A 121,896-nucleotide genomic window follows, 5' to 3' on the forward strand; every position below is an offset into this window, starting at 1 on the left:
AAAGAAAAAGAAAGAAGGAAGGAAGGAAGGAAGGAAGGAAGGAAGGAAGGAAGGAAGGAAGGAAGGAAGGAAGGAAGGAGAAAGAAAGAAAGAAAGAAAGAAAGAAAGAAAGAAAGAAAGAAAGAAAGAAAGAAAGAAAGAAAGAGAAAGAAGCTTAGTTCATTATAAAATGACAAAGAGGTTTCCTTCAGTTGTGACCTCAGCTACACAGCTTCAGAATAATAGAGGAATAAGAGTATCAGTTCATGTTTCAGAGAGTCTCTGAACAACAAAGCAGTGGAAAGAATGTAAGTTAACATTTATTATCTGCTTAGGTGAGGTACTAGATCTGTCAAACTTTTATTAATTCAATTCAAAAACACTCTCATAGGTAAAATTAACTAATACCATTACTTTATAGGCAAAGTGAATGAAAGGTACACTCTATTGGCTCTCCAAGATACTAATCATACCCTAACTTCTTCCAGGATTTTACACTTTGAACCGTGTAGGAGATGGGAACAATACATAGCCAAGATTTTTTTTCCAACTTTGAAACTAAAGTTACAGAAATAAAAGGAGGTTATCTTTTAACACAGGGAGTGATATGGCTTGAAATCTTTAAAATAGTTTTAAATGTATCCAATGCTTCTAGAGTTCATATGCCAAGATCTGCTATTTATGCTAATTTTCTTTTTAATTTCATTATTTATCCAAAAAATATTTCATAGTGGTTTTTCTTCACTTATAAAATAGTTATGAGGTCATAAATCACAACACTTGAAGGACATCAAAGACACACTAAATGTTCTTGCTGTCGGTTTTAGCATCAGTTATCTAGAGTTGAATCCATCGAGAAAGGAACATCACTAAAATAACATGCAAAGGGATCAGAGTCCCACTTCAGAGATGCTGGCCCAAGGAGCTCTGCTGACCCACCCTCCAGCAAAACAAGTAAAACCAATGAACTGTATTTTAAAAACAAAACATGGGTGCTTGGGTGAGTGTCCTAACACTCACCCAACAGTTGTTGGAGTGTCCAACTCTTGGTTTCAGCTCAGGTCCTGATCTCAGGATTGAGAGATTGAGCCTGTGTCAGTCTCTGAGCTCAGTACAGACTCTGCTTGAGAGTCTCTTTCCCTCTCCCTCTGCATCTCATGCTCATGCTCTCTCTCTCTCTCTCTCTCTCAAATAAATAAATCTTAAAAAAAAACACATAAAAACAAAATAACTTAGAATCTCTGGAAATTGTCCTAAATAAAAAAACCAAAATCTTTTATTGAAGAAAACCTACTAAAACTCTGTAAGAACAGTGAGAGTCATGGGCGTTTGAGCCATGATCCCTCTTCCCCTCTCCTCCCCCAGATCAGCCTGACAGAAATGCAGTATATATTTTAATCTTCCTCCTCTCCATCTCAGGCTTTATGCATGGAATCCCCTGAATGGAGGTGGTAGGGCATTCTTGCCCTCATCTGGAGTACGTGAGGGGTGGGAGAAAGGTATGTATGTATGTATGTATGTATTTTTTAAAGATTTTACTTATTTATTCATGAGAGACACAGAAAGGCAGAGACAGAGGCAGAGGGAGAAGCAGGCTCCCTGCAGGGAATCTGATGCGGAACTCGATCCCAGGACCCTGGGATCACACCCTGAACCAAAGGCAGATGCTCAACCACTGAGCCACCCAGGCATCCCCAAAAGGTATGTATTTAAAGAAAATTAAATTTAATAACAAGTTTCTCTAAAAGGGGAGGGGGCCACCTGGGTAGTGGTTAAGTGGTGAACCATATGCCTTCAACTCAGGTCATGATCCCAGGACCCTGGCATCAAACCCCACGCCAGGCTCCCTGATTCTGCTTCTCCTTCTCCCTCTGCCTGCCAACCCCCCTGCTTACGCATTCTCTCTCTCTCTCTCTTTCTCTCTCTCTGTCAGATAAATAAATAAAATCTTTAAACAACAAAAAATAGATGCTTCTGGTTTGCCATGGCTCCTGTAGGGCACTCTTAAACTCACGACTGTGAGTATCCAGAGGAATATAGCCAAGAATATGGGCTCTCCCTCCCCTCAGCTTCTAGTGAAGGGTTAGTGCACTTTATTGGGAGGGGCAGGTCATCAGCATTTCTCATCCCCTTGGACTCTAAGTTGAAGAGGATAAATTCCAGGAGAATGTTACAGAGGTTGGAGGCTTGCCTTCCTCCACCCAGCCCTGATACGAAGTGTGGAAGTTCTACTTCAGGCATGGCCTGCAAGAACACTGGGCTTCCTACTGTTTTGACATCAACTCAATCATAGGACAGAAGTTTCACACCAGGACTGTGAACCCCAAAGACCAGAGGTCCAGACACTAGCTGCTCCAGCCAGCCCTGGAATAGGGTTGAGAAATTTGGCCCAAATGGAGAGAGAGTCTCTGTAAGAAAAGAAACCCCTGAAGCTCTCCCCAAAGGAACTGCCTTTATTTGATTGGGTGAAGTTCAAACTTCAGGGTGTTAAACAATAGGTCCTCTCCACGGGGAGCAAAAAGCATAAACATAGAAGAGCTGGTTCACTAGAGACAAAACAGAGAAAGAGATAGCAAGTAGTACCCTCCTGAGGTCAGAATAATGACAAAGACTGACCTCAAAAAGTACTCCTGACTGAATTTCATTGGTTTAGACTACAGAGCAACTTCTGTCCCAGGACATTGTCAAAAACAGCTGGTAATGAGGGGAGCCTAAGAGGTGGGTGTAAGATCAAATGAGACAGAAGGTTTAAAAGAGAGATCAAGAAAGAAGACTTCAAAAGAGAGCGCTGCTAAAACCCAGGTAACTGTGTGCATGCTGGAGGGAATGCCCTCTTAGACGCCAAAGGTTTCACACTTCAGAGAAAAAAGACTTCACTAAAATAGTCTAGCATATTGCTAAACAAATAAAGGAGCAAAGAGCAACCACAACAATAACAACAACAAAAACAAGCCTCAGGGAGGGAAGGGGAATTATTAGTATTTTCCTAGGGCTGGGGATGGAAGAAGATGGGGGAGGTGATGGATCAGGTGTGGGAAGTTTCTTTTTAGGGTTATGCAAATATTCTAAAATTGATTGTGGTCATGGTTACATAACTATGAATATACTAAAAGCCCCATAGTATGCAGACTGTATGGTAAGTGAATTATATTTCAATAAAGATGTTTTTAAGAGATTCAAAAGTACTTTTTAGTATAAAAATTGACAGTCTACCTTCCAATGTTGTAAAGTGTATTTAGACTGCCAAGCAAAGGAGATCTTTTTTAGCCCAAGCAAAAATTATAAACTTGCCTGGATTTATTCAAACAGTTTGACTGGGGACCTATGGGGATTTAGTTCAGGGCCGATGTTCAGCCAGTATTTCCAGTGACCAGTAGTGATGATGTCAGGGTGACACATCGTTTGCCATGTTTGTTACTGGCTGAAATAAACATTCCTGCCTGTGGATCTTGCATTGGACATGTGAAATCTTCCCAAGTCAGCTGTGTTATGAACTCTAAAACCTGTATATCTTATCACTAATCTCACAGTGACCTTATGCCTGTGAGCATCAGACCAGTAAGAAAAAGGAAAAATTTTAGGTAAGTGAATATAATTAGAAACATCAGTTTACCTCCATGTCCTTCTACTGGTTCAAAAAGCTTGCAATTTTCTGGTGATGTCTATCCTTTGATTACAATGTTTGAATGTATTAATTAGAAGTTTTCTTTAACTCTCATTGATTTGCTCTTCAAAATGGAAACCTCTTGTCTGGCTTGTAGCTTTTACATGGCTGAGTCAAATGGCCTTGGTGAAAGTTCATGCTAACTTGAATGGAAGGCTTTTATAGTCAGTCCTTGTTACTTGTTTAGCCTTGACAGAGGAAAGCTATTTTTCTGCAAAGAATATAATATTCTATATTCTGTGACCATCAGTGTGTCACAGTGTGTGGGAAGTATTAAGGAGGGAAGGTTATCAACGTAGATAGCAAGATCAGTCACAGTCATTGAGATGGCATTCATTCAGTCATCCGACATCATTAATTCAACATGTGCCAGGCATAATGCTAGGCCTTAGGGACATGACCATGATTAAACTGGACATGGTGCTCTCACTCAGGGCATGCACCATCCAGTGGCATTGTCCTTATGGGCAACTCAAACTGTCAACCTGTTGGGATGTTACAGATGTTGTTCTTGTGCTTATGCAATTTGCCTTTCTTTCAGCTAAAGGGAAAGAATATTACAAGTCTTTATATTCAGAGGAATGTTCATCTTTGTTTCTCTGTATGTCTTTTCAAAAGAGACTAGAAAAATGATGTCATGGATTATAGGTGTTTACACAGGCATGACAAATAGAATACACTCTGATGCAAAATTACCAACACCTTTGTTTGCCTCTTACCCTACCTTATGTATGAAATTGAAAGCATTTTCCTTACATATCACTTTCAAATTCTCAAAACACTCTTATAATTCCCCACTGCAAAATAAAACTGTGATATTAGAAGTTACTGACAGTCAGTTGTAATTTTAAAAAGAATTCCAGGAAGACAAAAGTTTCAGAGTAATGTGTAAGTCACAGGAAAGGAAATGGAAGAAAAATTTAAGTGGGGTAGAAGGAGGCAAACCTATATTTTATTGATAGGGCAATAAGTTTAATAATGTATGGATATTTCATTGCATTGCATTTTTAAAGCCAGTTCTTGTGAAAAATAAGAAGTCAAAACACCCAAAGTATCAAAAACAAGGGGGGAAACCCCAAAAGAATCTGGGGGGAAAAAAAACCTCTAAAGAATCTCCACACTGTTCTTAAGAGTTCAAGTGGCAGAGGGTACTCCAAACCACCACCACCTGGACTCCCTCACTCATTATGGACTCACCTTTTAGGATTAACTTTAGTGAAGGTCTCCAGGCTCTGCTGATGTCACATCAGTTTCCCTTGGAGTCTGTCTGTGGCCTCTAGACTCTGCCTACCTCATCACTGGTGCACTCCAATTTTAAAGGATTTTAAAGATTAGTTTCCAAACATTTATCTTTTTTTAATATTTAAAGTAATATTATTTTACATTTAAAATATATTGAATACTTTCACTTTATTTCTAAATAAATTTATGTAGTGCTGAGAAGCATACATAACTGAGCCCATATTAATATGGCCATATTAAGACTTTACCTATCAATTCTTATGTTATTGAGTGCTTTCTTTTTTAAAAGCATGATAGGTATTAAATTTTAACAAATGCCTTTCTTGCATCTCTAAATAACAGAAATGCCCATTTAAAGATTTTTAAAAATTTCACTCAACATTAGATTTTATTAATGGATATTCCAGTATTTATTATTTAATTTCTAGAGTAAATCTTACTTGGACAAGATGTGTAGTTTTTTTTAATGCATTGCTGGATTCTATTTGCTAGTAATTGATCTAAGATATTTAAACAGATATTAATAGGTGAGATTGGTCTATACATCTCTCTTTTTTTGATGGAATCCATCAAGTTTTTGGGAAAAAGTATTTTACTTACTTTGTAAAATAAACTTAAAAGTTTTACCCCTGTATTGTAATAATTAAAGAGCATTGCAATGACATGATTTTTAAAGGCTACTTTCGAGGATGAATCATGTCTTCTATGACACCATCAAGGTCTGGTGCTTTTTAATTACTTTCTCTCATTCTATGGCAACTGGTGTCATTAGGCTTTCTCTCAACTGGGGTCAATTTGAGTCAGAAGTATCTTCTATAAAATTACCCATTTTATTAAATTTTAAAAGAAATTTTCCTAGAGTCTTTTAAAATAATTTAATCATACTGTAAATAACATTGAACATGGGCACAAATCTTACTCTTAACATTTCAGTAGTACCAGCAGGGCTATGATAATCTCTGCATAACTACTATTATTTTAAATTATTGGTTTTATATTCTTAGTTTTAATATATTCCACTTTAAATTTTACTAATTTATGTATAACTAAATATGCTTATAAACTTTCCATTAATTGGTAAGTTGCCAGCTTACAGGTGGATATGTATTTTATTTCTGAACATTTTTATGCAAAGAAATCCTATAAAATACCTGCTAGATTTCTTTAATCTTTCTCAATAAAGTATACTTTGACATATGGAGCAGGAGAAGACAGGTAGCCAAGCAAAATTTACCCTCCTTTCTAAATGCAAATTGTATCGAAAGATTGCTTTTTAGACCTTAAGTTTAGATTACACCCACAGACTGTGTTATCCTAGTCTTTCCTCCTTTATGATTCCTGTTTGAACCTTTGTCATTTTTTCTCTTCTATCTGAAAATGACCTCCCTTTGTCTGTCTACTAGGGCAAGATTCCCCAAATTTCCAATTTAAAGTCTCTCACTCTCTCTCTCTCTGTTCTGTATAGATTGTTTGGAAACATTTTGTTTTCTCAAAGTTGCTATTAAACATTAAAGTGACATTGTTTCCATTTATGCATCAGTGTTTCCTGATCATGGAACAAAAAATAGAATCCTCTAGGATTCGTAGCAGTCCTTTACGAAAGCTTATGACACTACATTTCCATTTCATTTGTTGATATTTTTTAAATTTTCCATTATATTTTGAGGACTCTAGGTTCAAGGATTCTAGGCTAGGAATTAACACAGTAAAGCATCCCTTTCCAAGTCATCCTAACAAAAGAACACAGAAACTTGAAGAAGCAGTTTTCAGATAACATGGAAATAGCCTATTTCATTATGTAAATAGATTTTCCCTGCACTGGCTTGCATTACAATCAGGCATCTGCTAATTATGCCAGAGGACAAGACTACAAAGGCCAATTTACATTCTGTTTATGGTGTCCTTGATTTGTTTCTGAGAACCAAAGCAAGATAAAGGGTTACGGATGATTTAATTATGGACAGTCACTGCCTTGCCTTCCCGTGGTGGGTGTCAGGGTCTGTGGCTCTGTTTGCTCCACAGCAAGGTCCTGGGCACCCTGGGGAAGAAGATTCGTGAGCACAGCCTCAGGGGCTGAATTTCTTTCTTAGCCCCTCACTGACACTGTGCTCAATACACTGAGAAATAAAATAAAACCAGCTAGTGGACTCCTGATTAACTACCTCCTCATTGTCCTCTGTTCACCTCTTTAGCCATGTTTAAATAACTACTTTTCTAAAACTACATTCTTAGGGACACCTGGATGGTCCAGTTGGTTAATTGTCTCTTGGTTTCCGCTCAGGTCTTGATCTCAGGGTCATGAGATCAAGCCCCGCATGGAGCCCATGTTGGGCTCTGTGCTCAACCAGGAGTCTGCTTGAGATTCTCTTCACCTCTTCCCCTCCCATTTGTGTATGCTCTCTCTCTAAAATAAATAAATAAATCTCTTTAAAAAATAATAAAATATAATCTTAGTGAGATTATTTTCTTTGTATACCCTAAATTCTATCTCACATCATACACATGCACGTGTGTGTGTGTGTGTGTGTGTGTGTGACTTACCCACAGACTTAGTTAAAACCCAATTGTCAAAAGACAATGGGATGCAGTGGGTTGCATCCTGTAGCAGGAGCCATGGGATCTGGACTCTGCTTCCAAATGTGGCTCTAATTGGCTAAGTGGCCTTGAGCAACTTCTTCTGCTTCATTCCCATATTTGAAAAATAAGGTTAATAGTGGATATTTTGCAAGAATATTGCAATTAATAGTGTACATAAAAATATTCATAAAAACTAAGAAGCCGTAAAAGAAGATAAAACCCAATTATCTTTGTAGCTTTTATTTATTTAAAGCTTATATATGTGCCAGTCAGCTCATATATCAGAACTTTAAGTATATCAGAACTTTAGATTTTTACAACAACTCCTTAAAATAAGTACTACTATCGTCATTTGATGGGTGGGGAAGTGAAGCATGGAGAGGTTAAGTAACTTGCTGAAGATCATGTAGCAGTGATTTGGTGATGGAGCCTGTATTCTGACCCTGACACTATATTCTTCTATACATGGTGCCTCAAGCAAGGAGACCCTCAAAAAGGAGAAAGGGGGCACCTGGGTGGCTCAAATGGTTAAGTATCTCGGCTTGGGTCATGATCTCGGGGTCTTGGGATTGAGCCCACATTGCTTCTCCCTCTCCCTCTGCCTCTTCTCCCCTTGCTAATGGACTCTCTCTCTCTCAAATGAAAAAATAAAATCTTATTTTTAAAAAAAAGGGAAAAAGGAGCAAATGACTAAATATGGTAAATTATATATATATACTTATTAAAAAGATTTTAGTACTCTTCTTTGATGCACCCAGCATCCTTGGCTATTAAAATATGCCAAACAATTCCTAATTAACAGAATGTAAGTCTTAATAGTTATTTCATGTTCATTTTTGAAAATATTTATGAATGGCAGGTATCTGTGAGTTTTTAGTATGTGTGCTGCTGAAGCAAGCACAGCATCTGTGATTTTTTTTTTAAGATTTTATTATTTGTTTATTCATGAGAGACACAGAGAGAGAAAGAGAGAGACAGAGACACAGGCAGAGGGAGAAGCAGGCTCCCTCCAGGGAGCCCCACATGGGACTCGATCCCGGGACCCCAGGATCATGCCCTGGGCTGAAGGCAGTGCTACACCGCTGAGCCCCCGGGCTGCCCCTATCTGTGAGTTTTTTATGGATACTTTTTGTTGCTGTCTCCTAACTAGTCATTCATTTAGGACAAATAAATTTTTGCCGATGGTCATAAATGTTGCTAATTTTTTTAATCTTTATTTATCAGGAAGTTACTCACTTGTTATCTGAATTATCTCATGTCTAATGTTAAAATCTTTATTTTTGAGTTACCAAGTTTATTTTGAAGCCTTTTCCATTAGGCAGAAGAACACATTGATTTTCATCTGTTCCCGGTTTAAACAATGGAACACCCCTCCCATACCGACCCACCAAAAAAAAATCCTTGAGATATTTTCCTTCTGATATTTTTGGTTGTGGTTGGTGCACATGAATATTCACAAAATGGACCTATTGCTTCCAAGGGCAGATCTTCTGTTATAGCCCCTTAGACCGGGATACCGCAGGTCCATTCATGACTGTTGTTGATCCATACTGTGTCTTGACCTGTTCTGTTTTAATATTCCTGCAAACATATTTCAGATGCCTCAGGTTGGGACATCTTCCTCTTGTCTGGTTTCACAGAACAAGCTTGAAGCATTCAACTTGTCAGTACAGAATTTTGCATTTGCTTACTACTTAGTGTGTGTGAGGGCAGCCTATGGGACACAGTGCATATAGACTCTATTTAGGCTCAGTTGTGTTTACACCTGATAGTACCTGGTGGCCTTAGAAGGGGGAAGGGAATGAGGGATAGTCTCTTCTTCATCTCCAATTGCCTTCCTCCCTGGAATCTTCTATATGCATAATTGATGCTTTTCTATGTGTGTGAAAAGTGTGATACGAACATAGTTTTGAGCCTCTTTTTCAGAAACTGTGGAGCAGCGAGGCTCTTTTCTCTGATTCCTTTAACCCTTGGGTCAACTGTCCCCCTGACATTTCATGTGGAGAGCTGTGGACATTTTCTGAATGTCTTTCTTTCTTTCTTTCTTTCTTTCTTTCTTTCTTTCTTTCTTTCTTTCTTTCTTTCTTTCTTTTCTTCTTTCTTTCTTTCCTTCTTTCTTTCTTTTTTTTTCACCTAAAGTTTGGGCTCATTGAATGAAAGTCTCCTAGCTTAATTTAACTGCAGTTTTGGTAAATTTTGTCTCTCCTATTTTATCCCTGTGAAATACTTTTCTCTATGGTTTTGTTGCTAAAAATCCTGCACAGTAACAACAGCTGTTTAACAATTTAAATTTTTGTTTAAAGGAAAGGTGACTTACATGATATGTAAAATGTTAAGTGTCAACCTCAGAAAAACAGGAGATGTTTTAAAACAGTCTAATGTGAAGTTGCTCTGGGCGGAAGATGTTTGTTTCTGCCTAGTGTAATAAATATTTACCAACCATTTCGCCATACAGCCCCCTTTGGATAGCAATCCAAACCATGTTCCTTAGATTTCCATTACAAATGTGTTCTCAAGCTGTTATTCTCACAACCTCTCACATTACATTTATTGCAAGTTGCGGTCCTCTCACCAAAATGCAAAGTAAACCTTAAAATATGTAAAATCTGTATTATTCTGGGACTGACTTACATAATAATCATTGTTTGACAATAATGAAAACTTTTTCTTCCTACGGAAAGAACACTCTGCACATTATCCATGGGTGGGGCATGGGAAATGAGTCCTGGGGTTAAGTTATCTCTGGCTCCCGGACATATATAATTCCTTTTCTGACAAGTTCATTTGTAACGTACAATACACATGGATAAGCTATCGGTCACGTGATCATTTAAAGGAAGACTGGAAAAAAAAACACAACCCATTGAATGAAAGATCATTAATCTTTTACAACAAGGTTTCAAAGTATATTCAGAGCATATTTTGGTCCTGCTCCCTGAATGTTACATTGAGAACATCTGGTGTTTGGGGGAGAAAAAATGAAGTATTAACTTCAGGTTTCCAATAAGTAAAACAAAATAGAATATCATTGAACTCAGTAAACAAATATTTTAATTGAATAGGGGGTATACAATCAATTATATTTCAAAAAGTAACTCAACTGTTCTATTTTTATTATGTAGAGGAATTGAACGAAACTCCATGTCATTTTCTATCCAAGGGCCACTAAACCATTTGCCTAAATAAGAGCAACTGTGATATTGAGAATACAAAAGAGTTTATTTTTAAAAAAATTTTAAAAAGATTTTATTTATTTATTCATGAGAGACGGACAGAGAGAGAGAGAGAGAGAGCAGAGACACAGGCAGAGGAAGAAGTAGGCTCCATGCAGGGAGCCTGATGTGGGACTCCATCCCGGGTCTCCAGGATCACGCCCTGGGCCGAAGGCAGGCGCTAAACCGCTGAGCCATCCAGGGATCCCCCTACAAAAGAATTTAATTAAACATATTTGCCAACTCCATCTTATCATAAAATGAGCAGTATTAATTCCACATGTGAAAAATTCATACCAATCTCCCATATGAATTTTAACTGAAACAAAATAAAAGAAATCGGAATGTAAAATCCACTCTCAATGACAAGATATACGTCCTTTGATGAAAAACAGAAAAGAAATACAAAGCAGTAGGTGGCGTTTGCTGGTTCCAGAACTGGAAGCAGGTAGAGATGGCTTGCAGTTTGGCCTCTAGTGGGTAATAAAAACTAAGTGCCACATAGGAGATGGGACTAAGTGAAAACTCGCAGTCTAAAACTAGGGGCTGCTGTGGGGCTCTCCAGGCCATGAATGAAAGCTTAGAACAGGGGCACCCACCCTTTATGTGAGTCAATGGTTTGAGCTTTCATTAAATTGCATCAATAGGGGGACAAGAGTTGTAAATAGAGCCTAGAAATCAGGCAAAGACTATGCCACCCATGAACTTGATATCTGGATTTGGATTATTTACAGAATCTCTGTTGGTAGAAGATACAAGGAGACCTAACAAAACAAAAATATAAACCGAGAACCACGAACACAGAAAATGAAAAATAGTGAAGTAAAAATACTAGAAATAATACAGTAATTGACTTTAAATCAAATAAACAAAGAAATAGAAAATATATCTACGCTGGACACAAAAATAGAGACAATTAGTCAACAAGGAGAAAATGCTAAGGTTTCCTGCCAGAACCCTGAAGAGGGATAAAGAAATTTAAAATACAAAGATTAAAAAAAAAAAAAAAAAGAAAATACAAAGAGTAGTTAATAATGATGAGAAATGGTTTGAGAGGACTCAACATTCCCTAATTGGGGTTCCAGAAAAATAGAATAGAGGGAATGCCAGGAAAACAATATTTAGAGAATGGGTAATTAATTATTTTTTAAGATTTATAGAAAGATATGAATATTCAAACCACAAACACTGAGTGCCAAACAGGTCAAACAAAAATAAACCCATGTTTGAACACATCCTGGTGAAAATGCAGGGTCTCAGAGATGGAGAGAGAAATTTCATAAAGTAGTTCCCCTTATCGGCTGCTCTGATTTTGTAGTTTCCTTATCACAACCAACCACTGCCTGGAAGTGGATGATCCCACTTCTGACGATTCATCAGAAGGTCAGTGGTAGCCCAACTATGTCACATATCTGCATCATTCGCCTTACCGTTCCAATGTGCTGCCAAAGCAAGCACATCACCTGACCTCATCTCATCATGTAGGCATTTTATCATCTCACATCAAAACAAGAAGGGTGATTGCAGAACAATGAGATCTTTTTCAGAGGGAGAGAGACCACATTCACATAACTTTTATTACAGTATATGGCTACACTTTTTCTATTTTATTATTACTGTTAATCTCTTGTGCTTAATTTATAAATTAAACTTATCATAGGCATGTACATATAGGAAAAAACATAATGTATGGTATTGGGTACTATCCACAGTTTCAGGTATCTACTGGGGGTCTTGGGACATAAAGAATTCTAGGCTGACAGGTTTGTTTTTTTTTCTTTCAGTACTTTAAACATATTGCTCCACTGTTTTCTCGTTTGCGTTGTTTCTGATTATATCTCTCATGCTTATTTCCATTTGTCTACATGTTATGTGTTTTTTCTCTCAGCCTACTTTTAAGTTCTTTCTTTATGACCGATTTTGAGCACTTTTATCATGATGTGCTTTGGGGCTGTTTTCTTTATGTTTCTTATGCCTGGAGTTAATTGAATTCCTTGAATCTTTGAGTGTATAAATATAATGAAGTTTAGGAAAATTTTGGTCACTATTTCTTCAAATATTTGTTCTGTCTACCACTCTATCCTCTTCTTAAGGGATTCCAATTTTATGTATATTAAACCACTTAAAGCTGTCCTACAGCTCACTAAGGTTCTGTTCATTGTTTTGTTTGCTTCCCTATTTAAATTCTCTCTTCTCTCCAAGTTTCATTTTGGATAGTTTATATTGCTATGTCTTCAAGTTTGCTCATATTTTCTTTTATGATGCCTGATAATATTAATCTCCCCCTCACCTCCACCATGTATTGCAGGTTTCATCTCTAGAAGTTTGACATAGATCCTTTTATGTCTCTATTTAACTTTTGAACATTGAGATGCAGCTATAATAATTATTTTAAAGTTCTGGTATGTTAATTCTAACATCTGTGTCAGTTCTGGGTTGGTTTCAACTGATCGATTTATCTCCTCATTATGAATCAAATTCTCCTGCTTTTTTGCATGCCTGACAAATTTTTATTTGAATCAAAGCACTTTGAATTTGGTCTATTGAATGCTGGATATTTATTCTTGAGCTCTATCTGGGTTGCAGTTAGGTTACTTAGAAACAGTTTGATAGTTTTTGGTCTCACTTTATTTATTTTTTTTAATTTTTATTTATTTATGATAGTCACACACAGAGAGAGAGAGAGAGGCAGAGACATAGGCAGAGGGAGAAGCAAGCTCCATGTACCGGGAGCTCGACATGGGATTCGATTCCGGGTCTCCAGGATCGCGCCCTGGGCCAAAGGTAGGCCCTAAACCGCTGCGCCACCCAGGGATCCCCTAGTCTCACTTTAAAGATTTGTTGGGGGCAGCCCTGGTGGCGCAGCGGTTTAGCGCCACCTGCAGCCCAGGGTGTGATCCTGGAGACCTGGAATCGAGTCCCGCCTCGGGCTCCCTGCATGGAGCCTGCTTCTCCCTCTGCCTGTGTCTCTGTCTCTGTCTCTGTCTCTGTCTCTCTCTCTTTCTCTCTCTCTGTGTGTGTCTCTCATGAATAAATAAATAAAATCTTAAAAAAAAAAAAAGATTTGTTGGGTAGAACTGTACCAGTGCTCCACCTAGGGCTATTTATCCCATACTACTGAGGCAAGACCCTTCTCTATACTTTACCGAATACCCTGTGAGATTTTCTTATCTTTTTGGACGGTATTCTCAGCCCTCCGTGGGCATCAGGTACAATTCCTTCTAATCTTTCTGGTTGGCTCAGGAGCTCCCAGTACTTATCCCACATGTATAGGCTGACCAGAATTCTGCTAAATACACAAGAGGAACCCTCTGCAGATTCAGAGTTCTCTGGATATGTAGCTCTCTCCTTTCAGGTAATCTGCCCTGCAAAATAACTACTTTGGTGTCCCAGAACTATCACTTGTATCTTGTCAACTCCAGGAAGTTTCCAGGTTCTGCATAGTTTCCCCTTTCCTGCAGCATGAATTGGAACCTCTCAAAACAGTGATCTTAGGAAATCATAGGACTGACCTTATTTGTTTCTTATTTCACAGATATCACTGTCCCTTATATCTGATATCTAGTATCTTGAAAAACATTGTTCCCTATATTTTGTTCATTTTTTTAGTTGGTTCAGGTGAGAAGGTCAATATGGTCCCTTTTATTCCACCTGGGCTGAAAGGGAAGTCTAATGTTCTCACTAAGTCTTTAATTTCAATTATAATTATTTTTCTAGATTATTTATTGATCAATTTTTAAATATTCCTGGTTCTTTTATTTCTTTACATTTTCTTATTTCTAGATCAATTATATAATTGTTCCTTAAACATTTCAAACACTCTTATTTAATATCCAATAAATCAATTATTTGATGTTGTCAGAGTGTTAATTCCCTTTCAGCTCTTCTAATTGACATTCTTTTATGGTAGCTTCTTTCTTTTGTAAATTTTTAAAGCTTAATTGACTTTATCTTTTAGAGTTTTAAACTTATAGAAAAAATGAGCAGTAAGTACAGAGAATCTCATATATAACCCTCCCCAAGAGTTTTCCCTGTTGTTAACATAATACATTAATGTATTGCATTTGTTTTAACTAATAAAAAAAATGTTGATACCTTATTATCAATTAAAGTCCATAGTTTACTTTAGGATTCAGTCTTTGTGTTTTACAGTTCTATGGGTTTTGATAAATGTATACTTTCATGTATCTGTCATTACAGTATTACACAGAATAGTTTCATTGCCCTAAAAACCTTCTGCACCTCCACCTATTCATCTCTCTCTTCCTCTTTTCCCTGAGTCTCTGGCAAACGCTAATCTTCTTACTGTGTCTACAATTTTTCCTTTTCCAGAATTTCATATAGTTGAAATCATACAGTATGTATCCTTTTAAGACTGACTTCTTTCACTTACAATGTCTGTTAAGATTCCTTCATGTCTTTTCATAGCCCGATAGCTCATTTCTTTTTACTGCTGAATAATACCCCATTGTATGAATGTACCACAGTTTACCCATGGTAGTTGCTTCCAAGTTTTGGCAAGAATGAATAAAACTACTCTAAACATCCATGTGGATGTTTTCGTTTGAGCATGTAAGTTTTTGACTCATTTGGTTAAATACATAGAATTGCTAAGTCACGTGGTAAGACTATGTTTAGTTTTGTAAGAAATAGACAAACTGTCTTCCAAAGTGCTTCTCAAAGCTGTACCACTTTTCATTCCCATCAACAATGAATGAGAGTCCCCGTTGCTCCACATCCTCATCAGCATTTGGTATCTTTTGTTAGTGTTTGGATTTTTGCCAACCTAGTAGGGGTGCAGTGGTATCCTGTAGTTGTTTTAATTAGTTGTTTTAATCTTATAATGACATGTGATATTGAGCATTTCTTCAAAGCTTATTTGCCATCTGTATATTTGCTTTGGTGAGGTACCTGTTTATATCTTTTATCCATTTTCCAATTGCATTGGTTGTTTTCTCATTATTGAATTTTAATAGTTTTTTGTATATTTTGGATACAGATACTAGTTTTTTTTTTAAGATTTTATTTATTTATTCATGAGAGACACAGAGAGAGACAGGCAGAGACATAAGCAGAGGGAGAAGCGAGCTCCATGCAGGGAGACCCATGCAGGACTTGATTCCGGGACTCCAGGATCACACCCTGGGCCAAAGGCAGGCGCTCAACCACTGAGCCACCCAGGCATCCCAAATACTAATTTTTTATTATAAGCTGGTGCTTTATCTTTGGGGATGCTGTGAGGTCTAGGTTGAACATGCATTACTACCAACTGGAATTGTGTTTGCTTCTATTATACCCTATGGGGCACCACTGATTCCTATCACTTTAATTTCTTAGCTTGATGTTATCTAGACATCTCTGCTGTAGTAAATTCAAATTCTAAACTCAAATGAGGGCTATCTGTGGTTGTGGGTCCTGAGGAAATTCGTCCCCTGTGCTGAGCAGAAGCTGACCCTGTTAAGTATCCCTGCCATTTCCCTGTTGCAGGGAATAAGCTTTCCAGACCACCCTTTCCCTAAGGACACACTTCTTCAAGACCTTTAGCTGCATGTTGGGTTTTCAGTTCTAGTCTCTCACCTTGCTTAGGCTCGAGGCCTTATTTCCTGAGACCACTAAACTATTAAAACCCAAACCTCTCATTGAGGTCAATCAGCAAATTTCACCAGGCTAACTGCAGCCTCATGTTCAACTTGAGTCACCACTTTTGTTTTCAATGCCCTCTTAGCATCTGGTCTCTGAGGATTTCTCCAATTTCATAGGGTCTCAGCTATGAAATTCAAAGTGTAGCTTTATTATGTTTATCTTCCTAGAATTTTTTATTGAGTTTTTTTTACTATGTTTAATCTATACATTGAACAAAACAGGTTATATGGGATTATAACAGCATGCTTTCAATTTATTTTTCACCAGGCAAACAGCCTATCTAAATATCTGCTGGTTATCTCCAAGATGGAATTAATTGAGATGAGTTCAAGAAAATAATACTTTTCTGGTTAATCTCTGTTGAGGGTAGGATCCATATCTGATTTCTCTTTGGATATCTCCCCAATCCTTGCACAGAGTAGGTATGCAATAGCATTATGGCTATCCCCCATATTCAGCAACTAAATCAGATACTTCTGGACACTATGAACTCATGCTCTTAAAGATCTGTGGAGGAGATGAGGGAGTCAAGAACATAATCTCCGAAGGTCACTGGTCCCATAATGAGCCTTTCCAACAGCTCAGCTTACTCCTTTCTCAGAGTACTTAAAAGTACAAGCGAGTGTAAACAGCAAACTGTATTCCTAACAGACATTTTCATCATTCCATAACAACAAAAAATGATTACACTAGAGCATCTCTACCATACTATATATAATATATATAGTACACTATATACTTCTACTATACCATACTATATACTACACTACAATCAGCTCTACTCAAGCTGGTTGAGTCAAACATTTTCTAAAATCGAATGATGAAATGAATGGATGATGTGGCTGACCATTGATGCAGCTAAGCCTAAGAGACCTTTATAAGAAGACTCACTTCTAAGCCAAGAGGTTGGATTTTCACAAGTAATTAAAAATACAGCCCTCAAGTACAGCTGGGCATTTCTATTTGGGGAAGAGTTTGTGAGGCTCAGGAACAATGTTATATATTAATTCCCTGGGAAGGCTTGGTATACAACTACCATACAGGTGTTTCCTGTTGAGACTCCAAGTTCCCATACAAGAACTCAGAGGACAGCTGAGAACAAAACTTTGCCTACTTCATTACATTTGCCCAGTGGTGCTGCATAAAAAAGTCACTGACCAAAAATAACATGTTTAAGTAATGTTCAAGTTGAGATACAAACCAGCAGCAGTCAGGAAATTCAAAATTAAATCTGATCTCCACCCTTCACTTGCCTCATTGTACCCAGGCAGCACCAAGGTCAGAAATTAATTGGAGACACTGCAAAACACACAGCCTGCAATATTTCAGCTCAGTGAGGTCACAAAGAAAACTTAGTTAAAGCCTTATTAGAGCAGTTTACAGGAGCACATTGCTGTGAATATGAAATTAGAGTCTTGCCTTGATGGATGTGTCAACCTACCCCAGGTAATTTGTTGGGAATAATTTGAAAATATAAGTGAACATAATTAAGCTTCTGTTTTACAGTAGTCTGGTCATTTGTCTCCAGGTGCATGCATCTCTGTAGATTTGACATTGAAAATGCCTAGAATATAATGAGACACATTTCAGTCACTCAGTTTTAATATTTGGTCACCTTTGAATTAGAATTGACAATAAAGTTGGAACTAATATTTTTATCCAGATTTTTTCTTCTGGAGAGCCATATGTATAAAATATCAAGGGTTATATCACCATGAAAGTCAGTTGCAGACTGCAGTATGTCCTACAGTGAAGCACTTAAACAATCCTCCCTACAATGAAAGAGGTCAGATTCAAGTGGGATTATAACTGCCCACATCTTTGCTAACCTAGACTAGATTGCTAGACTGTCCTTTAGGTATAGTTGCACTTTTTTTTTTTTTCCTTAGATAGCTCTCTAATTCCAGGCCAAACTCATTAACTTCTTTCAATTTTATTAGACACTGTTGCTTAATGTTAATTAAACTAGTTTCTTTAAAGAAAATATTTGTTTAAAGAAAGATGAAGAAAAAGACTAAAAGGAAAATAGCTGTGAAAATACCACACAGTACAAGGAATTTGATTTTTTTCATTTAATGTTTAATCATCTATGGTATACTAATAGAAGGATGTAGTTTAGTTTATTCTTAAGATTCTAATCATACTTACCAAGACTGGCACTGAGGATAATATATCATTAAGTCAGAATAGCTACTATTTTCTGAGTTACTGTTTGTCGTTTTAAATTTCATTACAGAATTTAAACTAGAATAAATTATTTTGAATTTAAGCTATATTTATATTAGTCATTATATCCCGATTCATTGTTCCAAAAGTAGATTTATGGAACTCTACGAAAAGACATTGATAGCCATATTTATAATATACCTTTCAAAGTGAGATTAAACATTTCTAACACAGTCATTGTACTCCAATTGGCGATTACTCATGGATGCAGCTCCTGCCACAGTTCTTGGTATGGAAGATAAAATTAGCCCCCCCCCAAAAAAAAGTACAGTAATAGTGAATACTCCTTTAAAAGTCAGACAGTTACTGAAAGATCTACCATTGCCATTAACTGAGGAATGGAATGGGGAAACCCTGGTGCTGTTATGGCCTACTGCAATTCTGAGGGGGCTAGACAAATTGAAAGCAGAGCTCCTGGCTGGGTTTGCCAACAATGTTGCTGAACAAACTCAAATAAACTTGTTGCAAAAGAAACAATAACTCAAGAGATGAGGGTTTGGAAAAAGGCGGAAATTTACTTGGAGTGTAGGCAGCTGGGGGAGGTGGCAGGTTCAAGCTTTAACAACGACCCCTCCACCCACAAGATGGATACCTAGAGTTTTAGAGAGAGGTCCAGCAGGATATGTGCAAGAGAGCAGTAAAGAGCGCATGATCACAAGTGGAGATTGATACGTGTTCAGTGGTGACCATGTGCAGGGAAAGGGATGTATGGGGTGTGGTCTTCTAGACATTCCGTTGCTATCAGCACTTTTCTGGTCTGGGAGTTGGAATGTTCAAGTCATTGCAAAACGTCTTCATCAATGCCTCAAGAAAGTACGATAAGAAATAACAATGGATTTCAGTTAAAGCGTGAATTAAGCAAGTCTTGTCTATTACAAGTTTTAACTGTTGGGATCTATAATTGAGTAAGAGGGCTTGCTGACAACACTTTGTAAGGAAATATGTTTTATTACTCTACAAGAGATTTTTAAATATAATTCTGAACTTCTTTTGGCATCAGATATGTTTACTTATTATATTACACATGTGGTTTTGACTTCCAGCGTCACTGTGCTTATTTTTTTTCTCAAGAGATCTGGGAGAAGGGCTCATTATGAGGTCATGTGGTGTTGCTAGGCACATCGGTTAGGTATTCAGACATCCTAGTTCTTCTAGAAACTTTTTAGTTCTCTGACTTTCCTATTCAATTTTTGTCAATTGCCTTTTATGCTTCCAAACAGCAGACAAGCACGTAGTGATAAACTCTATTGAAATGACTAGTTCCCTCACTACCAGGGGATTACACAAGTACAATTCAGTATTCACCATTTTCAGGCACAAAGGAAGAACAAAAGCCCACCCCAAACGTGACCTGCTGCACAAAATACCTTTTGTTATCAACTTAAGTGCTCTTCTGAATCCTCAAGCCAGCCATTGATAGATTTTCTTTTTCCCACATACATAATTTATAAGTCATCTAATTAATTTTTCAAGAGTTAAATAACTGTGAATATTAGTTCCTGGCTTTCATAAATGACAAAAATTAATCCTTTCCCCAAATCCACTTGAATGTATCCTTTCCTTTCTCCAATACCATACAGAGCAGAGGCTTAAATATTTGTAGCCTTACATTGAGGGGCAGTATTAAGAGTCCCTGGCCAACAAAAGCTTCCACACTGTGAGCAAGTCTTAGCAGAAGATTGCTTAAGGGGAAATCCTATACCACAAGATATATCACTGACCTTTCTCCTCTGTCCTTGTTACACAGAGAACTGAACCCCTCTTCTGTCTCCATTTATAAAATATTTGACAATGACTGATAGTTTTATTTTTTCATAGCTGTCATTGCATTAAAATGTAACTGCTGTTACACAGAGCATTGGAGAGCACAGAGTGAGTCTGAAAGGAACAGGAGGAAAATATGCACAAAACCTTCATCTGTCAGGAAGCATCAAGATCCAACACCTGGAATTATAAGTAGTAACTTTGAAACCCCTGGTACATAAGAAGAATGAGGAACAATCATACATTACGACTAATAGAATTATTTGAAATGCAAACTTGGGCTGCTCTCCTAGTCCTGGATTGAAGGAGAAGATAAGATGCGGGACTGTGTTAGGAGGCCTTGATGTCTTTTTCTCTTTACACATAGGTCAGAGACAGGACTGAACCTCTCAGCTTGGAATCAGATGAGAAGCTAGTATGATAAAAGAGCCAAAAGAGCCCAGTCTCAACAGTTAAGTGGAACCCACTTAGTCTTAAAATACGTGTTTATGAAGTATAAGAAGACCTCTACTCTTGCTTTTTCTTTTAAAACCACTAAATCCAGTTGATACTGCTTATGTGTCTCTTCAATCTGTCCACTTGTTCAATATCCAAAGGCACTACTTTGATTTGGCCACCATTATCTCTTCCCAGGATTCCTTCCACCACTGCCCACCGTTAACCAGACAGCCCTCCTCCACTTTCTCTACCCTCTGATAGCAGGAGTAATCTTCCTAAGACACAAAATGAACTTTGTCACTCTCTTGCTTAAAATCCTTTTCTAGCCCCCCATTACCCCTAGGGTGAAGTCTAAAGTTCTTAACATGGCTCATCTGGTCCTGTGTGATGGCTCCTGCTTACTGCTCCAACTTTGATGCTCTATACTGCCCCTGCCACCATTGCTGTGCTCTGTTCTGGAAAACTTCCTGAACTCTGCACTTGGCCAGCTTTCCATCGGCACACAGGCTAGGACATAGATAGTTTTATTCTGGGAGAATTTCTGACTTTCTCAGTTTGGGTTAGCTAATCCTGCCATATATGTTTCTTTATTGTTCTTTTTGCGTGCTACCATGGTGTATATTGTGGAGCATTATAATTGCCACTTTAGTTATTACTTGTCTGTTGCACCCACTAGATCTAACGTTCTTTGTGGTCAGGAGCTATGTTCACAGTGATAATGCCAGGGCTTAGAACAGTATCTGTCCCATAGTGGGTGCTCATCAGATCTGGAAGGAAGAAAGCAGGTATGAAGGAGGGAGGAATTCTGTGGAGCCAGCCTAGAGAAATCAAAGTCAAATCATGTTGAGGAGATACCTACTCTATCAGAGAAGGTTCAAATGGATCAGGAAATAAAACCCAAAGGAAAATTGAAGAATAGTATAACATTGTTATTATTGATTCTTACTATTGACAGTCTTGTCTAATATATCAGACTGTCATCTCATTTTTTCTGAGTGTTAAGCCTCTTTCACAATAATACATAATTTTATTAATTCTTTTAAAAGTTATTTAAGTCATTTCATAGTTTCATGTGGTATATAAGAAAGAAGTGGACTTTTAAAAGAAAACAAAATATTTCATTTTAAGTCAGTTTATTATTATAGATTTATTATTGAGTTTATAACATTTCATAATATTCATTATGATTAAAGAAAATTCTTGATTTTTCCCTTTAAATTATGATTTGTTTTAAATTAATTATGCAAAGAAAAAACATTACTTGTTGACTACCAATTTCATTTAATTACTTGTTACATCAAGTGTGTTTTGGGAGACCAAATATTTATTAAAATAGATTGAAAATTAACTGTGTTATGACATCAACAACAGATAAAAACTTTTAATGAATTTGGAAATTCTTTAGAGCTAAAAAAAAAATGATCTAGTTAATGTTTACTTTTTTAAATAATGAAATAAAGAACTCCAAGTAGTGATTTGAAAATGACAAAGAGATACTTTTTCTCTAAAATAAAAAGCCAAATAGGATATAGTTCTTACTGCATTTTCTCTTTATAACAGGAGTTTGAAGAACTAGTAACATTTTGACGTATCCTATAAGCTTCTCATCAGATGTATGAAACTTTCAGGCTATAAAGATCATTACAGACAAATTTTACAGAATTATTACAATTTAGGGACGCCTGGATGGCTCAGCAGTTAAGCTCTGCTTTCGGCTCAGGGCGGGATCCTGGAGTTCAGGGGGGTCCAGTCCCACATTGGGTTCCCTGAGGGGAGCCTGCTTCTCTCTCTGCCTATGTCTCTGCCTCTCTCTCTGTCTCTCATGAATAAATAAAATCTTAAAAAAAAGAATTACAGTTTATGCTTCACAGGCACACATACACACACAGTTCTTAGCTTAACACAATGAAATTTACTTGACACTTTCTAATAGTACATTGTATATATTCCTGGTCAGCATGTGGTCTTCCATGTGATGATTCAGTGACTCGAAATGTTTCTATCTTGTGACGCTCCATCCACTCTAAGACCTAAAGACTCCTCTACCTATGGCTGGCCGATGAAGAAAAAGAACAAGAGGCATACTGTCCCTGTCTACAGGTAGGAACAATCACCTGACCAGGTCTGGCTTCAAAGGAGGCTAGGAAGTGTAGTCCTTGCTTTCAGCTAGGTAGCTGTCTCCTAATGACAAGTTTGGAAGAGGAAGCACAAGTGTTTGGTAGAGAGATGACATCTCTGCTGAAGAAAAGAGATTGGGGGTGGTGGGGAGGCATGGACACATATATCTCATTTAATGTGTTATTAAAGAATGTGACTTTATTCTATCAGTAACAAGTTTGTGTCATTTTTTGATCATATGATAGTGCTTTTGACAGAAAGGGATTTTGAAAGCACTTAATGTAGACTGCACACTCAGATATGTTCTAGACCAAATTCTAAAGCACAGAGACAACTAGTGGGTAAAACATGTGTTGCCCAACTTGCTTGTTGGGATGCAATCATTTGATTAAAGTTTCTCCAAATATTAAATGTATATATTTCTTAACAAAATTACGCTATTGATTAGAAAGTCCACACCTCTGCATTTGGTTCTTTTAAAAACAAATAAAACTGCACACGTTTATTGATTTAAAATAGTGAACATGGGATTATTACCATCTCCTTGGTGTTCTACACTCCACAATGGCCAAGTAAGACCCAGACAAAGGTATCTTCACACAGCTCAAGTTTGTATCTGTTCATTAAAAAGAGAAGACTGAGGAGCACCTGGGTGGCTCAGTTGGTTAAGCATTTATCTTCAGCCCAGGTCATGATCCTGGGGTCCTGGATGGAGCCCAGCATAGGGGGTCTCTGCTCAGCAGGGAGTCTGCTTCTCGCTCTCACTTTTCCTCTGTGCTATCTCTCTCAAATAAATAATAAAATAAAGTTTTTAAAAACATTTTAAAGAGGATACTGAAATATCCTATCAGGAAGATAGTATACCCGTTTTGTGCTAACTATAGATTTTGGATGCTTTTTTTTTTTTAGTAATGGTTATGAGCAAATGTTAGTTAGACATTGTACATCATACAATATTCTTCAAGCCAGCAATGCCTTCTCCAATCCCTCTTATAACTTAGAATCTCTCTGACTTTCTCTTCTGCCATCAGGAGAAAGCTTTATGGCTTTGAAGGGCTTATGCATTAGGGGAGGCCCACTCGGCAAACTCCTAGTGTAAGGTTGACAGATTAGTAGTGAAACTTCTTTCCCCATGTGACATAGTCACAGAAGTAATATCCAGCGGTGAATACCATGGTGGCCATGTGAAAATTCAGCCAAACACAGTAGGAATGGGATTTATAACTTCTCTCACTGCATGCTTTCTATATTCATTACTTCATGGACCAGCAAGAAATTCTTCCAGATGTCCAAGTCTCAGGTGTATGCCCCAAGTATCTGGTCTGCCCTTTGTGGATTAGTTCTACTTATCCCCTGCAAGCATAAAAGAGTTTTGCTTCTTCTTGGTGGTATAGTGGGAACATACCTCTCTTCAACTCGTATTAGAGAACATAAAGAGGTTTCTTGGAGACAGGTTGGTCACTCTCCTTATGATTTTGGTTTTAGAAGAACTTCTTTGTTTCCACCAAACAACAGAAGCCATTCTGTCACTGCCTACCACATGATCCTGTTTTGTTTGTTTGTTTGCTTTTGAGAGAAAGAAAGAGATCCCGAGTGTGGAGGAGCAGAGGGAGACAATCCCAAGCAGGCTCCATGCTCAGTGCAGAGCCTGATGCAGGGCTCTATCCCACAATCCTGAGATCATGACCTGAGGCAAAATCATGAGCTGGATGCTTATTTGACTGAGCCACCAGGCACCCCTGATCCTGTTTTATTGTTATCATCATGTTGCTGATATTTAGGTAGCTAGCTTGTTCATCTATTTACATTTTCATCCACTAAAAAGTAAGCTGTATTAAAAGAAGTTTTTTTTTTAATATTGTATCCCCTATACCTAGAACTGCAACTCAACAAATATTATTTGAATAAATCAATGAATTAAGTTACAAAGGATCTAAGTTTCTATTCCAGTTCTACATTTCTATGAATCTCGTTTTAGTGAGTGTGTGACCAAGAAGACAAAATACAAAAGAGTTGATCTTTCATGTAGGCATATAGGCACACAGACTTAGGGAATTTACTTCTTCAAGCCTCTATTCCTCTGTGAGTGAGGCTCCTCCTAGGTTGTGAATAGTGAATGTATAATTACTCCTTATCTTTCTGATGATGGTCCAAGTAACTGGCAAACTAGTTTGTATATTCCTTCCAACTCATACTTTATACTGTAGCCAGGGTTATCTTTAAAAAAAAAAAAGAAATTAAATCACATTATATCAGTACTTGAAAACTGTCAGCAGCTTCCTCCTGCTCCTTAAGATACTCTTCTAGGCCCTCTGTGAGCTGGCCTCTTTCCTCATCCCCCACCCTCTTTGGAGGACTCTCCCTAATACTTCACTAGCTCTCCTGTCCATCCAGAACCTTCTCTATCCAGAGATAGAAACTTCTCTACCCATTCTTCTTCCCCCAGTTCTTTCATGCTCATCCTTCACATTGCAGAACTTTCTCAGACCAAATCAGAGCCTCCAGTCTCCTAGTGTCCCTCCTTATTGTTAATAGCACTTATCACATTTTAATTATATGTATATTTATTTAAGTTATATACACTATATGGTTAATATCTATCTCTTCCTTCTATGAGAGTAAAGACCATGTTGTTTTACTCACCACTGTATCTTAGTAACTATCACAATATAAGGCACATTCTAGGCTCAATACATATTTATAGAATGAATAAAGGAACGAATGATCCCTATACTATGTCCTGGCACACAGTAAGTCTTCAATAAGGGAAACATTAATTATAATGATAGAAATGGTGGTAGCTCTCTTAGCACTGACTAGAAGGGTCAAGTGAAGGAAGCCATACAACCAGATCTTTAAAGTTATTATGTGTCTCAAATCCCTCTGCTATAAGCAGAAAACTAAACTTGGGGCTACCCAACACACCCACCATGATCCCTGCTGCTAACACCTCTGGTTCAACAGACTGATTTTCAATTCTTGTCTCTGATCCTACCAAGGCGGTCCACCTCAGCCTGCATATGTTTCTTACTGCTCTCACTTCCTGTATGCTTCCTCAGTATCATACCACATCCTGATTTCTATGTTTTCACCTAACCTAATCTGAAAATGACTTCTCTGATGACATCTGGGAATAGGAATGAAGCACACTATTCTTCTTTTGTAAAATAGAGCAATAGGAATGTTTGCTGATGGCTAACAGATTTGATAGACATCACAAAATCACACCAACATATTTCATAAAAGCACTTTATTCATACTTCTCTTTTGTACATTTACAACAACATTTCATGGGCTATTGCCCTCCTACTATATTTGTGTTTAAACTTTCTGTTGCCCATCCACTTTATATTGGCCATTACTAAATATCATTTTTTATTTGTTTTTTATTTTTTTATATCATCTTTTTTAGATTAACAATTTTCTCAAGGTCATCGTGTATTTTATTCCTGGCTTCTGGAATATTAACATTGTCACTTAGGTTAGTAAAATCTGCAAATTTGATGAGCAAATTCTCAATTTCATTTTCTAGTAGATTTGTTCATTGAAATTATGTGTCAGATCAGTATGTCTACCTAAAATTTAGAGAAGATCCATAATGTTAAATATTTCAGATATCTGAAGACAGGTTTGGGAGAAGAGTTCAATAATAGTATTCTAGCTCTAGAAATATATCTTAATTTGCATCCCATCAGAGATTTCAATATAGACTAGATAAAACATAAGAAAGGTTATTTAAGGAATATTATTTTATCACCTATAGGATTAAGTTAACTGACATATGATGTGCTTTTTTTTTCTTTCTTTTTTTTTAACTCTGATTTTATGATACTTTATAGGATCTATAGGATTTTTAGTCTGTGAATGAAATTCATTTGTTTGCATCCAAGTAATTCTACTTAATACTGAGCAGTTTCCATCCTATGTAGCATACTGGTTTAACATTCTTTTATGTCATTTTAAAATCTCACGTGTATAAAGGAAACTAAACTTATATTTTAATGCTAGCTAATGTATGTATCCCATTCGAAGTTTATACAGCAAGCACAAAAACATAGCTTCTTTCACTTCAGAATGGCTGTCATATCTTTGGTAAGAAAACAAGGAGCCAAACTGCATGCTGGGAGTTTGGGTCTTGAAAACAGTCCATGTTTTCATCCATAGTCATCTGAAGAGACACACAGCCAGCTGCAGACCCGTCCCAAGGCTGAGAAGAGCCTTCCAGAGAACCCTGATAAGGCTGCTGCCCACAGTCCAGTGCTGACCTCTGACCCCGCCTGACAGCCAGCACTCTTGTCATCCTGCTGTGCAACAAGTCAAATGAGGCTAAAATTACTCTGCAGACAACAGGCTGCAATTATACATTCAATTCCCAGAGTCTGGAAGGAGGGAGACGACTGTGGCTGGAAGGGGATGAGAAGTCAAAAAAGACACAAGACAAACCATTTTTTGATACTTTTCTCTACAAAGCATGGCTGTAATGTACGCTCCCTGAACAGAAGAATCAAGCCACACTGAAGAGCCAGTTATCTTCCTCAAAATACCATGAAGACATTATTTTCATGTACTTAAGTAGATAGATACACAGGTTATATGACTATCTCATAAATAAACAATAAGTAAATAAGCAATAATGATAAGGGACCAGATTGGGACTGGGAGAGATATAATGCACAGTCAATTTTCAGTATGTTTCACTAGATCGACTTCTTTGTTTTTGCCATTTAATTTATATGAAGTCTAGAACTACTCATTAGAGCAAGTCACAGTTATTCTAAGCAAATATCTCTAAAGCCTTATTTTTAAATATGCAGAATATTTCCCCCCAGCAAATTGAGTAAGCTGAACATTATAGAATACCAATGAAAGTGGGTCTGTTTGGCTGCATTTGAGATTAATCTGCATAATTATCGGCACTTTTTACTTTCTCTATCCAAAGTTACAGATTTACCACATAATTTAGAGTTTCTTCAAGGATGAGACTATTTGTATTTATTTATCAAATTTCTGACATTTGCTTGTTCTGAGTCTGCTTGAATGCCTCCAGGGCTAAACACCCATTTCCTAATGGGGCAGCCCCTGCTATCCTGAAACAACACTATTAAAAATATCTTCCTCATCTTAAAACTGAAGTTTTGCTTTTTTACCATACATTGACCCAAACTCTTTACTTTGTATACCAGTCTTTGGCCACATTCCACTTGGAAAATCTTTTAATACTTAAAGATAGTTATAATGCTACTCCCCATCCACCCCCTGGCCCAACCTTAACATTCTCTTGTTTATTTCTCTATGACATGATTTCATTTCTTTTAGCAATCTCACATGAACACATATCTATATGATTTTTGGCACCTAGAATATGCAACAAAATGTCAGAGATATTCTGATCAATGTGCAATAGTCCAGCGTTGCCATCTTTATTGTTCTATTAATACTTTTGTGATTATAGAGGTTCTCTGAGCTCTCACATAAATGTGTCACTTCTCCTGGAACTTACTATAAACCAAAACCCCAAAGTCTTTTTCACACATGTTCCAATGTATGTTTTTTTCATACCATCAACAGTAATTAACTCTGACCAATTACAGTTGACCCTTGAACAACACAAGGTTGAACTGCATAGGTCCACTTACACACAGATGTTTTTCAATAAATACAGTACAGTACTGTAAATGTACTTTCCGATCCTTATGATTTTCTTAATAACACTTTCTTTTCTCTAGCTTACTTATTATGAGAACACAGTATTTAATATATATAACATATAAAATGTGTGTTAATTGACTGTTTATGTTATTGGTAAGGCTTCTGGTCAACAGTAGGCTATTAGTAGTTAAGTTTTGGGGGAGCCGGGATCCCTGGGTGGCGCAGTGGTTTAGCGCCTGCCTTTGGCCCAGGGCGCGATCCTGGAGACCCGGGATCGAATCCCACGTCAGGCTCCCGGTGCATGGAGCCTGCTTCTCCCTCTGCCTGTGTCTCTGCCTCTCTCTCTCTCTGTGACTATCATAAATAAATAAATAAAAAAAAAAAATTAAAAAAAAAAAAAAAGTTTTGGGGGAGCCAAACATAACGCATGGATTTTTCAACTGTGCAGTGAGGTTAATACCCCTAATCCTTATGCTGTTCAAAGGTCAACTGTAATTAATTCTGACACTATCTATTCGGAGGTATCATCAGATCCTACAGATAAAAGGCTCAGTTCCTCGAGACTGCCCCCACCATAGATATTAATAGCAAGTCAGGATTTCACCTGACGGTCTATGTATCAGAGGTTCCCACGACTCCCTAGTTGGATTGGATTAACTTGCTAGAGTGACTCATGGAACTCAAAGAAACATTTTCCTTACTAGATCACCAGTTTTCTATGAACTCAGGAACAGCCAGGTCGAAGAGATGCATAAGGCGAAGTCTTTGAGTATAAGCTGAATTTCATGTTCTGTCAGTATGCTACCCTTCCCAAATCTCCACATGCTTACCAATCCAGAAGTTCTCCAAATTTTATTCATTTTTAGAAAAGTTTCATTACATTGGAATAATTGATTAAGTCATTGGCCATTATTAATTGATTCAACTTCAAACCCCTTTGGCCTCCCTAGAGGTCAAGAGAATGGAATTGAAAGCTCTGACCTTCTAATCATTTGGCTGGCTCTCCAGGCAACCGCCAGAATCTGTAGGTTACCTAGGAGTTTCCAAAACATTACTTCATTAACATAATAAGAGATACCTTGAGCTCTCTCAAAGCTTAAGAAATTCCAAGGGTTTTAGGAGTCCTGTACCAGGGACAGAAACCAAATATGTATTTTCATTATAAACCACAATATCACCCATGCTAAGCCACACATATTGCTTCTCTCAGATGTTCTTCCTTTGCTTTCTTGGACACGAGGGCGAGTTCTTCATTAAATTTCATCTTGTTTACTTCAACCTAATAATATTAAATTTCAATATCATTCCAGATCCTGATTCTGTCATTCAAATTATAAATGCCCAGTAAAATAATATTAATAGAATAAAGTAAGCAAAACTACCAGCAATACAAAGAAATGATTCTTTATTTCATGTCAATAGGTTAAAAATTATATGACATTACAATTCCATCATTTGGGCATGCCCTCTGTATTTCATCCAAGGAGGATAATTCTTCTGAACTAAATGGAACTAAAGTCAAGGCTAGACTTCCACTAAGATTATATTAACCTCATGGTAGAGAGCACGGTCTAGGAGTCAAACATCCTGTGTTCATATATTGGTATCTTCTTTTGTTGACTGATTTTGGGAAAGTTGATTTACTATCTAACCTGCAGTTTTATTATCTATAAAATTTGAGTTTTTCTGTCGTAGGCTACAATGAAATTATATTAAATATTAAATGATAAAATGCATGGTTAGTATAATAATTCATGCATAGCAAGTGCTCAATAAATAAATGATAGCTATTAGATTATTATTAGTTGGACAACTTTTGAATGAAATTAACTCTTTTCAAATCTATTTCTTTCTTTTAAAGATTTATTTTTATTTATTTATGATAGACATAGAGAGAGAGAATGAGAGAGAGAGAGAGAGAGGCAGAGACACAGGCAAAGGGAGAAGCAGGCTCCTTGCTGGGAGCCCAACATGGGACTCGATCCCAGGACTCCAGGATCCGCCCTGGGCCAAAGGCAGGTGCAAAACCGCTGAGCCACCCAGGGATCCCCTCAAATCTATTTCTTTTAAATCTAGTCCATATTTTCCAATCTCTTTCACTAAAATTTCATAAGAAAACATTTCAAATGGCTTGCTAATGCATCTATACACTTGTCATATATCTTCTATATATTCCTGATTATTCAGTAGAGTAAGCCCGTGAAAGAGGGACATGATTTAGTCTGATATGATTTCTTCCTAATGTTTTATGGAATCCATGTGATATCCTAGTAATTATTCCTTATATTCATAGTCCTTTAAATATACATTCCAGATTTTGCCTGGGATGAAGTCCAAATTTATATTTTTGTAGTAAATATCCTTACAAAAAGTTTAAGTTAGGTTAAACTTTTTTCTAAATATTTATTTTCACTTCGAGTTCTCTAACCAAAAATCTTGAATCTTATTTTTAATGACAAGAAGTAGTACAGGAAGAGTACATGTAGAATTTTCTAATCATCTGCTAGTCAACTTCCTCTCACAAAATCCTTTTTTAACCAGATTTTTTCTTCTAGAAACCAGAGTAAATGTCCAACTTGGACAAACATGCCAACTAGCAGAATTAATTCATAGATTGATTTCAGGGCATTGAATTCATTCCTAATGGAGCAAATACTTAGATTCAAAGATATGTATTGTTATATAATCCGATAAAAAACAAAAGTATGTTGTGTATACTAGTCATCTCCAATAAGGTTCAAAAAAATCTGAGAAAATATTATTGCCGTACACTGGGAAAGACACTGATTCAGAAGATCTGGGTTTAGCCACTAACTTTCAATTGACTTTAGTGCTATTTCATCTTGTAGCCTTGTATTTTTCATACATAAAATGAAGTGAAGTGTTTGGATAAGATGGAATTGAAACAAATATTAATATTAAGGACAAAATTAATTATTATGTAATCACTAAAGTCTCTCTGGCAACAAAACTTTTTGGTTCATTTTGTAACTTTCATGGAAAGATGACTCAGAATTCATTAGCGCAAGTTAGGAGGTATCTTTCATCTTGTACAACATTGATACATCAATGTTAATACATCCATTTCTGACTACTTAGCAAAACAGATGAATATGTAAAATAGATGATCACTATAACTATTTGAAAGCAGAGAAAAAAATTAAAAATTGATTTCTTAATTGTAAAGCATCCCTCCATTAATTTCCATTACTTTTTTCAAGAAATTCTTTAAATTTTAAAAAAGTAAAATTCAATACTACTCCCTCCTCCCCTGACCTTCTCTTCCCCATGGCCATTATTTCCACCTCTAGTTGCAGAAAAATCAGTATTTTTTGAAAACAGTGTAGCATGATTCAATGAAGATCTGAATTAATGTAAAAATGGATAAATTGTTATGGGCATAATTAATTAAACCAAAAAGAAAAGGGGAAGTAGTGTTGCAGAACCTTCAGTTCTGGTGGTTACTGACTGAAGTGTCTACAAAGACCTCCCACCCTGGGAGGAAGAAAATCTTATCCACTCAATCATTTGATCTACAACAAACTTCAACTGAGGTATCTAGGAAAACCTGCAGAGGAAGAAAGGCCATTCATACTACAACAGCTTACAGGGCTCTTTGTTTTTCAGAACCTTTATAAATGTCTTTGGATTGGATGTTATGTGAAAATACAAACTCTTTCTCCTGTGTGATTTAATGACATCAACACTCTAGAGTTGTAAGGTCATTTTGGAAGTTCTTAGAATTCAGTCACCTAAAAAATGCAGAAATAAAAAGCAAGAATGAAACGCAGAAAGAACAATCAATAACCAGATTTTCTTAAAGCATCAAAGATTATTATAATGGGAAAAAGACAGTCTCTTCAATAGATGGTGTTGGAAAAACTGGACCTAGAAGAGAGCACAGGCAGCAATTTCTCTAACATTGGCTTTAGCAATATTTTTCTTGATATGTCTTCTGAGGCAAGGGAAACAAAAGCAAAAATAAGCTACTGGGACAGACCAAAGTAAAAAGCTTCTACACATTAAGGAAACAATTGATAAAACTAAAGACAAACTACGGAATGGGTGAAGATATTTTCAAGTGATATACCCACTAAAGAGTTGGTATCTGAAATATATAAAGAATTGATACAACTCAACACCAAAAAAACAAATAACCCAAATGAAAATGGGCAGAAGACATGAAAGACATTTCTTCAAAGAAGACATATAAATGGCCAAGAGACGTCTCCAAAGATGTTCAACATCACTAATTATCATCAAAATGCAAATCAAAACCACAATAAGATATCACCTTGCACCTGTCAGAATGACTAAATCCAAAACATAACAAATAACAAGTATCAGTGAGGATGTGAAGAAAAAGGAACCCTTATGCACTGTTGGTCAGAATGCAAACTGGTACAGCCACTGTGGAAAACGGGATGGAAATTCTTCAAAAAATGAAAAAAATAAAATGACCATATGATCTAGTAATTTTACTACTGGTTATTTATCAAAAGAATATGAAAACACTAATTCAAAAAGATATATGTACTCCTATGTTTGTTGTAGCATTTTTTACAATAGCCAGATTATGGAAGCAGCTCAAGTATCCATTAATAGATGAATGGATACAGAAGATGTCACACACACACACACACACACACACACACACACAGGAATATTATTCACCCATTAAAATAATGAAATCTTGCCATTTGGAACAACATGGATGGATCTAGAGAGTATAATGCTAAGTGAAATAAGTCAGAGAAGGACAAATACCATTTGATTTCATTCACATGTAGAATTTAAGAAACAAAGCTAGTGAACAATGAAAAAAAGACACACCATAAAATTAGTCTTTACTCAAGAGAACAAACTGATGGTTGCCAGATGGGAGGTAGGTTAAGGGATGATGGCTGAAATAGGTGAAGGAGATTAAGAGTACACTTATAATGCACTGAGTAATGTATAGAAGTGTTGGATTACTATCTTGTACACCTGAAACTAATATAACACTGTATATTAATTATACTAGAATTAAAAAAAAAGATTGTTCAGGTGCCATTTGGCTGATGCCCTAGACAAAATTCAAGCTAGTGCTTAATAACTGTCAGATATATAGGTTTATCTACAGTTCATTTGTCAGATGCTTGATGTTTCTTCCTGACGCTAAGATTAAGTACCGTGCACCTAAAATTGTAAAGAAACAAGTAAAAAAGCTGAAAGTGATCCATTGATATAAAAAATAATAGGGTAAATACAAAACAGTTGGAGCAGATATATCAAATTTTCATTTAATCATCCAAGTTCATTTGATTTAGCACATTTTTAAGGATTACACACTGTGCTATGACCCATGAATAACTGTCCTATCCTTAAAAGCTTACAATGTAATCAAAGAGTTTAATGTCTCCCGTGGAATACCACTGGCAAAATTGGCATTTATACTTTGCTATAAATTAGAAAATGGCTATTGACTTAGAAGAAACTTTTATGTTAGCCAGAAATAGAGATTCACATAAGAAAAATGGGAAATATTATAAAGATTCAGTATCATCTCTGAGACAGTAGTGGCAGGAACACAGCTGGGGCTGGCTGAGGCTGGAGCAAAAACTGGGAAACAAAGGCTGCTCTCCAGAATTGGAAATCTAGCTATCTTTTTCCTGTGATTGAAACCTAGCTTTTTCCTGTTGTTCCTTGTTATCCTGCTTCTTGCTGAAGACCAGTTCTCATCTCTCAGTGCATATCATCCCAAAGTGGGAACCCAATTGGCAGCTCAGCCTCAGCTTCAGCTCCAGCTCCAAGTTTGCATGCCTGCAGTGTGCCTGCAATGTGTGACATGCACAACTGACCCAGAGCACTGTGTGTTCCAATCCCCAAATCAGGGAGAAAGAATATGATGAGCCCAGGAGAGCATGTGTTTTCCTGCAATCCAGTCATCTGTAGTGAGAGAGTCATGGATAGGTACCAGAAGTTGTTTTGAGTTTTGTGTTCAATCCCCACAACTGCTAGCAAATCTTTTCTTTGACAAATAACTCTTATTGTATATGAAGTAATATGTAGACTCAGCGTAGACTACAAAGAAAAGAGAATATATCTAAAGTATAAATTCTTTAAAACATAGTATAATCTCCTCATTATATAATTTTCAGGTTGCTCTTCAAACTTAAGGTCATCCAAAGATGAAATCTCACTTTTTAAGCTAGTAATGGAAATGACTCTATTTTAAAAACTGGATTATATTTAAAAATAAGATCTATGACTAATGCGATTGTTTCAAACTCAAAATGTGTTCATATGTTCTATAACGAAGAGTTTCTTTTCTTGAACCCCTTGAAGATATATGCTGACGTATTTTTACCTCTACAACTACTACTTTGAACATAGCTGAATAAAGTACTGTCACAGATTACCGTAATATCATAATGACTTATTTTTGTGCAATGTATTTACATTTCTTTCACCAGTGTGTAACTTCCTTGAGAATAACTCCTGTAACCCTTAAAATAAGTTAACTATAGATAAATAATAATGCTGACTTAAATAGATTTGTTTACTTTTTCCAGATTATGTGTTATTCCTTATTTATCTAGGCGGTAAAGTATCCTTCAATCTCAACCATCAATGACAGCTATGATTCTGAAAGTCAGGGGCGGGAACATACCTGCCAATACTGTGGCATGGAAAATGTGTAAAATATATATATTTAATGTGCTCTGTTTCACTAGAGATGAGCTGAGGTCTTCCTTTCCTGCTTTACTTATTCTAACACTTTGGTGCTATGTTTCAAGTCACCAGTCCTTCCAGATATTTAAAATGTGTTTGAACCTGTTCTGGGTTACAACCAGGCACTGGGGAAATTAGAGGTAGAGGCAACAGCCCAAAGAATCCATATTTAAATTAAATTAAAATTTAAAAAGTCTGAATCATCTTTCACATTTTAAAATAATTGCTACCAAGTAAAAATAACTTCACTATTGATATTTTATTCTCTAATATATCATATCCACTATAAAATTTCAAAGATAAAAATAAACCATTTGGGAAATGGGTTTGTTACATAACATATTTAAGTGAAAGACTTACCTGCAAATTGGCTAAATGAGTAAGAGGCTACTACCATCTTTTTTTTAAAAGATTTAATTTATTCATTTGATAAAGAGAGAGAGAGAGAGAGAACACAAGCAGCGGGTGCAGCAGAGGGAGAGGGAGAAGCAAACTCCCTGCTGAGCAGGGAGCCTGACACAGGCCTAGATCCCAGGACCCTGAGATCATGACCTGAGCTGAAAGCAGATGTTTAACCAACTAAGCCACCCAGGTGCTCTGGCTAACACCATCTTTCAATAGCATAACTTCTATTCTAAAAAGACAGGCAGTTTTCTTCTTTGAAGAAATCTATTGTAAATTTAGAATCTGGAAATGGAAAATAAGAAGAGGAATGCCAGTTAAAGTAATCATTTAATATTTTAATTTTCTCATACAGTGAATGACATTCATTTTGTATTTTAAATACTATTTATAATTCTGATTATGTAAAACTGAAAAAAAAGCAAAGAATATAAATAACTAGAATGGAATTTTATTTTGTTCCAGTCTTTTCTAAGAAAAATACAAATGAAATTAAGCTGACATCAGGATCATGTTAAAAAAAGAACCATAGAAGAAGTAATCAAGTACATAGAGCCTATTTCTTTCCTCCTTTGTCAGTAGAGGACTATAAAATGTTCAAAGGTCAAAGAAAACCCAAAAGTTCTTTTCAAATGATCAAAAGGCATTAAAATAAAGTCAATCAAGTTTTACTCCAGCACATGTTTATTTTTTCCAATATATATTGCCCATTATGAAAATATGGAAACTGTTCAGAAAAAAATGGGGAAAATAAATATCTTTTAATCTTAATAAATGTTCTACTTATTCATAATCATAATCAATTTTTTGGTGATAACTTTTCCATTTGCTTTCTCTACCTATCTTTAAAAGAAAAAATCCTGTTTTTTAGGGTTCTTGCATAAACCATTCTGCATTCAGCTTTCATTGTATTCCATTTTTTTCACTTACGATTATCTCACATGTTTCTCATGCTATTCAAAAGCACTATTATTAATGGTTGTATTTTCTTAAGTATAAAGACAACATTTTTTAACTGTGTCTCTATGTTTTGACTTAATATTTCTAATTGTTTGCTATAAATAATATGGTGATAGACAGCGTTAGACATAATATTTTCTCTTTATTATTCCCTAATGATAGATTCTCAAAAGTGAAATTACTGATCACAGAGATGTGTTGCGCTCATTTACTTAAAGTAACTCAGCATAGTGATATGAACAGACTTTTAAAAAAGATTTTATTTATTCATTTGAGGGAGAGGGAGAGAGAACACTTGAAGTGGTGGTGGGAAGACAGAGAGAGAGGGAGAAGCAGACTCTCCACTGAGCAGGGAACTCAAAGCAGGGTTGGATCCCAGGACCCTGGGATCATGACCTGAGCTGAAGGCAGCTACTCAATTGACTGAGGCACCCAGATACCCTGAATAGACATCTCATTTGAAATTCAGAGATGTGAGTTTTAATCCCAGTGTTTTTCTAAATTACTTTGTACCATTGGTTAAATGAGTTCACTGCTTTTGTCTTCAATTTCCTCACCTATAGTGTAAGATGGCTAAAATATATTATTTTAGGGTGCCTACTTTGTTTATCTATGACTGCAGGATAATTTACCTCAAGACCTAGTGGCCCAAAACAACAACCATTCTTTTATTTCTCATGATACTGTGGGTTGGTTGTGGCTCAGGTATATTGTTCTTCTGGTGGTCTTGCTTGTGATTCTTTTTTTTTTTTTTTTTTAAGATTTTATTTATTTATTTATTTATTTATTTATTTATTTATTTATGAGAGAGAGAGAGAGAGAGAGAGAGAGAGATGCAGAGACACAGGCAGAGGGAGAAGCAGGCTCCGTGCAGGGAGCCCGATGTGGGACTCAATCTCCGGTCTCTAGGGTCAGGCCCTGGGCTGAAGGCAGCGCCACACCACTGAGCCACCAGAGCTGCCTTCTTGCTTGTAATTCTTTATGCAGCTTAGTCAGATGGTGGCTGTATATTCAATGACCAAGACGGAATGTCCAAAATGTGCCTTCACTCATGTGCCTGGCATCTTGGTAGGGACAGCTTGTCTTAGTTGGGATGCTGGGCAGCTGGATTCCTCTCTCTCTCTTTCTCTGTGTCTCTCCCTTACTCCTTCCTTCTCTGTATAGACTCAGAGTATCTCCCTCCATATGATCTTCCCACATATTATCCCCATGTGGTCTTTCCTTCAGGACAATAGAACTTCTTACAAGATAACTTACACTCTCAGAAATGCAAACATTGCTGCTCTACCCCATTCTTTTGGGAAAGCAAGACACAAGATCAGCTCAGCTTCAGTATGAGGGGTTCATTAGGAGAGCATGGACACTGGGAGGCGTATCCATGAGGACCATCTTTAGTAAATAGCTACCACATCCTACGTGATTGGAGCAGTATCTTCAGTGCTCTAGGATTTTAATTGTTTGAAAATTTGCAATCCCGCTATGGCAGGTATATAGTCACTATCTCATGAGGGACACTGGTTTCTATTGTCAAGGATGCTAATTTTACCAGAACACTCAATTCTCAGCCTATTTATTTATTTATTTATTTATTTATTTATTTATTTATTTTTTTGAGAGAGGGAGAGGAGTGAGGAGGAGCAGAAAGAGAAGGAGAGAGAAACTCCCAAGCAGGGTCCATGCCCAGTGTGGTTGGAGCCAATCCAGGGCTTGATCCCACAATCCTGAGATCATGATTTGTGCCGAAATCAAGAGTTGGAGGATCAACTGAGGGCACCACCCAGACACCCCAATTCTCAGCACTTCTGAGGGAAGAAAAGAAAGTGCATTCTGTTGTTTTCTCCAAATACTTACATTATCTTTTCTGTGTTGACACTCTCCACATTATTCAGCGATCAGCGGCACAGAAGATATGAAGAGATTGAACCTGCTCATATGCTACCTCAAGAAGAGTACTGAGTAGGAGATTCACCAGTGTCTGAAAGGAGTTGAATTTCCTCAGGTGGAATTTAGGGGAAGGTAAATCTGAATGGATTTTACTGATACTCCACATGATTGAGGAAATCAAAGAGATTAACCAAAAATGAGTCCTCTGAGCAATGGAAAATGAATCAGCTTTGCCTAGCCTCTCCTAATAAAATAATATACGCCTTCCAATAGATTATTTTTATTACTCGATAGCTGAATATGTACATGAAGCCCAATAGAACTGAGGCTGCCAGGTTGTGATAAAACCAAATAACTATCGTTACAAAGAGATAACAAAGCCAGACTCCATAACATTTTATTAATCCTCAATGCCAAATTACATATGCTTGAGAAGAATATCCTTTTTCTCCTGCACTATGGAAAATGGCAGATTTTTATTAAGTCTATCTCTTAAAACTTAAACATTTGCTCTTTCTCTCCACTGCCTAATAGTGAGAGGTAAAGCTTCTGGAGCATTTTATTTATTTATATGGCATTTGCCTTGACGTTTCCCAAGTAATAATACATAGTAACAGAGACAGATGAGAGTTCTGTATCATCCTTCCCCTCAAGGCAAACCAGGCACAAATAGACCTCTAATGAAAAAAATCCACAGAGCAGGACAATAAATAACAGGGTATAAAGTGGGGAAAACAGCTTCTAAGCACAATCTTTAAAAAATTACAGAACAGAACAATATTCTACTCAAAGTGAGGCAGGCCTCTTCAACTTTCACCTTATACATTAGGTTTTAGAGTCATTACTAGATCCTTTCCCCCTTACCAGGTCACTTTTAAAAATATGACATCACCTTCCTTGGTTTCAAGAAATAGCAATGGGGGATCCCGGGGTGGCTCAGCAGTTTAGGGCCGCCTTCAGCCCAGGGCGTGATCCTGGAGATCCGGGATGGAGTCCCGCTTCGGGCTCCCTGCATGGAGCCTGCTTCTCCTTCTGCCTGTGTCTCTGCATCTCTGTGTGTCTCTCATAAATAAATAAAATCTTAAGAAAAAAATAGCAATGGCTTCAATGGTGTTTTATTAATAACATGGTCTTTGTAAGTAGTAGCTGAAATATATAAAGATTTTTTTTAATTTTATTTATTTATGACAGTCACAGAGAGAGAGAGAGAGAGGCAGAGACACGGGCAGAGGGAGAAGCAGGCTCCATGCACCGGGAGCCCGACGTGGGATTCGATCCCGGGTCTCCAGGATCGCGCCCCGGGCCAAAGGCAGGCGCTAAACTGCTGCGCCACCCAGGGATCCCTATATAAAGATTTTTAAACAAAGTATAAATATGTTATTGAAGCTGTGCTTATTTCCTACTAAGCAATTATGCATTTATTCAATAAATATCTTGTGATTTCTAGCTCTATGCCAGAGGCAACACTAGGTCCTGGGAATACATGAGTGAACAAGATGGGGTTTCTATCCTGAGGAAACTTTGATCTAAAGAAGTCAGTAGATCCCTGGTCAGTCTAGAGCCCAAATAAGTGGTTACCAGTCAATCTGGAGGATTCTTTGCAGAAGGATACTCAGAGATATTGTTTAGGCTGAGACAGAAAAGATGCAGAGGGGTCAGTAAAGGAAAGAGAGGGTTGTACTAGGATTCTACAGAGAAATGGAATCAGTGGTACACATGTATCTTCATGTATAAAAAAGAGCTTTATTATGCAGAACTGGCTCATGTGATTTAGGAGGCTGACAAGGCCCAAGATCTGCCATCAAATAGCTGGAGACCTAATAGAGTTTAAGTGTGGTTCCAGTCCAAGTCTGAAGGCCTGAAAACCAGGAGAGCCAATGGTGGGAGTTCTAGTTAGAAACTTGGCAGGCTCTTTTTATACCCAAGAAGAACTAATATTTACTTTGAGTCTAAAGGCAGGACTAGACCAATGTCCCACCTCAACCAGTCAAACAGGAAGTATTCCCTCTTACTTAAAAGAAAGTCAGCTTTCTTGTTCTACTCAGACCTTTAAATGATTGGATGAGACCCACCCACATTAAGGAAGGCAATCTGGTCTTATTCAATCTAAAAGCTCAAATATTAATCTCATCCAAAAACACCCTCCAAAACATACCCAGAATAATGTTTGACCAAATATCTGGGTACCCCATGATCCAGTCAAGTTGACACATAAGATTAACCATCAAAGGGTGTGTAACGAAAAAGAAAAAAATGGTGGGTGGCTGTGGGGGCATTGGTCCTCAGGGAAGAAGTTTTGAAGAAGAGAACAGCAAATGTAAAGGCCTGAAGGACCCAAGATGGCACTAGTAGGCCTCTAAACTTTTGGGACTTGGAACCTAATCCCTAACAGTTATACTTCAGAATATTCAATTATATGCTGAGACTGAGACAGCAACGACACATCCTGAAAGAGTCCTAAACATCCTACTCATGAGTGCATGTCCTTCAGCTTTTGTATCCTACAAGTATAACTTTTTTTCATCAGCTTGTCCTCCACTTCCTACTGAAGAGTCTCTAGAATTCCATAAAGTCCACCTTGTAGTTATGTTTGAAGGTCTCCAAGGAGGAATTAAAACTGTTCTTCTAGACTGGTGTTTCTCAATATGGGATAACTTTGTTCCCCAGGAGACATTTGGCTATGTAGATAAAAGACATTTTCGGGCAGCCCCGGTGGCGCAGCGGTTTAGCGCTGCCTGCAGCCTGGGGTGTGATCCTGGAGACCCGGGATCGAGTCCCACATCGGGCTCCCTGCATGGAGCCTGCTTCTCCCTCTGCCTGTGTCTCTGCCTCTCTCTTCGCTCTCTCTGAATGAATAAATAAATAAATCTTTAAAAAAAAAAAACATTTTCAGTTTTCACACCTAGGAGAGGGATGCTACTTGCTTCTGTTGGGTAGAAGGCAGGGATGCTGCTAAATATTCTTCAAGGCACAGGACGTCCTTACCACAAAGAATTATCCAGGATGAAATGTCAATGGATGACTTCTGTCAGCCATCAACAGTACTTCTGGAGTGATCAGACAGTTCTAAACAGGGAACCTCTTCTTACCTGATACTCCATCTATGTGATTGTTTGGAGTTATTCCTAGGACTCCAGGGCTATGGGCTTTCCTCATCCACTCCTGGGTACACTTTAACGGAAAGTTTTAGAAACATGTATCACTGATAGCTTCTGCCATTGAGGTCTTCTGGCTTCTGACTTCCTCCAGTAGAGTCCACAGCCTTTGCCTCCAGAAGAGTTGCTTGGCCTCAGTACCTGCCATTCTCATAGGCAGTGTCTCCTAAATATACTTTGTCAAGATATACAATAACCCTCTGAGGACATATATTCTTTAGCAGATTCTAAGTGTTTTATACATATTATTTTATTTATTCCTAGATCAAAATGGTGAGTTGGCCTATTCTACAAAGAAAGCTATTAATACTGAGAGAAGTCAAGTAGATTTCCCAAATTGTACTGCTAAAACCACAACCAAAAACCCAAAACAACAACAACTGGAGCTTAAGGTTAGAATCAGTTCTATCTGACTCCCAAACTGTGCACTCAGTACACTAGGCTGCCTGAACCTCAGACAAGTGAGCAGCCTCCATGGCTGAATGTGGCTTCATCTCATGTCCACGAGACTCTTCTACTGTTCCCTAGACTCTCACGCTAAAAGAGATCCACCTTAACAAAGCAAGAGCAAATAATGTATATCTATAAAAAAAAACAGGGAGAAGTTTTTACTGTAATATTTTAAAAATTTCATTTGAATCATATTTGTTCTTTCCTCCAGGTCCCTTTTTATCCAATTTTCCTTCCACATCCTCAGCTCTATATTTACCTGTATCACAATCTTTATGATTTCTTCTGTTGCTGAGGAATTCAGCTTTCACTCTCAGTTTGCATACTCCAACAAGAAAAAATAGAAAGGAAAAGGGGGGAAAATCAGGAGTTAGTTATTCTTTCCATCTTAAAAAGGATGTCATCTATTGTTTCTTAAGATTGCCTCAGGAGTTTTGTCTCAGAACTTTGATTGAAGTCTTCATTCAAAAATGAATGAAAACTCCTTAATAAGATTGAGGGAATGGGGGGGTTCTACAGCTAAGAAAATAAAAATTCTCTTTCATTGATAAATATACAACTTAACCAGTCTCTGGATTAGCTTTTAAGATTTGCTCTACCTGAGTGCCAAGAGGCTTAAGTAATAATGGTAGTCATATAACCTACTATCATTATGTGCTAGTCACCAAGTTAATGCATTCATTTAGTAAAAGGGTCAGCAAATTACAGTCCACAGGCCAAATGTGGGTTCATTGCCTGTTTACGTATTATCTACAAGTCATACATAAGAATAGCTTTAAATTCTGTAAATAGTTACTTTTAAATGGTTATGCAGGTGCTTACATAATATCCTCAATTCTCTCTTGGCCTATCCCTGATTTAAATCAATAATTATGTAAAATAGAAACTGTCATCCCAATTTTATAGATGAGGATACTGAGGCTTTGGGTGGTTAAGTGATTTCTATAAGGTCACACAGGTGAAAAGTGGCAGACCCAGGATTCCAGCTGCATTTTCAATACTCCAAAGCCTTGACTACTAACCACCATACTCCACAGTGTCCCTACTCCAATGGCTAGGAGCCAACAACATATATATTTTTAATAGAATAAAATATAATTTGAAGCAAGAGTTGGTTCTTTCTCCCACCTAACTGGGTATCCTGCAGTGATCCTCGGGCAGTTGCCAAGGAAGTGCTTGTCTGGAGTTGGCCACAGGACATGCTTGCTGCCTGACTCACCTTGTGTGGCAGGTCACATGCAGCTCTGCACATAGTGGAGATAGGATGCCTTTCTCAGAAAGTGAGGAGAATCAGAGCAGTGCTCCTCATGCCCTGAAATCTTACAAAGTTCTACTGAAACTGTCCTCAAAAGATGCAGACATGATTCCATGAGGAGGTAAATAAAGGCAAATCTCATGCTGCATTTCAAATGATTTCTCTCTACCAACTGCTAAAGCATTTGTTTGTTTGTTTGTTTTAAAACTGGGTATCCTCTCTGCCCTGTGTGGGGGCTAGAGGGCCCTTTCTCCATTCTGTTAAGCAACTGGTCTTCTTCTCACCTCTCACTAGATCCAGGTACAACTAAGTTTCAGGGCTGGGCTGAAATAGCTAAGCTTGGACTGCTTACAACTTGCACGTATGTATGTAATCTAGACAAAAAATCAGGAGAATGTGATAAATGTACATATAGATTAGAGTACAGAAAGATAGACTCCAATCCTTTTTTGTTCTTGCTTTTCTCCTCTCCCTACAGAGTTGAACAGAACAGTACATACCTATTCACTTTAGAGGAGGCTCATTATGAAATAAGAATTATCTTCAAAGAGTTGTTTGTCCATGGTCACCAGTCTGTTGCCAAGAAGTGATGTAAAGCCCTGCTTTCATTCATGGCTCCAGACTGCCTGTGTTCAAACCCCAGCTCTGTGAGCCTTGATGAATAATTCAACCCTCTGTTTCCCTGCATGTAAATTGGGGATAGTAATCCTGCCTGCCTTACTGGTCATTGTGATGATTGTAAATGTAAAGGACTCAGAATCATATATGGCACTAACTATGGCATGAAATGTATGCATGCCCTCAAATGCTTCACAGCTTTGACATTTCAGTACAATGTAAGGCTTTCCCACAGTTTTTGTTTAGTGTTTAATTTCCATTTAGCATTACATCAATTTTATTTTTCTGAGACAGAAAAGTATTCCAGGTTGCTATGAAATATATAATAATGCTCAATACAAGTTCTAAAAGAACATTGCTCCAAAGCAAAAGTGTTTAAAAAGAAGTAAATGTTTAGAAAGCATATTCTGAAAGGGTCAGCTATTATAATGATATAAAGATATGTGTGATGTACTGTAATTTTCCATTTTTGGAAATTTCAAAGCAAATTATAACTTGAAGTGAGCTTGGCAAAGATCCCTCTCCTTTCCTCATACTTTTTTTCAAGTAATTATGGATTCCAAGTTCTTTTCTATTAGTATTAGATGTCTATTAGTATGAGTTCTTTTCTATTAGAAATTTAGAATACCAAGCCATAAAACATAAACAATAAGATCGAGTTTCTTTGTATTCTCTGGACTTTTGCTTTCAAGATGGAGAATAAAAGAAGAGTTATGAGGATAGAAATTCTCTTGCTACTACATGGCTGAGAAAAGCCTAAATGTACTAGACAGATTGGGTGGTCCTGGGAGACACTTACTCTCTGAGTAAGTGTGTTGCTCCTAAAGGGAGCAAGAAAAGAAAGAACAGATGGAAAGAGTTTCTTTTGCCCTTCTGAGCCCCTGCTATTTGCATGTTCTCTCTATAGCCCTTCTCAATTGAATGTTATCAGAATCTTTTTTTTTCTTGTGTACTTCAGCTCTATCTCTTAGCTCCGTCTCATAAGTTACGACCTCAAGGGCTTATACTCTGACATTTAAACTTTTTAAAATATAATTTTTATAGATCACTCTTACAGATACAATACCTTTCCCAAAGGAACTAATCTCTAATGGTAGAAATCTGGTATGTTGCAGGTGGTGGGAAGGGGCACCCCTTATATCACTGTGATGGCCTCCTGGTCATCTGTGTTGGTGAAGATTGGGCTATTGGCAGGAGGACAAGTAGGAGACCAAAGAAAATAAGAGAAAAATAGAACTCTGTTTTTTTGTGTATCATACGTAAAATTTGTTTCTTTCTCCTCAATGGGAGATAGGAAAAGTGGGTGTGCTTCATGCATCCAGTAATTGGGGAGGGGCTAGAGTAGAGAGGGTCTAATTATTATCCAACATGTCTTTAGGTTTATTTTATTGTGAATAACTTTGCCTATATTGTATTTTAAAAAGAAAGAGAAATACCTTTTCTCTCCTTGTTTTTTCTAGATAATGGTCATATAATTTTTAACTTACAATCTATTAAGATTTCATATTTGTTTTTTTATTTAATATAGTCAGATTTTTAAAAACCAAATCTATAACCCATCACTTGCCCTTTCAAGGATTCTGCTTAAGGAAGAATATAAGCCTTAATGTATTTTTAAAACTCTATTATACATTAAAATACAGATGGGGGGGGAGAATATAAAGCTGAAAGTTTGCCTATAACTAATAGTGTTCAGGGGAAAATAACTTATTTTAAAGCCATTATATTTTGTATACTCTATCCTTATAAATTCTTTACTCACTCAACTTTTCCTTTTAAAAGGAGTTGTGTGAAATAAGAACAGACATACATCTTTTAAAAATATTGTGACATTATGAACCATGGCATCAAATAGCCCTAGCTAAATAGCTTACAACTTGACTCTTTTGAGCAAAATATAGCTTTCAAAACATTTTATTTAGAATCATATTAATTTCATTTCCCTAAAACACAAAAATGTATGTGGTGCTATAAAATATATCACAAGCCTTAATATGAGCTCTGAAAAGATACTACTTTAAGTCAATGTAGCAATCCAGAGCACAGCTGTGGGACTAGCAACAGCTGGCCACAGCTGAAGGATCCAATCCTCCAGGCTCATCCCTGGAAAACTAGGGGAGCAGTCATCAGTCATAGAGAGGTCTCTCAGAACAAGAAAATGCAGACTATGGGGTAACATTCGAGGATGAGGCTTCAGGACCTTTTCAGGTGGGATTGACTTTGGCAAGAGCAAGGAGTGATTCTATAGGTAGAGAGTGATAAAAGGACCTAAGTAACAAAATTGGATTCTAGTTCCCATAAATGGATACTATGTTTCCCAGAATTAGCCCCAAACCTAGTTCCCAGCCCTGAGTTAAAGAGTAGTATTAGGTGACAAGAATGGCCATATGGATCAGACCCTCTGAAATTCTTCCCCAACAAGGTTAAGGTAAGTCAGGAAAAGCTGAATGGAGTTGAGACTGTAACAGGTAGGTGGCCCCAGCTAAGGGGAGATGCAGGTGTAAGCTGCAAAGTTGTGAAGGTCTGACAGCCCAGAAGGGGCTGAAACTGTAATTAGTTTCAATTATCATTAATACTCACTGAGGAATGAGAAAGATGGTGTTGGGTGGAAGTTTTTCAGAATGATAATTGAGAGGGGCACCTGGGCCTTTGGCTCAGGTCTTGATCCCTGCATCCTGGGATGGAGTCCCACATCAGGCTCCCCCAGGGAGCTTGCTTCTCCCTCTGCCTATGTCTCTACCTCTTTCTCTCCGTCTCTGTCTCTCACGAATAAATAAAAACTTAAAAAAAAAAAGAATGAGAATTGAGATAACAATGGAAAAGTGGGGAAAAAAAAGAATGGAAGAGTGGAAAAGGAGATTCTAGGTGGAATTCATGGAAGCAGAATTGGTCCAAATAATGACATGGTTTGGGTGCCATCTCGAGGAATTTAAACTTTGTTCTGTAGGCACTTGCTGGCATTGAGTATTCAAAAAAGGACGAATTTGGCTTAATTTATTTACCTTTTGGAAGGTAAATTACCTTTCTTGCTTTTGGAAGATAACTTTGGAGACAGTGAGATGAGTTTGCCTTGTATGGGAAAAAAAATTATAAGCCTTCAAAACAGGACAGGAGTAGGAAAAATCATTTAAAGAAATGCAGCATGAGGAAAATGTGCACCATCTGGTAAAGGTTTAAATGAGATAAATAAAAAACAGTTAAACATCAGAGAGAAAAATACCTGTCCCCAAATTCTGCTGCTTCGTAGGCTGCCTCAAAATTTCCTGGGTGCTGGGAGGCACAAGCAAGATTCAGATTAGTAGCTCCTAAGAAGATTCTGGGTAAAGATACAGATGTAGTGCAACGATGGGACACCTGCATCCCAATATTTATAGCAGCAATGTCCACAACAGCCAAACTGTGGAAGGAGCCATGATGTCCTTCGAAGATGAATGGATAAAGAAGAATCTATAAAGATTATATACAATGGAATATTACTGAGCCATCAGAAAGGATGAATACCTACCATCCGCTTCGACATGGATGGAACTGGAAAAGTCTTATGCTGAGTGAAATAAATCATATGATGGTTGTCTTTTTCCTATGGATTTATTTTTGAGTGAGAAACAGAATTCATGATTTTAGGGTTTTTCCTAAGAAATACAGAATATTTGTGAGATAGGCATATGGCAAACAATTTGTATCTAGAATATATACAGAAATTTTTAACTCATTAACGGGAAGACACAATATATCAATAAAAAGTGGACAAAAATTGGAAAGAGGTTTTACCAAAGAAGATATACAAGTAGCAGGCGAGCATGTGAAAAGATTTTCAGTATCACTTGAGAAGTGCAGAGTAAAACCACAGCGGAATGACATTGCATACCTACTCCAATGGCAAAAATTGAACAGATTGCCAATAACACGTTTTGGTGAGGTTGTGAAGCAACAGGAACCTTCACACACTGCTGGTGGGAATGCAAAATGGTATAACCACTGTGGAAAACAGTTTGGCAATTCCTTCTAAAGATATACTTGTAAGACCCAGGAAACACACTTCTCGGTATTTACACAAGAGAAATGTAAACATGTGCCACTCAAAGACTTGTACATGAACATTCACAGCCCATTTATTCATAATAGAAGACCTCCTTCAAATGCTGACTAGATAGACAAATGATGGGATATCCAGTCAACACCACAGATACATTTCCCAAACAACATGCTATGTGAGAAAAAGCCAGACACAAAAAGATTGTGTGGAGCATGATTCCATTTATCTGAAATTCTGAATGAGGCAAAGCTCTAGTAACAGCATGCAGTTAAGTGATTGCCCAGGGCAGCGCTGACAGAAACTAATGGACTGCAGGGGCCACAGGGGAACTTTTTTGGGGTGAAAGAGTGCTTCTTATTGAAATAAGCCTCCTAGCGATGGTAGGGCAAAGAAAAACTTCTAGGCAGTTTTGTTTTGGTTTGGTTTGGTTCTTGTTGTTTTTTGAAGGCCTCTAAAAACAACATTTATTGTCTTATTAGGGACTAAATGAAGAGACATGTTCCCAAGCTGACCCTTCAGCTTTCCAAAGGCCATATGGTCTCAGCTCATGGTTCAAAAGTACCATGTATCTGGGGCGGGGTAGCGGAGGACAGCATCATTCTGGAAGCCCCCACCACCATAGATCTTCATCCCCGGGGGTGTGTCCAGAGCTGGATGGATCTGGTTAAGAGCCATGGCAGGTAGCTGTCCCAGTGTTCTGTTAGTGCCCTGTTCTCCTGGGGCTAACTGACTCTTTCTGGCTCATGGGTGATGGCTCCTAGACAGGCAGGTCTAAGTCTGGTTCCAAAGTGTTCTGGGCTCTAGATGAGGATCTGTGTCGAGGGCAGGTCCGGCTCAGTAGCCCAACAGACTAGAAAGCAGTTCCCAGAGCTTCCCCAGCTTAGGGTAGAAAGGGAGCTGTGAAAGAAACCTGAATAGGAGATGGGAAGGTGACCAAACCAAACCAAACCAAATCAAAACAATCTCTCCACTCTGTCAAGGAGAGGATGTACATGCTCTGAAGTATATCAAATAATCTTACCAGAATTTCCATTATAACCACTACTCTATTTTAGTTAATACTCAGTTCTGCGCAGAACATCAACTCTATCTTTAAAAAGGAATAACTTCTTTTGCTACTCAAAACGTACAGAGGATTTGAAATCTTTCATTCGGAGGGTCGATAGTGGGTCCAGCTTTGTTCACCGCTTGTAAAGAAGAGTTTGGCAGTTTCCAGCTGACAGATGTTTACCTCTTTGTATACCTTGTACATGTTGCCATGACTCGTCAATACCCATCGCACGCAAGTGGGAACCACGTTCATTTGCAGAAGCCAAGCTCTGATTGCACAACTGGTAGTGGTAGTTAAGACAAATCTGTCGGATTCCAAAGCCCCTGGAATACTTCCTCAAGGGTGTAGGCATTTTTATTTTTGAAATTTTATTTTTGAAATCCCAGCTATGCAGAGAAAGGGAGAAAAATGAGAGATTACAGTGAATTCTTTAACCTTCCAGCATCTGCTTTCCAGCCTAGCACATCATCGGTGGCTATTTGCTGAAATTGAAAAGGTCAACTTCTGGCAAAACTTCAGCCTTTCTCTACTCTACTGAGATAATATCAGATCCCCAAAAATGGTTTTGTTAATTAAATCTTTAGTAAAACTCTCATTTGAACAAAATTCACATACTTATCAGTCTGTAACCTCTTGTGAAGGGATTTATAAGAAAATCTTGCCCTATAGGTTACCTGGCAAGGGAGAGGGCCCACCCGTGCTCTGCGAACTTTAAAGGTATGGTTATTATTCTTATTTTTTATATGTAGAGTTCAGAAAAGATGCATATATTTAGCAAGAACAAAATATTTGCTCTTTGCTCTAAACAGTTACAGCTTAAACCAGAAAACAAAGTCTATCAGGCCCAAGACATGGCACTCAGGGGAATGGGTAAATGTCAGAGGTGTTGGCCTAATTATTATTTATTTATTTTTCTGGCTTTGCTGTGGGGACTCGGGTCTTGATTCTTCTGAGTTTTGGGATCACAATATTCAGGAAGAGATTCTAGCCCTGGCTCGAATCCTAATCCCTAATTTAGCTCAGGAAACCAATAAACTACGAAAGGACACACCAGGATGTTTGTCTAACCCTCAGCAGGGACTTGAAGGTGAGAATGTTATTCATCCCTGTGTCTCTCCTTCTATCGGAGTTGGGGTTAAATACACCTGACAAGGTGTCCATGTATCTTCAGGAAAGGCCTGTTCTCATTGGGAACAAATATGTTCTCTATTTTAACATAAAAGTGGAAATTATCTGTAAGTCAAGACAAAGAAGTTCGATACTCAGAGAGGCTGGGAGGGAGCTGGAAAGGGTTTTACAAACAAAAGGAAAGAAAGACTTTAAGGAGTCCCAGCAGTTGAAAAATACTTTTCTCTCAGGTCTTTTTTCTCAAGCTGAGGAAAATAAAGTTTAATTTCTATGCCTCCCAGAATTCCAAAAAGAGCACTCAAAATCTTCCTAGCAATGATTCTAGAAGCTATAAAATAGACTTTGCATTAAAGCCCTAAGAAAAGAATAGAGTCTATATTTCAATACTCGACATTAAAAGAGACAATCTTTTTAAAATAAGGAACCACTGACATTTAAGTGTTAGAATAATGTCCTACAAATGTACTCTGAATATCTGAGAGGAGAGATGGTTGGCAAGGCTCCACCTTCCCCTTAAGGCAAAACATATGTGCTTTTAAAATAATCTTGAGTTTTAAGTTTTTTATTTACTTCTACTTTGTCTACATTTTATTTTATGAGTCATTTCACTCCTGCAATATTTTGAAACCCTTCTTTTTAAAACCAGGTGGTCAACTGTTTTGGAATAAAAAATACACAAACTGAAATTTTAAGCTTTAAACCACAAATCTATAAAATTCAGTGATTTTTTTGAAACTCAGAGGGTGTGTCCTTCTATGTTATTCACTCTTCAAATCCCTAACTTTAGAGAAAAGCTTTATTATGTGATTCTAGGTACTATTCCACACACACAGGCATATATATCTCTAACTTCTATAGATATAAATATAGATACATAGATACATAAATATATAGACATAGACTCCAGCTACTCTTACCTATAATCCAGATTTACTGTGATAAAAGTAGTCTTAGTCAAAAAGAAATTACTCAAGATTATTTCCATTTGCATTACTGATGTGTATCTTTGGTAACTGTAAACAAGAAAGCTAATTTTGGTCAGGTGATTATCAATCCGGTATTAAATCAAAATTGCATATTTGGGAAGGGGGGAGAAATGTTACAAATCATGTTCAAGAACACATGCAATTATAATATGAGCTTTCTATATATGGGCAACCTCTTTATATTTTGACCAAGATTTTGCTTAACAATTTTTTAAAAATATTTTTTACTTATTTTTGTGTCTATTTAAAAAAGAGAATATCTTTTCTATCCAAGATCTCTGTGTATAAAGAAGTCAATAGCTAATTGTTAGTCAATTGCTTAGGAAAGGAAATAAATGCAGCAAAGTAAACACAAAATTCTAATTTTTAATCAGTCGGAGCCATCTTCAAAATGTAGACAGGAATAAACATGTAATTTAAACATACTGGTGCTACAGTGACAAATAAAAAATTTCCAGAGGGCTTGGTCTAACTTTCAGCGTGTGTAGTAATTGCTAGTGGAGGCAAAAATGTTGTTGTGTATTTGATGGAAAAAAAAAAAAAGGAAAAATATGTTAATGTCATAATAACAGGAGCTTCTGATCTTTCTCCTTGTGAGAGAAATATCGTGACTTCTCCCTACTACCTTGAGTAATGAGCCAATCCTGGAATGTCGGAGGGTGAATATAGCACAACATGCTAAGGAAATGTGGATGGAGCTGATGTTCTATCAGATGTGCTAAAAATATCTCTGTGCTAGGAATTCCTGTTTTATCAGAAAACACGGGAGCCAGTTTCTTATCCTATGAACACCGGTGTGCTTTGTGGGAAACAACCTACCCTTTTTATATTTAAAGCCTATATTGTGCCTTATCTGGAAATCCCAACAAGAAGTGCTGCTAAATTAAGATATATGTGGCATCTTCTCTCCTTGAATAGAGAAATGGCTAAGATAAAAACAGTCTAATATATTTTGAAGAAAACTAAACAGTCACACAGGAAGAGTTTATTTATACTCTCCTGGGGGGGGGGAAGAGGAAATAATTTCAAAACTTACATATTTTGCAGGAGAAACTGGTCACAAATCTTATCACAGATGATCTGGTAAGGATTCTCTCTTTTTCTTGCACAGAGAAGATTATAATTATGACTTAAGTTGAAAGGAAACCTGAATTTGGGCTGATTAAATAAGATGAACTCTGATAAAAGCTGATCTTATCTGATAAAATGTCTAGGGCAGGAAACTAGTTGCTTTATCAATTCTAAATTATGAGAAAAAGGCCCTCAAACTGCAGACCACAAAATTAAGCCAAACATTTGGCATCTGAGAAGAGAATGTTTTAGACCTAGTCCCAAGGAAGATCAGTCATTACTCATAGGTTTATCAGTGATGAAATTCGGTACACTGGAATCTTCCTCCCATTGGTAATATTTAGAGTCAGCATGAATGAACCTTCTGTGCAGAGTTTTCAACTCGTAGTGCAATGATATCCTCTTTCAAAAGATAGCACAAAACACAGAAAATATATCCTCATTTGTAGGGAAGGGTTTTTTTAATTCTGAAACACAGCTTCTAGTAATATTCTAAGAGATTTACTAAATATGGTTTCCAAATTGAAAATGGAATTTATTATTAATTATTAATTAATTAAACTTTCAGAAGCTAGATATAATTATTTTTCATTATAGGTCAATAATTTTGAAATACTAAAGAGCGAAGAATAGTAAAAAGTTTTACCGAATACTGGAAGTTTTAGGCTTTTATTAAAAAAGTACCTACTATTATTAACTCATCAAACCATCATTTAAAGAAAAAAATAAGAAAGTAGGTACAATGAGTATTGATTGTCATTTTGCAAATGAAGAAACTGAGGTAGCCTGCCCAAGGTTGCAGGAAGAGTTCAGTGGCAGTCAGGCTTTGAAACCAGTTTGTCTCTAACATCTATGCTCTCAACCACTGTGCTCCTTTGCTTAAGATCTTTTAAAATATCATTAATTCCACTTTTTTTCTACTTTAATGCTGAGATCATACACTTCCCGTAAAGCCATAGTCTTCAATCTTTTTCAAAATGTTTCAGTTGACTATATATCCTGTGTTCCTCTTATTTTATGATTCAGGGTGGTTTTTTTAATCAGACATGATAAAAAAATTACATTTTTTTTTTTACCTTAAGGGAAAACATTATTAAGTGAACTATTGGGATCATGTTGATATTTGCATTATTTTCAATTTTGGGGAATGTGATTATGTTACTATTATAATGGGATGTTGAAGGTTGTATGCTCCAATTGTTGCTCTGAAGAATGAGAAGAAAAGCTCCATTCCTTGCCATTTCTAGTTCCCTAAAAGTTCACTTCTTTCTCTTTATGGTACTCACTCCTGGGTTAGACCAAAGTTTTAAAAAGATTTTTGATTGATTCTAAGTGATTCACAAAGAAGACCCTCATTTTTCCTATTCCCTGAATAGCTTAAAGACTTCTGGGTGGTGACAAACAGGAAAAATACTGTCTGTGGAACCTTGCCTAGGCTTGCTGATGAGGAGAAAATAAACTATTACAGCCAAAACTAGTAACTGTGTTTTCTCCAAAAATGGAAGAACTTTGTGTCAACAATTGCAATGGGCTAGTATCTAGCTAGACCACCATGGAAGGTAGACATGGAGTAACAATTTAAATATAGAGACTTGTCATTAAGCATTTTAGGCACTTTCTAATCATTAAATTGAGCATAAATCAGTCATCTAATTTATAGCATAATCCAATAAAAGGTATGCATGTTACTATTGTTCCTTTCTGCTGAAAATTTGAGAGGCGGGAGAGAAGAATGTGTTCGTTCTGTAATGTTATGAATGGGAGAAAGTATTGCAGATAGTTTCCACTTTTAATAGGTAAAAAATGTTTTTGGTGTTTTATTATTTGAATTCAACAGACAATAGCCCTAATAAGCATATAAATAGACAGTGGCCTTTTGAGCATAATAGATGTGACTGGTAGAGGTTTGTTCTCTCTGAAGCTCATCTCCAGCTATTGCAAGACAAGTTTTCCTGCATTCATTTCATTTCATAAATTTGAAAACATCTCGGGATGCCTGGGTGGCTTAGCAGTTAAGAGCCTGCCTTTGGCCCAGGGCGTGATCCTGGAGTCCTGGGATGGAGCCTCACATCAGGCTCCCTGCATGGAGCCTGCTTCTCCCTCTGCCTCTCTCTCTCATTCTCTGTGTGTCTCTCATGAGTAAATAAATAAAAACTTAAAAAAATATAGTCTTTTAAAAAATTTTTTAAAAACACTCTATGGATCCGTAGGCAGTTTCTGATGTTCAATAAAATGAAATTACTTGCAGTTGTTTTGTTGTTGTTGTTTTTTAACAAACATGTTTTAAAATAGGCAAACTTATGTATGTAGAGTTAAAATTCCACACACTTTCAGAAAGTACCCTAACCCCAGTTTCTTTCTTTCTTTTTTTTTTTTTTAAGATTTTATTTATTCATTCATGAGAGACACAGAGAGAGAGAGAGAGAGGCAGAGACACAGGCAGAGGGAGAAGCAGGCTCCATGCTGGGAGCCCGACGTGGGACTCGATCCCGGGACTCCAGAATCGCGCCCTGGGCCAAAGGCAGGTGCTAAATCGCTGAGCCACCCAGGGATTCCCCTATATTATAATTCTTGATGTGTTTGCTTATCTCCTCCAAGTTAGGAACTCAGAGTCTTGCACACCTGGATAAATACAGTGGATTAGAAAACTTGGTTTTGAAAATGTTATATTTGGAGAAAACAGCACTTATGCAATGTGCATGCTGATATTGGGCAATTGTCTCTTATACTGTCAAAGCAAATGCAGCCTCTTAAGTTTTTTAATAGAGCTTTATTTACTGGGCAAGATACAACACATCCTCTCGTGTAGCACTCCAAATGTCAAGACCTTTTACCAAAAGTCTCCCTTTCCATGTCACAGCTGTCATCATTGTCTCTAGGGCATTTTATCAGAGTAGCATCTTTGAGAAGGCCATACTCTGCTTCACTCCCAAAATCCCATAGGAAAAGTCCATTGTTTTAGTTAGGATGGCGTACAAAAATGCACCTCTCTGAAGTATCCCCAGGCTCCCTCTTTCTCCATTCTTCCCAGTTAAGTTTAAACTCTTTATTGTCTCAACCTCTATGACATTTTATTTAAAGTTCTATTATAGTTTTTTAGTGTAGCATCATAATCTTATGACTTAAATCTTTCTTAAGGATTCACTCTGAGCCAGGCAGTTAGATATACAATGAATGTGAACCAGACAGGTAAACATTCCTGCACTCACCAAGTTTTTTGATATGGGGATCAGACAAGTAATGGACCATATAACACAGTGAGAAATGTGCCGTAATAGAATAAGCACAGAGAGTGACAGCAGTCATTGGGAGGGCCTAGGGGAGAAAGCAACTAGGAAATTCTTATTTGATGAGATTCTTTCTAAATTGAAATTTATCAATGACTAGGATACCATCACATGAAGGGGTTAAGATGTGGAAGCTGGCCCTAAGTGCTGGGTGGAAGGTCAGGGGAACACCATGCTCAATGTCATAGGAGTAGAACATAACATATAGTGAGGAGAGCTGCCCAGTCTGGCAGAAGGTAGAGTATGAAGTGGCATTGCTGGGGGGTGGGGGGGCAGGGGGAAGAGAGAGAGAGGCTGGAAAGGAAAGCAGGAATCAATCAGATCATGGAGATATTAAACCATCACAGGGAGTTCAGATTTTATCCTCAGGGCAATGAGGAATCAATGAAGGGTTTTAGGTAGTAACAGGATTAAAGCTATATTTTAGAAAAATCATAGTGTAGACTGAAGGTTTGTATCCTCCCAAAATTCATATGCTGAAATCTAACTCCTAATATGATGGTATTTGGAGGTGGGCCTTTGGGAGGTAGAGCCCTCACGCAGGGGATTAGTGTCCTTATAAAAGAGGTCTCAGAGAGCTCCCTCCCCTTTCTACCATGTGAGGACATAGCAAGAAGACACTGTCTATGAACCAGGAATTGGGCCCTTGTCAGACATCATATCTGTTGATGCCTTGATCTTGGACTTTTCCCGGCTCCAGAACCGTGAGAAATAAATTTCTACTGTTTATAAGTCACTCATTCTCTGGTAATTTGTTTTAGCAGCGCAAGCAGATTAACATGACACTTTCTCTACGATAGTGCAATCAAATTAAAGAGATACTCTGAAGTCAGAGAGATCTGTCGTCGAGGGAGTCACTTTGATGGTAACCTGAACTAGGACAATGGCAATATTAATAGAGAGAAAGGGATGCTTCCTAGAAGTATTTAAAAGAATACTTGAGGAAATGGTGATCAATTGTATGTTGGACAACTGGGCTTGTCATTAGATGCCATTAACTAAAGTGGCAGCACAGAGGAGAAGCAAGTTTGTGGGGAGTTCAGAATAGTTGTCTGGCTTAGTGTGAAATATTGGAGATGTCTAGTAACAAGTAAAAGAAAGGGGGAAGGAGGAGAAGGAGAAGTGAAAGAGGAACCTGTTGAATATGCATATCTAGAAGTAAAAAAATAAAGATCTGGGATGTATTTACGGTTTGGGAGTCAACAGCAGAAAAAAATTGGAAGCACAGGAGAAGTCAAGTTGTTTAAGGAAAATGCATAGCATAAGAAAACTAAGATGGCCCAAGAGTCATCACGTCCTACACATCCATTTATTTATGTCACATTTATTGGGCACGGTTACTTGAGTTGCTATGGGAGGAAAAATAATATATTCTATGAAGACCTCCTTTTTACACTCAAGTTTGAAATAAATTATCAATAATGAAACAACAATATAATCAAAAGAAGAAATACAAATATCATTTAGCATTAATAATAAGTGTCAAAGACTGACCAAAGTATGATGCTTAGAGCAGAGATATTAGATATGAGAAACATTTTTGTTCTCCCCAACTCAGAGAGCAAGTACCTTCCCCATTCATTGTTTTCTCCCTTGAAGCTCAGGAGCAGGAGAGGCTTTACCCCATATACAGCACCCTGCTTGCTTACACAGACTTGAAGTTTCCCATGCTGAGTCATCCTGGGAATGTTGCAATGCTCATGGCTTTAGAAGTTCTCAGAAACTAACTTCCGGTTCCTGAAATACACGCAGTTTCTAGCATACAGCCAGATGGAGTGTATGGATTTTCTCTTATTACACCCAGCTCATAACTTCCCTTTTAAATCTTCCAAGTATTTACCCTTTCATCTAACAATTTTTCTTTTCATCTAACCAATTTTATCCCCATGATAAAATCATCTGAGTCATGTTTCTCAAATGTGGCACACACCACAGAAAGCCCCCATGTCCACAGCTTGTCTATTTAAACCCTAAAAGTGTTCAAATCAGTCTTTAATCTGTTTTCATTGATTATCAGCTTTTCTAATTTCTAAATGCACATCACCTTAAGATTAAAAATAGTAAATACCTTATCATTAAGGGTATATAACTAATAAAAAGAAATATAACAAACGCTCTTGTAAATAAAATCATATGTTTGTGCCTTTCCCCCTTATCTTTTGTCATATTGTCTCCACTTTACCAGTTCTGTGTTGGAAAGAAGAAAAATATCAATGCTCAAAATTTGCTGAGTCAGTTTTTCTGCTTCTTTACCACTTTCCTACTGGTGTTTGGTTATCACTAGTCACTTGCCTCTCTCTCACTTTCTCAGAAAAGAGTTCCTCCCCACCCATCTTCCCTCAGCTCTCAGCATTCTGTTGCTATCGTGACTCTGCTGTTGGAAGTCATCCTGATCCTGTGATCAAAGAAGGAGAGTGAACTCTATCTCTCTCTCAGTCCCTTTCCTTCCTCCTCCTCTCCTCTTTTCCTCCTCCTTTTCTCCTCACCCACTTGGAAAAACAATTGAATAGGAAATTAGAAATACCCAAACAGACAATATTTTCCAAATTTAATGCAAATTACAAAAGATATCTTCCTCTGTTTGCCTTGGGATGCATGGAAGAAATGGATTTTCATGTGAGAAAAGCAAGGGCATTACAATGGTTTAAGAAAAAAAAATCAAAATGTAGCTGGACTAGGCACTATGCATGCCTTAGTAGGGCTGTAATCTATAGGTCTTGCATTCTTAGTACATTCTAGAACATATTTTAACTTATTCATTATTCCAGAATTTAGTTTCTTGAACTATTCTTCCTGTTTGGCTCCTCATTCCTCATGCCATTTCTCATGAGTCTCCTTACTACAAATGTCATGGCCCAAATTGCCACATGGCTTTCCTTTATCTTTTACATCAGCAGATATCCATTCCTTCAGTGAATCGACAAATATTTATCAAGAAGTTATCGTGTTCCAGGCACCGTTTTAAGTCTTAGGCCTACAGATTTGAACAAGACAACTAAGAAACAGTCATATTGATAAACATATAGCATAATAGAAAGTATAAAACTGAAAATAGGGCACCTGGGTGGCCCGGTAGTTGAGCATCTGCATTTTGCTCAGGTCATGATGCTGGGGTCCTGGCATCAAGTGCCACATTGGGCTCCCCCGAGGAGCCTATTTCTCCCTCTGCCTATTACTCTGCCTCTCTGTGGGTTCTAATGAATAAATAAATAAAATCTTAAAAAAAAAAAAACCCTGAAAATAAATTAATTGGTATAAGGAAACAGAGGACTAAAAGTGTGGAAAGACTATTTTAGAGAGTGTCATAGGGAAGCCCTTCCTAAAGAAAAGACTTGAGAAGGAAGACTCTAGGGGAGAAGGGGGTGGTTCAGCAAGAAGAAGGGCCCATGGAAGGATTAAGTCTGGCACGTTCAAGGATCAGCAAGGAAATCAGTGTGGTTGGAGAGGAGTGGGGAAAGGGTAGGAAAGGAGATTGGAAAGTTCACCGGGACATATCATTTACATCCATTTAGGTAGTGGCAAGGAGCTAGAGATTTCTCTGCAGTTAATATTTGGAAATATATTTAGACTTTATCAGTTACAAGAAGGCATTGAAAAGTCTTAAGCAGGGAAATGACTTGAGCTGACTTAATATTTATTTGGTCTCTCGCTGTGGTATGGAGAATTGACTGCAGGAGCAGCAAGAGTGGAGGAAGACCCTCAGAGCATCCCTGAGTCTCCTGGTCACACAGCCTTGGATGTTTCTCAGATGTGGCTCCAACATTCTCTCTTAACAGCTCACTCTCTGGTCTCTTTAAATGACATCCTCCTGCCTCTCCTCACTTGCCTCCTTAAGCCCAGACCCTGCCATCCTCCTTCACCCTCACCAGGGCACTCCTCAGCTGTTCCCTATTACTGGGGAGCAGTCCACACACCCACTGCCAATTTACACTTATGAGGATACACTCTCTAGCCTCCCTTTTACCCAGAAAATACCACCAGGCCACTAGAATATTCTAGAACCTGTTTATTCCTTATTTTTTAGCAGGCCTAGAATTTCAAGCTCTCTAAGTTTCAAACACTCAAGCTCAACAAGCATGCATAGAAACACAGTTTTGTTTTAGTATGGATTTCAGAAAGTTTTAAATAAAGCAAATATTCTTTCCTAAACTTTTATATCAAATAATCTTAATGAATTGCACAAACTCACTGAAAAACAAAGACATCAGTTCTTGAAAAGTCTTGGAATTTTGCCTTAATCCATAGCTCGGAAAGGCAAGCCGGAATGCTACAGAAACATTCCAAACGATGTTGCACAGGTCAGGGAAAACCACGTTTTTTCAAACATCTTCAAACATCATGTCCCTTATTTATTTACAACGCCAGATATGTGCAGGCTTCTGGTGTTGGTGGAATGCAGCTGACCCCGTAGAAATATTTCTGGCTGCTCAGTTACACTTTGAAGTCGTTAAAATTTTCCAGAGCCAATGCCCCCAAATTTCTGATAACATGAGGTACGTAATGTACAGCAAATACACCAGGTTAAAACAGAGTCAAGTTCTTAGAAACAAGATGGTAGTTTTCAGTTACAAAAGCTACTACTATTATCCTTACTGAATAAAATGAGAGTGGCAGAGGCAGAGGAGGCTTTGAAAGCAGGATAAGATTCCTCATGACTTCCCTTGTGAACGGGGGCCTCAGATCAGCCTGCAGTGGACATCAGAGAGATTCACGTTACCCCAGTGTGATAAATAATGAAACACAATGCATAATTGTCAGCAAATTCTTAGAACCTTCTCAGACCCAAGCTACCATGCAGAATGCATTACCTCAGGCTCTGCAGGGTCACGAGGGAGGTAACCAAGTGTTGAGAGGAGTAAATAGACATTATTGTACCAAACTCCTGTCGTTATAACAACCCTCTAAAAAACTGGAATTCCATTTTGCTCAGCTGCTTTCCCGACTCTGTCGGGAAAGAATAAATGGTCTTTGCAATCCTGAGCATGTAAATTTAGCTTCTAATCTTACTTAGACCATAGACCTGGCTGCTTAACTTGTGAAATAAAGACTTGGTCTCTTATTCTCACTTAACCTGGAAATATTTTCATAATATGGAAAATGCAGGATGAAACGTAATACTTACAAAAGAGAGGCTAATGACACAGGAGGCCCAATTATGTTGTAGTTGTTTAACCAGGAGGGACTCCGGTACCCAGATCAGAAACAGAATTGAGTGCTTCTGTTGAGACAGGTGTCAAATTCTCCTACTTCAGAGACCAGGGAGATATCATAACTCTAAAGGTGTCCCAAATTATGGGCAGAAGAGGGAAGTCTGCTTCCTGTTCCTCTTGTCTGTTCAACTTCAAGGGCAGTAAGGGACCTGAAAAAATTAATATCATTTCCCAAAGTGCCCAACTCGTTTTTAGGAGCAGTTCACAATTTTGCCCATCTAGCAGTAGAAAGCAGTTTACATAGCACCAGCTCAGGAGGCAGAAAACGTGAGGAAGGCCTTGATTCACCAATGACCAGCTGACAATGACCAAAAGCCATGGTTAACTGTCCGCTTAAGATCATTCTCTACTTCCCCCATATCTCCCAAAATAAGTTCTCTTTATTTCTTTTATAACAAAGGAACTTACAATTATTTTTATTTCCTTATTTATTTGTCTCTACCTCCAATACATAACTTACACAAAGGCAGAAAGCTGTCTGTCTTGTCCAACTTTCTGTTTCCTAGGCCCTAGCACTTGTATGGTACAAAATAAAAATTTAGTGAATATCTGTTGAATGAATGAGTGAATGAATCTTTGAAATCATTTTTCTCACTTGTGAATTGGGGGAAGTGGAGATACAGTCTACTTCACAGGATATTTAAAATATCAAATGAAATCATACATCTAAAGCATTTTATGAAGTAAAGGTATAATTATTTTTTTTTAATTTTTTTATTGGAGTTCAATTTCCCAACATATAGCATAACACCCAGTGCTCATCCCGCCAAGTGCCCCCCTCATTGCCCATCATCGTAAAGGTATAATTAAAATGAGCTTCTGTTATTATTAACTTCACATGAACATCTTCTAACTCTGGAGAGAATAGCGTTCCTTTCTCTATAACCAATAAACAAATATATTCTTAATGTTGCTTACTGTAACAGAGTTGTCAAACAGAGGTTTCGGGTAAACTAACCTTTAAATTAAAAAAAAAAAGACAATTTTAACAGTGGGCCAATAGTTGGGAGAAAATTGTGTATTATATATTTTATGACTTCATTTGATACAGTATTTGACTTAATAGAGTGCAATACCATTATCAGGCAATCTTTTATCCGAGTTCAGACACAATTCTTGATGAATTGAGGGAATGGACTTGAACTATTTATGGCATATTGACTTTTGTCTCACATTTATATGTAAATTCATTTGGACGCCTTTTTGGTTGGAAAGCAGATGTTAAATTTTAATTCATTATCTCTTTGGAAAGGAGAGACATTTAAAATACAAACCAGTGTTTTTAAGCCACATTTGCTAGTGGATGGACTATTTAAAGACTTCCTAAGAGTCTTGAATAATAAGACATGTCATCTAAAAAAATCTTGTTGTCCCTTTGGGAATTCAAACTATTTAGGGTTACATAATATTACTTCAATACATATGTAGCTGACTGCTAATAAACTGCAAAATGTCACCATTTCAACTAGATATTCTCAGAAGAAAACATAAATATCAGAGATAGAAAAATAATTTTATTGCTGCAACAACCCAGGCCAGATCTATGCTTATCTATGTTGAAAGACCAGTTGCGTAAAGAAGTTCCAAATTTTATTTTTAGGAGACTATGAGAAAAGCATTCAAAAGAACATCCATGGGACATGTCTCCCACGTTTTCATTTAAAATCGGCATTTCACTGCTTAAGAGTTTAGTTATTTTGTGCATTCCGAATAATATTTTGAGAAATACTTGTTAGAACTAGTTGTATTTTGTCATTAAAATTTGGTTTGGGTCAATTCCATTCCATTCAACAGAAACATTTATTCAGCACTTGCTGCGTGTTAAGCACTGTTTTAGACACAGGGTAGAGAATAGCACAAGGAAGCTTGCGCTATAGTGGAGAGAAAGATATGCACCTGATATCGGGACACCATAGTTTGTGCAACATTAGAAGGACAGAACACTTTGGGGAAGTGCAGGGAGGAGCACCACTTTAATGCCCTCAAACAGAGCAGATGGAGAAATACTGCCTGGAGCAAATGCACCATCCCTGTGTCCTGGAGGGTGGATTCTTACTGAGCCCTAGATGGTCATTATGATCAAGCAATCCCATTATTTTCCTTAGTAAAGCCTTGCTTTTCTTCTTTCTTTTAAAGATTTTATTTATTTATTTGACAGAGAGTGAGAGAGCACAAGCAGGGGAAGAAGCAGAGGGAGAGGGAGAAGCAAGCTCCCCGCTGAGCAGGGAACCCCAACATGAGGCTTAATCTGAGGACCGTGGGTGGAATCATGACCTGAGCTGAAGGCAGATGCTTAACCAACTAAGCCACCCAGGCAACCTAGCCAAAGCCTTCCTTGATTACATTTTAAAAGCCCACTTTCAATATTAGATATTTGCATTTCCCCTTCTCATGTTTTCCCTGCCTGTGTAATGATTTCAGGCACAACATTCCCAACACACACAAATCAATAATCTATTTCCTCACTGCTCCTATTTTTTACTAAAGGAGTTAAAAGAACAGATGTTTGGTTTGCCCTTGCCTTGCTCTTCTGATTGTTACTTGGGTTGCTGGAACCTCCAAGGACACATTTAAAGGATGCTGGAGTTCTGGACAATAACAGAATTATATTTACTAAACCTCCACCCAGGTCTCTGGTTATTGTTATCTCTGCCTTCTTTCCTCACTTGACTGTTTTCTCCTCCTGTTCTAAGCTTTGATCACTCTGCCTACACACAACTGGAGGATTCTCGGGCATTCTCACCTTCCTCAGCAAGAGTGAGAAACATGAAACATGAAAAAGTCTTTTGAACTCGTTATCATACCTATCTCTAGTGCTTACCTTTCACAAAAACTAAGATCAAAATATTTTTGACTCCTGACACTTTGCACAGCAACAGCTAATAGTGGAATGAGGCTGAGGAATAGTAGCCAGTGAAGTTGTGAAAACTGGCAGTCTAGTGATGACTCCAGGAGGACGGGAAAGAAAATGATAAGCAAACCTTTTTGTGCCTGAGGACATGTGCATTTTTTCCTGAGGGAAAACCCACAGCTCTCATCAGATTCTCAGAGTGGTCTGGGACATGGGAAAATGGCTAAGAATTAGTAGATCAGAAGTCATGATGCTCACATAATTCAGGGCATTTAATCATTTGTATGGTGACGATGAGAACCCATCTTTCATCAAGTCCTCCTTTCTGTCAATACTTCTTTATTTTCTCTTTCGGGTGTTAGTTTTTGCCTCCTCTACTATTCATGAAAGCATCCCAGGAGCCAAAAAGCTAGGAGATCACCAGGCATCTACGTAGGAGCTAGCAAATGTGTATGACTCTCAGGTAATGATGGAGGATGACAGAAGAGAGACTTGACTAGAGAAGGACCTGTGTTATTCATGCTCTTCTTCTTGTCCCTTCATCAGTAATTAGGAGCACCTGTAGAGGATCATGGAGTTCCTCCTCCTCCCCTGAACAAGCTTTGCCTCCACAAATATTGCCCTTTAGCAATAGGCAATGCAGGATGTCTTATAAGTACATATCCTATACTGTATCCCACTCAAAGCACTCAGCTAAGATGGGAACAAAGTAGGAAGATTTTGGAAAATACTCTTGAGCATAAAGCTTCACATGTACATGAAGTTCTTTCATCACAGCACTCATCTCAGGATGGCTTGTTGCTCAAAAGCCTTGCAGAACATCTTCAGATCTTGTTTAGCCTTATAAGTACAAAGCAAAGGTTCTCAATGTTGGTTGTACTTCGGAATCACCTAGGGAGATTTAAAAATTGCTGACCCCAATATTCCAACATGATGATTCTGATTTAATTGGACGAAAGCAACGGTTCTTACTCTAGGTCATACATCAGAATCACTTGTGGCCATTTTTCACTGACCTGTTCCCTAACTCCAGAAATCTGAGTATGAATCTTTGGGAATGAGAGCTACACAACTGTAATTTCCAAAACTTCTCAAGTGATTCTAATATGCAAGAAAGTATTGAGATTCACTACTCTGCATTCACACCTCGCCATTGATTCAAAATACTAATAGCTTGCTCTATTCAAAAAATGACCACCCATGGATCCTGGCTTTTTCCAAAAACTGAATCTATCTCTCAGAATTTTTTAAAAATTTGTCACAAAACCTAACAATATAGTAAAAACAAAAAAGTAGCCTTTGTGTGAATCCATTCATAAACCTCCTAGATGATTTCTTTTGAGAAGCCAACACTCCATTGGTTGCAAGTAGATGTTCTTGATCATATGTCCTGTTTTGAGGCCTTTAAAATTACCCAAATGCATGGATTCTGCCAAAATACATAAAAAATTCCATAAAATCTATAATAGAATATGAGTGAACCACCATAGAGCCACATAATAGAATATTTATAGGCTAGTCCATTCAGGATTTCTCACTAATCAATAAAAATAATAGCTAATATTTATTGGACAATTACTATGTGTCCAAGGTTCTCTTAGAACTTTACATCCATTATAACATTTATTTTCACTACTGCCTTCTGGCATAAATAATATTATTATCCCCAAATTACAGGCTTAGAGATTTAAGTGGTACTTTTTCTTGTCAGTTTCATAGAAATTTGATGCCTAAATAAAATTATAAATTACTACTTGGAATTGACTTTAAGAATAAAAAAAAAAAAGCCAGAATCATCACCTTTATACCTCTAGGTGTTAAGATTTAACTGCTTACATCTAGTGAATATGTTAAAATACCTGTCGGTTAAATCTATTTTTTGTATCACATAAACCCATTGCCTTCCAAACCTCAAAGCCCATAGTAAGACCTTTCCTTCTAAAAGTATATTTCTTTCTTACTTCTCTCAGTGGGCCCAGGAGAGAACACTTAAGATGCAACTCAAAGGAAATATACGGTAACTCAAAATTTTTACAGAGCAGTAGATTCATGTTTAAAGAAAAAGCACACACATGATCCACTCTGTAGTAACAGAATTCATTGTTTAATGATTTGTCAATATTATATTATTACAATTGAATCCATATTGACTGGAAAAATGTATTCATTCAAATCACAAAGACACTGTTGTAGTGGTCTATAATGGCCCCGCAAAGATGTTCATGTCCCAATCCCAGGTATGGATGCATATGTAATCTCACCTGGCTGAAGAGACTTTGGAGATGTGATGAAAGTTAAAAACCTCAAGATTACAAATCATCCTGAATTATCTGGGTGGGCATGAGTTCATTAAATGTAGAAGACACAGATAAGGGGGCTAGAGACATGTGGCTTGAAAAAGATTCTACTCACCTTTGCTGATTTTGAAAATGGAGGAAGGGATAATGACCAAGGAGTGAGGGCAGCTTCTAGAAGCCAGGAAAGGCAACAAGTAATTTTCTTAGAGCCTCCAGAAGGAAACACAGCCCTGCCATCATCTTGATTTGAGTCTGATGAGATCAGTTTTGGACTTCTGATTTACTGTACAATAATAAATGTGTGCTGTGTTAAGCAACCTAAATGTGTGACATTTTGTTCTGGCAGCAGTAAAAAACTAACCCTGATACAGTCCTAGTTCTGCCATCAATTCGCCGTTAACTGCTAAAGAAATCTTCAGATTACAATGCCTTCAGCTCTTACTCTAGGAGATTATGTTACGGTTTTAAGGAATAAATATATCCCTTTATTAGTTTTGATGATTTTTATTAATTATATGCTATTCCTTACATTCAGCTAAAACTATCATCAATCATAACCTCAGTGGTTATATTGTCATTTGCTTAAATTCAGCCACTACTTGAACTCCATTTTTACTGTTATTTCAACAGTCAATTGAATAAATGTTCACCAACGGCCTATACTTGCAAGGCATTTTCATCAGGTATAGAGGAAGATTTCTAACCTGTAATTACTATTCCATAAAATTGTGCTTATGATTTCAAACAAAAGAAACTTAAAGCATTTTCTTGAATTTTTCTAAGTCTTACCTATGTAGTTAGGACTGTTGAAATGGTTAGTAGTTTTTTCATCTCTCGTTTATTTCAAATGAGAATATGCACAATTTGAAACAGATTTTGCAACATTGATAAGTTTTAGAAAATAATATAAATGCAAAAAGATTTTGAAGTAAAAGTTTAATAAAATTTATTGTGACCACTGTTGAATATTAGTGTGGCAAATTGTATGTAAAAATAAGGGGACAGTAGGTGGGGCTATATAGGGGTAGGATTGGTTGCATGTTGATGCTGGGTGATGGATTCACTGGGGTTCATTATAATCTTCTGCTTTTGTGTAGGTGTGAAATTCTCCATAATATGAAACTTTAAAAATACTGCACATTAGGAAGCATGATCATATATTTTTTAGTTAATGCCAATTTAAAGGAAAGTTGAAAACGACTAATTTTTTTCCTATGAATTGATTCTTAAGTCTGCCCTCTCCTTTTTATTTTCCCCATCCCAGCCACAGTAGTTTACAGATTCATTACTTGATCCCTAGATTCCTGTAATCAACTCCTACCTAATAGCCCTTATTTCAACATCTCCCCAAATCATCCCTCTATAAAACCCATTCTATGCTTTATGCTATTCCAACATCCATAAACTTTTCAAGGGCATTCTATATGTAAATTCTTCTGTCTTATTTTTAAAGTTATCCCACCTTTTTGACCCAAACTTTATTTCATTTCTCTCTAACAGATTCTAGAAAGTCTGGTTTCTTTATTCTTCCAGAGATGTCATTCATTCTTGGTATATGTGAACAATCTTCTTCCTCTCTATGTATGCCAATTCTACCAGTCTTTTAAGATTGATTCATTTCCCTGAATAATTATTTTATTTTTGGACACTGAAATAAGAAAATTATGAAATAGATAGATAGATATTTAATATCTAAAAATACACGTATGCATATTTTTTATCTTAATAGGTTTATGATATTTGCTTAATTTGACCAACTTGATAGTGTCAATTACTGAGGAATTGGTCATCTAAAAATGCAAAATGAATGGACCTAATAGAATTCTTTGCTTTTTCAATATACTTTTTGGCATTAAATCTAAACCAAACTTAAAAATTCTATAATTTTGAGGTATTATGTAGAGGTAGTGTTTTACCTTTTGATTGTTTCACAGTATCTCTAAAGATAAACAAACAAATTATAAAGATGAAAAATGTAAGATAGATGTTCTTATTTCTTTCTTTTACAGTTTGGAATCCAGTGACCTTTTGAGATATATTTGCCTGCTGAGAATTAGGGCTGCCTAGAAAGTGGTGAGCTGGCTGACTCCCTAAGCATTTACTCTGGGGCCCTTGTCCCTTGTACAGTGCTTTCCATAAAGCCCTACTTGGGTTAACCTCAAAGGAATGCAGTTTGCCTGGGGCCAAGACCTCTGCAGCACATCCATGAAAATCAGCAATGTAGCTGGGTATACAATATCAATCTACAGAGTAATACAAGGGCCCCTTGATAAGATAAAAAACATCTTAGGTCCAAGGCATCATGAGATTAAGGGTAAAATTGGATTTCTACTTTAAAACGCAATCATATTCTCTAATAGTGTGTCTCTGTCCTCATTAAAGGATTTTGCTTCTTACAGAATATTTGTACTCTAAAAACACTAAATATTATAGTATTTTAATTTATATAAAGCTAAATTGGCTTTTGCATATGGGCTTTACCATTCTTTCGCTTTTCTTGAAGACTTGACTGCTCAAATAGACAGAGACCTAAGGAAATTTGTGAACAACCTTGGAATCTGTGTGTTGGTAGGCTGCTTTGAAAACCTCTATGTAGTCTGGGAATGACTCCCACACACAATTTAATAAGCACCTCCTTCCCATGCCCTTCCCTTTTGTTTGTAAACTCTTCCTTTAGCTTCCCTGACATTACTCTTCTGGTTCTCCTACCACTTTGACTTCAAAATGCTTTCTGCATTCACCCATTCATATGGATTTTTTTAAAGGATTTTATTTATTTATTCATGAGAGACAGAGACAAAGAGAGAGATACAGAGGCAGAGACACAGGCAGAGGGAGAAGCAGGCTCCACGTAGGGAGCCCAATGCGGAACTCGATCCTCAGACTCCAGGATCACACCCCAGGCCAAAGGCAGGGCCCAAACCACTGGGCCACCCAGGGATCTCATGGATTTTTCTTTTAAATCTTTTTTTTATTTTTTTTATTTATTTATGGTAGTCACACAGAGAGAGGGAGAGGCAGAGACACAGGCAGAGGGAGAAGCAGGCTCCATGCACCAGGAGCCCGACGTGGGATTCGATCCCGGGTCTCCAGGATCGCGCCCTGGGCCAAAGGCAGGCGCTAAACCGCTGCGCCACCCAGGGATCCCATGGATTTTTAAAGACTATAGGCCTTGGGGCACCTGGGTGGCTCAGTCAGTTAATCGTCTGACTTGATCTCTGGGTCCTAAGACGGAACCCCACATCAGGGTCTCTGCTCAGCAGAGAATCTGCTTCTCCCTCTCCCTCTGTGCTCTGTTTCTCCAACTCTGGTTGTAGCTCTCTCTCAAGTAAATAAATAAAATTTAAAAATAAATAAATAAAGACTATAATCCTTGACACATACCCAATAAGCTCTCCCACTTTGTTCACTTTTAATTTCTTCTCTACCTGATCCAGCTACCAAGCACCCCATTTCCTCTCAACAAGTTTTCTCCTTTGTCTTGCTACCTGCAGCTTCATACTCAGATAACCCTGAGACACTTTCTCACTTTTACTCTCAATACCAGTTCTTGCTGGTGAGGATGTGGAGCAACAGAAATTCTCATTTACTGCTAGTGAGAATGCAAAATGATACAGCCACTTGGGAAGACAGTTTGACAACTCTTATAAAACTAAACATACTCTTACCGTGTGATCCTGCAATCATCCTCTTTGGTAATTATTCAAATAAATAGAAAAGTTACATCTACACAATAACCTGCACATGCATGTTTATAGCAAATTTATTCATGATTGTCAAAACATAGAAGCAACCAAGATGTCCTTCAATAGGTGAATGGGTAAACAAACTGGTACAATGGATATATTATTCATTGATGAAAAGAAATGAACTACCAAGTTGTTTGCTAAATAAATGAGTGAACAAATGAATACAACCACTTTGTCTTACCTCCAATAGTATATTTTGCAGCTTTGTGAGAACATTTTAAATGATAAAGAAAGCACAATTCCTACTCTTCCACCTGCATTAATTTCATCTCACGAACTATTTGTGGTTTTCTTAGCAGTAAAATGTAGAGTCATGACTGCCACAAATCCTGGGCTAGAATGAAAGAAACCAGAACATCAATATTTGTATAATAAAGATACCAAGTTCTTGTAGACAGGGGAGCAATAGCTATTCAAAATCTTCATTTGAATCTTCATTACACTATACAGTCTTTTTAATTTTTTAATTTTTATTTTTTTGCTTTAAAGATTTTAATTAATTAATTTTTTTAAAGATTTTATTTATCTATTCATGAGAGACAGAGAGAGAGAGAGAGAGGCAGAGACACAGGCAGAGAGAGAAACAGGCTCCACGCAGGAAGCTTGATGTGGGACTCGATCCCAGGACTCCAGGATCACGCCCTGGGCCAAAGGCAGGCGCTTAACCACTAGCCACCCAGGCGTCCCTTAATTTACTTATTTGAAGAGAGAGAAAGAGCAGGAGTTGAGGGAGAGGGAGGGAAAGGGGCAGAGAGGAAGAGGAGTTGAAAGGGGGAGGGACAGAGAGAGGGAGGGGTGGAGAGAGAAGCAGACTCCCCTGCTAAGCAGGGAGTCCAATGCAGGGCTCAATCCTAGGACCCTGAGATCATGACCTGGGTTGAAGGCAGACCCTTAACCAATTGAGCCACCCAAGGCACCCCTTTGCAGTCTTGATAAGCTCCTACTTCATTGAGAAAATAGACACCATCTGAAAGATGTGAATTCCTTCAGGTTCCCTCTTCATCTATTATCCATTTGAAAAGCTCCTTAAAGACCATGGGCATATGAAGACATAGAGAATTGCAGAAGCAGCAGTTACTGAGCACCTTCTCGGGTATCAAGCACTGCACCATGCAATTACTCCCAAGCTCCAAAAAGAACATGGACCTCAGTAGGGGACCTGGGTGGTTCAGTGGGTTAAGTGTCTGTCTTCAGCTCAGGTCATAATCCTAGCATCCTGGGATTGGATCAAGCCCCACATCAGTCTCCTTTTTCAGCGAGGAACTTGCTTCTCTTTCTTCCTCTGCCTTCTGCTCCCCTGCCTTATGCTCTCCTTCTCTGTCAAATAAATAAATTAAAAAAAATTTTTTTAAGAATATGGACCTCAGGAAGGCTACGTGAGTGTTTGACCCAAGTTAAATTCTATTTTTAGAATAGAAATATGAGCCAAATTTCTTGGACTCCCAAGCCCAAGTATGTCATTCTCTTCCCATACCACTGACTCTAGTTTAAAATTTCAGAACCCAAAAGAAATGAAATTTAGTTAAAAGCAAATCTTACTTCCACCTTCCTAGGAGATTTTTATCCAGCATATCAGAGACTTAGGAGAATTAGACTAGTTGATCACTAAGGGTAATATTGACTGTGATTTGCAAAATGCCATTGAGTAATCTAGTTAAGGCTTAGGTATTTTTAGGACAAAAGCAGTTAAATATTCTGTCATAATCAGTAACCATTCCTTTCTAATTGCCATTAAGAAAGTAAAAGGTTCACCAGATATAGGTGACAGACATATGTTTAGAAAGTTTTATAAAACTAAAAATAAATTTGGTTTATCTTAAAAATTTTGAGATGGTTTTCTCCAGATAGGAAATCCAATTAAAAAACCAACCTCTAAAAAACAAAACAAAAATAAAACAAAACAAACAAAAGCCCAACCTCTTTATTCCTAGAGTAATGTAAAGACAGTATTAAACCAATGCAATTATCATTAATGCTATCACCATACATGCGGTCATGATAAAGGGCTCAAATAAATCCCAGTTTCAATACATGTTCTTTAATCTGTCACACTTGGAATTTTTAGCAATGTTGACTTTAATAGATTATCTTTTGATTTAGAAAAGCTTAACATAATTATGTTGAGGCTTTTAAGAATGGTCTTAGATTGCTTTCTCCAACGTGTATCCCCATAGGACTTGTCTGAAATTTTTTTCAAGTAAATGCTCATTTTAAAGAACCATTTCTCACTCTTGCAAGTGTGGAAGTAAATCATTTGTATAAACTTGAAACAGCCTGGTGTGATTTTTATGGAAATAACATTGGCAGTTCAACAATGGAACCCAGGGTGGGAGTACCGGCTGTTATAAATACATTGCTAATAACGTCAGTGCATTTCCCTTGTCTTCCACACAAGTATCTCTGGGGAAATAGAAACTCTGTTACATGCTAACCTGAATTCCTGTCATTGTACTCTACACATCAGTCTCTTGAATCTCAGGCTTGTGGCCTATGGCTGAGGTTATCATCCTAGTGAGCCACACACAGACACTGACACAGAATGGAAATAAATAGAAAGGATTTTTTTTTTCTTATATATGAGAGACAAATGATTCATGAGCTCAGCAATAAATCAGAGTGAACCAAAACAACTGAACAGTAGGACAAATCTTAGCTGGAAAAACTGGAAGTTTCCAGGGGAAACAATATTAAATATAAACCCTTTCCTATGTGTTGATAACTACATTGGCTTCAAGTTTCTAAACCATTGAAAGTGATGACAAATCTAGCTTTACAACATGGCAAATGCATCATTTCCTTCCCTTTCCCCTCTACGCCACACCCTCCCCCACCCCAGCATTTAAGAGAAAAGGCTGAGGACAGCAAACTCAACAAGATTATGCTCTAAAACTTCAGTCTGGCTTCTCTGAGATTTTTGGCTTTTTCTTCAGAGAACAATTGCTCTGTGGGGAAGCAGGTGTGCGACTTCTCTCTAGGACTTCTGACTTTGCTTTCTGTGATGTTTCTACATGCATACAACAGCTCATCTACTTGTAGCTTTTATTTTGTAATTATCAGTGCTTTGCACATGATTCAGGACTTGTGGCACATAAGCCTCAGAGAAAGACTAGTAATGCTAAATAGTGATAAAGCATGACTATCTAGTTTGATAACTCCAACAATTGTGTCATATCTGAATCTGGTTCTGACACCTGCTTCATCTTTTTTCCTTTGGTATTTCCATGCCTTGTAGTATTTTTTTGTAAGCTAGATATAATGTATCAGTTAATAGGAACTGAGAGAAATAGGCTTTTAGTGTGAGATTTTCTATTAATCAATTTAGAAGTTGGGCTATATTTAATACTTGCTGTTACCTTAGGTGCCAGAGGCTTCAAATTCTTCTAGTAACCTTGATTTTTCTCTTCTCTCTTGACTTGGACTCCCTTAAGTATTCTTCCTGAAAGGAGTCTAGTCTGACTTTTGCAGCTCTCAGTTATAATTCACTGTTATTATAGGGAACTCAGTTTATGTGACTTCTGTTCTAGGGAAGCAGATATTGGCTATGCTTCTCTGGATTTGCCTACCTCTCTAGATTTTGGTGTGACAGTTTGTCCTGTGATTTTAGTTCTCTGATGGGTTCTAGAACTGTTGTTGACTTTCACTTTCTTTGTCTTTCTCTTTCTGTAAGGAAGGGAGTGATGATTTCCAAGCTCTTCAAAATATTGGAGCTGAAATCATAAGTCCACCATATAGTCCTGGAAACCAGGAAATAGTTTCATTTGTTTGTTTAATTTTGCTTTTAGCCATAGCAAGAAGGATTTATAGGTTTTAAAAGCTAAAAATGAAAATCAAGTATATAAAAAAAAGAAAATCAAGTATATAAACACACACACACACACACACAAGTCAAAAGCTATGTCTCTGAGATCAAAGGTATCAAGACAGCACCACCATAGCCCCTAGTTGTGATTCAACATCCTTCTAAGACAAAAAGCAATGAGTTCACAGCACCCCTAAAGCATTCACTCAGTCATTCAACAGCTATACCTCCTCCAAAACCTCACACTTGGAAATCTCCCTACCAAACAAAAAATCTTTAAGCCCACCAACACTTCCACTTCTTTACTCCACACAGCTATAGAAAAAGTATTTTACTGCTGGCTTTTTAAATCCACTCCATGGCCAAGTAGACTACATTTGCCTTAGCTTCTGGGGTTGGCTCCCACCCACCTTGCAAACTCTAATACCTAGCTATAGTGAATGATTTGCTGCTCACTGAAATATGCCTTTGCACCTTTATTCATGCAGCTTCTACTGCCTGGAAATTTTTCCCACCCCGCCTTTTGAAATTCTATTCATCTTTCAATCAATAATAACTTTATGAATCTACTCAATTCTGTGAGTTTCTGTCTTTAAACTACACAGCCCTCTATTTATACCTCTACTATGCACTTACCTTACTCTGCCTTTTATTTAAATTTAGGTGCACCAACTTTATCACCTCTAGAAAGTGAGTTCTAATTTCTCTTAAGAAGTAGTTTATACACTGTGCTTTATATGTGGTGAAACAAATCATCAGTCTAATGCATAAAGGAAAGATATTAAGTTTGTGGTGAGAACAGTGAGTTGCTAAGACTCATTGAGTTATAGAATTTCACAGTTAGGAATTGCAGCATATCCAAAGCAACATGTTAGAAAAATACACTCAAGGAATGGATTCCACTGATAACCGGTCCTTGTTTTAGATTGGTTCAATATCCAGAGCCAAGAATTTTTCAAGTGATATTTCTCTTGGAGTATTATTGCTCATGCTAAGGTTCATTGGCCATCTTTCTATTCAGTCACACAACCTGGTAAATCTTCTCAAAGTTAACTCTCATAAGATTGGCATTTCAGTATCCAAAATATCAGGGAATTTGAAACTTTTAAGATTTCACTTTGTAATCTGCTTAATTAAGTGTGAAATAAGACAGGTTACTCCCTGAGCACTGTTTAGATTCTGTTACGTGATCATGTAGCCTGAGCTTGACCATCTCCACTGAGTATCAAGGTTTCATTTTCTCAGGTTTTCTGAAATTTCCTGTGTCTCCACTAAATTTGTTTCAATGTAAAAGAAAAGTTATAGAAATTTAGCAAAATGCTGGTAACTGTCTTTTTAGAAACTTTCTAGAAAGAAAACAAAGGAAAATCTCTAGAAACTTTATAGAAAAATCTACTTGCTTATTTAAAAACAACAAAAAAAATATAGATATGTTACTGATTGTTGGAGTCAAGACATAAATAAATAAATAAATAATGAAGCTGGAAAAGTCCATGGAAGAAAAGTTAAGATAATGAAGGGGAAGTTGAGGCTTCTGTGAAGAAAGGCCAAAAATAATTAGATATCATAAATCTGGAATGATAAGAACTGAGAGGAGGATGAGATAAAAATGCATAAAGTCACTAAGTTATTGAATAGAGCAAACATGGCTGAGTAAATTTTAGAATAATAAACTAAGGAATATCTTTTGAAGTTTCACTGAAGTCAAGAGCAGTACTATTTAAGAAACATTTAAACTGGTAAAATTACCTCAACAGACTCATGAAAAATTAAATAGGCTAAGCAAGAGTTTTAGTAAGGCAATAGTTGAATTCCAAGGATTATAAAGAAATGAAATCCACAAGTATGTAAGAAGCATCCACTATGGAGGTTGTTCCAAATGGATATATATTTTTAATGCCATGGTTTTAACAACAATTGAGGCCCTACATAGGCATTTCATCTGATGAAAAATTCTAATAGGTTCAAGTCCGTATACTAGAGATAATTCAGGTAAATCAGTGTTCTCAATTGTCATATACACATAGCAAAATATTGCTGTACAGGACAGAGTATTATACATTTTCAGGCAAGTTAAGTCAAAGAATAGCTTTTGTAAGAGAAAGAGGAATATTTAATTAGAATGTAATAACTACAATACATAGCAACTGCTTAAATCAGGAATCAATTTCTATTTTAGACTGATGTTGCCTTAAATGGCAAGCTAACAATTTCCATCAACAAAAGAGCTTTTATATGAGCCCTGACAACTTATATCAGGTAGATTTTGCAATGGCATAATACTCCTTCAACTAATATTATCCATTAGCTGAATCTGTTACGAAAAAGTTTGTATGATTTAGAAAACAACTAATGTTGGTTTAATCATAACATTTCTTAAAACGCCTCCATTCTCAATTTCCTTTCTGAGTTGATTTGAGTCAGCATCTGCCCAACTACCCAGACATCTTCAATTAATAGAAAAACTTACTGATATTTCAAGTTTTGTCTGGTTGTTAGATTATACCTGGAACCTAGTGATTAATCAATAAGCATTTCATGAATGCATGAATAAATTAATGAATAGCTGTAGTAATGGTCATTGTCAACATGGTGTACATTTCATAAGAACTTGGATATGTATGTGAGAATAATAAGTCCAATGTGCTATCTGAATTTAAAAGAATGTCTAGAGAAGAGAGTCACATACCTTTGTCCAGTGATCACAGTGTGCAAATTCTTTAGCATTATTATCTCATTTAATTTGCACCTCAATTCTTTACAAATGACATCATGGAGCATCAACAATGCACAAGACACTTTTTATTCATGACCTCATTGATCCTACCAATAAATTTGTGAGGAAGGTATTATTTTGACAAATATATAAATGATAACACTAAAACTCAGAGAGATCAGAAAATTTGCTGCAGGTCACCCAAGTTAAATGTGCCAAGTAGAGGATTCCAACCTAGTTCTCTGTGCCCCAGAATAAATGTTCCACAAGTTAAATTTTTAAGTTCAACCTTTTCATGATACCACAAGTGTTTTAAAATCAGTATGTGAGTTGCTAGCATTTTGAAATTGCTGCAGAAACAAATATTCCCAAAAAAGGATATTTCAGAGCCTTTAAATAGCCCTGTCATCAACATTTCTTAAATATACATAATGCAGCACAAGAGCAATTTGCATGTTTTAATACTTGGCAAAACATCAAAGTTTGCTTCTTTAATATGATGTATCCTTTAGTTGGTCATGACAGATTTATAACCACTGGATATTTTCCAAAAGTCATTATGCTTCCTGATTTATTCATTTGTTTTAATCTTATAGAGATTTGAATTGAACTCTAAATTTGTATGATTAGAACACTGAAGTTGAGATCTGTCTAAAAAAAAGGATTGAAAGAAAAACTGCTTTGGCAAATATCAATCATTGGAAAGAGTCACTTAATAATTTTGGTTTTGATTGTATTCATTGTATTTTCCAATAAGTATGTCAGTGGAAGATGGACAAGGAAGCTGTGAATAGACGTTGACATGCAGTGTCAATATGAACATGATCAAAACATTTGGTTAAAAGCATGGGATTGCAGTCAGATGGATTTGGTCTCAGGTTCTCCATCTGTCACTCACTTGCCCTATGGCCACAGGCATGGACTTACCTTCTCTGAGCATCAATATTTGCATCTTTAATGCTGGGGAAATACCTATCTCCCAGTGTTTTTGAAATAAAATTTTAATAAAGCAATACAGATACAGAAATGAAATGACTAATACATCATTGAAATGCCACTCAATAAATGGAAACTATTTCTACTGTTATTATTTTAAATAATAAACCTTGTTAAATAAGCAACAGAGATTGGTGTTTCTCGTGTCTTTTTCATACATCATACATAGGTATGTCCTGATAAATTGGATCCAGGGAGAGACATGGAAAAGAGGTCAAACTGTCTCTGATATTCACTTTACTGCAGAGTCATCTGCATTTTTTAGCATCTTTGGTCCCCCACTTCTTGGTTTCATCCCCTCATGTTTGTACCCTCTTCAACGGAGGGTCTATCCTTTCCTGAGATAGACAACATCTAAACTTCAGCACTTCTGTCCCTGCCTTTGGCTCTATTCCTACCCTGTTCTCAACTGGCTCTCCCTTCACATTTTTCTGATAATCTAACTCACCAAGATAGTTATGTCTGTTTTTTAAAATCGGATACTGATACTGTTTTGTCTTATATTTTATAAAAGAACAATTGATTCTTTCAGGACACAGTTGTATAAAAATTAGCTTAATTTTTATTAAAAAACTAATACCTCTTATTAGACAGAGCTATTTTTATATGATCCAAGCTACCCTAACCATTATATTTCACTATAGACGACCAGTTTTAGATGTTGATAGGATATTTCACTCCTACTTAATAATAATGTTGAAATTACTTCATTTTATGGAGACATAACTAATAACTCTCTACTTTAAGGATACAGAAACCCCACATGGTTTCTTCCTCTCATTTTTTTTCCTTCAAGCTCTTAAATACTGAGAAAGCAGCTCTTAGAAATGACAGAGATGATACTGAGAAAGTACTAATGATCAGATATGCAGAAGTGCAAACAAATGTCAGCCATTTAAACAACTCAGTCCAAGAAGTAGTCTGAAGGGAGCTTGGTGTTGACTTGCTATAAAGACTTGGGTGGTAAATCCTAATCATGTCATAGATTTAGCACAAAGACGTATTTCAGGGTGAGTTAATAAACAAACATGCTGATGGACAGCAATGACAAGATCATGGTTAAGTCTTATTAATAAGATAGGAATTGGTGGCTAGGTTCCAAATATTTCCTACCTGCTTATTTCTTTAAATATTTGCTTTATAAAAGGATATTCTATATCATTTTGTGTTTTCTCCATTCAATGTTTATATAATTTTATTTCCAATTTTTATAAGCCAAGGACAATTCACTGTTGTATCTGGAAAAATATCTACTTGTATTGTGGATCAAGAAACGATGTGGTGTGTGAGCTGAGAATTCAAAATAAAATTCTAAAATGATAAGAGGAATTCCCATCTGAAAATGACTTACTACAAGTCTTTGTAGGAATTTTTACAAGAATTCCCTCATAGCAGAATTCTTAAAGTCTCCCTTAAAGGCCAGTATCATCCAAATATCATTTATGTCCTACAATGCTGTGTCAGGTTAGGTCACTGTTCGCTCACAACTACCTAAACATAGCCACCCACTCTTCAAGGTGAACCTTTACCAAAGATACCACATTTGTGATTGGACATGTTTTTCTACCAGAGGTAAAGTTGAAAGAGAGAATCTTTGAAATCTAAAAAAATCCCAAAATATTAAAATGTAAGATATAACAAAGATGCTCCCAAATATGAACATAATTAGCATTATGTAAATTGATTATCTCTCAGATAAATTGACTTTCTTATCAGCATGTTTTAGTGAGTTATCAGAGAATACACAGAATTCAGTCCTGGAAAGAAGCATCATCTAGCTCAACATGTACCAAAAATCCCACAGCCAACAATAAGAGAGAGAAAAAGCCTTCCCAAACCTATGAAATACATAAGACCTAATGGTTGTGGAGTCTGCAAGCTTCTAACCAAGAGGGAAGTTGTCCAACATAAAATGTTAGCAGAGATATGAAGAAGACACAACCAAGAACACATTAATGAGATTGTAGTGTGATCTCCTGAGAAGCCTGGACCATGCCTCTGTCTTCATCTTATTCCTACAAGATAGTTAACAGTTGGCTACTGAATACATAGTTGAATACATAGTTAAAACAAGGAGATGAGAAGAAAGGATCTAAGAGAACTGCATCCATTGGCTAGTGCTAGTCAATTGTTGCCTGAGTTCAGAAAACAGAATGATATCAAAAATAAACAAAAACAAAAACTCCTATCTGTGTGTGGTTTTGGAAGCTATAGTAATTAGAGATCTTCATAACTAGGTATGTTGGCTTTATTGGTTTTTTGATTGTATAAAGTACTTAGGAAAAACCAAACTGGGTTTTCCTGGGTAAGAAATGACTGCCCAAAATGGCAGGTCATGTACTCTAACCTAGAGTAGATAGAGAGAGAAAGATGCAAAAGGAAACAGGTAAAGAAGTAATATCCAATTACAAACAGCTATATGAGTGATTACAGGCCTGTCAGACAGTCAAAATAATCTCAAAAGACACCCTAAAGAATAAATAAATGAATGAGCGAAGTGAATGCATGAGCTAGACCCAATTCAACAAAAATTTTATTGGGAATTTAAGCCTCAAGGAAAAGAATTATTATATAGAGGACAAATTGCAAAGAAAAAGTATAGTAAATCATTCCTCTCTCAGATATGAGATGTAATTTAGAAGCTGATAACCAAGCTATATTTATATGCCATCCCTGTTCAACTGTCCGCTGATCCCCAAAATGAAAAATACATTCATTTTGTAATCCACTAATATTTCTCAGAGAAAAATACATCCTCCCAACCCCCAAAGAAGAGACATACTAATGGCTACTACCTTTAATTTAGGCAATTTATTCACTTAACCAATTATTTCCTGAAAGCCAATTAATTATATGGCTGTACTATTCAAAGCACAATAAATACAGTCATGAACAAGAAAGAAAAAGTTCTTATCTGTGTAGGCTTATAGTTTAGTGAAGCAAGATAGACAAATAGAAAAGTATAACTGGACAAGTGTTAGAATAAGGTTTATTAGATAGGTAGGTAGTATAGTTCTTACTCATGGCCTTTGTATCAGTCATAACTATTTGGATTACTGTATTTGCTGAAAGATGCCATGCTGAAACTAATTTTGTAATTTTTTAGCTTTCTACAAAACTGATTTTGTAAAAATACTCCACTATGCCAAACCTAAGGAAAAGGAGGGCTATAGCTAAGTTTCACAAAAGCCAGATGGAGAAACTCAAAGTTAAAAAATCTCTTCTCCACCCCTTTTGGCTAGTTGGTTACATTATCCTAAGTGTGCACTGACTTCTGTCATTTAATGGAGGCCACCAAGATCTCCTGTGAAAAAAATATTTCCCTGATCTACTTAAAATAACCACCACCACAATAAAACAACAACAGCAAAACTATGAGAAGGCATTGGTAGGACAGCTTAAGTCTGGTGCCCCCCCCCATCAATCAGCAATGGCCACCAAGGTGGGGTCTTACAGTATAAAATGGACATTTGGGGGATCTAACTCTGTATGTTCAAGACAGGTCCCAGAGAGGAAAAAACATGTATGGATCTGAAAGTTTCTTCAAGAATTATAATTATAATACAATTATAATCAGGTTGATTAAAAGTTCTTGTCTTTTTTAAAATATGCCTTGCTATATAAAATTTAAGAACTTCCTCAACACTGTGAGGAGAGTCAGATTTGGGGTCACGACTTTAAAGTCTAATAAAACTAGCCACTTCATCAATGTCTGTATGGTACTTAAAGCTTCATTTTATTTTAGGCTCAATTATGCACGTAAGTATTTTAGATGTCATATTAAAAAAATAGAAATCTGGTTTTACATAATGGCTTTAAGAAAACAGGCCGGAATTAGCCAACAACTATCATGACATTGGGCAGCAACTATTTAGATGCAGCTTGTCAAAAACAGCATCTGGAGACAGAATTTCTGTTTCTCTTTGGCTTGCAAAAATCCTTATTTTTGCTGCTAAATATAGGCCTATGTATAATACACATTTAGAGTTTGGGTCTTTACCTTATAAGGTAAAAGTAGGTGTGGAAGTGTCATAAAATAGATAGTGCTACAAATTCCACTGGCACCAATAACAAGACCCAGCTGTGCATATTAAACTCCTCAAAGACCAAACTTTAGGCACTGCATGTACTTAGCAAAGTCTCATTATTTCTGAGAACAGCTCAGAATTGCTAAAAGCTCTATTTTTGGCACATAACAGATGAATCAATAAATGCTGGATTTTTAGAAATAGCTTTTTGTATGTATTTTTCAAAAGTTAGTAAGTTACAAACTATCAAAATTTCTGACTTCATTTTGGTCTCATATATTCCCTAATGTGGATGGTGTAGGTCCACCATCGTGGAAGTGTCTATCTGAAACCATTTCTCCATCGCAACACTATTGTCTTCCTTAGAGCAAACATCCAAAGGATGAAGAAATCGTTTATACTAATTTGTAGTGTCATGTCACAGACGTTTAATAATATTAAATATAAAATTAAAAAGAAGTTTCCTGGGCAGCCTGGTGGCTCAGCGGTTTAGCGCCACCTTCAGCCTAGGGTGTGATCCTGGAGACCTGGGATCGAGTCCCATGTCAGGCTCCCTGTATGGAGCCTGCTTCTCCCTCTGCCTGTGTCTCTGCCTCTATCTCTCTCTCTGTGTCTCTTGTGAGTAAATAAATAAAATCTTTAAACAAGAAATAAATAAAATAAAATAAAAAGAAATGTCCTGAAGTAAAAATTGGAACTGATACCATTGTGGTCCAGTTATCTGTATATTCCTCTCCAAAGGTAGCTTATTGGGAAACACACTTCGTGTATGGTAGTACATTTTAAGAACTTACTGAATTTAACAAAGCCTCTGAATCTATGTAGCTCCATAACTGAAGCAAAATATGCTATCTACATAACTAATCTTCACTGCTTTCCATTTTCTTGACTGTTTTTCAAGTGGTTATTGTTAAGTTGGTCATAAAGACCTTGGTCACATCTCTGAAGACCAGTGGAACAATCACTGAAGTGGTCAGTCTCACATATTTCATGATTATCATATAGTTGTTCATCAAAAGAAGGCAACCCAGCACAACAGCCAATACCAATGATTGCACAGACTTAGCTATCAATCAATTCATAATACAATCAAGTCTATTAGAAGCAAGACCTTCCTAAAAGAGACCCCATCAAAAAAAAAAAAAAAAAAGAGACCCCATCATGCAGTCTAACAAGTGTACCCACCTTAATATTTACCTTCCAGGAACCAGAAAATGTATTAATAAATGTATTAATAAAAATGCTTTCTGGTATTTCTTACACAGTCATTTTATTCTAGGCACCATACTGAATGTTTCACAAACGTCATAGAATTTAAACTTTTCAACGGAGGCACTAGTTGTTTTGTTTTGTTTTGTGTTTTTTTTTTTTTTTTTGAGAGAGAGAATGAGATTGAGAGAAAATGAGACTGCAGTGGTGGGGGAGGGGCAAAGAGAGAAAGAGAATCTTAACCAGGCTCCACGCATTGTGGGACACATAGCATGGAGCCTGAGGTGGGGCTTGATCTCATGAGCTAAGCTGAAGTCAAGAGTCAGACACTTAACCAACTGAGCCACCCAGGAGCTCCAACAGAGGCACTAGTCTTAGAGCATTTTCAGCTGAAAAACTCAGTTGTATTTCAACATGTAGCAGCTTTAAACTTCAGGTGCGGACACTGATGAAAGTCAAAAGGTTAGTGATTAATTTCCTGCCGTTGTCACTAGGCTGCTTATTATGACAGATTTCTGGAAGTGATAGACAATGGAAGTAATCATGCAAAGGTCTAGTTTGTGTGGCATGAGCAAATATAATGTAGGCCTAATACCATGAAGCATTTTGATTATTAGAAATTCTCATAGCATATGAGAGGACCAAAATATATAGGAAGTCTATCTTCCCCATCACAAGACTCTTATTATTCTTTTTGCCCAAGAGATATATGGAGGTTAAACGATTCACGTGAGGCTTCTCAGCTAAGTAAACAACTAGAATTGGATTCAGGATTCAGAATTGCCAAGGTTTGTGCTCTTTTCTCTTTTTCAGGCCGCTTAACTTGAAAAGGGACATACCTCTCTCCAGTTTCTGATCCAGAGGTTTAAAGGAAGGTTGTTATCAGAAAGGCATCAGGAAATTGGCCTGCTGCATATAAATCAGTTTTCAGGGCCTTGACAAATACCTAGCCCACATCAGAACTAAGACAATTGATGTCTCATTGTTCCAAGATAGATAGATCTTAGTCCAAAAGCTTAATAGCCAATACTAGCCACAGAAAGGAAAGTCTATCATAATGTGTTTTTTAAAAAATAAAGGTCAAGGGGCAGCTGGGTAGCTCAGTGGATGAGCGTCTGCCTTTGGCTCAGGTCGTGATCCTGGGGTCCTGGGATCAAGTCCTACATCAGGCTTCCTGCAGAGGACTGCCTATGTCTCTGCCTCTCTCTCTGTGTCTATCATGAATAAATAAATAAAATCTTTAAAAAAAAATAAAGTTCACTTAGGAGAAAAGGAGCTATATTACAAGATCAAGCTAAAGCCAATATAATGCTAAACATCAAAGAATATTCACACATATTTATGGATGGAAAGGTACATCTTACCATGCAATGACCAAACTTTAAATGTTTATTTTACCCTCTTTCCCCTACATCATATTTGTGATGGGGAAGATAGACTTCCTATATATTTTGGTCCTCTCACTGATATGCTATGAGAATTTCTAATAATCAAAATGCTTCATGGTATTAGGCCTACATTATATTTGCTCATGCCACACAAACTAGACCTTTGCATGATTACTTCCATTGTCTATCACTTCCAGAAATCTGTCATAATAAGCAGCCTAGTGACAACGGCAGGAAATTAATCACTAACCTTTTGACTTTCATCAGTGTCCGCACCTGAAGTTTAAAGCTGCTACATGTTGAAATACAACTGAGTTTTTCAGCTGAAAATGCTTATTGCTGAATCAACTATTATTACTTTGGATCCTACTTTATCATTTGCTAATGGGTTAGGCTCTAAGTAAATTAATGCTTACAGAAATTAATTTAAAATTTGGGGGTAGAAAATGGTTGTTATTGTTCAATTAAGCATTAGAGATATTTTAAGAAATCTTTAGGAAATTATACTTACATAATTTGATGAAAATGTTACTAAGACAATGACATTTTTGCCTTTGCTTCTTATTCCTAGAGCAAATTCAGCTTTTCCCTGGAGTAAAGGTAAGGACAGCATTGTTCTCAGACTTGATTTTCTCTTGACTTCCCAGAAGCTGTGTTATGTCTGGAATTCCAAGGGAAAAAGGGCATTTTTGTTTTTCAGGCAAATTCATTTGCATTTATATACTTCAGATTAAATAACTTAAATATGTGTTCTTAAAGCTTATTTTAAGCCAAACACACTGCTGATGCCTCCAGTGGTAAACATTTTCAGGAAAAAAACATTCCCCTTGAAAACAAAGCTCCTTAAAATATCATGTGCTCTAGCTAATTTTACACCAAAAAAAAAAAAAAAAAAAAACCACTGTCATGAAAAAAATATATAAAATATTTGGTAACAATACTGAAACCACCCTGTGGTAAACAAAAGGGATGAAACATTTCCTCAGAATATTTTTGTTGATGAAAATATCAACTTTGGTGGTGTTGAGGACCACCAAAGATCAGGTCACTTGGTTCTTGACATAAGATGGTGGTTAACATTATAGCTTTGAAAATATGGCACGTTACAGCAATATATAATATTAAATCCACACATATGGGTATATATTAATAAAAGCGATATCTTATTTACCCTCCAAACTTTTATGAAAGATTAATGTAATTGCTTGTTTACTTGCTTGCATATAAAAGAGTAAATATATCTAAGTAACAATATTGCTTTTTTTGAATAAATACGTGACTTTCTCACAATATATGGATTATTCATCATGAACATTTAGATGGAAGAGTGGATAAGGTGCTAGAAGGAAAGAAATTGTGATAGTCTTAGGATATTATAGCTTTTACTCGGGATGAATTTTATCCAAGGCATCCCAGTGATGATAATCATCACCTAGTTTTCCAACTACCTTAGAATTGGAAAATATCATGAAAACAGTTCCATGAAGTTCCTGATTGTCAAATTTAATAAATGTCAGGACTGGTCTCTTGTCAAATTGTCAAAAAGGGAGAATTTGTCTTAAATTTGCCTTGAACCTCCCGCCCCCTTGGTGGCCCTTGAACTAGTTCCTAGCCATAGACTTCCTCAATCCTCACTCTCTTCTTGTGCAATTTCAGGTCTGTCCAGTTCCCACATCAATCCAGAACAAGGCAGGCTGTAGTACAAGAGTCTAATCCTCAACCTGCCTCAATTTAGAAATTTCTGAACTCACTCCAGCTCCTAGATCAGGGATCTGAGGGCTCAAAGCTCCCCCAGTGATCCTTGACTCTCAGACTTCTACCAGCAGGAATGAAGAACCTTTTTCTTTAGAAGATAAAAGACAGATAGATAATAGATAGATATTTATCTTACGTGTGTGAATATATTTTAATTAGCCTGAAGCCATTAAAGTATTAATAAAGCAATGAATTCCCAAGTTCTCAGAGAGGTGGGAAATCCAGAGAAATGAGCTTGTCATTTTGAGATCTCTTTTGTTGCCCCAGGCATTCAATGCTAAATAGAGACAGGCTTTTTTCCAACCTTACGGAGCCAGAAAGACAAAAGTTGGAGTCCAGGACACACTATAGGGGGAGTGTTGGTAAATGGCACCATTTGAGGTTGTGACTCAGAGGTGTTCTTTCTTAAGAGTAAGAGTGGGTCAGAAGTAAATGAGCTTCCACATGGGCTCATTTCACTTCAAATCATGTGCCAGCAGCATGCACACAGAACACCAGTGTTCCCCGCCTAAGGAATGTTTTGCTGAAACCCTAGCAAATAATTCCTGCTCATCAGTCTTGGTCCAAGGCTTTTTGATCCCCAGTCCCTGCCTGTGTTTTCCCCTTTGCCAGCCTCAACCCATCCTCTCCCTAGCAGGATGCTTCCAACCTTGGCTAGTGGTTATAGACCAACAATGGCCCAGGATGACTCAGTGAACTTCTCTACCACCCAGTGGGCCACAATCACACCCTGTACCTTGGGGAGGAGCCCTCCTTTCTAAATGCTTACTTATGTTTGGTGCTATCTCTCAGTCCTAAGGTATTCTTTAGAGTTCTCTTAATAGTTGCTGAAGGCAGTCTTGAAAATGGCTCTAAATTATCATTTCCTGTCCATACCCTTGTACAATTTCCTCACCTAGAGTGTGAGCTGGACCTAGTGTCTTGCTTTAATAAACAGAACATGGAATAGGTGATGAGATGTCACTCGCAATACTAGCCTACAAAAAGACAGTGAATTTCATATTGGACACTCTCTCACTCTCTTGCTTACTTGCTCTGAGGAAAACCAGGTGCCAGGCTGTGAGCTAGGCTATGGAGGAACCCACATGGCAAAAAACTGATGTCTCTGACTAGTGAGGACCTTGGCCTGACAACAGCCACATGAGTGGACTTGGAAATGGGTTAGGTGGGGCCTGTTATTGAATGAGCTGTAAGTGCCTCCTCCAGTCAAACTTTGAGATGACTATAGTCCAGGTAAAACCTCAGTGTGACCGGAGAAGACTTAGAGCCAGTAACAGACCATCCCCTGATCCCCTTCTACTGTATCCTCCCAGTCTGCTGGTATATGGTCCCTAGCTTCTTATGTATTCTTCTCCAACTCCATTCTCATATCACCTGGCCATTGTCTAGCTGTAGAGTGGAATTAATTTTCCACCCTGCCCCCTACCTAGCAATTCTCTTTACTTTTTCAATAGGAAAAAACCTGCTCTCAAGAAAGGATCCTAAGTATCTTAGTTCCTGAATGTGGAATTCCAGACATCAGGAAACCAGAAGGAAAGGTATGCATTTGGGTGAGAGTGAGGAGCAGTGGTAAATCTTCTCAGAAGTCTTGATATTATCATACCATATTATCAAGTCAATCACAGGCCACACTGCCCAAGGGTAAATCCCTTCCCATTGCAACAAACCAAAAGATTTTCTTCTCTCATGTAAGCTGTGGAAGATCATCAAGTATAGATATTGCAATTTACATTGGAAACTAACTTATTTATTTGTTCATTTGTTTGGCATCAATCCTCTCCATTGTATCAGAATAGGAAATGAGAGGGGAAAAAGAAAACAACAATATCAATCATGATACTTTTAAAGATAGATTTAGTATGTTATTTTATATTTTAACCATTCACATTTTTCTATTCAATGATATTATAAACTATTTTCTGAAAAGAAGTTTACTTTAAAATATAAATATTATAATTATAAAATGGTACACTGCTATGGAAAACAGTATAACAGTTCCTTAAAAAATTAAAGCTACTATATTATCAAACAATCCCACTTCCAGTGTGTGTATAAAATAATTAAAAGCAGATTCTCAAAGAGATACTTATAGACTCATGTTGGAGCTGCTATAACAAAAATACCATAGATTAGGTAGCTTATAAACAGTAGACATTTATTTCTTACAGTTGTGGAGGCTGTGAAGTCTAAGATCAAAGATTGCAAATTCAATATCTGATAAGAATCCACTACCTGATTCATGAACACTGTCTTCTTGTTGTGTCCTCACTTGGTGAGGTCATTCAAAGGTCTGACCTACAAATACCATCGCATTGGGGATTTGATTTCACCAGGTAAATTTTAGAGATTTTAGATTTAGAGATTTGCTTTAGAAGAATAAACACAAACATCCAGTCTATAACACGTGGTCATTCTACGCATAAGAGCCAAGAGATGGAAGCAACCTAATTAGCCATAGATGGATGAATGGATACACAAAACGTAGCATACACATATATGGTGGAATATACCAAATATTATTCAGCCTTAAAAAAGGAGAAAGTCCTATCACATTCTACAGTATGAATGAACCTCAAGGACATGATGCTAAGTGAAATAAGCCAATCACAAAAAACAAATAGTATCTGTCTCCACTTAAAGGAGATGTGGATCCACTTACAGGAGCTATCTAAAGTAGTCAAATTCACAGAAATAAAGTAGAATGATGATTACTAGGGCCTGCAGGAAGGGGAAAAGAGGAGTTGTTATTTCTTGAGTATAGAGTTTCATTAGCTTTGCAAGATGAAAAAGTTATGGTCTATTATACAACAATATGGATCTACTGAACACTACCGAACTGTATACTTACAAGTGACTAAGGTGGTAAACTTTGTGTTTTGCGTTGTTTACCACAACACAAGAAACAAGAAACACAGAAGATGAGTCACTCCCTGAGTTCCCTATTGCTATTCCTGCCTGCTTGCCTGCCTGTCACTTGGTACCCAGTACTTCTGCACTGACCCCTCAAATGCCAGCCTCACATCACCAGTCTGCCCTTGGAGGAAGTGTTTCCTGTGCATTTCATATATGCTTATGTGAACAATTTCATTTGGAAAATCCAGAGTTGATAGAGCCATTACAGAATCTCTGTCTGCATAGGTAGCAACAAATGTTCTTCTAGAAGGCCTGAAGGAGAAGAGGCACTTTCCTGTATATGCATCTCTAAGGGACTTCCTTAGAAACAGCCTGATAAAAACTGGGCACATCTTTGAAAGTCCCTGATGATCCCTTGCTTTGACAAAGAGAAGCCATAACTCTGAGCTATTTATTTTAGATGAGGCTGAAAATCAAAGTATTTGTCTAATGTGCAGTAGAGAAAATATCAGAAATATCATTGTTTCCCTTGACATTTTGGTTCAAGTAGATCTATCTTCCTACAACTAGATCTAAAAAAAATAAAATAGGAAACTTTTAAAAGATGTAAGCAGATTTTGACTAAAAAGATTCCGTTAAAACCCAAAGCTTAACTATTAGCAGAAATTAAATAAAAACTGATGGGGAACCTGAGTGGCTCAGTTGGTTAAGCAGTTAAGTGTCTGCCTTTGGCTCTGGTCACTGGGCTTCCTGCTCAGTGAGGAGTCTGCTTCTCCCTCTCCCTCTGACTTTCCTCCCTGCTTGTGCTCTCTCGCTCTCAAATAAATAAATAAAATCTTTTAAAAAAAATAACCCACTGATAAAATACAGTTAAAAAAAAAAAAAAAAGAAACCCACTGTGACAATTCTCCCTTTCTGTGCCTTTTAGCATATTCTATGTTATACTGCAAAGAACTTTTCCTTTCTTTAAAGAAGTAGCAACTCTCCTTGATTCAACTGAAGATTGTTAAATCTCCAAGTTTTTCTTTCTCCTCTATATCTAACTTCCTTTGGCTATTTCACATCCTTTTGGACACTCCATTTAAGGCATTAAAAGAGTAATAGTTAAAAAGATGAAAAGTAAAGAAAATAGTTGGAGGTAGACATACCCATAAATTCACTATAAATTATTTCCCATATGAAATCACAGCACCTGAAAGGAGTGCCTTATGATTGATAGAATCATTTTAATAAAAAGCAATCATAATGTTTGATCCATGATTGAATGGCCGGAGAGTAATTTACATAAATATCTAGTGTACGCTGACAAAGCAAGAAAACACAAGTTGGACCGCCTGCTTACATTGGAATTTCTAATACATCTTAAAAGTTGTGCCAAAGAGCTCTTGTGACAGGTTTAAGGAGTTTGCAGACCACGTTACACTAATTTTTTTTTTGCTTTGTTGATGCTAGCATTAAAAAATACATCAAAGAAGGAAATATAAAAATTACTTAAGCCGTAAGCAGGAGAGCAAATTCTTTTATTTAATCTTTAATTAAAGTAGACCATGGCATGAAGTAGCTGAACTATGCTGCTTTCCTCAGACAGAAAAAAAGGAAATGTGACCTTCCTGTTTCTCATATTTTCTATAAGCAAAAAAGAACTAATTATTTCATATTTCTAATTACTATAAGTCTATCAAATTTTCATGACTCTGGGAACATGGACTCGAACGAGGCACCCCCAAGCAATTATTGATAAAGTTTCAAGTCTTAGATTCTTTCATTTATTAAGCACATCTCTAATTTATGAATTATGTTTCAGTTCCAGAAGCTGATAATATGCATGAGACAGGTTGAGAAAGCAGAGATAATATCTTAATAAACATTTTAATAGGAATAGTCACCAAACTGAAACTATTCAAATTTTGCTGCTTTAGAAGAATAAATGTATTTTCAAAAAGCCCCATTCAGTATGGGTACCAGAGGTCTTTACATTTGTCAAAACTCTTTAAACTGTGCACTTACGGCCTATCCATTACACTACCTATAAAATATACCTTAATTTAAAAAGAATTTAAAAAGCACTCTTCACCCTAAGGCCCAAAAAGCTATAGTCAAATAATATAAGGGAAAAAATCCAAGAAATAGAAACACTCAGGCTGTTTGCCACTGATTTGTGCAGTCACTTTAAATCTTCTTTATGCCCTACTTCAACCACTATTTGATCGTTGGTTCTGTTCCTAGGGGAATGTGTGGAGAAGCAATTGAACCAACTCTTTCTGTGTTTTTCACACACCTTGTCCCTCAGTATTCATGATTTAAAGAATGCAAGGTAGATTTCGAAGGATACATTCATATCAAGGGGATTACATGAAAGTATTCGCTTTCTTGTGGCTAAAAGGGCTCTTCTTTGTTCTCTTACCAAGGGAAAAGGTTTGCTTTGGGCAAGCTCCCCATGGCAAACCTCTTTGAGGAATGAATTTTGAAGTGCAATCAACCATGTCTTCATGACCTTCTAGTTAAAACATTTAAAAGGGATATTGGGACATTGTCCTTCACCACCTTTTTTGTCTTTGATGGGCGATTTTCACCAATCTAGGATTTTGATATACTTCCTAGGACACTTGGAAAAGTGTCTTCATGAAAGCAACTTTGTAAAAGATTCCACATTTACTAAGTAAACAACAGGAATCCTTCATAAATGCTAAGTTCAAAATCGATTCAAACCCAAACATTTCCAGGAAAGGATTCTTAAAATTTGATACAGTTTTGGGCTCATATTTACAAATTAAATTTACATAGTGCTTTACTGGTAAATTTACAAATAGCTTATCAAGAAGAGATTTTAAGTCATAAGGTGATAAAACCTTGTATCTGTATAGTATAGCCCAAGGCATGAGTACAGAAAGTGAAAAGAAGTAAAAAAAAAAAAATGCTAGCAATCTAGCATGAGACCTCACTTTGCTGCTGATCCAACTGCTCTCCCAGTTTCAGTTTGTCCATCAGACTGACAGAGTAGAGGAAGAAGTAACTTTAGATATCATCTAATCCTTTCCCTTCATTTTACAAAAGGGGAAACTGGACTCAATTCCTGTGATTTGATGACGTTCCTTATGAGGATCAAATAATAAATCTTTAACATGGATACCTTTACATTTTCACTCAAGTTAAACTTCAATTGAATATTATTGATGTCTAAAACACTGCTTTCTCAAAATAAGAGAAAACTCTCTTTAGACTCAATGCAATTAAATTCATCAAAAGCACAGTCTGTGGAACCAGATAGTCTTGGGTTCAAATCCTAGCTCCACAACTAACCAGCCATGTGACAAGTGAATTTCTGAGACTTTGTTTCATGTCTCATAAAATCAGTAAAAACAGTATCTATCTCAAAGACTGCTGAGAGCAGGTAAGTGAGATCCTATGAAATGAGATGCCTAGTACAGGTAGTAGGCCCCATAATAGGTAGCCAAAATTGTATTTTAAAATCCAGATGAGGAACGTGTATGTTTACTTTAAAAAATATTTGGCTCTGTTCCTGACACATATGACTAGAGTACTAAAATATAACTGAATAACTTACAATGTTATTATCAGACCTATAAAAATTATTTCTTGAGTTCAATGGCATGTATGGTGATGGTACAGAAAGAACCTGTCATTTTGTTCCTGTCCTAAGAAAAAAAATCAATTCACATAAGACCAGTAGTGACCCATAAAACTCTCAATGTGATCTAGTGCTCAGTTGTGTTTATTGGTCTTAAAAGAAAAGAGATAGATCTGAGTGAGACTTAGGATACCAGCGTATCTCCTTTGACTACCTTTCATTTTATTGCCTTTCCCAGATGCTATGTTTTTTTTTTTTTTTTTAATAAATTGAAGGTTTGTGGCAACCCTGCATTAAGCAAATCTATTGGCACCATTTTTCTAATGGTGTTTGCTTACTTCTTGTCTCCCTGTCAATTTTGGCCATTCTCACAATATTTCAAACTTTTTCATTATTATTACATTTGAATTGCTGCAATCTCACAATAAAATTTTATCAAGTGAAGAGTTGTTTCTTATAGACGACCAAAGAAAGTGGCTTCTTGAGAAGGAAACTACTCCTGATGAAGATGTGGTGAAGATTGTTGAAATGATAACAAAGGATTTAGAATATTCCATAAATTTAGTTGACAAAGCAGCAGTATGGCTTAAGAGAATTGACTCCAATTTTGAAGAAAGTTCTACTGTGGGTGAAATGTTATCAAACAGCATCACATGCTATTGAGAAATCATTCATGAAAGGAAGAGTCGATTGATGTGGCAAACTTTATCATTATCTTATTTTTAAAAATTGCCTCAGCCTCCCCAGCTGCTACCCTAATCAGCCTGCAGCTGTCAACATCTATACCAGCAAAAAGATTACTATTTGCTGAACGGTCCAGTGACAACTAGCATTTTTTGCAATAAGATATTTTTAAATTAAGGTATATACATAGTTTCTTTATAAAACACTATTACACACTTAATAGACTACAGTATAGTGTAAATATAATTTTTATATGCACTAGAAAAATAAAAAAATCATTTGATTTACTTTATTGGGGTATTTGCTTTATTGCAGGGGTCTGGATTTGAACCTGCAACATCTCTGAGGTATGCCTAGGCATCCAAGACTGGGTGCACAAAATGTGGATGCAGGTGGTGGTGAAGATGGGAGAATGAAAGGGACCTCATCTGCTGGGGCTCCATGTATGATGCATGAGGAGAAGTCTTGTATAAGAATGGCAAATCCCAAACAGCAAAATAGTCACACTCCAAATTCATCCATATGATTCCTTATTCAGATAACACTATATATATTTTTACTTAGCTATGAAGCAATTGAATGCTGACCTTATTTTTACCCAGACAGGGAGGATAAGTACCACATCCAAAATGGCCAGATTTGGAATTAGCACTCACAACCCCAGACCACATTTCTCATTCCTTTAGCCTAAACGCTTTCATTATGCTCTTTAGACCATATTTCACATTTAAAGTTCACCTTTTAAAATAGAAATTGACATGCTACTTCCACTTTCCCAGGAAGCATTGCATAGAAGACAAAAATCCAAGATTCTTGTCTCATCTATGCTATTAATTGGCTGTGAAGCCAAGCATGAGCCCCCTCCTCTCCAGGTGATTTGCTATATGGAATGGTTTCTCCTGGGCTGAATGAGGATTTAGTTGAGAGGAGGACAGCAAAGTAATATCCAATGGGCACTGCACAGTCTGAATCTGACCTCTTTTATACAATCTTTGGGTAAAACTGCCAGTCGCCATTGTTTCTACCCCCTAAAAACTGTCAAGAATGGATAGGAAGAATTTATTTTATTGATCTGCCTGATAAAGAAATACCACCTTGAATGTGAGTGGCAGCTTTCTGATGTTTCCTATGTCCCCTATAGGGATCAGGTTCCTCAACAGCATAAAAGTCCCTGGGATGGCCTGAGAAAACACTTCAGGACATAGCGGGAAGAAAGGAGAATAGCAGCTACTAGAAGAAATGAAGAACTTATTTTAGTTCTTTCCTAGGGCATTGACAGGGCTTGAGAAGAAAGAATCATGCTCTTCTGGGTTGGGGGCGATGTGGACTTGAAATATGAGGCCAAATCGGAAACAGTAAAGAGCAGAGCACCGAATCAGCCAGGTCCTACACACCACCAAGGACTACTTAATGGAAAGCAAAGTGTCCGTATTTAAAATCCAGGTTAGGGCAGCTCCGCTGGCTCAGCGGTTTAGCGCCACCTGCAGCCCGGGGTGTGATCCTGGAGACCCGGGATCGAGTCCCACGTCGGGCTCCCTGCATGGAGCCTGCTTCTCCCTCTGCCTGTGTCTCTGCCTCTCTCTCTCTCTCTCTCTCTCTCTCTCTCTCTCTCATTAATAAATAAATAATTAATAAATAAATAAATCTTAAAAAAATAAAGTCTAGGTTAATTGGCTAAATACAGGGTTAGTTGGCTAAATACAGGGTTAATCCCAGCGCGTCTCCCGGTGCGTGAAAACTTGCCCGTGGTTTAGGCTGGTCCTTTGAAGAACTCAGAACTCCGGCACCCAGCAGGCTCAGGGGACGCTCCCCGGCCGGGGACTGTCCTCTCCAGCGGGCAGCGACTGGTGATGCTGTCCAGGCATGAGCCCAAGGGGAAAGGTTGCAGAGCAGTCGGAAGGCGCGGGAGGAGTCTGGCGCTGATTGATGGGGAAGGGACGAATGAATAAAAGTATTTGTCTAGGAACAGCAGAGACCCCGACCGAGCAAGCTGCGGAGGCCACTCGGCCTGGCATTCCCTGGGCGTTTCGTCAGAGCCAGACCCGCCAGCCGCTGCAAGGGAGGCGTGCTCGCCCCGGGAGCCGGGGCTGGAGGCGAGCCGAGAGCTGAGCTTCCCGGGGAAGGAGGCAGGTCCCGGCTCATCGCTTTGCGCCTGGTGCTTCCCGCTCGCGAGGTAAACGCTCTGGTTTGGTGTTGAGTTAAAATCAGTGATTGAACCCCGTCCTGGAGCTTCAGCTTGGGTTAGCAGTTTGGGGATATATTTTTTAAGTCTAGTTAAAAAAAAAAAAAAAAAAGACGTAGAGAATCCAATGAACTAAAATGAGGTTGGAGTAAAGAAAGAGAGCGCAGGGGAGCTGGAAGCCACTTAGAGACAGACGCTTCCGAGTCAATGCTGACGCTCCCCCCAGGTCGGACGAGTGGGGAAGTCGAGTCCGAGTCAGCCCGCGCGCTCCGGCGGCGCCCGGGCGATCCAAGGGCGCGCGGCTGGGGAGGGAGGAGCGGCTTTCACTCGCCGGGAGGAGCGGCGGCCAGACACCGGGAATCCGCCTTCCCCGCGGGGAGCAGAATGAAGGGCCTGGCACCTGCCCTTGGCCTCCAGGTGCCTTGATTCCCCAGTTCCCACGCGACCTGAGCCAGAACGTGCGTGCTCCCCGGCGGCGCACCAACACCACGGGACTCAGAGCTCTGCCTCGGACACCCATCCTACTCTCCCTTCCAGAATGCCCCGCCCACTGCGAGTCACTAATCCCCCGGGGGGGACGCAAGGGAGAAAAAGCCCAGGGAAAGCCGGATCGGGAAGGACAGTGGACGGGCACAGCAGGGTCACGCGCGCCAGCCCAGCCCCGGCGCGCAGACTGAGGTCCATTCGTCCGCGGGTAGTAGCGGCGCGGCTGCGCCCTGCGCGAGCGGTTTGCAGGGGCGTGGCTGGGGGAGCTGACCCGAGCCTCCTGTCTTTTCTTCCCTTGCTGGTCTCCAGACTCCAAGCCGCAGAGCGGCCACCCGACGGCCACCGGAGCAGGCGGCAGCATGAAGCCTCTGCTAAGCTGGTGCCGACGCGCGCTGGTGGCGCTGATCCTCGCCTGCAGTGGGGCGGGGGTCCAGGGAGAAGAGAGAGGATTCCCGCCGGCCAGGGCCACTGTGCCACTTTGGGGGCCCGGAGAGATCACGACGCCTCCCACTGAGGCTTCCTGGTCCAAGGGTCCCAACGCCAGCGTGCCGTGGTCTTCTGCACCTCCGCAGATGCCTAAGGGAGGGAGAACAGCCGGAGGCCCGCCACGCACCCTCACCCCTCCCCCCTGCGAAAAATCCATCGAGATCAAGGAGACTTTCAAGTATATCAACACGGTGGTGTCCTGTCTAGTGTTCGTGCTGGGCATCATCGGAAACTCCACACTGCTGAGAATCATTTACAAGAACAAGTGCATGCGAAACGGCCCTAATATCTTGATAGCCAGCCTGGCTCTGGGAGACCTGCTGCACATCATCATTGACATCCCCATCACTGTCTACAAGGTAAAGGGCTCCTATTGACGGGAGGGTGCCTAGTTAGGAGGAGGGAGGTGGGAGAGCCTTTGGGGGATCTTCTTACTCAAGAAGATCCATCGCCTCCTAAAATCAGTGAACATTGGACATAAATTCCCTACTGGTCTTCAGTAACCTTAGGCTAAACCTGGAACAAGTGTAGTCCCCAGACCAGCAGGATCAGCATCGCTTGGGAACTTGTTAGAAATGATATTTTATGGTCCCACCTCTGACCTACTGATTCAGGAACTCTAGGATGGAGTGCAGTAGCTTATATTTTAACAAGCCCATCATGGGATGGCAAAGCTTGAGAACCACTGGTCCTGAAGTATCTAGTCCCTACCATACTAGTCCCCAGCTCACTGGGTCCATTCTCTCTGCAAAAATGTGGTCCGTGAATTGGCAGGATTGGTATCATCAGAGAGCCTGTTAGAACTGCAAGTGCAGCCTGAGCTTACGGAAGCAGAATCTGCATCTTAAGATACCCAGGTGATTCACATGCACATTAACCTTGGGGAGCATTTTTGTGGAGAGTCCTGAAAGTAGAGGGGCTGGAATGGGTTTTTAGGAAACAAATGGGCTATAAGAAATAGATACAGACTAGTGAGTACCCCAACACAGTTCATCTGCTATGAATGACTCTAATGTACCTACTCTTTATTGCATGTTTACAGTTGGCCAACCTCTGAAATGGATGCATTACTTCCCTTTACTGCTTTTGACAATCCGCAAGTAGATATTTCTCCGTTTTACAGAAGATTGATAAGATGTTCAAGGTCTCACAGTTAGTAAGAGATGGAAGTGGGAATCAGGCCCAAATCTGTCAGGTGCAGGTTGCAAGTTGTACCCCCATGGATTACCTTGTGAGCAAATCAAAGAGCTCTGGATTCGAAGTCTCTAAGGATTTCGGTAGCTAACATTATTTTGATTATCATGGCATCGGAGGAAACAGGCATGGAGAATGAGGGCAGGACATAAACCCCCACGCTCTTTGACTCCAGGTTGCTTTGGAACTCTAGACACATCCCAACATCTCTGGGCCTCAGTTTCCTCAACCTTACAATGAGGTGACTAGTGTCCGCTTAATGGGGTTTTATGTTGCTAAGAAAAATAGCCTAAGTGAAAGAGCCAGAGATTTTTAAAGGCCCATGGAAATTATGTAAAGCTCTGCTTACCCATCATGATCAGCAATAGAAAGTCACACAGAAGAACAGAACCAAAGTGGAAAGGAATGGGAATGGGCTTTGAAAATTTGCCTAAAACTAGTCCAGGGCCCACACTACAAAGGGAAAACATGTCATGGAGGGTTAGAAAAACATTGTAGGGGGTGTTTTGATCTTTGTGGCAGAAGGAGTCACCGTAACACATACCCTTAAATCTTAATCCAAATAGCCATTCTTTAGGGGAATTTTCACAATTTCTGAAGTTTGAAATAGGATTCAGATTAAGGCTCTAGAAGGAAACACTCCCACAAATGGGGAATAAAGAGAAGAAATCCTAAAATCCTGCAGGGCAACTGGTTCTTATGAAGTCTGAGTGTTTCCTGGGAGAGCCACAGTCTGCAATAGGTACTTTAAATGCAGTCACACTTCTTTTGGAGCCAGAAGTGAGGCACTAACTTCTTTAAGAGTCCCACAGACCAAGTCTTACCATTCCAATTTGGCAAAGGATTTCAATTCATCAAAACTAACTCCAGAAACTTAGAGTATAAGGTGTTGAGAAATTTTTAAATAAGTGAAATCAGAGCCTTCTGAAAAGGGAGATTACAATCTAGGTTTGCTAGACTTGCAGAGAATTTTGTGAAAGGTCTCTTTGGGGAGGTCTTAAAAAACCCAGCATGTCCAGCTCAACAAGGGACCTTCCTAAGTCAGCCAGCAGCTGAAGTGGATGGAAGGTGGGGTTGAGGGCATTACCCTTCAGATGGGTTGCCTCTAGGCCAGATGAAAGCTCTTCCAGGACCACCTTACTTTCTCTGGCCAGATGATTACACTCGATCAACCAGAGAAAATCTGGCTCCCCAGGGGGCACACAGCTTTTACTTTCATTTCAATTTTCTTTATGATATCCCTAGGAAATTACATCACTTTGCCTGAAGCCATTCAGTCTATTAAAGCTGTATTTTTACCTCTCAAGTAAACAGACTAATGAGTCATTACAAATCAGGCCATCTAGTCCTCTATGTGGATTATAAACAAATCCATCTCAAAAAGTAAGGTCCCATTGCCAGGTTTGCCAACATGGAATCCTACATGGGGGCTTTTGGTTTATTTTCATAGCGTGCATAAGCATGTGTCACTTGCAGGATAAAATAATAATAATGGATGCCATCCATTATACACAGGTCCTTGGTTTATTTCACTAAATCACTGCAAGAAACCCTATGGAGGAGATATTGTTGTCATCCTTGTGTTATGAGAAAGCTACATGTTGGAGAGGCGAAGAAGTAATTTGCCCAATGTCACACCACCGAATAGCAATGAAATTAGGGCTCGAATGCATCCACCTGGCCCTAGAACCTGCAGTACCCTCGGCCCCTCTGCACTGAGTGAGCTCACACCTAGCACGCTTTTCTGTTGCATGGAGCACTGTTAGAACATTGAGTGCACTGTCAGAACTACATGATAAACTAACACACGATAGGATATACTTGGCAAATGTTTTCAGTCCTAATTTGAGTCATCTGAAGATTTCTATCTCCTGAAATCCCCTTCAGATGTTCTACAATATATAATATGGATAATATCACTGTTTGTTATTCTAGAGGCTTTATTTACCAAAACAGCCCACTCAGACTAGTTAAGAGTCACTTATTCCCTTAAATAATTGTGATAACATACAAGTAAGTCTTTAAAAGTGCATTTAGAATTTCAGCATAGTCAGATATTATACTTAATGCGAAGTAATTTAAGTGAATTATGAGTGCCATTTTTTAAAGATTTTATTTATTTATTTATGAGAGAGAGAGAGAGAGAGAGAGAGAGAGAGAGGCAGAGACACAGGCAGAGAGAGAAGCAGGCTCCATGCAGGGACCCCGATGCGGGGCTCCATCCTGGGTCTCCAGGATCAGGCCCTGGACTGAAGGTGGCACTAAACTGCTGAGCCACCCGGGCTGCCCTATGAGTACCATTTCAATTTATCCTAAAGTGGGAGATTTGAATCTCTAAACTAGTGATTTCTGATTTTGTTTTTGCGGGGTATTACAATTCTCTTTTAAAATCCAGTTAGTTATATTTATTACATAATATGGCACATTAATTTTCTATGTCTATAATATGGCACATTGATTTTCTATGTCTATAAATATGGCACATTAATTTTCTATGTCTATAAATAAAACAAATTTTCATTCTTATTTATACACACCACATACATAAAACATCCACAATTTCTGGGGGGTTCATAGAACCCACCCCAGCGCATCTGTTGGCATACCCAAGGGACCAAAAAACATCAACGTGAGTCTATTACATTAATCTGGAGTTCAGTAAACCCAATGTTCAAAAAAGTTGGAAAAGCTCAAAATGTCACAGTCCTTGATACTACCTTAGAACAGAAGAGAACTTCATAGGGAGATGCTTCTGTGAGATGCCGACAAACCTCAGAATATAGATCTGTTCTACCTTAATTCCTTCAAGGAACTGGGTTTCTGGAAAGTTCCAGCTAAAGTCAATCCTCTCACCAGGTCTCTTGTGTCAGATAGGAAATCCTATGACAAAGGCCAGAGAGGTATTGTAGGACACCCAGCAATGGAAAGCTGTTGAAATGCTTCACATATTCACCTAAATATGCTGAAAAGAAGAGTCTGGCTTACCCTTCTCAGCAGCACAGGCTAGGGCTGTAACATGCTACATTTCATAAGGCCATCCAGATGAAAATGAAAAATGCAGTCATCCAAAGAGAATATCTTAAAGTATATATGTATATTTATATATGTGTGTGAACACATATATGTGAACATATATACATATATAAATGGACAGGTGAATAGTATTTGACACAATGCCTAGAACATAGTAAGCAAAGAATAAATGTTATTAGAATGTGTGTGTGTGTGTGTGTGTGTGTGTGTGTGTGTGTGTGTAAAGAAGAATGAAAATTTGGGGTTTGTTTTTTTTCAGTTTTTGCCATTATAAACATGGCTACAAAGAATATATTCATACTAATGGCTTTGCACATATGTGTGACTATATCTGAAGGGTACATTTCTAAACTAGAACTACTTAATCAAAGGATATATGCATTTGTGATTTTGATAGATATTTCTATATTGTGTCCCAAAGTTATTATTGTACTCTTAGTTTAAATCACTATTTTATGTAATATCTCCATACAGATACACTTGTGTTAATGTCTGTCTAATATACATAGGGCTCACCATGCCAACATTAATTCACATGATCTATATACATACCTGAACCAAAAGCCATTATTTATAAGTATCTGATGTGAGAAAGAATCTCTTCTTATTCATGAGCTAATTGTGCCCTACCTGTATAGATTGCAATGAATGGGGTAACTACCTACATGTCTATTGCCTATGAGAACCTATCTGACTACTACATATGACTGACTAATAGCACTGATATCAAAATCGTCAAAGCTGTGTGAAAAGCAAAAAAGTTGAGTCTACTTCTGGATGCAGAAAGATTTTATGTTGTTATTGGTTGGCTGGTTGGTTAGCTGGTTTGGCTTGGTTTGGTTTAGCAGTGATATCTAACAAAGCTTTGTTGCAATTTGAAATTAAAATTTACTTCTTTTAACTTCTCGAGCAATTAAAAATTCTTAGGCAAATAATAAGTTCTTAAATTATCTCTAGATTTCATTTAACAATTTCACTCTGTGCTATATTTGCATGGATAACTGAGTTAATACAGTTAATTCTCAAACATAACTTCCTTCATGTGTAAGCAAATTGCATTTGCAAATAAACCTGCTTATGAACCATAGGAACATTAGTTTGATAAGGATCCACGTATAATCAGATGTCCAGTGGTGGTGGAGTGTCACTGGATGACTTTGCTATTAAGATTCTGTAGGCTACTGTTAGAGGCAAAGAGCCTGTCTTCCTAGCGCTAAGAGGCAAAATTGCTGATCTTTAATGTTTAACTAGGTAAAGTAGGGTACACCTAACATTTAAATGCTGGCCCATAAAAATGTGGAATTGCTTCACTGAATCCACAAATAGGTTTTGAGTGAAGTCACCTTGTCAGGTATCAGATACTTTTTCTGCTTGTGACACACTGTATTCCTGAACAAATTTACTTTTCTCACTTCTAGTCTTAGACCACCTCTAGTAGTTAACAAGTTTGTGTGTAATTGACTAGTTTCATAGTTAGATGTCAAAGTCAATAAAACATGGTCAAATTTAACTTTTGGAATTACAATTTTCTGGCCAGGGAATGGACATTTATGCACATAGAGCAATACAAGAAGTAAAAGTATTTTTGGATGGGGAGTCTAATTTCTTCCAAGATAAAAACACTCTTCCCATCTCCAGTAAAGTAACTGAGATATTTTACTGAAATTTTAGTAATATTTAAAGATGTTCTAGTAACACAAGTTCTTTGAAACCAAAACAGAACCTAGGTACTTTAAGATTCATTTACTTAAAGCAGAAAAATTTTAAGGGGCCCCAATTAAACACATTTAAAGTATTCACTTTTAAAAATATTAATAAAGAGTTAGACTATTAGCTCTGAATGACCTAGAATCAGCTAGCAGATAAAACTAATAACCCAACATTCCACCTAACATAGTGCCTGCAAAACATAGTCCCTAACAAACAGATACTTGTTGACAAAAGATTTTAGACATAAAATGTAAGGACAGTGGACTTTTCTAATTATAGTTTTTATAACTGTTCAGATGAAAAAAGGAGGAAGTTTGCTTCTCTTCTTATATGAGGACATTCATTAGTCATACTTAAATAATAGGTCAGTAGCATAATTCACATAACCCAGAAACTCAAGATTCATATTCCCAATTCATTGTTCCACACATGGATTCCTGTGACAAAATGACTGTCAAACTCTTGGCCTTGGGCAATGAAAGTTCCCTAAGTTAACTCTCTTCTTATATTTGCCTTTGATCTGCCACTTGGTCACTCAATAAATCCAAGCCTCTTAAAATATCAAGGCAATGTTTCTTTCAATATGGGAAGGCTTCTCTATCAAAGGCTTTATATCTTTCCTTTGCTCACTTTAAATGAGTCGGTCAAGATTGAAGACATTTGCATAGCTATACAAGAGGATGACAGAGCCAAAACCCTGTTGCAAGGCCGAGAAGACGTGTTCTTTATTTCTCAAAGAAAAACCTTATAAGGTTATCTCTGTGTGGCTAATATGCTATAGTTGATTATTTTTAGAGAAACATGCCAAATGCTAATAAATGATTAAGTGCTTTAAAAGGTGTTGACAGATAAAGCCTGAGATGAAATAAGATTCAAAATGTAATTTATGATGTGAAACATTCTCTTTCAAGACTTTGCAGAGTTAAGACAAGGTTGGTTATGCTTGGGAAATAGCCGAGTGTGGTGTATTGAGTATAACTTAGCCAACAACTTCTCTCATTTTAGACTTCTGTTCTTCCCAGTCATTTATTTTAGAGATTGATTATTTCTCTTTCCCTACGGACCCTCTGGTGAAAATGTAAATGGACAAGAACACAGCCGAATTGTGGTGGTAGAAGAGAGAGAAAATGGCTCATGCTTGAATCAGAAATTTATTAACAAAGTGGACTGACACATTTCTCAGCAGTTCTCTGTCCCGAAGACTCACAGCTACACTCCTGCCTCCTGCCTTGCATCCATCCTTTCTCTACTTCTTTCCTCATTAGTTCCATTGTAGTTTCCAGAAGGGGTGAAAACTATTCTCTGGATGTTTACATTGTACGTATATCTTCTTCCCCCTCACTCAGTATTTTCAAATTATTTTAGATTCCATAGTAATCAAATGTCTTCTCATTGTAGCTTACCAGTGTCCCCTAAGATAGTGTCTGGGTAGAATTAGATTTATATAAGACGTGAAATGATTTACTAAGGTTTGTGGACTTCACAAAGTCTCTTTTGGAGCCATGAGACCAAGTTGTAATTTTTGTTTCTTCAGGTGTCACAGTGATCTTAGAAGATACAGTTCAGAGAAGTAAATCTACTAATATGCTACGTTTGGAAAGAGTATTTCTTAATGCTCTTTGTTGAATTCTTCAGAATATGTAATGTGTCAGTGAGTTTTTAAGCACAAACTGTGTGTAGTTTTCATGTTCAGATAATAGGTGAGTAGCATCTATATATTGACCTGTTCCAGACTTGGAAATAGATTTCATTGTAACACTAATAGGAAAATATATTTAAGGTGAATTTAACTTTCTCCCAAGACATTTATTTTTTTTTCTTGCTTCATTTGGAGATTTTGTTTCAAGAAACTTAATACATCTTCATGGAGTCATCATTCTATTTCAGCAAGTCATAGCAGTGTTTCCAGAACATGGAAAACCCTCTGTTTTGCGGGTGCACATGCAACAGATTGCTAGAGACAGAGCTTCTGTCTTACATGGGGCAGCGTTCACATTGTAGTCTGGTTAAGTGTCACCCCTGGGGAATTCTGACCCACATATTTCTAAACCACATGAACTATTAGTAATTAAATGCATCTTGATGGATGCAGGATGGAACTTATAATTGATATTTGTCCCTAAGGGCAAATTGTCAATTTTTTGACAATGTATGTCAAAAAAAATATTTTCTATGTACGTTATCAGCAGCTTATTTTAAATTCTGTCCCTTTATGTGATTAAAAAAAAGAAATAGGAATCCTTGAATGAGGGTACTCTGTCTTTAAAATGCCAGTTCAAATGCAGAAAAACTTATCTGCTACAGGAAACAGAGATAACCCAGAAGAATATACCTTTTCCCAAAGTTATGAAATCCAACTGCTCCATTCTTACCTCTCTTGACTCTCACTGCAAAAACATCTCTATAATACCAGTTGTTTGAAAAAAATGTTCACAGTTCATCACAGCAATCTGGCAAAGTAACCTCAGTTATTTTTGTTAATATGCTTCTCATTCTGCTTCTGAAACGATCATCTCCTACACCATCTCCATTCTTAGGGCATCCTTCTCCACCAAATTTACAGCTAAAGCTCCTCATAGGATCCCACAAGATAGTGAGAAACAGTTGGTTCTGTTTTATGCCTGTCATTTCCCTGGCAGCTTTGAGTAGGAGAGGATAGAGAGGAATTATTGCTTTTCACCTTTTCTACCCTGCTCGGAAGGCAGAACTCCAAAAAGAGAAGAATGAACCATCACCATCAACCCTTCAGGGCCCTGGTTTCGTGTGTCAGGAAGACCTGATCTGGAAGGAGGAAGGAAGAGCATGGACTAGACGATACAAAAAAAAAAAAAAAAGTGCATAGCCATCTTAGTTTTCCAAAGAACTTGTTTCAAATATGAGAACTGAAAGTTCATGACAAAAATTTTATCACAAGATTTCTCCCTTACGATCACATCCATTCTTCTCATCCCTCCACACATTCATTCACTGTTAATCAGCAAGCTTTTAGTGAGTGATCACTGCATGCCAGGCACTATGCTGGACATTATAAATATTGTAGAATATTTTAAAACAAACAGTTAAAGCTCAGTATATACTCTTAATTTAAAAAATAGCAAAAGAAAATAGCATATGTGCTTAATGAGGCAATTGAATACTTGTTAATGCAAGACGGTTAATTTTTTTTTAAGACGGTTAAATTTTTAATTTCCTAACTTTATGGGGCTTGATTCCTTTGGGCATTAACAGTGGTATGTACTAACAGGATTTTTTTCCATTTAATTTCTCAAGAATGTAATTTTTAATTAAAAAGAGAAATGAGAAATGTAAATCCCCCAGTTGGAGAGATTTTGTAGGACTCGATAATACTTACAAAGAAATAATATTTATTTCCTGTTCACATGATTTATCCTTTTAAAAACTGAGGAAAAAACTATAATATAAAAATCATTTTTAAATGTAACATAAAAATAATGTATTTGGATCCTGTTGCCTTTTTTCTTTCTCAAACACCTATTTCCAACGTAAAGTTATGATGTCATGGTCATCCCTGAGTAGAAACCTTATAATCAGTATGATCACATCTTTTTTCAATCTAGTTGAAAGTAAGTCTAGTTGACTTACTCGTGTTTAGTCATTCAAAAGAAATGTTCTAGGGAAGAACAGTAGGGGAAAGGGATCAGCACTAGCATGGGTTCTCATTTGTCAAATGGACACCACATTGCTGTAGGACAAAACAATAACAAAACTCTTCGTTGGATGAGCCATCGCAATGTGCAAACCAGTAACAGTTACTGAGGTTATTTTCTAACTGGCTCACATTTAATAAATGGTAGGTAATATATATTCAAACAATTTTAAGCAGGATCTAAAAATTTAATTCATATGACATCTCATCTAGAAACAGTACAGAACTCTAACAATGACTTTGCAGTTAGAGAGATTTGTTTAATTGCATGCTTGATTTCTCTTCGGTATTCAGATCTTGCCCTTAGGTTATCTAATAATGGGATACAATCCAAAGGAAAAAAAACTAAACATAAGGAATAAATAAGAATGTGTTATTGCTGGGTTTAAAGTGAGAATTGCTTCCTCTTGCAATAAAGGGCATCAATTTCGACTACAAAGAGGAAAGCTATCTTATTGGACTTCAACTTAGATGTTGGATGTCATGATTTTTGCCAACAGAGTGAAATAATTAATTGCTAGTTATCATAAAATCTCTAAGAACATTCTTTCATCAAAATGTAAAGAAGGCATCTTGGTTGAGAGTGATTTTTGTTTTTAAACATAAGTTGGTTTTCCCTCACCACCACTAAGGTTTTTGTTTATCTGTTAAACAAAGAGTTGATGTCTTTGCATTTTAAATAAACTCCCAGCACTAAATTGTGGGAGACTTCCTGGAAGTTGTTAAGACGAGAAGAGCAAGGGTAGTGGGCCTGTTTCTGTGGCTGGGTGTCTGGCTTCTCAGCGTCTCCACAAAGCCTTCTAATTGAAGAGAGGCAGAGGTTACCAAAGTCACCCTTTTCATTACAAAATAATAGAAGTGGCAGCTGGTACTTTGTCCCTCATCTTTTGCGGCCTCTCAGGACCAACAAATTTAAGGTCTGAACTGAAACCCTGAAAAGCTGAAAGCTGATGAAGGTTAATACTCCCTACTTTGCAATTCCTTTTGCCTTGGAAGCGTAGATTAGAAATTGTAATCCCTCACTTATGATTAGATTTTTTACTATCTCTGTGTTGAACTTGAAGAGAATGGTTACAATTTTCAGTTTGTGTTTCCCTGTCCCCTGTGATAACTTGGGTCAGAGGTTGGGCTGCAGGCCTCCCAATGGTATGAAGAGCAGTCATCCAATTTCTAGGCTGAGCCAAAAACAATAGTAACCTCAAAACAGGCCCTGGTTTAGTGCAGAGCCCATTTCCATTGGCCAGACTTCTTTTCCTTCTGTGACCTGGACACTCATTTATCCTGATTCATCCAATGGATGTACCTGTGCGAAACTAATATTTGCATTTGGGGATATAGTTTGAGATAGTAAGATATTTGAAAATATCCTGTTTTTTTGGATAGTACTCTAATAAAATAGCTAGGTGATTAGGAGAAATTTTATTCTACATCAAGATATTTTACCACTGTTTGACACATAGCTATGGGTTTATTAATACTAATGTTGATTTCATGCCAAACCATTTTTTTTCTATGGTCAGTTTCTCCTAAACACTATATAGACTCTAGAATCAGACCATGGGGGTTCAAATGTGGATCTGTTCCTTAAGTGAGTAATAAACCAAGGTACAAGGACAAGGAGCCATATGAGTAAAAAACCAAGTAAACCAAGGCCAACCAAGTATATTACTTGTCTAATGAGGAAAAGCAAATAACCTTGAAACTTAGTGGCTTGAAACAATCAGCATTAATTATCTCATATTTTGTTTGTGGTCTAGAATTCAGGAACCAGAGTGGGTAGTTCTGGCTCAGATGCTCTCTCTTTCAGGATGCAGTCAAGATATTTCCCAAGGGCTACAATTTTCTGAAGATTTGCCTAAAGCTGGAGGATTTTCTCATTCATACACCTGGGACATTGGTGCCAGTCATTTCCAAGAGGGCTCAGTTCCTCACCGTGGTGGCTTATCCGTAGAGATGCTTGAGTGCCTCCCAACATGGCAGCTGGTCTCCCTGAGAATAAGTGACCACCAGGCAGCAAGGAGAAAGGAACATGCCTTTTGTGAACTAGTCTCAGACATCACACCTCAGCCCTTTCACCATATTCTGTTCACTAAAAGCAAATTATTAAAGCCAACCCACATCCAAGAAAAGGGAAATGAGGCTTCACTTTTTGAAAGGAGGAGTAGGAAAGAATTGTGGATGTATTGAAAACCAACATCTCATATTAATAGACTTTTAAGTGCCTCAGGTGCCTAAGTGCCTCTTATCTATAAAATGGGCATCAGTAATACTATCTCATAGGATTTCTTTGGAGATTTCATGGGTATTGTATGTGTAAAGTCCTTAGAGTAATGCCTAACCCATCATAAGTGCCAGAGACATGTTAGTTTTGTTTTGTTGTTGTTGTTGTTGTTGTTGTTGTTGTTGTTTTTCCCAATCCATCTAAGGACGATCAGAATTATTAGAAAGAATATTGTCTGGATAATTTAGAACAAGCTGGTCTGGTAGAGTCCTTGGAACTGGTTGGAATCTTTTTATTCTTATGTTTCCAAGGGCAACTGGCAGTTGTTTTAAAGTATCTAGAGTTCACAGTTGGTTCAGATCTGAGGTATCCTGAGTCTTCCCCATTTCAGTAAATGCCTCCACCATTCACATGACAAACCTCTTAAGAGTTGCCTGACTCCACATATCTTATATCCAACCCATAACAAGTCCTTCTGGCTCTACTTTCAAAATGTATTTCATCTACAACCCATTCTATTCGGCCCCGGGTCACCACAGGATCGAACTCACCACAATCTCTCATCAAAGTTTCCTTTCCTGACCCCACACTCTATTCTCCATCGAGCAGCCACAGTGATCTTTTTAAAAACAAAAATAAGACCATGCCATTTCCCTGTTTAAAAAGTTGCAATTTCCTCAGAAAATTATTCCACCTCCTCCCTCTAAAACTTCATCTCCTAGACACTTGGCCTGGATCACTCCATTATAGCCTTGATAGTTTGTTCATGTCCTTTCAGCTCACTAAGCTTATTTATTTATTTTTACCCCAGGATCTTTGTACTTGCTCTTTCCTCTGCGTAGAATGCTCTTTACATAGTTCACTTTCTTATTATAGTCAGGTCCCTTACTCACATATTGCCTCTTCAGAAAGACCTCGTTAAGAAGCCTATCAAGAAATTATTCCAATCCCCATACTCTCTTCGTATGATGACAATACCTGTGTGACACCATATTAAATATTTATGTTTTTTTAAATCTATTTCCTTCCCTAGACTGTAAGCTTTATGAGAGCAGGAAGTTTTCCTTTTTCGTTGATATGCCCCCTGTACTCAGAATGGTGTCTGGCACATATTGAATGCTCAATAAATGCTAACTGGATGAATGAATGAGAATTTTGAGTCAACTGATAAATACAGAAGTCACAAGCAGAGACTAATCTGACCCACAGATATATTTTTGTTACTATAGTATTATATGACTGTATTTTTAAAAAATATGAATTAATTGACACCTTTTATAATTATGAGGTTTTATATAAAAATTCCAGATTTTTTAACTAAAATCAAGAGTTTTTTTTTTAATTTGGGATTTCTTGTTAAAAATCATGTCAAGGTTTTTCGCAGCTTATCCTTTTAGATGGCATTTGTACTACACCCTGCCACTCTCTATTATCTGACCAACACCAATGACATTCCTATACCTGACTTTCTTTACCCCTCAGCGGGGCCCTGTAGATTTCCAGGACCCTAGATTAAGAATATCTATGGTAAGTTTGCCAATATCGTCCTACATATAAATGTAACTTTTTATGTCTAACTTAGAAATGGAATGGGGAAAAAAAAAAAAGAAATGGAATGGGTCTTATATTGGAGGACCAAATCATATTCATACTAGATACACATTTCAGCCTTTGGTGCTATTATAAAACAATCAGTTTATACTCCGTAAAGAACCCTCACTAGTGAAAGGACGGAAAGACTCAATTGTGTTTCAAAATAGTTTTCACTTTTGGAAGATTATTCTTTAAAACATTCTTTAAAAACATCAATTCGAAATATTTTTATTTTCAAAACCTCGTGAAAACTCGATCCAGATGTTTACCTAAAGTGATTCATTAACCAGTGGAAGGCACACCCAGTTGTCCTAAGAAAGAAAATAACTGAGTTTAACAATAGATGGTTGCATAGTCTGAAGTCAGATGAAGAGAAATAAATGCATAATAGCAAGAACTCTGCCTTTTTGTTCATTGTAGAAGCAGTACCCATATATTTTAGGGGTTTGAATATTAAACATCTGCTACATAGCAGGAACTGTATAGGGCAGTTGCACGTCTCTAGGGATTCCAGAAAGCAAAAACCAAACAGAACAAACAAGTAAACATTGTAGTACATGCAATAACTGGTGATAAGTGCTATAGATTAAAAGGAAAATGGAGTAGAGTAGGGTAAGAGAGATGGGAACCTGGCTGGCTACTGCACTAATAATGTGGTTAAAGTAGGTCATGTTGAAAAGATTAGCTGTGAGCAAAACCTGAAAGAGGTAGGGGAGTTTGTGAAGTGGATATGTGGGGAAAGAGCCTTCCAAGATAAGGAGACATCTCGAGGAAAGCCCTGAGACAGGAGTGTGTCTGGTGCGTTCAAGGAGCAGTGAGTATTCCCACTGAGTTACTGGGCAGATGAGTTGACTACAGTAAAGAATAAGTATACAAATGCACACCTTTTCCCTATAGAAGCAGTCTAGTCTCCCCAACTGAGGAATGCTTATCATCTGTTTTTAATTATCGTCTGGTTTAGTTTGGCCATGACCTGAGCATGTGAAACTCCACAACAATATAAGACGTGTTTGCAGGGCAGCAGGTTCAGTTTTCTTTTTTTTCCTAAGATTTTGTTTATTCATTCATGAGAGACACACAGAAAGAGAGGCAGAGACATAGGCAGAGAGAGAAGCAGGCTCCCTGTAGGGAGCCCGATGTTGGACTCGATTCTGGGACCCCGGGATCGTGCCCTGAGCGCAAGGCAGACTCTCAACCACTGAGCCACCCAGGCGTCCCCAGATTCAATTTTTTTTTTGAATTTTTTTTTTAAATTTATTTATTCATAGAGACAGAGAGAGGGGCAGAGACACAGGCAGAAGGAGAAGCAGGCTCCACGCAACAAGCCCGACGCGGGACTCGATCCCGGGTCTCCAGGATCACACCCCGGGCTGCAGGCGGCGCTAAACCGCTGCGCCACCGGGGCTGCCCCAGATTCAATTTTTTAAGGAGAACTTACAAGACTAGCCTCAGATGGCCCCATGGTGGAGATCCTGATCCTAAGCTGCTGTGTATGCATAACAAATTCTCATGAACTGGCTGTGCTTTCATTATTCCCAACCACTCTCCCAATCCATATATCGAACACCGGTGCTTTTCAAAGGAGTAGTCCATGAGGAAAAGAATAAGAAATTATTATTGCTTATCTTACTCCATATGTTAATTACTGTCCACTAAGTAATGCAGTTCAGAGGGCACTGTGTGAATATCTCCCTAACACACCTCATGTCTTCTCAATGCAGCTGCTTGCTGAGGACTGGCCCTTTGGAGTTGAGATGTGTAAGCTGGTGCCTTTCATACAGAAGGCCTCCGTGGGAATCACTGTGTTGAGTCTATGCGCTCTAAGTATCGACAGGTAAGAGCGTAAATTTAAGCCAGGTATATCCTGAACACTATACTAGTGATTGCTATGTTACATAGAAAATAAACCATGTAATTCAGTAAAAGCAGGCTCTGCCAGCTTGACAGATAATTCTATTTTGTTCTTCAGATATCGAGCCGTTGCCTCTTGGAGTCGAATTAAAGGAATTGGGGTTCCAAAATGGACAGCAGTAGAAATTGTTTTAATTTGGGTGGTCTCCGTGGTTCTGGCTGTCCCTGAGGCCGTGGGTTTTGATATGATAACCATTGACTACAAAGGACGTTACCTGCGAATCTGCTTGCTTCATCCTACCCAGAAAACAGCCTTCATGCAGGTGAATTTTACCATTTTCTTTCCTTTCTGTTCTTGCCTTATAAATATTTAGCTACTTTCCCCCTGATCCTCTCTTCTTGGGAAGCTATTGATTTATGACTGTCCTTGGCATAAATCAAGAGTGTAAGCCCCAGGACTGTGGGGCTTACGGTGACTAACGACCCACACTGCAGGAAGCTAGGTCACTACTTCTGCAAGAATTCCCTGGTGCTCAGGGATACAGATAAACCAAGTTCACATGAGAGAATCGATCTGAATTTATACCTTTCCTACTCAACTCCCCCAGAAGGACTGACAACTACCACATATTCTGCATAAGACAACACAGCAGTCATCAGAGGGAGTAGGATGGTTCAGTGAATGATCAGGTAGAAGATGCCCTGATGTGGATGGATTCTGAATGGCAAGCCTGTCTTCTCTCTAAAGGGAAAGCTGTCATTACAAAGAATTTTCCATCTTGGCCATTTATTCAATAATATTGAATCAGGAAATGAGGGTGGGGGAATGGCAATGCTGGTATTTGGAGATAGATCTTAATTTAAGTATAAAAGACTCTTCCCAACAGAATGGGTCAAGAGGATTTAATGCACTTGGTCCAGGTGTTGCCGAGGATTATTTTCTATTTTACATATGAGAAAACCATATAGAACTTTAGGGATTGCATATATCACGGTAATGAAAAGAATAAAGAGGGACGTGAATGTGAAATTGAGAATGAGGTTGCTGACTTCTTGTTTCTTATTAGTTAAAAGGAAAAGGTACTGCATAGATTACAAAAATTGTGCCCCGATACAGATATATCTGGAGCAACAGTTTAAAAACAAAAAAGAACAGAAATAGAGTAAGAGAAAAGACATAAGTCATAAGCAGCTTTGATTTTCCGATCGATAAATTTGATTTTTTTAAAGATTTTATTTATTTATTTATTTATTTATTTATTTATTTATTTATTTATTTGAGGGGGTATGGGTGGGAGAGAGAATGAGCAGCAGGGAGGGCCAGAGGGAAAAGCAGACTCCCTGCTGAGCGGGGAGCCTAATGCAGAACTTCATCCCAGGACCCCAGGATCATGACCTGAGCCAAAGGCAGACACAACTAACTGAGCCACCCAGGGGCCCTCAATAAGTTAGATTTTTACATTTCTTAGCAAAATGATTTATAAAGACATTTCCACATCAATTTTTTCTGGAAAACAGACTTGTTAAACAGTGAAAGCTTCCTTAAATACTAGGATGTCTTTACATATTCAGATGTGGTATTTCAAATGAAGACTACCTTAAAGATCATTTGTTTATGTAAAGGCAAAAATATTTGGGAAACCCAATATTTTTAATTTTACCCAACTGCTTAAATTTTTTGTGCATAATTACAACATACTGCCTTAGAGAATTGAAATGCTCTTGAGGGGAAGTTTGTTTCTTTTAGTATAAGTATTTAATTACTTCAGTAGAAGTGGCCTGAAAGATTCTATATAGTGTTTGTGAAATGGATCTACTTTAGAAGATAATTATTCCTTGATGAGTATTTTTTTTACTTTTGCATTTAGTATATAGATTTTTTTCTACAGGGAAATGTTAATCTTATAATACTCTCTTTTCCATAGTTTTACAAGACAGCTAAAGATTGGTGGCTATTTAGTTTCTATTTCTGCTTGCCATTGGCCATCACTGCCTTTTTTTATACCCTGATGACCTGTGAAATGTTGAGAAAGAAGAGTGGCATGCAGATTGCTTTAAATGACCACTTAAAGCAGGTAAGAGAACAGAAGTATGTGCTGACTCATGATTACAGTGATGATTATGAATAAAAAAATTATTATGATGATAAATTAAATTATCATACACTAGAGCATATTTCCTTTTTCTTGCTTCTGGTATTTTTGAATAGACAAAGAATATTTTTTTTATATCATCAAGCTAGAGATATTCTATTCTACATAATCTAAAAGGGTCTAGAAAAAGCCATTACTTTAAAAATGAATTTGTAGTTATTTTAGTTCTAATTCATATTAACTATTCAATTTAAAGGTCAGTGTTCTGGATTTTTACAAATACCACTGACTTTTTGTAAACAATATTAAGTGTTCTATTTGGGAAGAGAGAACGTTGTGATTATCTGAACCATCTATTTAATTTCTGACTATGGTTTTATTTCAGAGACGGGAAGTTGCCAAAACAGTCTTTTGCCTGGTCCTTGTCTTTGCCCTGTGCTGGCTTCCCCTTCACCTCAGCAGGATTTTGAAGCTCACTATTTATGATCAGAATGATCCCAATAGATGTGAACTTTTGAGGTAAGAAAGGTAAAAGAGAGTTTTGTAGGTAACTGCCATTCAGAAGTTTTTTTCATTGATCCCTTTCATAGGCAGAGAGAGAGTATCATTTTGCTAGTCTTTAGGGAGCAAGGAGTCAAGATTCTCATTTTTTATCTTCACCCCTATTGTAGAGAAAGGAATAAAGGCGACTTATGAGAACACTGGGAATGGAGAGCCAGAGCTGTCAAAATGTTGAGTGGGTACCACAATTGGAAATATCAGCTCCAATTCTCCTTTGCACCTCACAAAGTCTTTTCTCAGCCAGCCCCAGCACTTCCAGATGAGATTTTATTGTAAAAGAGAGAATTGGGCATGGGCAGAAGGGCATGATGACAGAGAGAGAGAGAGAGAGAGAGACAGAGACAGAGAGAGAGACAGAGAGGGGGAAAGAGAGAGAGAGGTCATCATTAGCAAAGACCAGTGATAAAGTCAAAAATTATGGATATGGGTAATTTTTTTCTTCACAAAAACTCAAAAGTTTGCGAGAATACATACTTAAAGCAATGTATTGTTCACAGACATATTTTGGGTGGTTTTTTGCAGCTTTTTGTTGGTGTTGGATTATATCGGCATCAATATGGCCTCCCTGAATTCCTGCATTAATCCTATAGCTCTGTATTTGGTGAGCAAAAGATTCAAAAACTGCTTTAAGGTAGGAGTATTTCAAAATAAAAAGCTCTTTTTGGCCTAGCATCAAATATAACCTTTCCAAACTATTCATATTTCTATTTAAAGACATTTCGTAAATTGTTTTATAGTTTTCCCTTGCATTACACCACGGATGAATTTTTTTAAATATGATTTCTGCTCATAAATTACTATACTTAATTTCTGCCTGTAAATCCTCATCAACTACTCTCTACTGCCTCAACCAATCAATTGTATTCATAGGAATGCTCAGAAAATTAACAAAAGGTACATGCATTGATGTTTGACAGATATCAGATGATAAAATAAGAGCTAATGTCTTAAATTCCTTGTCCACTCATAAACTCATGGATTGCAGGGCAGAAGAGAACGGTCATCAAGATCAACTCCCTCATTTTATAGAACAGAAAACAATGCACCTCTCACTTTCTTATACATATAGATTCTTAGAAAGCAAACAGTATGAACAAAGCTTTGGGTTTTAAAAAATCCAAGAAAAAGAAATTGGATGAAGGAAACAGACATTTCTATATTTTATAAGCTTACTGTGTGACAATAACAAAAAGGCACATGAGCATAACATGTGGCTGACAAGAGCCGGCAATGTAATATCATTGACGTGGGAAGATGTTTATGACACTGTCAAGTGAGAAACAGCAGACTATGGAATAGTACGTATAGTACAGTTCTATTAAAATAAATTGTACATGCACTTCTATAAACATGCACATATACAGTCATGCGTATGTGTGTGTATAATATTTCTATTTGCATAGGGAAAATGTCTTGATTTATGTATTTATCAAATATTATGAGATTTTCTCAAGTAATCAAGAGTAAATATCAAGAATTGAGTGGCTTTCTTTAAATTTAATGACAAGATGAATTTTAATGATATACATTTTTTTCTCTGTATTTGCTTGTTTAAAAAATTATCATATACAACTTATGTAATTATATATCGTTAAAGGGAAAAATAAGAGAGCATGGAAAGAAAGTGGCCGAGAACTCCTGATCATGCCAAGAAAGTCAGAACCCTAGAGCGTAGCAACAGTCATCACAGTGTAACTGATGTGAATGTGTAACAAGTTATTTTGCTTTGTACAGTCATGCTTATGCTGCTGGTGCCAGTCATTTGAAGAAAAACAGTCCTTAGAGGAAAAGCAGTCATGCTTAAAGTTCAAAGCTAATGATCACGGATATGACAACTTCCGTTCCAGTAATAAATACAGCTCATCTTAAAAGAAAGAATATCCACTTAATTCCATTTTCTTTTTTCTGGAGAGAAGTCATTAAAAGAATGAGGCATTTGCCAAAACGAAACAACTGTGTGCTCACAAAAAACAATGTAAAAATGTAAGAGTGATTATTTTCTTAATACTCAGTGACACATGACATTCTGTGAGCTGTTTACAGGACGAGAAGAAAAGCAGTGATAATTAAGAAAGCCTCATCATGAAAGCACTTAATTTTTTATAATCAGCACTTCAGTGTAGCTCTTGAAAACTTCCAGTACATTCATGCACCACTTACATTTAAGCTGAGCTCACTCTGAATTCCTATTAAAGAGATTTATTTTTTAAATTAATGTGAATCTGATATAAAGGAAAATTGTGTCACTGTAAAATGGAATTTTTAAATAAAGTTTAAATTACTCAATTTAATTTTCTTTTAAATCTTTCAAAAGAACTTTCTTATTCATGGTGTCACACCATTGGTTGGAGTATAATGTGAAAGCAGTTTAGCTGGTGTATTTTTGTGACATTACAAACATATTTAAGGGACCAGGAGGTAGGATCAGAAAGAGAGATTGAGGTTTTTGAAAACCATTAACCTTTCTTCCTTCAGATAAGATCAAATGTCACAAAGGGAAGGAGAGAGCAGACACTATCCCAAAAGACCGCTTTGAAATCTCCCATTCATGTATGTACTCAGCAAAGAAAGCGTTACCTACAATTTTTTTAGGATTATTAAAACATTCTTCTTCTTTCCCTATTGTAGTTCAAACACTATTTGTTTAGTTTTGTTCTCTGTAAATACTTAGCTACAACATACGATGTGCAGTTGATTAAACAAAGGGCTGGCCCCAGCGTTCATACCTTTAGGATGGAGAAATGCCAGCAATGCCATCAGGGACAGGATGTGTTGTGCCTGAAGCCATGACCATGTGGCCCAGGAGAAAGCAGCCTCCTCTCCCACAGGCAGTGGTTCAAATGGTCTCTGGCATAGGTATAATATGATAATTACAGTACTAGTTTTTAAAATCACCCAGATTAATCAATTTAATAGCTACCTGTAAAGCTTATTACTAATTTTTGTATTATTTTGTAAATAACTGATTAAAAAAAAAACAACAGTTCTCAATGTGGTGCTTTTTTGCCACGTACAGCCAAAACTGCTTTTTGGGACTGTAAGAACTCTTTGTGCATTCTTGCCTAATTCTTTCATCCCCACAGCAAAGTGCCTTAAGTTAACTTGGGATGATATGTGTGTGAAAATATGTCCCAGAGAGAACGGAAGAGAGAGGAAATGAGGTGGGGTGGGAGGAAACCCGTGGGGACACAGTCCCATTCTTAGCCTGACGTTCGTCATTGCCCTGTCACATCAATGCAAAAGGTCCTGATTCTGTTCCAGCAAAACACAGTGCAATGTTCTCAGAGTGACTTCAGGAATAAATTGGGCCCAAGAGCTTTAACTCTGTCTTAAAATATAACAGAGTTTCTACTTTTTTTTTCCTTTAAGTAACCCTGGGCCACATGTTGGAAATGAGCTAGCAGTGTCATTCTCTGCCAGCATCTAATGTGATAATACAATAAACCAAAACCCAACAATGTGGCCACAAAGAAAGGACAATAATTGATTCACATGCGACATCAATTCTATTTACAGATCACTCATGGTCTTATTAGTTTCTTCCCAATCATTTTTACAGATACTTGTCAACGCAAAAGACATTTCAGGCTTTGGATTTTAAATAAACTTTGGGAGACTAATACCTTCACAGTTTGTTAATATATTTTTTGTCCTACTTGAGTTTTAGCTCTTTTTTATTACCATGTACTAAGTTTTGGTTCTTCCTCTTCATATATGTTCCAGGACCCTGTCCTTCTCCATATTACACTGTGGTCTATAATCATCTTGCCAAATTTTGAAACTGCACACAAAGAGTATATATGTGTACTATTTATAATGAAATTGCATTCCATAGCTTTCCTGAAAATGTTTGATTTCAAAATTTTAACATACTGATAAAAGTTACTAAGAAACAAACATGATTTCCTGACATAATTAAAACTGATATGGCCAAAGGGATATAGTTGATAGCAAAACTTGGGTATACTGTAGTGTACTTTATAAAATTGTAATATAAGCATGTAAAATAATTATATATTTTGTTTTTCTGAAGTCACTTCAAGTGGCAACTACTGTAGTTGCTGATTCCTTATTATGTAAACAAAATCAATAAAATCTTAAATTGTTTTAAAAAAAGACCAACTTATTTTTTACTGTACAATGATTTATTAAGTACTAATTGATTAAATGTTTAAAGGTAATACAAATGTTATAGGTAGACATTATTTATGTTAAGCATTACAATAACCAAGGAAGTGTAAAAGTTGTTACATTAAAATGCCAGGTTTCTGGTCTTCAGGCTTCATTGTCCTTATTGTTCTTGTTGTGTTTTATTGTTGTGAGTAACCAGATATACAAATAGACATTCAATTTTGCAAGATTGATTATCTGGATGATAGTTTCCAATGGTCTCTCCTGTCTACCTATCTTTGCATTTCACTGGTTAATCATTATTGTACCAAAGGTCAAAGGCGAAAAGTTGAAATGAGAGTTTGGGATTACTCACTTCATCTCACAAGCTTTTTTTTGAGTGTTTGCTATGTGCAAGGTAGGACAAAATTAATAAAATACAAGTTTCCTATTTGATAGGAGACAAAATAATAACAAAATGTTAACACAAAGCAAAATGAAACGAGCACCAAATAACCATATACTGACTACTCTCAAGGTTCATGTGTTATGTTTCTGAGTACATAATCCCTTTCTTTTTCTGACACAAATAGCAAAAAATTAGCATTTACTCTTTTCTCATATAATATATTAAACCCAGTCTAATGTTCCAGAGGTTTCTATGAGTGACCCCTCACCTTTGCTGGATTTCGGCTGCCTTATATCAGCTGCACATTTGAGATATAGGAGTTCAGAATTTCAGGGGCTCTTTGAAAAGTACAGGAAGGGTCAGCATAGGCAGTACCCTCTGCAGGCCACTGACAAGATCCTCTCTTCTCTTCAACAGTTAGTTGTCAAGTTACAATAATAATAATGCACACACATTTCATTATCATAAAAGTAGGCAGAATAAATATAATTTAGATTCTGGGAAGAAAACCAAATTTTGTGGTGGTCCTAAGAAGGAAATGTCCAGAAATTCAAATAACACAGAGGCCAAGCTTATGAAGAGCAATAATTCTGGATGACTTGCTTTTAGCCATTGGCCTCAAAGTGACAACATGAAATAATCAACAGATTGAATGAATATACCCAAACTGGGAAATCCCACTGGACACTTCCAGGATTCAATGTTCACATGAGCACAAGGAATAACCCCATCAGGAAGGCAGCGTGTGTAATGGAAAAGAAATCAAAAAAGAAAAAAAAAGAAAGAAAGAAGGAAAGAAAAGAAAGAAAGAAAGAAAGAAAGAAGGAAGGAAGGAAGGAAGGAAGAAGAAAGAGAAAGAAAGAAAGAAAGAAAGAAAGAAAGAAAGAAAGAAAGAAGAAAGAAAGAAAGAAAGAAAGAAAGAAAGAAAGAAAGAAAGAAAGAAAAGAAAGAAGAAAGGAAGAAAGATTAGGATATCCTTGATTATTTGGGTGATATAATCAACCTCAAACAAGTCAGTGAACATCTCAGAGCCTCAATATAATTATCTCAGGTTAAAATTACTATAATTACTACATAATATTACAAAGATATTAATATCTCTAGATTAATTCTTATATCAAATCAACAAATTTCTAGTGTACTTATCAGAGTACCCTCTAAAATACAGGCATATACAAATGAAGAAGACGTAATCCCTGCCTTCTAGAAATCTGATGGGTGAAATAGACAAATAAACAAAGCAGCCAATACGTTATAGGTACTGGTATAGAGACATATATGGTAAGAATTAGGGAACTAGAGAAGTTGGTACTTGAGTTGGACCTTAAAGGAAGTTTGCCAAGCAAAGAGTCCATGGCACAGCTGGTCAAATAAATGGCTACTGTGTGGGAGAACAGAAAGGGGTGGACCAGTATGGCCAATTCAGGCAAAGGGCTTGACCCCAGCATGCTGAGGGAAGGCTGTGAGATGTGGGGCTGAGAGGTAGGCAGGTTGGAGGCGGGGGTCGTTGAGGGGGTGGGCTTGTGTTCCACGCAGTAGAGTTCGTCCTTTCCCATGGCCAGTGTTTCTCAAATGTCTGAGAGCTACACACCACAGGGTCATCTAGAATATCTGTTTACAACACAGATTCCTGGCCTCCAGCTCTGATTCATATAATCAGAGCCTCTAGGGTGGGGCCCAGAAGTATTTAATTTAACAAAGATTTCAAGTAGCTCTTATGGATTTAAAACTGGGGAAGCCCTGCAGCATAGATATTTGCAAAGCACTGAGCATTTTTTTTTAATTTTTATTTATTTATGATAATCACACAGAGAGAGAGAGAGAGAGAGGCAGAGACATAGGCAGAGGGAGGAGGGAGAAGCAGGCTCCATGCACCAGGAGCCCGACGTGGGATTCGAACCCAGGTCTCCAGGATCGAGCCCTGGGCCAAAGGCAGGCGCTAAACCGCTGCGCCACCCAGAGATCCCAGCACTGAGCATTTTAAACAAGGAGTAACAAGATGAGTTCTGTTTTCATAAGACCCTACTTTGCAAGCCGCATAGAGCATGGATGAGATGACTACAAGGCAGAAAGCAGCAAGACAGAATAAACAGTTCCTGCAACTGACAGGTCAAAGAGCTGAGGGTCTGAGAGAGAGTCTTGTAGGGATGCTAGAAACTGGGCCGGTCAGCTGAAAAGATAGTCATCATGACCAGATTGTTGTGAAAGTAAAGCTCAATTTAGAGGTTTCTGGCTGGAGCCCATTCACTTAGATCAGAGATCAGCAAGCTATGGCCCAAGGGTCAAATCCAGCCACTGGCCTGTCTTTGTAAATAAAGTTTTATTGGAACACAGTCACACCAATTTGTTTGGACCCATTTATTGGACTAGAGTTGCCTTTCACAACAGCACAACTGAGTAGTTGTAGCAGAAACCTGTAGCCCACTAAGGCTAAAATATTTACTTTCCGGCCTTAACAGAAAAATGTGCTGACCCTTGACTTAGATAAATAATAATAAGGGAAAAGAGGGGCAGCAATTGAACTGGAGAGAAGGAAAGTGTTCTGAGGATGGAATGAATTCTGTTTGGGATATAATGAGCTTAAAGGTATCATGGAGCATCCATGGAGATGCTTAGGCGATCTATGTGGATTAAGGACAAAAAAAGTGCTTAGAGTGGTTTCAAGATTCTAATTAAAGAAGGGGATGAATGAAATGCTCAAGGAAAAACAGAAAAGGTAGGGAGAAAAGGAAAGAAGAGATAGAGAATAAAACAACAGCAGTCATGAAGGCAAGAGGAGTGGGCAGAGACAAGGAATTCAGAAGAGGCTGCAGCAATCAAGGAGGACAAGGGCCACAGAAGTCAGGGAGAGGCCAAGAAAAAACAAGGATGGGTGTGAATCAGAGCAACAGGAGAATGAAAAGTGGCTTTTGAAATTGGCAGTTCCAGACATATGGGGGACCTCCTCCCAAGCAGCCAGTGTGCATGTGCGGGATGTACGGTGACAATGTATCTATATCTCCTCAGCTCCCATTCACTCAGTACTACCTATTTTCTACATAGATTGTAGTTCATGCCACTTCAGTAGTAGAGAAGGGTAAAGCTTTTGGCTGAAGATGATGTCTGAAATATATAAACTTTTTTCCTCATCCTTCTTCCAAAACTCCATTAAAATGAAAACAAAAAACAAAAAACAAAACAAAACAAAACAAAAAAACCCAAAACAAAACAAAAATAAAAAGGTATAAACCCACAAGGCCAGAGATTTCCAAGGGCAGACACCTTCTGACCAGAAATGTTAACAAAACCCGTGTATGATAAACACCTGAGGATAAAGGACAACTTACTCAGATTTCATTGCTCTTTACTAAATGTCTGCCAGGGAGGCAAGAGTGACTGGATCATAGCATTGAAGTGAAGATCTGCCTCATAGATGGTGAGAGCTTAGCCCCCATTCCACACCAGGCACCCAGAAGAGCAACCAGCAGCCTTAGGCATCCCAGGCAAAAGATTGAAGATTCTCTTCTAAGCAAATAATCAGATCAAGAAGAAAATACCTATAGATACCAATATTAGGGTGAGGAACCCACATGGGTTGTATGCTTGCTCCATTCTACCCACATAAACAGAATTTCCATTGGCCTCTCAGTGCCACACTCTTAAATATGGATGAGCAGGCCAAGGCCAA

The 121,896-nt window shown here is 37.5% G+C and overlaps 1 protein-coding gene and 1 long non-coding RNA gene across 5 annotated transcripts; one reads left to right on the forward strand and one right to left on the reverse strand.

Annotated features, from left to right (window-relative positions):
• Positions 1 to 10,662: 10,662 nt before the first annotated feature.
• Positions 10,663 to 94,709, reverse strand: LOC140607987 (uncharacterized). Of its 2 annotated transcripts, none has more exons than XR_012009929.1 (3): positions 94,377 to 94,709; positions 84,264 to 84,413; positions 10,663 to 10,884 (listed from the first exon to the last, which is right to left on the reverse strand). It is a non-coding gene; the product is annotated as an uncharacterized lncRNA (long non-coding RNA). The 2 variants fall into 2 exon arrangements; XR_012009930.1 differs by lacking the exon at positions 10,663 to 10,884 and adding an exon at positions 47,520 to 49,423 and having other exon boundaries at positions 94,377 to 94,515.
• Positions 94,636 to 117,995, forward strand: EDNRB (endothelin receptor type B). 3 transcript variants are annotated; one of them, XM_072782675.1, is made up of 8 exons: positions 94,636 to 94,806; positions 95,611 to 96,146; positions 110,927 to 111,039; positions 111,175 to 111,379; positions 112,982 to 113,131; positions 113,535 to 113,668; positions 114,233 to 114,341; positions 115,445 to 117,995. In XM_072782675.1, the coding sequence occupies exons 2-8, from the start codon at positions 95,661 to 95,663 to the stop codon at positions 115,577 to 115,579; spliced, it is 1,332 nt and encodes a 443-aa protein (XP_072638776.1). In that variant the 5' UTR covers positions 94,636 to 94,806; positions 95,611 to 95,660; the 3' UTR covers positions 115,580 to 117,995. The 3 variants fall into 3 exon arrangements, with proteins under 3 accessions (XP_072638776.1, XP_072638775.1, XP_072638777.1); XM_072782674.1 differs by lacking the exon at positions 94,636 to 94,806 and having other exon boundaries at positions 95,414 to 96,146; XM_072782676.1 differs by lacking the exon at positions 94,636 to 94,806 and having other exon boundaries at positions 95,428 to 96,146; positions 115,308 to 117,995.
• Positions 117,996 to 121,896: the final 3,901 nt, after the last annotated feature.

Source organism: Canis lupus, chromosome 17 (assembly GCF_048164855.1).
Source record: "Canis lupus baileyi chromosome 17, mCanLup2.hap1, whole genome shotgun sequence".
Classification (NCBI taxonomy): domain Eukaryota; kingdom Metazoa; phylum Chordata; class Mammalia; order Carnivora; family Canidae; genus Canis; species Canis lupus.

What these genes read in the sequence shown, in the direction of transcription:
- EDNRB (XM_072782675.1), top strand. Translation starts at nt 95,661, where the DNA reads ATGAAGCCTCTGCTAAGCTGGTGCCGACGCGCGCTGGTGGCGCTGATC. An exon ending in AGAAAACAGCCTTCATGCAG is followed by an intron (nt 111,380 to 112,981) that starts GTGAATTTTACC and finishes TCTTTTCCATAG; the next exon opens with TTTTACAAGACAGCTAAAGA. An exon ending in TAAATGACCACTTAAAGCAG is followed by an intron (nt 113,132 to 113,534) that starts GTAAGAGAACAG and finishes GTTTTATTTCAG; the next exon opens with AGACGGGAAGTTGCCAAAAC.